Here is a 144179-nt window from a genome sequence, read left to right on the forward strand (position 1 = left end):
TAAACTTGTAGTAATCATGGCCAAATAATTGTTTTCTCCCCCCCCCATGGCAGAATGTGTAGAATTGCCAAAAACTTGCTTTAAAAAAACTGAAACATTTCCTCTATACCCCATGGAAGAATTTGTAGAATTGCAAGAAATTAACATTAAAACTATACATTTTCTCTCCACCATCAAGAGGGGGATCACTAAAATGGTTTGCCGCGAGCTGGGGGGCCCTCCAACCAAATCTCGCTTAGGGCCCACAAAAGGCTAGTCAGAATGTCCCCATTTACTTTGCCATAAAACCAGAGTCACTTGACAGTGAGCGGATAATGTGATGGGGTGAATTGGCACTTTAAAAGCTATCACTTAAAAAGGGAGTTTCACAAGAAAATTCTAACTGATACATGTACAGCTACATGACTCGTATATAATGTGTCTCGTACATTGCTCTAGTCCAAAATAAAAAAATACATACAGAAAAAGTCTAAAGTTTGGACACACCTACTCATTCAAGGGTTTTTCTACATTTTTCTACATTGTAGAATAGTGAATACATTGAAACTATGAAATAACACATATGGAATCATGTAGTAACTAAAAGTGTTAAGCAAATCAAAAGATATTTGAGATTCTTCAAAGTAGCCACCCTTTGACTTGTTGACAGCTCTGCACACTCTTGACATTCTCTCAACCAGCTTCATGAGGAATGCTTTTCCAACAGCCTTGAAGGAGTTCCCACATATGCTGAGCACCTGTTGGCTGCTTTTCCTTCAGTCTGGGGTCCAACTCATCCCAAACCATCTCAAATGGGTTGAGGTTGGGTGATTGTGGAGGCCAGGTCATCTGATTCAGCACTCTCTTTCTTGGTCAAATAGCCTTTACACAGTCTGGAGGTGTGTTTTAGGTCATTGTCCTGTTGAAAAACAAATTATAGTCCCACTAAGCACAAACCAGATGGGATGGTATATCGCTGCAGAATGCTGTGGTAGCCATGCTGGTTAAGTGTGCCTTAAATTCTAAATAAATTAGTGTCACCAGCAAAACAACCCCAAAACCATCCCACCTCCTCCTCCCTGCTTCACGGTGGAAACCACACAAGCGGAGATCATCCGTTCACCTACTCTGTGTTTCACAAAGACAGCATTTGGAACCAAAAATCTCAAATTTGGACTCATCAGAACAAAGGACAGATTTCCACCGGTCTAATGTCCATTGCTCATGTTTCTTGGTCCAAGCAAGTCTCTTCTTCTTATTGATGTCCTTTAGTAGTGGTTTCTTTGCAGCAATTTGACCATGAAGGCCTGATTCACACAGTCTCCTCTGAACAGTTGATGCTGAGATGTGTCTGTTACTTGAACTCTGAGAAGCATTTATTTGGGCTGCAATTTCTACGGCTGGTAGCTCTAATGAACTTATCCTCTGCAGCTAGAGGTAACTCTGGGTTTTCCTTTCCTGTGGCGGTCTTCATGAGTGCCAGTTTCATCATACCGTTTGATGGATTTTGCGACTGCACTTGAAGAAACTTTCAAAGTTCTTGAAATGTTCCAGATTAAGACATGAAGGTCAGTCAAAGTAATGATGGGAATGTCGTTTCTCTTTGCTTATTTAAGTGGTTCTTGCCATAATATGGACTTGGTCTTTTACCAAATAGGGCTCTTATATATAGGTAGTATCTTCTGTATACTACCCCTACCTTGTCACAAGACAACTGTTTGGCTCAAACGCATTAAGAAGGAACGAAATTCCACAAATTAACTTTTAACAAGGAACACCTGTTAAATGAAATGCATTCCAGGTGACTACCTCATGAGCAAAGCTGTCATCAAGGCAAAGGGTGGCTACTTTGAAGAATCTAAAATATTAAATATATTTTGATTTGTTTAACACTTTCTTGGTTACTATGTGATTCCATATTATTTATTTCATAGTTTTGATGTCTTCACTATTATTCTACAATGTAGAAGATAGTACAAATAAAAACCCTGGATTGAGTAGGTGTGTCCAAACTTTAACTGGTACTGTACATCAAACCCAGGATGGCAGGTCTATTTTCATGATTTAGGATTTAACAGAATAAGGTGCTTGTTATTGTGGATACTGCCACAGTCCAGAAATAGAAGGATCCCAACATCTCCCATTATAGTGACTTTGCTGCTACAAATTGAAAAAGCGGTACTATGCAATGTATTGTGAGTTTTTGTGTCATGACCCGCCTCGGGCCATTTGTTGTGGTTTAAAAACACAGTACATATTTTCATACCAGAAAGTAATAGTACATTTATGTTGTGTTTACCAAAGCTGACAAACATTATCTTTCAGAGAAGCCATAAAACTTACTAATCACTGCACATCAGTGGAGGCCAGTGAAGGGAGGACAGTTCATGGTAATGACTGGAATTAAATGATATCAAATACATGGAGACCATGTAATACATGTGTTATTGTTCTTACCATCAAGGACCACTTTGGAAACAAGCGTTTTAATTAATACTTTCAAGTGATATCCTCTGGGTCCACATTGTGCATTTTGTTGTATGTGTCTGTTACCCAAAATAAATTAAATTCAGTGTTAGATACTGCTCCATTCCAAACATTACTATGAGCCTGTCCTCCTGTTAGATACTGCTCCATTCCAAACATTACTATGAGCATGTTCTCCTGTTAGTTACTGCTCCATTCCAAACATTACTATGAGCCTGTCCTCCTGTTAGATACTGCTCCATTCCAAACATTACTATGAGCCTGTTCTCCTGTTAGATACTGCTCCATTCCAAACATTACTATGAGCCTGTTCTCCTGTTAGATACTGCTCCATTCCAAACATTACTATGAGCCTGTCCTCCTGTTAGATACTGCTCCATTCCAAACATTACTATGAGCCTGTCCTCCTGTTAGATACTGCTCCATTCCAAACATTACTATGAGCCTGTTCTCCTGTTAGTTACTGCTCCATTCCAAACATTACTATGAGCCTGTCCTCCTGTTAGATACTGCTCCATTCCAAACATTACTATGAGCCTGTCCTCCTGTTAGATACTGCTCCATTCCAAACATTACTATGAGCCTGTCCTCCTGTTAGATACTGCTCCATTCCAAACATTACTATGAGCATGTTCTCCTGTTAGTTACTGCTCCATTCCAAACATTACTATGAGCCTGTCCTCCTGTTAGATACTGCTCCATTCCAAACATTACTATGAGCCTGTTCTCCTGTTAGATACTGCTCCATTCCAAACATTACTATGAGCCTGTTCTCCTGTTAGATACTGCTCCATTCCAAACATTACTATGAGCCTGTCCTCCTGTTAGATACTGCTCCATTCCAAACATTACTATGAGCCTGTCCTCCTGTTAGATACTGCTCCATTCCAAACATTACTATGAGCCTGTCCTCCTGTTAGATACTGCTCCATTCCAAACATTACTATGAGCCTGTTCTCCTGTTAGTTACTGCTCCATTCCAAACATTACTATGAGCCTGTCCTCCTGTTAGATACTGCTCCATTCCAAACATTACTATGAGCCTGTTCTCCTGTTAGATACTGCTCCATTCCAAACATTACTATGAGCCTGTTCTCCTGTTAGATACTGCTCCATTCCAAACATTACTATGAGCCTGTCCTCCTGTTAGATACTGCTCCATTCCAAACATTACTATGAGCCTGTCCTCCTGTTAGATACTGCTCCATTCCAAACATTACTATGAGCCTGTTCTCCTGTTAGATACTGCTCCATTCCAAACATTACTATGAGCCTGTCCTCCTGTTAGATACTGCTCCATTCCAAACATTACTATGAGCCTGTCCTCCTGTTAGATACTGCTCCATTCCAAACATTACTATGAGCCTGTCCTCCTGTTAGATACTGCTCCATTCCAAACATTACTATGAGCCTGTCCTCCTGTTAGATACTGCTCCATTCCAAACATTACTATGAGCCTGTCCTCCTGTTAGATACTGCTCCATTCCAAACATTACTATGAGCCTGTCCTCCTGTTAGATACTGCTCCATTCCAAACATTACAATGAGCCTGTCCTCCTGTTAGATACTGCTCCATTCCAAACATTACTATGAGCCTGTCCTCCTGTTAGATACTGCTCCATTCCAAACATTACTATGAGCCTGTCCTCCTGTTAGATACTGCTCCATTCCAAACATTACTATGAGCCTGTCCTCCTGTTAGATACTGCTCCATTCCAAACATTACTATGAGCCTGTCCTCCTGTTTGAAGTGACATCAGTCACCAGTGCAGTACAGGATTATTATTATTATTATTATTATTATTATACGAGTCCTATACCCGTGACTTTATGGGTCTTCAGTGTTGACATACAGTAAGTGATTCAAGGTCGAGATAAAGAGCTGGAGATGATGTGTGGGGGAAAGATTTCTTGAAACCAGAATCAATATGTTTTCATTCACCATTAGAAACATCTTAATTCATCAGATTCCCCGTTAGCCTAACTGCTGGTATGATAATTACAAACCCTTTGCACGTCTTCAAAAAAAGTAGGAAAAATAAGTCTGGCGGACGAAACATTCAAGGCAATAAAAATGTATCACCAAGTTAAAATGCCTATTACGTGCAAAGTGAGAGAAAGCAAGAGGATAGAACCATTCTAAAGAAATACTTGAGATTTAAAAATGCGGTACAAAATAAATGACAAACCAATCTCCCATTGCGCTCTCATCGTCACACAGCATTACAATCCCTCTACTCAAACATAACAGTGTGAGGAAAGAACAATGACAGAATTGCCCCTTCAATGATTCATGAGGAAATGTTTCATAAAATGTTCCATAATAGTCTTTGATTCAAATAGGAAGTGTACATGCATTTTTTTTGGTCTCTGGTTATTCTATTCGGCAATTGTAAATCTTAATTCAGTAATATCAAGTTACATAATGCTTCTAGAAAAAGTTGCAGTAAAAATCTGGATTTTTACATTATCATATTCTTAACAAATATAGGTACAATTCTATTTCATACAATTTCATTTCATGACAATTTGCTGGAATATTAACATGTGATACAATCTACATCCTCAAAATACCATATTTGAAAAGGATTTTCCATTCAGTAGGCTTTTAAATAAATCTTTGATATACAAATTCAAAAGACAATCGATAACATAAAAACGAACATAACCATATCATAGTAACTATAGAAAATGATCCATGACGACCCAGGAAGTCTCAGTGTCCATTCCATGTTCATATTGAAGAAGAAAAATAACACTACATCATTCAGTACCGAAAAAAGAGAAAACAGGAGAATGAAGAAAAGCATCTCAGCAGGCATGGCATCCATGAGAACGAATGCCAGCAGATTGAGCAGTCAGTCATTTTTCTCTGTAGTATAACAGATAGGTCTTCAGCGATTCAGGCAGAGGTAAAGTCATGATTTTGTCTCTCAGCACATTCACTGCCTTTAGTATCTCAACGCTGCCAATGTCTCTCTCCTCCTCCTCCTCCTGCTCCTTCTTCTGCTGCTCCTTCTCCTGCGCCTCTTGCTGCTCCTGGTCCTCCTTGTGCTGCTCCTGGTCAATCTGTTCGTCCTCCTCGCTCTCCATGGCTTGGGGGATCAGCTGGTTACCCACAAAGATGTACGTGTTAATGCGTCGCAGCCGGCAACGCCTGCGCTTGCGTTTCTGGGGCGCCCTCTGCACCAGACCTTTGTCAGGACATTCTTCATTGGTCAGATCTCGGAGGGTGCGGCGGATGTAGACGCGAGACAGGTCCTGAAGGCTCCTGACTGTCACTGGGGCTGAGGAGGAGGAGAGGACACGGACATGGATGGCAGGTCAAATCCCATTAGCCCAATAACATTTCAGTACGCAAGAGCTTGATTATAGGTTGGTCATTTGGATAAAATACTTCAAATACATTTATAGAAAAATAAGTAATGGAAAAATGTCATTACAGTTAATGAAATACTTAGAATGATGCACCAACCCACTGGGTAACTAAGCCTCTAGAGTCAAAGCAAAGTTTTTGTTAGAAATTGGCTCGTCTTAACTTTAAATAAATCCTTTGACTTGAAAAGTCTGGCTTACTTTGAACCTCAAAAGAGAGATAGAAAACAAAACAAAGGGGTAATTGTTCTGATATGTCTATTTACAGAGAACAGAAAAAAGTTATATAATCATTAGTGCACACCATAGCAAAACTCTTATATTTTCTAGTTTGTTGCCTAGTGAATAAGACCCAATATTTAAAGTAGAACAGGGGATAGAGTAGAGAACTCACGGAGCTCTACAGCATCAGGCTTGCTTCCCTCAGCTCTGTTCTTCTGGACCAGAGGTGCGAATGACACGGCCAGGATATTCTTACTCTCCCAGGAACACTGACCAGTCCTGGTGATCTGTATCAGCTGCAACCAGAAAATAAAGAGTGACAGTTACTGTATAGCAACCACAATAACATCAGTCCTCTGAGACAATGGAGAACATACCATGTTAACACCAATCCACTAGGCAAATAAAATAACATGATATTGGTCGCGTACCCAGTTTAGCAGGTTTTGTGTCAGGTGCAGCAAATGCTTTTGTTTCTAGTTGTAATCAATCAATGCAGTAAAAATCAACACGCACACAATAATCCAAAATGTAAAAACATAATCCCAAATTTGGTTCATCAGTAGACACAGAGTATACCAAACACTAGGAACACCTTCCTAATATTAAGATGCACCCCCCCCCCACACACTTTTACCCTCAGAACAGCCTCAATTCATTGGGCCATGGACTCTACAAAGTGTCAAAAGCAGAACTGTTGCAGTTCTTGACAAAAATCAGTGCACATGGCACCTACTACCCTGTTTAAAAGGCACTTAAATATTTTGTCTTGCCCATTCACCCTCTGAATGGCACACATACACAATACATTTCTCAATTGTTGCAAGGCTTAAAAATGATTCTTTAACCTGTTTCCTTCCCTTCATCACCAATGACTGAAGTGGATTTAACAAGTGACATCAATAAGGGATCATAGCTTTCACCTGGATTCACCTGGTCAGTCTATGTTATGAAAAGAGCAGGTGTTAATGTTTTGTATACTCAGTGTATATAAATAGTATGTAAACCTTATTTAAGTGACCTGTGTTCCATGACTATGTACATAGGACAGCAGTCCCCAAGGTGCAGGTTAGAGTAGCCGGCAGGTGACAGTGACTGAAGGTCAGAGTAGGGTACTGGGCAGAGAGGGCAGGGTACTGGGTGGAGAGTAGGGTACTGGGCAGAGAGGGCAGGGTACTGGGCAGAGGGTACTGGGCGGAGGGCAGGGTACAGGGCAGAGTACAGGGCAGAGTACAGGGCAGAGTACAGGGTACTGGGCGGAGGGCAGGGTACTGGGCAGAGAGGGCAGGGTACTGGGCGGAGGGCAGGGTACTGGGCGGAGGGCAGGGTACAGGGCGGAGGGCAGGGTACAGGGCAGAGTACAGGGCAGAGGGCAGGGTACTGGGCGGAGGGCAGGGTACTGGGCAGAGTACAGGGCAGAGTACAGGGCAGAGGGCAGGGTACTGGGCGGAGGTCATATAGTGGTGGCTGTTTAACAGTCTGATGGCCTGGAGATAAACAGCATCTATCAGTCCCTCGGTCCCAGCTTTGATGCACCTGTACTGTCTACGTCTTGTAGATGGTAGTGGGGTGAACAGGCCGTGGCTTGGGTGACTAAGGTCCTTGATCTTCTTGGCCTTGCTGTGACACTGGGTGCTATTGAGCTCCTGGAGGGCAGGCAGTGTTCCCCCGATGATGCGTTGGGCTGACCGTACCACCCTCTGGAGAGCCCTGAGGTTGCGGATGGTGCAATTGCTGTAGCAGGTGGTGATACAGTTGATAGGATGCTCTTAATTGTGCATCTGTAGAAGTTTGTGACAAACTTAGGGGCCAAGCCAAATTTCTTCAGTCTTGTGAGGTTGAGCGGCGCTGTTGCGTCTTCTTCACCACACTGTCGGTGGGAAGGGACCATTTCAGCTCCTTCGTTTTGTTGACATTGATGGGGGAAGTTATTTTTCTTGCACCACTCCACCCTGTAGGCTGTCTCGTCATTGTTGGTAATCAGGCCTACTACTGTTGTGTTGTCAGCAAACTTGATGATTGAGTTGGAGACGTGTGTGGCCACACAGTTATGGGTGAGCAGGGAGTACAGGAGGGGGCTGACCACACACCCGTGTGGGGCCCGTGTTGAGGAGGTTTTGTGGCCTTCCTTCACCACCTGGGATCGGCCCGTCAGGAAGTCCAGAACCCAGTTGCACAGGGAGGGGTTCAGACCCAGGGCACTGAGCTTAGTGATGAAGCTTAGTGATGAGCTTAGAGGCCACTAAGGTGTTGAAGGCTGAGCTATAGTTGGTGAACAGCATTCTTATGCAGTATTCCTCTTGTCCCGGTGGGATAGGGCAATACAGTGAATCTGGAACGTATTCAAACCCCTTGACTTTTTCCACATTTTGTTATGTTACAGCCTCATTCTAAAATTGATTAAATTGTTTCCACCCCCCCAAATCTACACACAATACCTCATAATGACAAAGCAAAAACAGGTTTTTAGAAATGTTTGCAAATGTATAAAACATTTTTTTTATTAAATATGACAATTACAGAAGTATTCAGACCCTTTACTCAGTACTTTATTGAACCATGTTTGGCAGCGATTACAGCCTTGAGTCTTCTTGGGTATGAAGCTACAAGCTTATTTGGAGGGTTTCTCCCATTCTTCTCTGCAGATCCTCTCAAGATCTGTCAGGTTGGATGAGGAGCGTTGCTGCACAGCTATTTTCAGGTCTCTCCAGAGAAGTTCGATCGGGTTTAAGTCCGGGCTCTGGCTGGCACACTCAATGACCGATCCTGTAGAGGTTTAAACACCAATCTACTAGACACATACCAACCATGTTAACACCAACCCACTAGACGCATGCCAACCATGTTAACACCAACCCACTAGACGCATACCAACCATGTTAACACCAACCCACTAGATGCATACCAACCATGTTAACACCAACCCACTAGACGCATACCAACCATGTTAACACCAACCCACTAGACGCATACCATGTTAACTCCATCATTCCACTAGACCAGAGGGTTATCCTACGAATCAGGTTTGAGGAGATAGCGAGGTAACTTTGGTCAACTCCAAGTTCAACTGCGGACTCCAATACAATAGTGGCTGACCTTTCAGCCAGGTAAATTTTTATGGCAATGAATCCTTCAATAATAACCTGCTCCGGGCAGGCTAACTCACGGCTGACTCCGCTTACCCTGAATGAAATGATTGAGCTGCGAGTTGATGACAAATTAAATCAGATTCCACCCCTCTTGCAAAGACTTTGCGTCATCATCACCTTCATTTGAGGAAGACTGATTCAATATTTTATTCATCAAATGTTTATTTGGTGTAAAAAAAAATTGTATTGGAATATATCACATTACACATACACAACAATCTAGGATGTTGTTTATTTTATTAGAAAGCTTGGGGGGGCCAAATAAAAATAATGTCGAATTTGGAGTACCCAGCACTAGACAATGGAAAAGTTACACCAATCATAATAACACCACCACCAATACACCAAGACAAGAGGGACAAAAATCACATGTATTATATGCATCTTCAGTTCCACACCAGAAAGAGACATGGGTGCCTTCAAATATCTACTTGACAAAAAGCTGGTTTTGGCCATCACATGGAGGTGTTGATCCAGAGAAACTGTGGTGGACCTGAGCTTCTAAGCTGCCTCAGCCCTTGGCCTCAATTCTCCACATCAAAACCTCCCCCCTCTTTATTGCACCACCACACAAACCTGGCAATGCAGGAGTTCCAACTGTTTTCTGAAAAACAACATAAGCAGCTAGACTTTCCATTTCACAAGATGACAGACTGTGGGCTTGTGCAAGCCCTTCAAAAATGTTATTTCTCTGCTTGAGTGCCACACAACGTCATCCTTTTTCTAAAGTGTTTTTGCTATTTTCCAATTTGTTAGAGGACAAAATAGACCAGACTGATGGCGTAAGTACCAGTTCAGGGGCTTCTGAGGAACAATAACGATGTCTGGGTATCGTAACATTATTGGTCATGCAGGCCAGGGCTGTATCACTAACAGCATCCCAAATGGCACCCTATTACATATATAGTGCACTTCTTTAGATCAGGGTCCATAGTGCTCTGATCAAAAGTATTGCACTATATAGTGAATAAGATGCCACTTCAGACGCAGCCTCTGATTACCAACGCAGAAGGCACCATCATGAATAATGATGTTTATAATATCTGCATTATTCAGAGACATTCTACCGCTTACCTGATCCTCTATAGGCATCACTAGAATACCCCCAACTTTGAGCAGGATTTTCATGTCATTTTCATGATCCTTCTGCACCCCCGCACCACAGTAGATACGGTCGTATTGGTGACTGTCTGACGAGATCTCCAGACAGTTGCCCACCACAAAGATGGGTTCACAGAACTCAAACCTGACAAAAACAAAATAAAGTAAAAAAGGTAATAAAAGCAAGCCAAAAGGCATCCACGAAAAATGTGTTTTTCAATCAGTCAGAAATAATGTAAAAAAGATTTCAATGCCGTAACACGTCTTAAAAGATGCTGTCCAGGATCTTTAGCACTTACAAATTCGGAACATATTGTATGAATTAGTATCTGTAACATACATTAGGAATTGAAAATAAATTATATATGTACAAGTAAAAAGTTTGGACACACCTACTCATTCAAGGGTTTTTCTTTATTTTTACTATGTTTTACATTGTAGAATAATAACAATGAAATAACACAAATGGAATCAAGTAAATAAAAATGTGTTAAACAACTCAAAATATATTTTAGATTTGAGATTCTTCAATGTAGCCACCCTTTGCCTTGATGACAGCGTCGCACACTCTTGGCATTCCCTCAACCAGCTTCGAGGTAGTCACCTGGATTGCATTTCAATGGACAGGTGTGCCTTGATAAAAAAGTGCATTTGTGGAATTTCTTTCCCCTCTTTGAGCTAATCAGATGTGTTGTGACAATAAGGGTGGTATACAGAAGATAGCCCTATTTGGTAAAAGTCCAAGTCCATATTATGGCAAGAACAGCTCAAATAAGCAAAGAGAAATGACAGACCATCATTACTTTAAGACATGAAAGTCAGTAAATCCTGAACATTTCAAGAAATTCTGAAGTTTCTTCAAGCGCAGTCGTAAAAACCATCAAGCGCTATGATGAAACTGGCTCTCATGAGGACCGCCACCGATTTATTTAGAATTCAAGGCACACTTAACGAAAACGGCTACCACAGCATTCTGCAGCAATATGCCATCCCATCTGGTTTGCACTTAGTGGGACTATCATTTGTTTTTCAACAGGACAATGACCCAACACACCTCCAGACTGTTTAAGGGCTACTTGACCAAGAAGGAGAATGATGGAGTGCTGCATGAATATGACCTCACCGACCTCAACCCGAAAGGGATGGTTTGGGATGAGTTGGACCGCAGAGTGAAGGAAAAGCATCCAACAAGTGCTCAGCATCAAGACTGTTGGAAAGCATTCCTCATGAAGCTGGTTGAGAGAATGCCAAGAGTGTGCAAAGCTGTCATCAAGTCAAAGGGTGGCTACTTTTAAGAATCTCAAATTTATTTTAATTAGCTTTAAGACTTTTTTGGTTACTACATGATTCCATATGTGTTATTTCCTAGTATTTATGTCTTCAATATTATTTTACAATGTAGAAAATAGTAAAAAATAAAGAAAAACGCTGGAATGAGTAGGTGTGTCCAAACTTTTGACTGGTACTAAACTCAGCAAAAAAAGAAAAGTCCTCTCACTGTCAACTGTGTTTATTTTCAGCTAATTTAACATGTGCAAATATTTGTACGAACATAACAAGATTCAACAACTGAGACATAAACAAGTTCCACAGACATGTGACGAACAGAAATGGAATAATGTGTCCCTGAACAAAGGGGGGGGGGGTCAAAATCAAAGTAACAGTCAATGAAGCTGGTGGCCACACCAGATACTAAGTACTGCAGTGCATCTCCTCACAGTTCTTGCTGTGAGATGTTACCACGCTCTTCCACCTGCAAGTTCCCGGACATTTCTGGGGGGAATGGCCGAAGCCCTCACCCTCTGATCCAACAGGTCCCAGACGTGCTCAATGTGATTGAGATCCGGGCTCTTGGCTGGCCATGGCAGAACACTGACATTCCTGTCTTGCAGGAAATCAGAACGAGCAGTACGGCTGGTGGCATTGTCATGCTGGAGGGTCATTTCAGGATGAGCCTGCAGGAAGGGAGAAGATGTCTTCTTCCCTGTAACGCACAGCGTTGAGATTGCCTGCAATGACAACAAGCTCAGTCAGATGATGCTGTGACACACTGCCCCAGACCATGACGGACCCCTCCACCTCCAAATCGATTCCGCTCCAGAACACAGGCCTCGGTGTCAACGCTCATTCCTTCGACGAGAAACGCGAATCCGACCATCACCCCTGGTGAGACAAAACCGCGACTCGTCAAAGAGCACTTTTTGCCAGTCCTGCCTGGTACAGCAACGGTGGGTTTGTGCCCATAGGCGACGTTGTTGCCAGTGATGTCTGGTGAGGACCTGCCTTACAACAGGCCTACAAGCCCTCAGTCCAGCCTCTCTCAGCCTAGACAGTCTGAGCACTGATGGAGGGATTGTGCGTTCCTGGTGTAACTCGGGCAGTTGTTGCCATCCTGTACCTGTCCCACAGATGTGAGGTTCGGATGTTCCGATCCTGTGCAGGTGTTGTTACACGTGGTCTGCCACTGCGAGGACAATCAGCTGTCTGCCCTGTCTCCCTGTAGTGCTGTCTTAAGCGTCTCACATTACGGACATTGCAATTTATTGCCCTGGCCACATCTGCATTCTTCATGACTCCTTGCAGCATGCCTAAGGCACGTTCACACAGATGAGCAGGGACCCTGGGCATATTTCTTTTGGTGTTTTTCAGAGTCAGTAGAAATGCCTCTTTAGTGTCCTAAGCTTTCATAACTGTGACCTTAATTGCCTACCGTCTGTAAGCTATTCGTGTCTTAACGACCATTCCACAGGTGCATGTTCATTAATTGTTTATGGGTTCATTGAACAAGCATGGGAAACAGTGTTTAAACCCTTTACAATGAAGATCTGTGAAGTTATTTGGATTTGTATGAATTATCTTTGAAAGACAGGGTCCTGGAAAATGGACGTTTCTTTTTTTGCCGAGTTTTTTATATTTCTATATATATATATATATATATATATATATACACACATACACATACATACATACATACATACATACACACACACACACAGTTGAAGTCGGAAATGTACATATATGTACATAAATGCCAACTACATTTCAACTCAGTTTTTCACAATTCCTGACATTTAATCCAAGTAAAAATTCCCTGTCTTAGGTCAGTTAGGATCACTACTTTAATTTAAGAATGTGACATTTCAGAATAATAGCAGAGAGAATGATTTATTTCAGCTTTTATTTCTTTCATCACATTCCAAGTGGGTCAGAAGTGTACATACACTCAATTAGTATTTGGTAGCATTGCCTTTAAATTGTTGAACTTGGGTCAAACGTTTCAGGTAGCCTTCCACAACCTTCCCACAATAAGTTGGGGGAATTTTGGCCCATTCCTCATGGCAGAGCTGGTGTAACTGAGTCAGGTTTGTAGGCCTCCTTGCTCGCACATGCTTTTTCAGTTCTGCCCACAAATGTTCTATAGGATTGAGGTCAGTGCTTTGTGATGGCCACTCCGCTACCTTGCCTTTGTTGTCCTTAAGCCAGAACGCGTCTCCTTATTGAGCGGTATGACGGCTGCGTGGTACCATGGTGTTTATACTTGTACTATTGTTTGTACAGATGAATGTGGTACCTTCAGGTGTTTGGAAATTAGTCCCAAGGATGAACCAGACTTGTGTAGGTCTACAAGTTTTTTTCTGAGGTCTTGGCTGATTTCTTATGATTTTCCCATGATGTCAAGCAAAGAGGCACTGAGTTTGAAGCTAGGCCTTGAAATACATCCACAGGTACACCTCCAATTTACTCAAATTATGTCAATTAGCCTATCAGAAGCGTCTAAAGCCATGACATCATTTTCTGGAATTTTCCAAGCTGTATAAAAAAGGCACAGTCAACTTAGTGTATGTAAACTTCTGACCCATTAGAATTGTGATTCAGTGAATTATAAGTGAAATAATCTGTCTGTAAACAATTGTTGGAAAAATGACTTGTGTCATGCACAATTTAGAGGTACAATATCCATTTCAATTAATATTTTTGGTTTATATAAAATGTACCCGTGGGATGCCACTCAAAAGAAAAACAAAAGTAAGAAATACATAGAGTTTAAGTAACAATAAATTCAGTATTAACCCACCCCCCAAAAAAATATACAAGTGGGCCTCCACCCCCAACCTCCCCTCCTATTCACCGAACCAACATGTCTCCATCCAACCACAGTATATTTGTCCAGGCCTCAATTGTTCTTTGACTATCACCATTAGTTATTGCTGTCGATAATTCTAACGTTTTAATATCTAATAGTAACTGTATCCACTGGCAAATTGGGAAAGAGTGAGGTGAATGCCATTGAAGAGCCAACATCAGTAATTGTCTTTGATTGATTGAGAGATTCAAGGAGCTATCATCATTAAGTAACATGGTAGATGAAAAACATTTAACTGCAGGGCACTCCCACATGATATGAAGGAATGTGCCTACTTGATTTAGGGGACACAGTGAACAGTTGAACGAATGTCATCGTAGAATGTTTCCTCTGTCTTAAATACAGTCTGTGAACAAACGTAAAATGTTTAAGTTTATGGTTTAGATTACAGGATGCCAAGGTCATATATTTACATATTCTGTTCCAGTTAAAAGGGTTGTTCAGATTCAATTAGATCTGGGGCCCATACTTTCTTCATGGCTAACTCCCAAAAGTTGTTTATATATTATAGAGATCAGTCCTTTTGGGAGCCCAGATAATGTATTTTTAAATCCCATAATTGGATGGGTTTCCCAGGGGCCTCCATAGGCTAGCATAGCTGACTTAAATTGTAAATATATACTTAACCAAAATATAAACGCAACATGCAACAAACATTTTGTTTTGAGTTACAGTTCATTTAAGGAAATAAGTCAGTTGAAATAAATTCATGAAACGTGGGACCAACACATTACATGTTGCGTTCATATTTTTGTTCATTGTAGTAAAATATAATCTGTGTATAATGAAATGTGTGTTCTTTCCTTCGATTGATGAATTGCCTTGGGCAGGGGTTCCATGGATAATAAAAATAGCATAGTAGAAATTGGATCGCCTTGTCTGCTGCTTCTATTGATTCTGAAAGGAGAGGAGCAGATATTGCCTGTTATAACTATGGCTGAGGAATTGGCATATAGCATTTTAATCATATTAATGAAATTGGAGACAATTCCCATAGGTTCTAAGACAGACCAGAGATGACCATTCTAGTCTATTAAAAGCTTTTTCTGCATCGAGCGATTAAGCTGCCCAAGGAGCTGTATGTATTTAAGATCTGTAATAATCGATGGAGGTTATCCAAGGAAAAACAGTTTTTTAACAAACCCATCCTAATTAATTACAAAATTTGAAATAGAGCTCAGAAGAAATACCATCCCATCCAGGTCATTTGCCTTTATTCGTGCTATCCAATGCCCTTTTGAGTTCATTGAGAGAAATTTGGGCTCCCAGCGAGGTGGCTTCCTCTGTTGAGAGAAGAGGAGTTCTTATCATTTTAGAAAGCATAGTCTGGCTTGGTGTGGATTTAAAGTCAGAGGTGTACAATTCTTTATAGAAGCAGGAGAATCTTTGATTCATTTGGGTTCTAATAGTAATTCCCCTATTTAAGATTCAATAGTTGCTATATCAGCTAATTGATCATTATTGCATAGCTTTTTGGCCAGTAAACGACTGGGACGCTTACCATGGAATTAATGTTTGAGTCTGACTCGATGAATGGAAAATTCTGCTCTCTGTATTATTAATAAATTAAGCTCGGTCTTGACTTAGAAAAGAGTAAGTGTTTGTTGAGAACACTAACGCAAATAACAACATTTCCAATTCTGCTATCTTTTTTAATTGTGATTTATTCAAACCAGATGCAAATGCAGTTCCATTATTTTTTATTAAATCTATGATGGCATCCCGTAGAATCCGGGGTTCATCGACTGAATTTTTATTGATCATTATGAATTCATTTAGTTCAATTTCAAATTGATCACAGAATGTAGGAGTTTGTAGTAATGAAACAATGAAACGCCATCTTGTTGCGTAGGAGATTCTGAAATTTTAAGTTGGCAGTAGTAAGCATGGTGGTCAGTTGTTGTAGACTGTAGTTGGTCTTATCAGATTTGTCCCGCATGTCCAAAATGGCATTCATGTCTGTCCCGATAAGCAGATGGAATTCAGTTAATTTTGACAATATGCTGTTCAGAGAATCAAAAAATGTAGGATCATGAGTTTGGAGCGTACACATTAATAAAAGGCCATTTTCTTTCCATTATGTATACATTTAAGGAAAGTGATTCCGCCTTCTTGGCCTTCGTCTTTACCCAAGATGGTGATTTTGAGTTTCTTATGTATCATTATGATTACACCTTTAGTTCTGTTTGGGGCTGATGAAAAAGCAGCTAGTTTGTACAAATGGTTCTCTATTCTATGTGCACCCTTTTAGAGTAGGTGTGTTTCTTGGAGCATTGCCATATCAATATGGTTTCTTGCTAGGACATCAAGACAGCTGGAACATTTGATAGGACTATTAAGGTCTTTCAAATTCCAAGAGAGAATAGCTAGCGTTGCCATTGTTTTTCAAAAAACAATTCATTATTAATGATGAATCTTTAGTGTTAATAAGCCTATGGATGTGAAACAAAAATCAGGACCCACAGGGGAACCAACCCATTCGTCGTTTCCCATCCAGAACCTGCCCCCCCCCCCATGAACCACTCCCCCTGCCCCGCAGCTCTCCCGCCCCGGTTCTCCCCTACCTGCACTGTCATTACAGGGTTGCAGCATATCGGTGAGTGGCAGATTTGCATATGAAATCTCTAAAGCAGAATATAGTTGGGGTTATTGAGAAAGAAAGAAAAAGTAAAACATAAAATAAGTAACCATTTAACCTTTCAGACGTTTAAAGTTAAGTTTGCAGACTTGTTGAGTTAGGGTGGGTAAAGAAGAAAAATAAAGGAAAACAGTATTTGTATTAAGCATTTATGTGCTCTATACTATTTCCAAAAAAAGAAAAACGGTATCTACAAGAAATGCAGTCTATAATCTAGATCTTCACAATAGTTAATCGTGGCCTGTAGGCCAAGTCCTCCCTGGGTGATAAATTTTGTAGCGGAAACAGAGGGGGAAAGTCAACAACAACAAAAAAAAAAATAACAAGGCTGAAATTATACAAAAGCTCTGGAGCATCACTGTAAGGCAATTTCCATGTCTGAAAATTGGCAGGCAGAAAAATACTAACTGAACTGCATCTAGTTATTTAACCAGAGTTTCACTGCATGCACCATTACACCCTATATAACATGTGTAACGTTTTGATTAAGCTTCCAACTCACTTATCAAAGCTGTCACTATTCTTGATGAAGTCATCTAGTTTCTCCTTGGCGTATTCCACCACATCCATATGGAGCTCCACTCCATGGTTCACACCAAATGGACCTGCAAAAAAACTATTAAAAGTTCATTTGCAGTGATTACACATCACTTACTTACACATCACTTAGGTGGGTCTGCGTTTGACTTCGTATGCTATCCATGTGTGTTGCCTTGTGTTGTTTAAGCATAGGTTAACTCATTAGAGCTAGAGCATTGATGTATACCATCACCATATAATCATTAATCAAGATTTAAATGAATATCTCAACACATCATAGAGAGGGAAAATATTTAATTAAACAAACAGAGGCATCGTTACCTATTATGAGTCCCACCATGGTGCTGAGGTATCCAGTCCCACTGCCCAGATTGAGGAAGGACAGTCCCTGCTGGAGCTTCAGAGCCTCCATCACCTCAGAGTAGATACAGGGGGCAGAAAGGTGGATGTTGCCATGCTTCCACGCCAGGTCCTTATAGGCATTGTCCCTGTAGTGTAGGTAAGGAGATGGGACACCTTTATGTTAGCTCCAGGAAAATGTTTACTAAGATAAAACAATTTTGTACAGAGCATTATAAGTAACATGGTTGGGGCAATACCTTTTCAATTCAGTTGATTCAGGAAATAAACTGAAATTCACATTGTATGTTTTGCTTATGACAAAAATGAGGAATTGGAATTTCTGTTTACTTCCTGAATTGAAATGGACCCCAAACCTGATGTTGATAAAACTGGATAGGTTGTATAGAGCATTAAGGGTAGTGTAGTACCTGTAGCCATCCAGGTAGTAGTCCCCACGGTCTATGGCCCTGAAGGCCTGCTCCACGCGACCTGTACGGATGTACTGCGCCTCCTTCAGGTTGTCAATCAGATCATTGTTGTCCTCCCCGGCGCTCACTGCACCCCCCATGGCAAGAAAGAAACGGTAGAGCAAAAAGAGGGTGCAAAACTCTTCTTTCCACAAGTGGAACACTGTGTTGTCTTCTTAGCGGGGCATGGAGCGATGAAGAGGACAGTGGAACACTGTGTTGTCTTCTTAGCGGGGCATGGCGCGATGAAGAGGACAGTGGGACACTGTGTTGTCTTTTTAGCGGGGCATGGAGCGATGAAGAGGACAGTGGAACACTGTGTTGTCTTCTTAGCGGGGCATGGAGCGATGAAGAGGACAGTGGAACACTGTGTTGTCTTCTTAGCGGGGCATGGAGCGATGAAGAGGACAGTGGAACACTGTGTTGTCTTCTTAGCGGGGCATGGAGCGATGAAGAGGACAGTGGAACACTGTGTTGTCTTCTTAGCGGGGCATAGAGCGATGAAGAGGACAGTGGAACACTGTGTTGTCTTCTTAGCGGGGCATGGAGCGATGAAGAGGACAGTGGAACACTGTGTTGTCTTCTTAGCGGGGCATGGAGCGATGAAGAGGACAGTGGGACACCTGAGGGACTTGTGTTCTTCTTTCCTGAGGGCCACTTCACACCATTGTCATATCAAGATAGGCTAACTCCAGGGAATTGAGAGAGAGGAAGACAATGATAAAAGAGAGATAAGATGATATGTGTAGTAGGGGGTGTCAGTCTATGGAGAAACCATAACTACGCAGCCTAGAGGTCAATACCCATGTTTCTACAGTGCAAGCAAGCAACTATGGAGAAAACTATATGTTGTGAATTTCTGTGTAAGCACATGAAGCTAGTGGTAACCACAATTGTTATGAGTTTATTGATGAGATCTTCATTAATAATTCTGTAAAACTGATGAAGTATAGGGTCCGGTTTTTATGAAGCGTGAAAAACTGCGGGACGGGTAGCTACTTATCATTTCAGTTACTAAAAAACACAAGTGAAAAACCTAGCATGACTTGAATGAGTATGGTCTGTGAGGAGATCATAAAGCCAATCTACAGTGTATGAAAGACGCAGCAGAGGAAGACACATTTTGAATTGTCTATCAGCCTTCTCAGCATCTCCACCTAACACATCTGAGTCAGCTAATAAAGATTGCATTCAGAGGTGACATTGTAGTACAGTAGCTAGTAGGGCTTGTGGAGAGGTAATTTTCCATTGGCTCTTCTTTCACACACTGGCAAAATAAATAATTGATTCATTCTCACCCTTGTATGATAGTACTGTGTTACAGGAGCAGATTTTTGTTCTGGTTTTATTCATCCATCCCTGAAATGCATAGTCCTTTGAGTTTTCTGCAACCAAAAAAAAGGGCTGTCAAAATGGGTCAAGCAGTAAAGGACTGAGTAGAGTACTGCACTGCTGCTGCTGACAAGCCTATGACTTGTCTTAAACATACAGACAGAGAAGGGTGGGAGCTAATTTAGTTACCTAAAATAGGTACATGTGGTTTGAACTTGACCTGAAATCCTGCAATAGATTCAGATAACCTAGTTAGCTAAATATACACACAGAGAGAAATTATATTCGCCTATGCATTAAACACCTATGTTCAGGGCTGCATTCAGTTGGGCACAAAGTTGTGGACCGTTCAAATAAGCCAGAAAAATCACACCTCTAACAAGTAGAAGATGGCGCCGGGGAATATGGCAGATGTTTTACGTGCCTCCAGCCGATTGTGTTTTTTTGTTTGCTTATTTGTGTTGATTGTCATTTATTTTGTACATAATGTTGCCGCTACCGTCTCTTATGACCGAAAATAACTTCTAGACACCAGGACTGTAATTACTCACCACGGACAAGTAAAATCCTCTTTTTCCTTTCACGACTCTGACGAGCCCGACGCGAAGGATACACTGCTTCCTCGGGAACAGGCCCTGATCCCCGTGATCTGTGTGAAGAGGAGGTGGAGAAGGAGGTGCCGAATGTCGGGCTACCTTCTGAGAATTTGTAGGCGATCGAATAAACCCCCACTTCCCTCCATTCTGCTAGCAAACGTGCACTCTTTGGACAATAAAATCGAAGAGTTACACGGAAGATGGAACTACCAACGGGACATTAAAAACGAACATCTTATACTTCACGGAGTCGTGGCTGAACGACGACAACATCAACATACAGCTGGCTGGTTATACGATGTACTGGCAGGATAGAACAGCGGCGTCTGGTAAGACAAGGGGCGGCAGTCTATGTATATTTGTAAACAACAGCTGGTGCACAATATCTAAGGAAGTCTCGAGCCTGAGGTAGAGTATCTCATGATAAGCTGTAGACCACACTACCTACCGAGAGAGTTTTCATCTGTATTCTTTGTAGCTGTTTACATACCATCACAGTCAGAGGCTGGCACTAAGACAGCCAATACTTAGTCCAATACTCTACTCAGCAAACTGGATGCAGTCTATCACAGTGCCATCCATTTTGTTACCAAAACACCTTATACCACCTGTATGCTCTAGTCGGCTGGCCTTTGCTACATATTCGTCGCCAGACCCACTGGCTCCAGGTCATCTATAAGTCTATGCTAGGTAAAGCTCCGCCTTATCTCAGTTCACTGGTCACGAAAACAACACCCACCTGTAACACACGTTCAAGCAGGTATATCTCACTGATCATTCCCAAAGCCAACACCTCATTTGGTCACCTTTCCTTCCAGTTCTCTGCTGCCAGTGACTGGAATGAATTACAAAAATCGCTGAAGCTGGAGACTTATTTCCCTCACCAACTTTAAACATCAGCTATCTGAGCAGCTAACCGATCACTGCAGCTGTACATAGTCCATCTGTAAATAGCCCACCCAATCTACCTACTTCATCCGGTTTTTATATTTTTTTGCACACCAGTATCTCTACTTGCACATCATCATCTGCTCATTTATCACTCCAGTGTTAATCTGCTAAATTGTAATTCTTCACTACTATGGCTTATTTATTGCCTATCTCCTCATGCCTTTTGCGCACACTGTATATAGACATTTTTTTCTACTGTGTCATTTGACTTGTTTATTGTGTTATTGGCTTGTTTATTCCATGTGTAACTAACTATGTGTTGTTGTCTGTGTCACACTGCTTTGCTTTATCTTGGCCAGGTCGCAGTTGTTCTCAACTAGCCTACCTGGTTAAATAAAGGTGAAATAAAAATAAATAGAAACTGCCTTGTCCAGGGGCAGAACGACAGATGTTTACCTTGTCAGATCGGGGATTCGATCCAGCAACCTTTCGGTTACTGGACCAATGCTTCATGCTCCATGCTTTTTTTTTTTTTTTAAGCAATCACTTTTGCACGTGAAAACACATAATCTTACTGATTACTCCACGTGCTCAATCTAGTTTAGGCTCCTGGTTAGAGCGGATTTCGCCATGGGCTTCGAACAGGCCACCAGGCTCACGCCCAGGAGGCAGCCCGGGTCCAAATCGAATGCAATCACATTTCAGCCGGTCAAAACACGCATACCACGGATGACATTAATCATAAACCCACTCATTGGCTAGTTCTCATCCACGATTGGCAGAATTATTTGAAGCCAATTAACTGCTTTATAGAACAGTTACCACACAGATTGGACGTTTTCCATCAAATCATCTTGCCCTGATATCTCAGCACTGCGTTTTGTGGAAAACAAAACAAAAACAGGAAATGGGCTAGCCTCTTTTCTGGTTAATTACCTTTCAAATTGATAACAATAACTGTTTAAAATATTACATAGAATTGAGCTTCATGATGTAACTCGTTGGCTAGCTAAGAAACATCAGCTAGCTAAATTACATACATTGGCTGAAACGGTGTTATGCTGCGTTATTTTAATCATACAACGCATGAAACAAACAACACGACATTGCAGACAATTTAACGTTACCTAGCTAACGTAACTAGCTAGGCGTTTAGCCACAACGAATGTCAGGTTAGTAGCTAAAAACTGTAGTGTTATGTAAGCAAGGCGTGACAAAACCAATTTCATAGCTAATATCCATCAGCATTGCAGCAGGTTCGATAGTTAATGTGGACCAAATAGCACGATACATATTGAACGTTGCCAGCTAACGCCAGGCTCCATTTAGCAGTCGATGATGGCCATAATCAACTAACGTAGGCTAAACTAGCTAAGTATTAACGAAAGAATTAGCAAAAATACATTGCGATTCGTGGTGAAAGGAAGTGGAGTTGACAGATAGACACTGGTGTAAACAGATGTCAATCGTCTCTAGAAATTAAGTTTTGAACACATGCAGGCCCAAACAGTCTGTGTGTCACCAATTCAGACAAAGCCATGGTAGTTAGCGAGTAGCCACTTTATAAAAGACAAAATGTCGACATTGCACTTTTAGATTGGAAAATACTCACAGCGCAGAGTCAATGGTTCCACGCAGTCCCAATAGCTATGGAGTTTGGGATTAGCAGCAATGCAGTCGTTTACACCACCTTCTCCGTTGTTATTGACTGGAATCCTTGCAAGAAATGGAAACAAAGACTGAACTTGTACTACTTAGCCAGAGGGATAAATGACAAGCCAGAGCCTAGGGAAATAGCCGTTTTTAGACGAGCTGGAGAGATCACATATGCCGACCCGGAAAACAAGAAACTGGTCGAGGTGATGAAGGCATTGGACAACTACTGTGCACCACGCAGGAATACTGTGTTCGAGAGACATTAATTTTGGGCACACAACTTCAATGAACAGGCAGGTATTGACAACCTTACTGAGAACACGCGGTTGTGAGTTCAAAGACACTGAGGATTTAACCCTAGCTAAGGCAATACATGTTTGCTGTACAAAATACATTACATCAACTCAGGCTAGAGTACCAGTCAAAAGTTTGGACGTATCTACTCTTTATTTTTACAATTTTCTACATTGTAGAATAGCAGCCAAAAAGTACTCAGCATATGTGGGAACTCCTTCAAGACTGTTGGAAAATCATTCCAGGTGAAGCTGGTTAAGATAATGCCAAGAGTGTGCAAAGCTGTCAAGGCAAAGGGTGTCTACTTTGAATAATCTAAAATATATTTTTGAAATATATTTATATTTGTTTAACACTTTTTTGGGGTTACTACATGATTCCATGTGTTATTTCATAGTTTTGACGTCTTCACTATTATTCTGCAAGGTAGAAAATAGTGAAAATAAAGAAAAACGCTTGAATGAGTAGGTGTGTCAAGTTTTGACTGATACTGTATGTTAGCTAGCAATAGCACAGAACAGTTTGTGCATGCTATGGAAGAAAAGGGCCGCCATTATACAATCACGAGCACAGTCAGAATAAAGGCCGCCCCCATGCTCAACCAGCGAGCAGCAGACAAAGACTTGTGGAAAAACACACAAACCAAAGAGGTGTCCTGTATTCAATGTTGAATGTAAAAAATGTGGCAAGATAAATCACTTTGCAGCTGTGTGGAGGTCAAGGACAGATGTTGCTCCTTTTGAAACGGAGGTCAAGGAAGTGGACATGTTGTTCATAGGTGCAGTGATACAAGCGCTCAAAAAAGATGCTGGCTGGCACACAAACTTGCGTATAGGGGGACCGACAGTCAACTTTTAAGTTAGACACAGTAGCTGAAGCTTATGTGCTCCCACAAGCAATAGCTGACAAATTGCCCAAGCAATTCAACGTGAAAGAGACTGAGACTGTTCTCATAGCCTATGGAGGCACCCGCATTAAACCAACGGGCATCATGATATTGCAAGTTGCCACGCGGCACAAACAAGCCCATCTACAGTTCTATGTTACAGATGCATCTGATACCACTACTAGGCAGAGAGGCCTGTGTGCAGCTTGACCTCATCAGAAAAATGTCAACAGTTGCATGCCATGCTCTGCCATGCTCCAATAAGAGCTACTCAAGCCTCTTAAGGATCTGCCCCCCTTTTTAAAAAAATGTTCACCTAAAATAACATACCCAAACCTAACTGCCTGTAGCTCAGGCCCTGAAGCAAGGATATGATTATTATTGGTACCATTTGAAAGGAAACACTGACATTTTTGGAAATGTGAAAGGAATGTAGGAGAATATAACACAGTAGATCTGGTAAAAGATAATACAAAGAAAAAAACAGCTGTTCTTTTGTATTTTTTTTGTACCATCTTTGAAATGCAAGAAAAAGGCCATAATGTATTATTCCAGCCCTGGTGCAATTTAGAATTTGGCCGCTAGATGGCAGCAGTGTATGTGCAAAGTTTTAGACTGATCCAATGAACCGTTGCATTTCTGTAAAAAAACAAAACATGTATCAAGACTGCCCAAATGTGCCTAATTAGTTTATGAATAACTTTTAATGTTCAAAATTGGGCACTCTTCTCAAACAATAACATGCTATTATTTCACTGTAATTACTACTGTAAATTGGACAGTGCAGTTAGATTAACAAGAATTTAAGCTTTCTGCCAATATCAGATATGTCTATGTCCTGGGAAATGTTCTTGTTACTCACAAACTCATGCTAATCGCATTAGCCTACGTTAGCTCAGCTGTCCTGCGGATAGGACACCAATCCCAAAGAAGATTTATTAAAGGACTCTGAGTTTCCAGGCCTGCACCACAGCTACATTGATCCAAAAGTCCCTCCTGTTGTTCATGGATGTAGGAAAATCCCATATGATGTGCTTGACCAGCTGAAAGAGACATTGGACAGTCAAGAGCAGAGGGGTGTGGTCAGCACAGTAACAAAACCATCAGCGTGGTTGAAGCACCTTTGGTAGCAACTACAGCCTCGAGTCTTGGGTATGACGCTACAAGCTTGGCACCTGTATTTGGAGAGTTTCTCCCATTCTTCTCTGCAGATCGTCTCAATCTGTCAGGTTGGATGGGGAGCATCTCTGCACAGCTATTTTCAGGTCTCTCCAAAGATGTTCTATCGTTCAAGTCCGGGCTCTGGCTGAAGCCACTTCTGCGTTGTCTTCGCTGTGTGCTTAGGGTCATTGTCCTGTTGGGAAGTGAACCTTCGCCCTGTCTGAGGTCCTGAGTGCTCTGGAGCAGGTTTTCATCAAGGATCTCTCTGTACTTTGCTCTGTTCACCTTTCCCTTGGTCCTGACTAGTCTCCCAGTCTGTCGCTGAAAAACCTCCCCACAGAAGGATTCTGCCACCACCATGCTTCACCGTAGGGATGGTGCCAGGTTTCCTCCAGACGTGATGCTTGGCATTCAGGCCAAAGAGTTCAATCTTGGTTTCATCAGACCAGATAATCTTGTTCTTCATGGTCTGAGAGTCCTTTAGGTGCCTTTTGGTAAAATCCAAGCGGCTGTCATGTGCCTTTTACTGAGGAGTGGCTTCCGTCTTGCCACTCTACTATAAAGTCCTGATTGGTGGAGTGCTGAAGAGATGGCTGTCCTTCTGGAGGGTTCTCCATTCTCCACAGAGGAACTTTGGAGCTCTGTCAGAGTGACCATCGGTTTCTTGGCCGCCTCCTTGACCAAGGCCCTTCTTCCCCGATTGCCTAGTTTGGCCGGGCGGCCAGCTCTAGGAAGAGTCTTACATGGTTCCAAACTTCTTCCATTTAAGAATGATTGAGGCCACTGTGTTCTTGGGGACCTTCAATGCTGCAGAAATGTTTTGGTACCCTTCCCCAGATCTGTGCCTCGACACAATCCTGTCTCGGAGCTCTAACGACAATTCCTTCGATCTCATGGCTTGGTTTTTTCTCTGACGTGCATTGTCAACTGTAGGACCTTATATTGACAGGTGTGTGTGCCTTTCCAAATCATGTCCAATCAACTGCATTTACAACAGGTTGACTCCAATGAAGTTGTAGAAACATTTCAAGGATGATCAATGGAAACAGGATGCACCTGAGCTCAATTTCGAGTCCCATAGCAAAGGGTATGAATACTTATGTAAATAAGGTATGTATGTGTTTATGTTTAATCAATTTGCAAAAATGTCTAAAAACCTGTTTTCTCTTTGTCATTGTGGGATATTGTCTGTAAATTGATGAGGATTTTATTTATTTAATACATTTTATAATAAGGCTGTAACGTAACAAAATGTGGAAAAAGTCAAGGGGTCTGAATACTTTCCGAATGTACTGTATGGCATCTATGGACCAACGTCTTTCGACGCAATATTTTCAAGTATGTAAAACAACTGACCAGTAAACTTTAATGTGGGCGTGGGCTGGCACATAAATGTATATACACCAGTACGTACACATGTTACAAACCCTGACAAGACTCAACATATGCAAGCATGTTCAGATTGACCACAAGGGAGCGCTACAACAAGCACATATCTCTTGATCTGTTTGACTCAGTGTTGAAATTGGAAACCTGGGGTCTGGATTGTGATTCCTAGGATTTCAGTGACTACTTATTTTGAACTTTTTTTTGTTTTATTCAAAAGGAGAAACACTTTTACATCCAAGGCTACAGATTACAGATTGAGAGACAGAGAAGTTTGTCATAAAGTGGCTGCAGCTTGCACCAGACAGAGACAGAGGCAGAAAGGAGAGGACTGAACACAGCAAGGAAAGGGCAGCTAGAACCAGAGACACACATTTACATACACACATAAACTCAGCAAAAAAATAAATGTCCTCTCACTGTCAACTGTGTTTATTTTCAGCCAATTTAACATGTGGTAATATTTGTATGAACATAAGATTCAACATGTGAGACAAACTGAACATGTTCCACAGACATGTGACTAAAATAAGTGGAATAATGTATCCCTGAACAAAGGGGGGTCAAAATCAAAAGTAACAGTCAGTCCCTGCAGCTGAAAAACATCCCCACAGCATGATGTTGCCACCATCATGCATCACCGTAGGGATTAGAGGTCGACTGATTATGATTTTTCAACGCCGATACCGATTATTGGAGGACAAAAAAAGCCGATTTTTAAAATGTATTTGTAATAATGACAATTACAACAATACTGACAATACTGAATGAACACTTATTTTAACTTAATAATACATCAATAAAATCAATTTAGCCTCAAATAAATAATGAAACATGTTCAATTTGGTTTAAATAATGCAAAAACAAAGTGTTGGAGAAGAAAGTAAAAGTGCAATATGTGCCATGTAAGAAAGCTAATGTTTAAGTTCCTTGCTCAGAACATGAGAACTAATGAAAGCTGGTGGTTCCTTTTAACATGAGTCTTCAATATTCCCAGGTAAGAAGTTTTAGGTTGTAGTTATTATAGGAATTATAGGACTATTTCTCTCTATACCATTTGTATTTCATATACCTTTGACTATTGGATGTTCTTATAGGCACTTTAGTATTGCCAGTGTAACAGTATAGCTTCCGTACCTCTCCTCGCTCCTACCTGGGCTCGAACCAGGAACACAACGACAACAGCCACCCTCGAAGCAGCGTTACCGATGTAGAGCAAGGGGAATAACTACTCCAAGTCTCAGAGCGAGTGACGTTTGAAACGTTATTAGCGCTCACCCCTCTAATTAGCTAGCCATTTCACATCGGTTACACAAGCCTAATCTCGGGAGTTGATAGGCTTGAAGTCATAAACAGTGCAATGCTTGAAGCACCATGAAGAGCTGCTGGCAAAACGCACAAACGTGCTGTTTGAATGAATGCTTACGAGCCTGCTGCTGCCTACCATCGCTCAGTCAGACTGCTCCATCAAATCATAGACTTAATTATAACATAATAACACACAGAATTGCGAGCCGTAGGTCATTAATATGGTCGAATCCGGAAAATATCATCTTGAAAACAAGATGTTTATTCTTTCAGTGAAATACGGAACCATTCCTTATTTTATCGGGTGGTATCCATCAGTCTAAATATTCCTGTTACATTGCACAACCTTCAATGTTATGTCATAAATACGTAAAATTCTGGCAAATTAGTTCGCAATGAGCCAGGCGGCCCAAACTGTTGCATATAGCCTGACTCTGCTTGCAATGAACGCAAGAGAAGTGACACAATTTCACCTGGTTGCCTGCTAACCTGGATTTCTTTTAGCTAAATATGCAGGTTTAAAAATATATACTTTTGTGTATTGCTTTTAAGAAAGGCATTGGTGTTTATGGGTAGGTATACGTTGGAGCAACGACAGTCCTTTTTCGCGAATGCGCACTGCATCGATTATATGCAACGCAGGACACATTAGATAAACTAGTAATATCATCAACCATGTGTAGTTATAACTAGTGATTATGATTGATTAAGTTTAATGCTAGCTAGCAACTTACCTTGGCTTCTTACTGCATTCGCGTAACAGGCAGGTGGTTAGAGCGTTGGACTAGTTAACTGTAAGGTTGCAAGATTGAATCCCTGAGCTGACAAGGTAAAAATCTGTCGTTCTGCCGTTCCTAGGCCGTCATTGAAAGTAAGAATGTGTTCTTAACTGACTTGCCTCGTTTCAGAAAGATTAAATAAAATTGGCGTCCAACATTACCGATTTCCGATTGTTTTGAAAACTTGAAATCGGTCCTAATTAATCGTCCATTCCGATGAATCGGTCGACCTCTAGTATCTGGTGTGGCCACCAGCTGCATGAAGTACTGCAGTGCATCTCCTCCTCATGGACTGCACCAGATTTACCAGTTCTTGCTGTGAGATGTTACCCCACTCTTCCACCAAGGCACCTGCAAATTCCTGGACATTTCTGGGGGGAATGGCCCTAGCCCTCACTCTCCGATCCAACAGGTCCCAGACGTGCTCAATTGGATTGAGATCCGGGCTCTTCGCTGGCCATTGCAGAACACTGACATTCATGTCTTGCAGGAAATTACACACAGAACGAGCAGTATGACTGGTGGCATTGTCATGCTGGAAGGTCATGTCAGGATGAGCCTGCAGGAAGGGTACCACATGAGGGAGGAGGATGTCTTCTCTGTAACGCACAGCATTGAGATTGCCTGCAATGACAACAAGTTCAGTCCGATGATACTGTGACACACCGCCCCAGACCATGAAGGACACTCCACCTCCAAATCGATCCCACTCCAGACTACAGGCCTTGGTGTAACGCTCATTCCTTCAACGATAAACGCGAATTCTACCATCACCCCTGTTGAGACAACACTTTTTGCCGGTCCTGTCTGGTCCAGCGACGGTGGGTTTGTGCCCAAATGCGATGTTGTTGCCGGTGATGTCTGGTGAGGACCTGCCTTACAACAGGCCTACAAGCCCTCGGTCCAGCCTCTCTCAGCCTATTGTGGACAGTCTGAGCACTGATGGAGGGATTGTGTGTTCCTGGTGTATCTCGGGCAGTTGTTGCTGCCATCCTGTACCTGTCCCGCAGGTGTGATGTTTCGGATGTACCGATCCTGTGCAGGTGTTGTTACACGTGCTCTGCCACTGCGAGGACGATCAGCTGTCCGTCCTGTCTCCCTGTAGCGCTGTCTTAGGCATCTCACAGTACGGACATTGCAATTTATTGCCCTGGCCACATCTGCAGTCCTCATGCCTCCTTCCAGCACACCTAAGGCACATTCACGCAGATGAGCAGGGACCCTGGGCATCTTTGTTTTGGTGTTTTTCAGAGTCAGTAGAAATGCCTCTTTAGTGTCATAAGCTTTCATAACTGTGACCTTAATTGCCTACCATCTGTAGCTGTTAGTGTCTTAACGACCGTTCCGCAGGTGCATGTTCATTAATTGTTTATGGTTCATTGAACAAGCATGGGAAACAGTGTTTAAACCTTTTACAATGAAGATCTGTGGAGTTATTTGGATTTGTATGAATTATCTTTTAAAGACAGGGTCCTGGAAAAAGTGACGTTTCTTTTATTTCTGAGTTTACATACACACAAACATGTAAGGGATAAACACTGACACTTGGTACATTATCTAGAAATAGTGGACGACTTGATAATGACGAGTTTATTAATTCCAGATAATGTACAGAGCGGAAGCGTTTATCCCACTTAAACCGCTGTTGCCATAGAAAACAAGCACACATTTACTCGTAAAAATTACATGTTTTCATTGAGATTTTATTTTTGATAAGTAAATTCATACCATTTCAGCCTTCCACTAAACCAGGTTGTTAGTTCTATCGGTTAAGTTGCTAGAGAAGAGGACTTGTTGTTCATTCTATTTGCTTGATTGCTATGCAGGCTTGCAATGTTCTTATCCCTTGCTTGCTAGGTAGCCAACTATGGCTAACACAGTTGTGTCAACTTTGCAGACAGAATAACATCAAAGTAGCTGCATTTGCATTTGTTTAAGCTGTTTTCTAGTGACATTTATTTGGATACATCCATGCTACTGTACATAAATAGTGCCTGTTAAGGGATGAAACCCACACAGTCAATTTCATCTATTTAGATAAAAATCGAGTGAATTTGTGGCATTGCTGGGCCTAAAATGGCAGCTTTGGCTCAGTTCTGGCTGCCAGATCGGGCCCAAATGACTCGGGCCTATTCTGTACCGTCATTCATTTCAGACTCGGGCCGGATCCGGCTGCCAGTTTTAGATCTGGCATGCAGGAATCAGGCCAGATGTCTGTGCCACCTGGGATGCAGCTAGTTTGTGAAGTGGTTGACTAGCCTACCAGCAGTTTCTCCAAGCCGAAGGAACACAGCTGAGAGGATGTTAACACGTCACATGGTGGTTAGCAGATGTAGACAGATAGATGTGTGTTTTGCCCTACTGTAGAAATAGCCTGGTAAAGATGGATTCAAAGGGAATGTTTACCCGGGGACTCAGAGGTGAAAACATCAGAGATCAAATGAATGTGAATCTCTCGCTCTCTCTCTACTATGATAGACCCTATTATATAGGCTATTATACTCCTTTAAACATCAACGTTAAAGTTTGCAATAGTATAAATTTCAAGAGGATGTGATCTGTTGGTCAGTGTTATCATACCATCGGCTTATTTATAATGAGAGCTACTCAGACCTGTGTTTCCTGAGTAAGTGTGAGGTCATAAAATGTAGTTTCCACACTGCCTTTCTGTGTCTGAAGGTACTCGTCAAGCTGTGAAAAAGACACACATCAAGCTGTGAAAAAGACACACATCAAGCTGTGAAAAAGACAGATTGACATACAGTATATATTCAAAAGTATGTGGGCACCCCTTCAAATGAGTGGATTTGGCTATTTTAGCCACACCTGCTGCTGACAGGTGTATAAAATCGAGCACACAGCCATTCCATCTCCATAGACAAACATAGGCAGTAGAATGGCCTTACTGAAGAGCCCAATGACTTTCAACATCGCACCGTCATAGGATGCTACCTTTCCAACAAGTCAGTTCGTTAAATTTCTGCTTTACTGGAGTTTCCCTGATCAACTGGCAGTGCTGTTATTGTGAAGTGGAAAAGTCTAGGAACAACAAGAGCTCAGCTGTGAAGTGGTAGGTAAGCCACACAATTTCTTACGGGACCACAGAGTGCTGTAAGAAATTAAGTGCAAAGCGGGTAAAAATCGTCTGTCCTTCTTTGCAACACTCACTACCAAGTTCCAAACTATATCTGGAAGCAACGTCAGCACAATAACTGTTGTCGGGAGCATCATGAAATGGGTTTCCGTGGCTGAGCAGCCGCACACAAGCCTAAGATCACCATGCGCAATACTATGCGTTGGCTGGAGTGGTGTAAGGCTCACTGCCATTGGACTCTGAAGCAGTGGAAAGTGTTCTCTGGAGTGATGAATTACGCTTCACCATCTGGCAGTCCGACGGACAAATATGGGTTTGGCGGATGCCAGGAGAACGCTACCTGCCTAAATGTATAGTGCCAAATGTAAAATTTGGTGGAGGAGGAATAATGGTCTGGGGCTATTTTTCATGGTTTGAGCTAGGCCCCTTAGTTCCAGTGAAGGGACACAGCATACATTCTTACAATGACATTCTAGATGATTCTGTGCTTCCAAATTTGTGGCAACAGTTTGGGGAAGGCCCTTTCCTGTTTCAGCATGACAATGCCCCCGTGCACAAAGTGAGGTCCATACAATCGAAATCGGTGTGAAAGCACTTGACTGGCCTGCACAGAGCTCTGACCTCAACCCCATCGAACACCTTTGGGATGGAACGCCGACTGAGGCAGTGAGCTCTTAAGGCCATTCTACTGCAAATGTTTTTCTATGTAGACATCTGTGTGCTTGATTGTAACCTCTACGGGATCGCCCCCCCCCACGGGACGGTTGAGCTAACATAGGCTAACGTGATTAGCATGAGGTTGTAAGTATCAAGAAAATTTCTCAGGACATAGACATATCTGATATTGGCAGAAAACTTAAATTCTTGTTAATTTAACTGCACTGTCTAATTAACAGTAGCTATTACAGTGCAATAATACCATGCTATTGTTTGAGGAGAGTGCACAGTTATGCACTTGAAAATGTATTAATAAACCAATTAGGCACATTTGGGCAGTCTTGATACAACATTTTGAACAGAAATGCAATGATTCATTGAATCAGTCTAAAACTTTACACATAATCCGCTGCCATCTAGTGGCCAATATCTAAATTGCGCCTAACCTGGAACAGTACATTATGGCTTTTCTCTTGCATTTCAAAGATGATGGAACAAAGAAAAACATCTGTTTTTAAATTTGTATTATCTTCTACCAGATCTAATTTGTTATATTCTCCTACATTAATTTCACATTTCCACAAACTTCAGTGTTTCCTTTTCAAATGGTATCAAGAATATGCATATCCTTGCTTCAGGTCTGAGCTACAGGCAGTTAGATTTGGGCATGTCATTTTTGGCGATAAAAAAAAAAAAGGGTCCGATCCTTAAGAGTAACTCCTGTCAGCAACAGGTGTGGCTGAAATAGTCAAATCCATTCATTTGAAGGGGTGGCCACATACTTTTGTATATATAGTGTATATCAGCATGGTAGAATTTAATGGCTAGTTCATTCTTGCAAGTTCTTTGTTTTGAGCAGCTTTTGAAAGTAAAAGTCGAATTGAAAACATTAATGTTATTGGCATTGTTGAATTCAATTTTCATAATGGCAAGCTAGGACTGATGGTTTGGTTGGCTACGCATAGTCCCTGGTTGATTATCCCTTACATATGCACGGTATATCAGCATGGTATAATTCAATGGCTATAGTTCATTCTTACATGTTCTATGTTTGATCTGCTCTAATTTAAAGCATTGTTGTCATTGGGAATTCGATTTTCATAATAGCAAGCTAGGACTCATGGTTGTTTAGCTAAATTAGCAAGTCTGTTTGTTTGGTGACCAAGGCAACTACTGTAGCTATCTAGTAAACTAACTTGCTAACTACTTTAGTTGATGTTGAACACATTTCTAGTGGCGTATGTGTTAAATTAAAGCCATGGGATAAAAGGGACAATCAACACGGGGCTCTATGCGTTCTCTGGAAAATGAACAAGTAGAAATAACCTGGTAAAGATGTATTCAGGGGAAATGTTTACCTGGGGAGTCGAAGGTGAAAACATCAAAGAGAGAGAACAAATGAATGTGAAGCTCTCTCTCTCTACTGTCATAGACTCTACTGTATAGGAAAATATACTCCTTTAAACTTCCACTTTAAACTTTGCAAGTTTGCAATAGAATGAATTGCAAGAGGATGTGATCTGTTGGTCAGTGTTATCAAACCATCTGCTGGTTTATCATGAGAGCTTCTCAGAACTCAGACCTGCGTTTCCTGAGTAACTGTTGGGTCACCCGATAGGTAGTTTCCACACTGCCTTTCTTTGTCTGAAGGGACTCAGTCCACACATCAAGCTGTGAAAAGGACAGACCGACATATATCACAAACGGGACTGATTGACATTATGTGCTTGATCTTAAGGATAGCTTTTCTCTTGGTCCAAGTAAGAGGTAAGTCTAGGCATAGCCAGGCATAGGCTTTTAGTGGAAAGGAGTATGTTGTTCTCTCTGTCATATTTCAAATGGATGAATAGGATGGATAAATAGGAAATAGAGCTTGGACCATCTTTGCTTATATCCTAACAAGTAGTTATAACAAGCTTATAAATGGTTATAACACGCTTAACACAAGTGTTTTATCTTATAAAAAGTGGATGTTTCTGGATTTATAGGTCACTGTTACACCTCCATCAACTCAGCCCATGTGGACCAAATGATCCGGCCGGGCCACAGCTTCAGCCTGGCCTGTGAGTTTGTCTGCCTGCAGCCCAGCCATGTGATGCAGTGGTGGAAGGATGGCCAGGTCCTACTTAACGCTAGCGCCATCCTGCCCAACATTACTCTGTCTATGCATGTGAGTGGAGCTGGGGAGAAGGACAGTGGAAACTATAGCTGTAGGACAGAACCACCTGATGCCCTGGGCACCACAGCTGTTATTACAGTGGGAGGTAAGATCAAATCAAAAATCTAATCCAATTTTATTTGTCACGTACACAGTTTACAGCAGGTGTAAAAGGGGCAGTGAAATGCTTGTGTGCTATCTCCCTCAACACTGCAGTACAATAATCAATATCAATAATAAGAGTCAAATAAAAACATACCACATTTAGGCATGTGTGATGTGTACAATTGTCATAGACCTGAATATTTATGTATCACCCTGATCTAATACTTAGGTTTCAGCTCAGTGTGTTAATGCAGCCTTGTAGCACACAGATTACCCAGGTTACACCCCCGTTGGTTACACATCTGTATGTATCTATATAAACTCAGCAAAAAAAGAAACGTCACTTTTTCAGGACCCTGTCTTTCAAAGATAATTCATACAAATCCAAATAACTCCACAGATCTTCATTGTAAAGGGTTTAAACACTGTTTCCCATGCTTGTTCAATGAACCATAAACAATGAATGAACATGCACCTGTGGAATGGTCGTTAAGACACGAACAGCTTACAGACGGTAGGCAATTAAGGTCACAGTTATGAAAGCTTAGGACACTAAAGAGGCATTTCTACTGACTCTGAAAAACACCAAAAGAAAGATACCCAGGGTCCCTGCTCATCTGCGTGAACGTGCCTTAGGCATGCTGAAAGGAGGCATGAGGACTGCAGATGTTGCCAGGGCAATAAATTGCAATGTCTGTACTGTGAGACGCCTAAGACAGCGCTACAGGGAGACAGGACGGACAGCCAATCGTCCTCGCCGTGGCAGACCACAAGTAACAACACCTGCACAGGATCGGGACATCCGAACATCACACCTGCGGGACAGGTACAGGATGGCAACAACAACTGCCCGAGTTACACCAGGAACGCACAATCCCTCTATCAGTGCACAGACTGATTGTCCACAATAGGCTGAGAGCTTGTAGGCTTGTTGTAAAGCAGGTCCTTACCAGACATCACCGGCAACAACGTCGCCTTTGGGCACAAACCCACCGTCGCTGGACCAGATAGGACTGGCAAAAAGTGCTCCTCACTGACAAGCTGTGGTTTTGTCTCACCTGGGCTGATGGTCGGATTCACGTTTCTCGTCAAAGGAATGAGCGTTACACCGAGGCCTGTAGTCTGGAGCGGGATCGATTTGGAGGTGGAGGATCCGTCATAGTCTCGGGCGGTGTGTCACAGCATCATCGGACTGAGCATGTTGTCACTGCAGGCAATCTCAACGCTGTGCATTACAGGGAAGACATCCTCTCTCATGTGGTACCCTTCCTGCAGGCTTATCCTGAAATGACCCTCCAGCATGACAATGCCACCAGCCGTACTGCTCGTTCTGTGCGTGATTTCCTGCAAGACAGGAATGTCAGTATTCTGCCATGGCCAGCCAAGAGCCCAGATCTTAATCCCATTGAGCACGTCTGGGACCTGTTGGATCGGAGGGTGAGGACTAGGGCCATTTTCCCCCATAAATGTCCAGGAACTTGCAGGTGCCTTGGTGGAAGAGTGGGGTAACATCCCACAGAACTGGCAAATCTGTTGTAGTCCATGAGGAGGAGATGCTCTGCAGTACTTAATGCAGTGCATTAAGTACCAGATATTGACTGTTACTTACTGATTTTGACCCCCCTTTGTTCAGGGGCACATTATTCCATTTCTGTTAGTCACACGTCTGTGGAACTTGTTCAGTTTATGTCTCACTTGTTGAATCTTGTTATGTTCATACAAGTATTTACATGAGAGGACGTTTCTTTTGTTGCTGAGTTTAAAATGTTTTGATCTGTTTTTTTTCTCCCCCAGACCTCCCTACCTCTGGGCCCTCTGTCAATACCCTTGAGCCCACAATAGAGCCAAAGCAGGATATGTGTAAGGTGCATGGGGTTCGGGTTTCCAGACAAGGTGAGATGTTCTTTCCCATCCACATGGTTTAGCAGCCCTAGAGTTCACCACCAAGCATCTGTAGTTCACCACCCAGCATCAATGATATTGAGAACAATGTCCTCGTCTTTTCAATGATTTTAATTTCTGTCTTTCTCTCTCTTTCCTGTCTGTCTCTCCTTTCGACATTTCTTTATTTTCTTTCTTTCTCTTTTCTACATGATCTCTTTCTCTCTCTCTCTCTTTCGCTCTTCCTCTATCTCTCTCTCAGGTGTTCTAGATGTTGTGATGGTGTGGTACCTACTGTTGAAGGCTATATTTCTCATCATCATGGTGACCACTATAGCTCTGGTTCTAGCCTGCAGGCTCCACTGAATACAGTATGGCTCTCAAGCTTATTACATGCTGCCATGTGGCTTTGCTTCCAGCTATTGTTGAATTTTAACAGCACATGCTGTGGAACACTGTAAATCAACTTCAAGTCGTAGTGATCTTAGTTTAAAATGTTGATGGAACAGTTGGTTTTGATCTGTGTATTGTGTTTGTTCAATTATAACTTCTGTTATAAATCCTGTTAGCCTACATTATTAACTAGGTCGCAATTGTAAATGAGAACTTGTTCTCAACTTGCCTACCTGGTTAAATAAAGGTAAAATAAAAAAATAAATAAATAAAAAACTATTTGGTATAATTATTTCTTCAAACCTGTACTGCTCCTGCAATAAACTCTATTTTTTTCAATTTTATTTTGTCACATCAGTTTGTCAGAATAACCTAACACTGTGGGCAGACGACCAATAAGGTGCTTGGTGATGTTGTATCTGCTTTGTGGAATCCTTACCCCAAACGATAATTGAATTATTTAAACTTTATTTTCCGTGAGGGAACTTCTTGTCTGATGTCGTTAAAAAATAAATAAACAAAATGCCTATGGTTTTTACTCTTCGGGTATAATACACGATTAATTAGAGTAGAACATTGTGAATTGCAGTAGAAAAGGCCTTAGTCTATGACCAGCATTGGCTCAATGTATTTGGTCCAGATTATAGATTTTTGGGGGCTAGGTAGAAACCACAGGTGGGTCTAAACGTAGGTTTTGGGTTACCAGAACTGTTTCCTTTCATTGCATATTACGCACAACACCCATTATAGCGCCGTAATAGCTTGGCTCGCACCCGCCATTCACGTGTTCAATCATACCCCACCATGGTCCAGATTCACTACATCCATCTGTACATCCATCTGTAACAGTAACTTTGCTTATCACTTCAACCCGAAGTCCCTCTTGGTAAAGAACGCACAACCACCAGAACACCACTGGATCGAAGCTAAATCTACGTGCGCATTTTTGTGCATCTTTGTCCCAGCTCCTCCCAGCGTCAAATGAGTTAGTCTCAGACGGGACCACCGGGTCCTTCAAACTATTGGTGCTTCTCCTCGCCATCCTCATCTTCTGGGCCATCCATCTGCAGAAAGACGATGTAAGTAGCCTACAGTGCGACGACGACTACTTTTATGTACCGGTATTCGAAGCGGGCCAACCAGCCAGACAGGCAGAATTTAGTCGTTAAATGTGTATTTCAACATCCTTACAGACAATTGTGCATTTTTTCCTACAGGATAAGATCTACAACGAGATTGGCTTGTAAGTTTCCTCTGTCATAATTCATTGTGAATTCAAAGTGATGTTTCACGTGCATAAAAAAACAACATTGATAACCATTGAATAATTCAGAATTTAAACCCAAATAGCACCCTATTCCACCCAGTTTTGATGAGGGTGCCATTTGGGACAGATCACTAGTCTTATCTTCTTAGACTACTCAATTGTAATTGGTTTTATTTGTTAAGCACGTTGAACAGCATTTGTTGTAAGAAAGTAATCTTGCAGAGACCTGATAAACAAGTTCACAGAGGGCGGCAGCCTCAACTACAAATACCTCCAGCGCTGGAGAGGCGGTTGGGCATGAAGAAGCTACATTTAGACATCCTGACCACTGAGGGGAACCTCGTTATAACAGAATGATTTATGGAGCCTTCTGTCTGCCAGGCAGAAAGTAGGATTTCATTGGGTTCAAAGCTTTAACATCCTGAAGGTTGTTATTATTAGTGGACTGGCTGTTGACGACCTGGTATTCATTATCTCCCTTCTGGTTCTACTGACTCAGACTCCTGCTCTGGGAGGTCCTCCTGTAGCTACATCTCTGACTTCCCCCGGAACATCTAGAACGAAAACACTTTCTAGGACACATTCTAGAACTTCTAGACATTATACACTGCTCAAAAGAATTAAGGGAACACTAAAATAACACATCCTAGATCTGAATGAATGAAATATTCTTATTAAATACTTTTTTCTTTACATAGTTGAATGTGCTGACAACAAAATCACACAAAAATTATCAATGGAAATCAAATTTATCAACCCATGGAGGTCTGGATTTGGAGTCACACTCAAAATTAAAGTGGAAAACCACACTGCAGGCTGATCCAACTTTGATGTAATGTCCTTAAAACAAGTCAAAATGAGGCTCAGTAGTGTGTGTGGCCTCCACGTGCCTGTATGACCTCCCTACATCGCCTGGGCATGCTCCTGATGAGGTGGCGGATGGTCTCCTGAGGGATCTCCTCCCAGACCTGGACTAAAGCATTCGCCAACTCCTGGACAGTCTGTGGCGCAACGTGTCGTTGGTGGATGGAGCGAGACATGATGTCCCAGATGTGCTCAATTGGATTCAGGTCTGGGGAACGGGCAAGCCAGTCCATAGCATCAATGCCTTCCTCTTGCAGGAACTGCTGACACACTCCAGCCACATGATGTCTAGCATTGTCTTGCATTAGGAGGAACCCAGGGCCAACCGCACCAGCATATGGTCTCACAAGGGGTCTGAGGATCTCATCTCGGTACCTAATGGCAGTCAGGCTACCTCTGGCGAGCACATGGAGGGCTGTGCGGCCCCCCAAAGAAATGCCACCTAACACCATGACTGACCCACCGCCAAACCGGTCATGCTGGAGGATGTTGCAGGCAGCAGAACGTTCTCCATGGCGTCTCCAGACTCTGTCACGTCTGTCACCTGCTTTCATCTGTGAAGAGCACAGGGCGCCAGTGGCGAATTTGCCAATCTTGTGTGTGTTCTCTGGCAAATGCCAAACGTCCTGCACGGTGTTGGGCTGTAAGCACAACCCCCACCTGTGGACGTCGGGCCCTCATACCACCCTCATGGAGTCTGTTTCTGACCGTTTGAGCAGACACATGCACATTTGTGGCCTGCTGGAGGTCATTTTGCAGGGCTCTGGCAGTGCTCCTCCTGCTCCTCCTTGCACAAAGGCGGAGGTAGCGGTCCTGCTGCTGGGTTGTTGCCCTCCTACGGCCTCCTCCACGTCTCCTGATGTACTGGCCTGTCTTCTGGTAGCGCCTCCATGCTCTGGACACTACATTGATGTAACAGTATAAGACGGTCTAAAGTTATACTGTTACACTGACAAACACAGCAAACCTTCTTGCCACAGCTCGCATTGATGTGCCATCCTGGATGAGCTCCACTACCTGAGCCACTTGTGTGGGTTGTAGACTCCATCTCATGCTACCACTAGAGTGAAAGCACCGCCAGCATTCAAAAGTGACCAAAACATCAGCCAGGAAGCATAGGAACTGAGAAGTGGTCTGTGGTCACCACCTGCAGAACCACTCCTTTATTGGGGGTGTCTTGCTAATTGCCTATAATTTTCCACCTGTTTGTCTATTCCATTTGCACAACAGCATGTGAAATGTATTGTCAATCAGTGTTGCTTCCTAAGTGGACAGTTTGATTTCACAGAAGTGTGATTGACTTGGAGTTACATTGTGTTGTTTAAGTGTTCCCTTTATTTTTTTGAGCAGTGTATATCTTCTAGGTCCTCCAGATCTAGTGACAGACACTGTAACAAACGACAGAAACGACCGCTGCAGCCTGACAGGTTGAAGATCCTGGGCGGTAGTCTGGATAGTCCCTACACCATTGGATAGTCCACCTGGTAGCTCCAGGCAACCAGCTAGTCCTAGCCCACCAGCCACACTGAAGCCAAGGCCATGTCTCCAGCTACCAGGAGGTGATAAGGGTGACGGCAGACACCATAGCTCCACGCACGTCTCCTGCTACTCCTCCCTAAACGCCTCCCCCATCTCCTTGAGGTTCAAGACTCGTTCTACCTCTGGAATACTAGCACTGCCCTCGTCTGCCTGCTATTGGTCATTACAAAACAGGCAAGATGGAGGACAAAGTGGACTCTGTGGCTGTTTCCGTGGCTGCTTCGACTGTCACATCTTCACCTGACTGCAAACACGGCATCAACAACTCCAACTCCACTGTCCACTCCAAGACTCCAAATTCAGACCGCGTAGACCATTCCAACACTACTGACAGTGAAAAAGATTACTATGGTGAGAGAGCTGTTTGAGGTCGTGCCGGGGAAAGGTGACCCTCCCGTCCTGTACCGCTGGCAGCAACGACACCTGGAGGGCAATGTGTAACAGAAGGTCTGTACAAATTACCAGGCCCATAAAGAATGGCTCTGGTCAAAAGTAGTGCACTATATAGGCCATTTTGGACGTACGCCTTGTCATGATTTGTGGGGTTTGGTGGTAATCTAATGTAAAGTAATGTATTCTAATCTAAGGTCCCCCTTAAACGCTGGAGGATTGCCGTGTTGATGATCTCCATCATCAGGATGCTGCTGCCAGCGAGACTGAAGGGCAGAGGCACCCCCGCCTCCGGCTACGGCAAGATGGGGAAAATCACAGGCAAGAACATGAACATGTTGGACGAGGACAGCAAAACACAGAGTTGTGTTTCAGGCTGAGTGACAAGACAAGACCAGGGGAGGAGAGAGAGGAGACTCAGGCCATGAGCCCTGCAGACACAGACCCAGCCAAACCCAAGGACAGCTCCCCTGACAATAGGCCTGTGGAGAAGACTCCCACCACCACCAGCAACACTAGCACTATTCCCCAGCCAGCCGAGTCCCACGGTACCAAGCCCACCCAGACCAGTTCCTCTCTGGACCAGTCCCCCCTCCACATACCCCCGACCCCGGTGACCCCGACCTGGAAGAGACACCAGCAGGAGATGCATGTAAGGAGGACGTTTCTGGAGGTCCAAACATACCACGCCGCCCTCGCCTCAGCAACCAGCCAGCCAACCTGGAAGCCCATCCAGGAGGCAGCCCCGCCCCTCTGAAACACCCCCTTCCACTGAGGTGGAGGGATATGTGTCATCTATGGACTCTGATGCGACACATATGGACCTTCCAGGGACCCTCCAGGGTGCGACTACCTCTTCGGCCCCCTCAGCCCACCCTCACAGCCCAGCTCTGATCAGCCAGCCTCTGATCTCCTCAGCCCACCCTCACAGCCCAGCTCTGATCAGCCAGCCTCTGATTCTCTCGGCCTACCCTCACAGCCAGCCTCTGGTCTCCTTGACCGACACAGTCTCAGGAATCCACACTGCTTCCACCACCAAACGGCTGGTGCAGTGATGGAGGCGTGTCACTCGAAGGCTATTTGTATAGATCAACATGGAGTATTTGTTTTGGTGCCAAAGTATTCCGAACTAATACATATTCTATGGGGGCATAGTCATGGTAGTAAAAATAATGGCCTGCCCAGAATTTTTATACATGACCCTAAGCATGATGGGATGTTAACTGCTTAATTAACTCAGGAACCACACCTGTGTGAAAGCACCTGCCTTCAATATACTTCGTATCCCTCATTTACTCGTGTTTCCATTATTTTAGCAGTTACCTTTAGCTGGCCTATACTTGGTTGAGGTGTGCTGAAATGTATACCGCTAAGTTGCTAACTGTATCTGAATGTCATGTAAGCTTAGCTAGCAAGAAACCTCAACATCAGGTGACAAGTTCAAATGGGTTGATTCTTACTGCTCTCTGCTTTTGTACTCTCTTTGACAACTATCACTGTTGTAGTCTTGCTGCTTGGCAAGGCCTGCTGCTCACTCTAATCTAACTTCATTGTGAATAAACATAACACACTGTATTATACACTAACAATTCTATGAGGATTGTCAATTGATTGAATTTCAATGAATATACTCCTTTGTCCTCAACAAAATGGTCAACAATGCGCAAAGAATAGGCCTATTTAACTGTATTACACAGATGGTCTACTTTCTCATCTGAGATGTCTTGTCTTATTGATATCCGCCACCAGGTGGCAGACTTGTCATACTCGTATCAATCTCATGAAGCAACAATGAGAGTATGGGGATGAAAAAGAGGCACCAATATGGAAATTCTGGGTTAACCAATATTGAGCCATCCAATATTTTCTTTTCCATTTCCAGTAGATAATTACTGCCCAAGGAGCAGTTGTTAAATCTCATTCAAATATATTTTGAGAGATTATATAATACAGTGTGAAGTAGACTTCAATCAAAGATTATTTGTGCTGTAAGGCATTGCCAACATACTACTTTACATCTGAGAATCACACAACCATTTAAAAAGTTTTATTTCTACCATACACAAACTGTACAGCACAGCGCATATCTGCTTATGAAATAGTAAAAGTAATAGGAACTTTCGATTTACAAACTACTTGAACTGAAAAAACAACATTTTAAAGAAAATGTCCAATACAGTTTCATCATACTAATATCATTCCACAAAAATCCAGTTCACATTACAAAACATCAAATACTAAACAGAGAAAAATAAATATTCTTCACAAAACTTCCTGAGCAAACAATGTGTGGTATGTTAATTAAATATTACGAATGATAAATTAACACAATTATTAAGTTAAACAAACCGTCAATGATTACATTTTTAAAGATTACAATTCTTTAGAATGAGTTGAGTATTTGGATAAAATAAAGTATTTTCCTCAACAAGTGTCCTAAATTTGGCTTTGTTTTGCAGATATGCACTTCCAATTCCTCCTCAGGAAATGTGTAGCAGGCCAAGTCAAACTCAATTTATTGTAACTTGATAAGACTATCAACCCATGCAAACGTCAAAATAATAACATTTTCCTGTGACATCAAGAGCAATGCTTACAAACAAAGAAAGCTTCATCTTTTTCTGGAACCCCAGGGCAATAGAACTAATCTGAAATACAAAATAAAAAAAGTGCAACTGATTCACAACTCAATTTAAAAATAAATAATAAACAATTGAAAATAAACAGTTAAGAACTAACAATATCATTGTTTGTTTGTCTCTTTTTGCTTCATAGTAGTGATGAACTGAACATTTATATTGACAGTTGTCCATTATTGACAATATGGTCTTGATTTACCAAGGTGCAAACGCTTATTGAATCTGGCCCTAAAGAACCTGCAGTGATATTTACGCCACCAAGTGCTTTTGGGGGACATTTTCAAATTGATGTGACATACAGAAACTGAAATGCCACTGACCACCATTAAGTATATATTAGCTAACATGTTATGTATGTAAGGATGTCAGAATAGCTTAAACCAGAGTAAATGTTTGTATGGTGGTGTTACATTTCTTCCAGCAACTTCTGCTTTCCCACGCTGAAGAGATGTAACAAGTAGAAAAGCACTAACACTTCCTACCCTGTGAAACTTCAAGACCTGACTTTGAGATTACAGCTACAGTACCGAGACGATGCTTAAAAGATTTGAAATGGCATATAAACATTAAGAACATTTTCTCCTTTGAAAAGTGTACTGTACAATAAATTAGACACCAGCCACATAACTGTCCTACCACAAAACAGAGTACCGTATATTTTATGTATTCATTTACATGTAGGCACATATATGCACACACAGCATGTGCACAGAAGGCAGTTTAATATCTATATAATTTAAGAAAAAAGTTGGTGGATAATTCCGTTTTCTTAGTGCGGTCAGTTGATCTATTCGAGCGACACACTCAAGTTGAATCTGACATTCAGTTCATTGAATGAAATAAAATAATGTTGCATTTTGCGAACAGCTGAAAGCAATTCCCCTAATTGCAGTCAACTTAACATATTGTTGAATTAAGAGATGTACACTAACATTGCATTTTTAGATCTTACCATACATTCAGTGTTGAATATTAAATAGAAAGCAAAAGCAACAATTAAAAAACATGTTGATTCTGGATTATTCTGGTAGAGTTCTCCACCTTCATGGGAGATACAAATGATTGTATTATGACTTGATCTGATATATAAATAAACCACCACTAGATGACGAAAGAGAGCTATGGTTGAAACTGGAACGTGCTTCAATGTCATTTACAATGTGCAGAATTAGTCAAAAGATTAAATATTTAGCATTTTACAATGACAGAAATAAATACAAACGTGTGGAAATAAATACATTGATGAATAAGGATTATAAATAATAATAATATAAAAAAGACAAAAAATAAATAGATTTAAATCAAGCAAACCATTCAAAAGAATGAAGTGCAAGGGGGTAGAAATCTCACCAGAAAAACATGTCAAGTGAATACAGAAGCATTATAAAACAATACAAATGATTTTTGGCTGGTAATTGTCTCAGTACAACGTATTCAACGGTGAAATGTCGACACATTTCCCAAAGCCTTGTCTTATACATGCAACTAAGCCAGCACTGCACACAGCCATCCAGTGCCATTATCCCAACTCAAAGATACCTCCTCTTGATGGCTCGACAGCTTAAACGTGGATTCCCTTCATAGCCTGTTTGATATTATCCAAGAGAGCCTTACACTCGGGAGAGTAGTCATGCTCAGAGCTGTTGTACATATCTGTTAATGTGTTTACATAGGCTTCGAAATTATGCTCGCTGATGGGCCCCTGAAACACAAACATTTTCAAATATTAGTTCACAAACTGAAGCTTATAGTGACAATAATAATGTAATGTCACTATAGATATAGACAGTCCGATCTAGAATTATTGCCACTCTTGATAAAGATGAGCAAAAAATACTGTGTAAAATAATACAATACTGAGCTATATTCTCAAAAACATTCAAAAATGATATTATTTTAGACTTACATAATTGCTCAGATAAAGAGATGTTTAAAATGTCATTTGTTTTTCTCAAAAAGATAGGGGTCAACATGACTGGCATCCCTGTTATCAATACCTCACCTTGCGGGCAGAATGGCACTGAGCCTTTTCCTAAAATGTTTGAAGAAATTGAAGGACACATTTGGAAGGATCTTAGACCATTCCTCCGAACTCCAGGCATTTAAATTGTAGGATGACATGAAAATAGAGCTCTTTGGCCCAGCACACCAGTGGTGGGTTTGGCGTCGAAATAGATATACATTAGCAGAAAATACCCCCAAACATATTGTAAAATATGGTGGTGAATCTTTGATGTTATGGGGCTTTCCACTGGTCCTGGGGCCCTTGTTAAGGTCAACGGCATAATCAACTTTACCCAGTTCCAGGGCTGTGTCCAAATACCTATACTTACGTCCTAAATAGTAGCCATTTTGGGTATGTGAAAATAGGCAGTTTTATAGTATGTGACATTTTGATGTTGTATACTTTAAATGCCAGGATGTCATACTCATTTGGATTTCTCATCTAGAATTCACTGCACAAGACAATCGTCTTTTCACAGCTGAAAACAGCTGATAATCAGAATAGGGGACACACTTTACAAAAATGAAGGAATGGTAGGGAACAAGGGCGAATGGGCATTAGATGACGCCTTATCAATATGAATGAGTATTATGTTGATATTTGTTGCTTACAGCATACCTTTTTACTAGGCAGTGCATTCTAAATAGTATGTAGTACGATTAGTACACAGTATGTCGTTTATGTAACTAGTAGGCAAGCCAGATTTCAGACACAGCCCAGGAAATTTTAGCCAAAAACCAGGTTGCCTCTGCCAGGAGGCTGAATCTTGGCTGCAAGTGGATCTTCCAGCAAGACAATAACTACAAGCACACATCAAAATCCACAAAGAAATTGTTACTTGACCACAAAATCAACATTTTAAAATGGCCATCTCAGTGTCCGGACTTGAACCCCATTAAAAACCTGTGGTTTGAATTTGAGGGCAGTCCATAAGAGCAGAAGACTGATATCAAGGATCTGGAAAGATGTGGAGGAATGGTCTAAGCTCTCTCCAAATCTGTTCTCCAATCTCAAAACATTTTAGAAAAAGGCTCAGTGCCATTATCCTCGCACGGTGAGGAATTAAAAGGTATTGAAAACAGGAGTGCCAATAATTTTGACCCCTATCTTTCTGAGAAAATAAATTATTACTTGTTAAATAAAATCATTTTATTAGCATACAATATAGCTCAGTATTTGTATTTATTTGATAAAAGCTGCATGTGCAAATGAGGAGGTTCGTATGAGGCCCACTGTACCATTTGAGGCAGTTGGATATCTGTGAGACTGTTGATGAGAGCTTGGCTGAGGTGAGCTAACTCCTTCAGAAGGCTGTCGTTGTGCTGTTCAATCATCTTGTTCTCCTCCTCAATTGTCTTCAGGTTACATTCCATCGATGAAATCTGCTTTCAGGGGAGAGGGAAACTTGTCAACCTGAACCGGGCATGAATCCTTTAAAAAACAAATCACAGTTGTGGATAGTTACTTGGGTCTGCAGTTGCATCATGTCAGCTTCTATTTTCAGGTTGGATTCATTCAGTTCTTTGATTTCATGATCCAAGTGTTGCACGTCATCGTTGTTGTCGACTCCTGTTTGAAAATAGGAAATACTCGCATGAAAATCAAGCTAAACCTGCTGCTTCAGTGAATCAACTAGCAGGGGGACTAAACATACTTTGATGGTACTGAGATGAAATTTCCATAACATACATTATCCTGCCAAAGCATACATGTACAGTCCACCAGCACAAACAGAACATGTTAGTAAACCATATATTAATGCCTTACCACTGCTGGCTTGAAGTTTAATAGTCATCATCTCCTCTCCTGTCATCTTCTTCTTAATACTCTGAGCATTAAGAGGGCATCCAGACAAACTATTTACAAATAAAATGAAAAATAATGAGAAACTTCACTTACAAACTTTAAAATAAACTTGTTTCCTTAGTATTGTATGGGACACAATGAATGGAGTGAATGCAGGCTAACCTTCTATGGGTGACAAACACGTTATTGGCGTGTCCAAGGCCATTGCAACCGGGCAGGGGACAGTGGGGCAGTTCCTGTTTGCAGGCCTTATTCCAGGGGAAGGGGAGGCCATTGATGGATGACTCTTTATGCCTCTTGGCAGCAAGGGGGCAGCTCCCTGCACTGCGGTGAGATGTGTACTTCCCTGATGTGTGGCCCTGGCCATCACAACCCATCACTGGACACCTAGCAGGAAGACAAACAAGGGGTTCGTTAAGGAGGGTGATACATTTCTATCTGAACGTTTTGTAATGTATCGTATAGAACAGATATGCTTATATCAGGTCTATTCATTCTATTTCAGCAACATTCAGAACGTTTAACATTACTGAATACACCCCAGGAGTCAGGTTTATTACTACCTGGTGTCCTCCCCTTGTACTGCTACTGTAGTGGAGGGAGTCATGTTGTAACACAGACTGTTGACAATGTTCTGAGTGCCCCTGTGAGAGATGCCTATTCTCATTCAGATGAGGCAGAGGAGAAAGATTGTCACCAGTGAGCTGTTTTTTCCTCAGAATAGTTTTGCAGTTGAAACCATTTGATGTGACAGAGGTAGTAAATACCGTATGATCTGAGATATGTCAATATATCGCTGTTCACAGTTTCGGTACAATGGAAATGTAAGTAGATCAAAATGCTGTCGAACTGAGTTGAGACGACTTTACTTAACCTCTTAAACCACACATAATAAATGCATATATACTCAAACAAATCATTTTCACAGTTCATAAACATCCCTCACTAACTAGACCGGAAGATTTGTCAAACCATTATGTTGATTAATCCAGTAAAATGCTGATTAAAAATGTAGTCAACAAAACTGACAACAGGCTCAAATAATCGTAGCAACCAAGTTGTTAATCCACAAAAACTTTGGAATAATTTACACATTCAGATTGATATAACATAAACAAAACATCTTGTTGAATATTATTAAGAGTTATAAGGGTAATTACATTTCCCAGGTCAGTAATGGAGTGACATGAATTACACATAATTGTCATGTAAGGGTTTCCGACCCCTTCCCTTATTGGTAAAGGTGAAAGGCAGGCTGAGATGGTACATAGAACTAGTGTACAAACAGAACAGAGTGCTACTGTAACAAAGATTGTTGCACTCTGTTGTTCAGTAGAGCACCAGTAGCACTTAGAGGACAAAACAACCCCAACCACATTACTTACATTCATCCATACACTACAGGTATATGTAGACTCCTAGGGAAAAATGCTATCTAGAACCTAAAAGGGTTCTTTGGCTGTCCCCATAGGAGGACCCTTTGAAGAACCATTTTTCGTTCCAGGAAGAGCCCCTTTGGTTCCAAGAAGAACCCTTTTGAGTTTCATGTAGAACCCATTCCACAGATGGTTCAACATGGAACCCAAAATTACACCTGGAACCACAAAGGTTTATCCCTTGGGGACAGCTGAAGAACCCTTTCGGAACCCTTTTTTCTAAGAGTATAAGGCATCGGGACAATGGAATAATGCCATATTGCCTACAATTTACAATAATCTAATAGCCTTACAGATGCACTACATGTAGGTTCTCTCACCCACCCTATTGTGCATGAGATATATTCCAGTCTAACTCCTAACGTTTTGGCCCTGCATTAGTATCTCAAAAGAAGGGTCAATCTGTCCAGATGTAGATGTAAACAAGGTCTCATACATCTGAGCTTGGATTTAAGCAGTAATCAAGTACATAATTTCCCCCCCAATAATACTTTTTTGCCAGTGGTGGAAAAAGTACCAAATGTCATACTTGAGTAAAAGTATAGATACCTTAATAGAAAGTTACTCAAGTAAAAGTCAGACATTAAAATAATACTTGAGTAAAAGTCTAAAAGTATTTGGTTTTAAATATACTTAAGTCTCAAAAGTACATCTAATTGCTAAAATATACTTAAGTATAAAAAGTAAAAGTATAAGTATAATATCCTTATATTAAGCAAAGCAGACGGCACCATTTTCTTGTTTTTAAGATGTATGGATAGCCAGGGGTACACTCCAACATTATTTACAAAAGATGCATGTGTTTATTGAGTCCGCCAGTCCAGAGGCAGTAGGGATAACCACGTGTTCTCTTGACAAGTGCTTGAATTTGACAGTTTTCCTGTCTTGCTAAACATTCCAAATGTAACGGGTACTTTTGGTTGTCGGAGAAAATGTATGGAGTAAAAAGTACATTATTTTCTTTCGTCAGGTAAAAGTTAAAGTAGTCAAAAATATAAATAGTAAAGTACAGATACCCCAAAAAACTACTTAGGTAGTACCTTAATATTTTTTACTTAAGTACTTTACATACTGCTTTTTACAGAGACAACTGCATCTAGAATAATTAAGCTTTGATCACATCCCATAGTATGGGGGACCTTAAATAAACAATACAAGAACACAATGCACACAAGAGCATGATAAGCCAGATATTCTATTAAGGCAACAAAAAATATTACAACATTTGAAACATGTTAACGTTGTTAATCCTTGAAAGATAGCTTTAGTAAATTATGAACAGGAAAATTTCCTTTTTGTCTTTCTGGTATAATGACCTCTTTACAACACGATACAAGTACTTTCATTCACATAGGCATGCATGCCAGCACTAGAATAGTTAACAAGAAAATTAAAAAACTAAAACAACAAATATGAAACAGAAATCATATCTTACTTTATTTCTTGGTCGTCTTTTTCATCTCTGTTTGGTGTAAGCTTCAAGCCTCCCTTTCTGGCACGTGGACATCCTGACAAACTACAAATGTTTAGAGACAATATGGTTTAACAATAATGAACACTACTTTAGGGCTAAAATAAAGCAAACTCTTTCATCAGTGATAAGATGATGTTCTCACATAGCCTGTCATTGGAAACAACATTAAGCAACAACAAGAATCAAATCAGTTAAATCGCAGTTTATTAATTGTCTAAAATGTATAAACTAATCAAAAATAAATACCTAGACAATGAGATTCAAACACATCCCTATTCATCTACTCAGTAATTTGTGTGATCCAGTCTAGACTACCTTCTGTGTGAAGAATAATTCCCTGTCACATGTCCAGATCCATCACAACTAGGTGTTGGGCACCTGCAGGCGGAGAGACCGACAGAACAGGCAAAGCTCAGTGCCACGTTGTCTGGGACAATGATATCATATTTAAATGCATGAATTTAAAAAAATAAAAGTATGAGGTCAGTAGATACCCAGTACATCGCATAATGTATATGTATGCAGCCTGATCACATGAATTGGAGAAAAGTCCATATTCAATATAGTCAATGTATGACTAAAACGACATGAGACCAGGTGGAATGTATAATGCAAACAAATAAAACAGCACAAAGTTGAATCAGTGAACCCACACAGGTGAATGACATGTCTATAAACAGTGGTAAGATGATGACTGACAGGACAACACGTACTTTAGTTCCTGAGAGTTGGCTGCCATCAGTGATTTGAGAGTCTTGTCAGCCAGGGGACACCCAGATACACTACAGACAGAGGATCCAAACCAGAGTTATCACAATGCTATTTAAAAAAAAAAAAAATCCCTTTCATTTTCAGCAGTATATAATACCGATCAATATGAAACAGTCAACATAGTTCCTCTGAACCAGGCCGTACAGTATTTACTAGCTGGTGTTAAGTGTCTAATTACCTTCGATGTGATGCATAATTTCCTGTAACATGGCCACTTCCGTCACAGCCAGGGGTAGGACAGCTGCAGAGAACACAACACTTAGTTAGACCATACTCTACAATACATGGAATTCTGATAAAGTGTATTAACCTTTTTAACATGACGTTGAATTGCATTAGTGGAAGCGGAAGTTAGTACAGCAGGAAATTTAGTAATTTCAATGTTTATTTTCAATGTTTATTTGGTGTGGCAAAAGTTGTTCGTAAATCCCTTGGCAGATCTAATTGTTTTCTGTAAACTACTCAATCATACCTTACCATAGAGTGGATACTAATTCCATAGAACATGCAGTCTAACTACAAAGTCAAGAGTGGTAAGCTCATTCTGAGGACATACGGACATGTAAAAACTCACTTTTAACAAGATACATTCTTCACATGAACCTGCAGACATACCAGTCACAACAACATGTAATATATAATAGGTAACAATATAAGAGCTAATAACAGGAAAGATTGTGTCCAGCGCATTTCACTGGGCGTGTATTCATTCACCCCAATTATAATGCCCTATTTAAACAGGTCTGGTTTGGGAATTACACTTTTGTTATTAATACTGACCATCTGTCAGCTGACCTTTTTAGAGGGAAATGCACATGATACACAGATGACTGAGCAAAGAAGCAGCAATATGTCAATTTATCCCTTCCCTGGACCTCCAGAATGAGCAGACCCAACGTTAAACATGATATACCTCATCAGCTCTTTCTTAGAGTCTCTTAAGAGCATATCGGTCTTGGGGCTGAACATGCTTGCGTCTCCAGAGTAGCCCTGGTCCTCCAGAGAAGCGTCATCAAAATCTTCCTGCTGAGACATAGGTACGTTTGAAATGGACCCTTCTCACTATATAGTGAACTACTTTTTAACAGAACCCTATGGGCCCTGGTTAAAAGTAGTGCATTACATAGGGAATAGGGTGCCATTGCTGATGCAGTCTTAATAATAGTATCCTTAAAAATAATAATAGTGTCCTTAAAAATCTCCTTAACCCCATTACTTCTTGTGTCAGTCTTAAGTCCTGAACATGATCTAAAAGTGAATTATCAATGAAAACACCCCACTTAAGAAAAACTCTTAAAACACAAGCCTAGGAGTTGGGGGGTAAGTCTGAGTGATTACGCTTAAGAATACTTACAGTAAACCATACATCCATTTAAAGTCGGATAATCCACACGGACGGTATTTATATGGATATGTAATGTAAAACATTTGGATTTACTTTCTCAAAGATTCTGTGTTCAGCACCAGATGTTGTCGTCAGTGAATTATTTACAGGACAAATGTCAACAACAACCAGGAATACCAGCTATGAAGTACATGCTCTTTAACATGAGATTTATTAGGAACATACACTGTGTTCACAATTATCTATCATTATATATTCTATTGTATGCCCATATCACCCTTATAGACCTATAGACCTGTTGGTATGTTAATGTTCATATGTTTATCAATTATCTATATTTTCTCTTCTTCAACAAATTTAACAAAACAAGCTTTCTTCTTCTGTTTCATAGGTACCTTATACAGTATTTCCTGTGTATTTAAAAGGAGGAACAGCAAAGTTGTTATTTTTTACCTCTCTGTCGTGCATTATTTGTTGCTGTGCTTTGCTGAAGTTGAGAGGGGTGTCCCAGGTGTCTCTCTCGCACAGGGCCTGGTAGAAGGCTGGGCTGATGTGCACACTTCCGGCCTGCTTGGACAGAGTGGACTCAGGAGGGGACTGGGTAGCGTCTCCCAAAGGCACCTGGGGTGGGGCTTTCACCTCCCGACCCTTCTTCATACTCAGGTCCAGAGTGCCGTTCTCATCCACTTCTATGGGCATGTCCTAAAGGAGAATAAATTCACAAGGTAGACTCAGTTATAGTCATAAGGTTACAATGAAGTCACTTATTAAATAGTCAACAGTTCACAAAAAATGAGAGACTGATGTCAGTCTGTATTGGAATGAGAAATGAGAGTTACTGTACTGAAATGAATACACCACTATGATAAGCCCTTTTAACCTAACGCAATACTTTAACGGTATACCTTTCTAAAAATAACGTGTATAATTCCTGTGAGAAATAACTTCAATTGCCCCTCAAATATACATTTACATGAAAATAAGACATGTCGTGATTATCTAACACCAGGGTAAAGTATGGTGTTAAGCCAGCATTAATTCTGTTGAACAAAATAATAATCGCTCCTTGGTGTATAGTTTGTCAGTGACAGCTGTGTCATCGGTCTGTTTTCTAGGACACAATACCAAGATGGCAGCTGTGGGTGCTGGTTTTAGGTCATCACCATTAAAACAAAAATGAAAAGCTTAATGTAGCATAAGTTCTCTCATTGACAGATGTGTTACTCATTCTGTGCTAAGTCAAACGCTATGTGCACTTGTGGCTTATTAGGTTTTATATTATTAGAAGTTTTACCTCATTAAATGCTGAAATGTGGCCTACATCTGGCATATGTCCCATTATACCTATGTTCAATTATTTTTTTACATTTTTATTTTCTACATAAGACAGCCTTTCAAAATAATTCATGGGTATAATTTTCATGGACATTGCATGTGTGGCTATCCATTTTAATGATGCGTGTGATGGTGACGTGTGTAGACGTGTGCGGTAACATCTCAATCGCAGGAGAGATAGATGAGCATTCCACATTGAGTTGTGATGCTTTTCTTGCCTTTGCATTACTGGTAGCCTACAGGGGTACAGACACATAGGAGTTGCATGGCCCCATACGGAGTATGCTACATAAGTCTTCTGCAAAAGAGGACAGATGATTAACTTGTTAACACTGTTTTATTCATTCAGTGGGTTGGTACCTGGTACAAGGCCACATTATCAGCTCACCAAGCTGGGTCCTGTACTGTGTAGGTGTTGGAAACCTTGAATCATCTATCTATCAATATTCTGACATTAATTACATACTGTAGAGAGGCCTTGTTTGGGTTTTGAGACATTCATTGTCATGCAGTTAAACTTAATAGGAAGGCCATGTTTCAGTTCAGTTGAGAGATCACAGTTTTCTGCCTAGTGGACAGGGCAGTTGGGGGTTTTCCCACTAGAGATTATATAGGATGTGCACAAAGGGGTCAAATTGTAAACTAAACTGGTGCACATTTAATAAAATCGGGGAGATTTTGATTTTGTGAGAATAAAATATTTCAGCTAATGAGTTCTTCAGCTGTTGTATAGGCCATCTGATTGAGGCAGAGCTTATTCTGGATAATATATTACTAAGCTAAATATCTTACGCCATCTGCAGCATGCAAGACACACTTTCATACAGTTATTCTTTTTTCCCCCTCTCTCTCTTCGTCTATTACCATGAAAGTAGAAATGAAATGCATGACCACATGTTTTACAGGAACTACAGACTCTTACTGTAATTGTCATTTCTTCTTATGATGTGATTACACAAATGTTATTTTGTGTACATTAATGCTTTACGGAGGGGGACCTCTTGTTTCACCGCCACCAGAGACAACGTTTCCTTTGCCAAAAACTGTCCTTTTGATGTTTCACCCTTTTTATAAACAAATCAGAGTTGCTTTAAAATGACCACATTAAATAATTGGTCTAATTTGACTACCTTTGTGGAGGACGCCAGGGGCCGACCCGAGATGGACTCCATGTTGCTTCGGTAGCGGGTGGAGAGGTTAAGGATGGCAGTGGTGGCAGTGGTGGCTTGGAGCCCCTCACCTCCAGGTTTGTAATGGCTGGGTGGGCTGTGGCGTTCAGGGCCTGGCGTGGGCAGGCGGTTGCCGGGGGCGCCCAGAAAGCCAGTGTACTTTAGAGCTGTTGGATAACAAAACTCAGATACAGAAACTTTCACAAAGATGTGGGAACACGTGATTATAGCCCCTACATTATAACATACAGTATGGTACATGTCATCAGCACGTTCATTTTTACACTGTGGTTACAGTGGGATCAGTCTGTGCTTGAATAGAAAAGGTCTTGTGTTGATAAAAAATATATATATATTAAACAAGCATGAATATCTTGTTTACAGGAACCTTGTAAGTGTGTTGCATACTCTTAGTTTGGTTGTTGTCTGATCATGTATTTACATAGTGTCCTACTGAGCTGCACATTTGTGGCAGAAGATGAGCAACGCTTGCACATTAAATCCCTTTAATGTGGCTTGACACGCTGTTATGGTACAGCCAATCTCCCTCCGCCCCCCTTTGAATCAAATCAAATGTGCGAAACTCACAGTCAGGGAAGTGTGAAGAAGAGATTTCTTGGTCCTGGTTGGGTGCCATCAGAGGTTGCTTGCCGAAGACCTGTGCATCAAAGCTGGCGTAATCAAAGCGGATCTTGCTGTACTTGTCCATGTCCTTGGTGAGGTTGGCTTGCAAGGCGGCGGTGACAGGATGGTGATGGGCGAACCTGTAGTTGTACTGATTCAACTCCAACTTCTTCATGAGGGGGCCGAGAGGCCTGGTTGGAGAAGAATCCAAGAAGACGAGGTGTTGTTGGATTTGATGAGGAAAGTGGCTACTGTATGTGTCAAATAAAACGCATGTAAGGATCCAGGAAATTGACACATGCACACAAGTGGGCAGGAAAGTGGCTACAGTGTCAAATAAAATGCATAGGATATGATATTGACACATGAATGCACATTATGCATGGGCTGTGGAAGAGGTGGTGATGATTTTGGAAGTAATCTACATTATAGTGTGAATAATATCCATATGAGGTGGCTGTGAAGTAATGGACACAGTGTTGTTTGAATAATATCAATGTCCTCCTCCTGGATGTGGGATCTGATCTGTATTGTAGACGCACACACAGGCATGTTACCCAACTAATTCATTTTGTATGGGTTGGCAATCTGCCTGTGATTTTTCTACAGGGAACAAAGAGTTGTGATGCTCTGTGTCCCTAATAGGGAGAATCTCATGGGACCTTAAACCATTGCTTAAGAACAAGTGATAGTGAGAAACCATGTCTGTGAAGTTTTGATAGGCTATATATTGTAATTCCTTTTACAATACGCTGAATAAATAAACTGGATACGATACTGTAAATGTTAACCAACATACCTCCTGATTTTATATGATATTGCAATTGACACACTTTGTGTTGTATCAAAGGGACTATGCTCTCTCCGAACTTCAATCAATTAGTTTCATAGTATAGCTTTCAATGTCTCAATGGTTTACTGTCATCATAATGTATGCGCACATACACGTCGATAATTGTCAACAGTCAAAATGACAATATTGCAAAATTACAGCTATAACACATATTATAACATACATTCTCCCCTCGTGATTTTACCTGGACAATCGTTCAGGTGCTTGTCTGCATTTGGGGCTCTCCTCTTGAGGTTTGGAGACTTTCACTGCAGCAGCAATGGGGCAGCCTGAGAGACTGGGGGAGGAGGAGTAGGAGGAGATCAAACCCATTGAACCTGTCTATGTACAGTATGTCATGTTTAATGGGTTAGTCCTGCAGGATGTACCTCCGGTGGGTGCTACGGTTGCTGTTTACATGGCCTCTTCCTGTGCACCCGGGAGTAGGACACTTGAGGACGTTTTCATGCATGGCCAGGACTGGAGACAGACAGGAGAGGGACAGTAGGTGAAACAGTAGGCTCAGTAGAAGGAGAGATTTACTATACAATCAGTGGTGACGAATATTCTGCGTCAGTGGTGACGAATATACTGCATCAGTGGTGACGAATATACTGCGTCAGTGGTGACGAATATACTGCGTCATTGGTGACGAATATACTGCGTCATTGGTGACGAATATACTGCGTCAGTAGTGAGGAATATACTGCGTCAGTAGTGAGGAATATACTGCATCAGTGGTGAGGAATATACTGCGTCAGTAGTGAGGAATATACTGCGTCAGTAGTGAGGAATATACTATATCAGCGGTGACGAATATACTGCATCAGTAGTGACCGAGTTCATGGGGGGATCAAGAGTTAACACAATAACAGAGCACAAAATGATAATATTGGAAAATAATAATGTATCCAGAGTGATCAAGGTAAACTAAAGGCATACAGTCTGCTTGTTAATTTATAGATACATCAATTCTATTCACACGTTCTTTGTACTGACATCAGAGAAAAACCAAGAGCACAGATCCTTAGAAAAGTCATACAATTATGGACACAAGCATGTCTAACTAACACTGTTCCCATTGTCAGTGCACTGTGTGTTGGTCGCACCTTAGTAGCAATAAAAATAGAACAAAAAGCACTACGTCATCATGCACAGCCTTTTATCCAGCATTTGATGGAAACATCTCTGGTGGGGAAATGCTCATATGATTTCATGCAGATGTTTAAATATTCACATGAAAATCTGTGGCCAATTGGATGGAAACCTAGCTAGAGTTGGAGTTCTACTCTGTGTCCTTGGGAACTTTTCTCTTCTGTACATATTTTCCAATTAGTTTGCAGGAGTTGTCTATTTATTTTTGAATACAGCATTAGCAACCACTTTGATTTGCAAACATTGCTTCTGGAGTAAGAGCCCATGCTTTCATATTGAAAAAAGTTAATTACTTTTTCTGATCCTTTTGTAACATTACTGTTTAATGTTGGATGCTTGTTATGTTACATTGAAATGACTAAACCACAGCCAATAAAAAACCTTTACAATATTCAGAAATTACAAGAAAACTGTAGGTGACAACAAGTCTCACTTCATTATTCTATAAATGTAGAATGAATGCCCCTCACTCAGTTTCTGGAACCACTTGATAACTTTGAAGGTTTTATTTAAACATCAGTAAAAAAGCATCACTTGCTATTCTATACATACGTAGGATCTTAATTTGACCTATATTGTCAGAGAAAAAGAATCCTGCAGCAACATGATGTGAGCATTTAGTCCATAATGTTGCTTGATCGGTGGTTAGGGCATTAGCTGGCCTAAAGTAGGCTACAGGGAAAGTACAATTCTGTTCATCTATAATGTATGTACATCACGAAGCTCATATCTCCATTTACAGCTGTGCAGGAAAGTTCTCAGCAACAAAAGAGTGATCAAATTAAGATCCTACACCTGTATGTACATGTAAGTGAAGATACATTGGTGTTGTCCTGACTTTCAAGAATACCTGATGTACATACATGTATGTGTATGTCTGAGTGACTTACTCTCTGGGGGGACTCTGACTTTGTGGGGACAGCCAGACAGACTCCTGTGGTGGGGGTACAGACCCGTGACATGGCCAGTGCCGTCACAACCAGGGGTAGGACACCTTATATCCTTCTTATCTGGTCGTGGAGAGTCTGGGAGGAGGAAAATAACAGGAGCGCTTAGATTAATACAGACAATCACATATACATTCCATAACAGTCTTATGACACCTTCAAGAGTGTTGCAGTATCATTCTTAACATGCTTTGTAACCTTCATTACCCACACAAGCAAAGAGTGCAACAAAGGTAATAGCTTTTGGTAAAATTCTAATGAACTTCAGTTTGATTTTTCATTCAACTTGTAAAGAGTTGCTTGCATGAATGTTCCTCGAAACTATTTTAAGTGAGATTCTGAGAAATGCTAGAATGAATCTGTATGTACATAGAAACAAAGAGATTAAAGTACAGTATCATGCAAAGAGCCAGACACTTTTCTCAAAATGCTTCTATATTAATCTGTCCTTTTAGACAAGGCTTCCAGTTCAACACGGGGCATTGACTTCTTAATGCCCATCCATCGAAAGATTACATTTGGGATTACACATTAGGCTGCAGTCATTTGAAGAATCAGTGGAAAACATGAGGGGTACTTTGGGCGGATTTAAGACTTATGGTCATGGTTAAATATCCAGTTGATTCCTATCAAAACCCAATATTCTGGGAAGTAGCAATTCCATCAGAAGATTTTGTTATTTTTATTTTATTTTAGTCTGGTTATTTATTACTTCAATTGTTGCCAAAAATGTGTTTCGTACTTAAGAGGATTTCCCCCGCTGAATATGATTCTTTATTATTTTGACGTTTCGAAGCATCTCATCATTGAAATCACAAGTGGTCTAATTCATACTAGATAAACATGCATAATCATGCCTGCTGCATACTTATTTTATGCCCACTACTCTTCATTAGAATAAGTGCAATAGAAGTTCTATTGTTCTCAAGTGGCCTTAATAGTACACATACAAAAACAAAGGATGGACTTAAAAGGGTCCTCACTGTCATTACGTTGATAAAAAGCTGTTATAAAATAAAACATCTAGAATCTTGAATTGACAAAGAAATAAGATATTTTCAAATGAAGTATTTGTACCTTTGCATCCATGATAGCCCACCCTGGTGTCCACTTCCAGTAGCCGTTGGTGCCTCCTCTCATTGGTCATCTGCTCCAGTAGGAACCTATCCATCTCCCTGTAGGCATTGTGGAGGACCTGCCTCTGCTCTGACTGCAATGCCATGGCCTGTTCCAGGAGACTCAGGTTCACCCTCCCTCTGTCCCAGTCTCTGTCTCCTCTGTCTCTGTCTCCTCTGTCTCTGTCTCCTCTGTCCATCTCCAGGCTCAGGGGTCTCTCCATCTCCTGCAGGCCCAGGGCCCAGGCCTCCAGCCGAGGAGGCCTCTCCACCTCTGGCTCCCCCTCACTGTCCTCCTCACTGGGGGTTGATCGGTAGAGCCGCAGGGTCCCTGTCTGGAAGGGACCTGCTCTGCCCATGTTGTACCCACTAAGGACCGAGTCAGGATCGTGGTCTCTCATGTGTAGGTAGTCGTTTCTCCCCAATAGGTATCTTTCTCCGGGAGTGGCTTTGGGGGGGCTGCTGATAGAGCCGTTGGAGCCATTCACCCTTGCAGAATGAGACAGGGACAGAGGCTCCCACTCGGCTTCCCAGCTGTCTCTGTATGGGCTTTTACGTGGCGACGATCTGCAAGTCATACTCATCCTGTCCTGACTTTGGTCTTCTTCCTCTTCTTCTTGGTTTCGTTCCGCCACTTCTTCGTCCTCCAGAGTTTCCGAGGCTGCAGCCTCCTGATGGGGAAAGTCAGTCACCACTTCAGACCATCCAAAGGAATCATGGGGTTTTGTTATTGCGTTCTGGCAGCCATTTCTCTTGGGCTCGTTAAGTGTTTCTGAGTATCCATCTTAGAAACAAAGTAAAAGCAAATGAGAACAAAAACTATGTTGTGATGTTTTTTTCAAGCTTGAGTCAATTGTTCATATTAAGGCCATGCTTTTCAGAGAACATTTGGTTAGGCAGAGAGAGTAACAATTTTGTATGTCCTCACTTCAGCGTAGTCATAATGTTTTGTTCCTATCTAGAAAACGCATGTCTTGTTGTTTGAAATGACTGTTAAGAGGATTGGCAAACACAATATGTAATGAAAATAGTAATAGTATGGACAGGACAGCAACTGCAAGATTTCCTGGCAATTCCTTAAGTACATCAGAGATAATACATGAGACACTTGTTTTGGCTAGTTGAACATGAAACCTAAAGATGAGGAACAAGATTGTCTTCCTCTTCTTTGAAATCTCTAATCAGAATACAACAACTTGATGTGGATTTAGACGGACCAGATAATGACAGAGATGTACATGGGTTGTGGCACTGAACATCAGTTTTAGGTAGTTGAGGTGTACGTCAAGCAGGGCTTTGTGATTTTAAAGATATTAACTTGTCAATCACACACAACTCATTTAAGAACCCATATTCATATGTAAGCACAAGAACCAAGAAAGAGGAAAACATTTCAGTATTACATTTTTTACAAACATCCTGATTTCCCTTGATTCTTTCTTTCTTTTTTATTAATCTTTTTTCAATAGGTCATTATACTGAGTGCACCTGATAATTGATTTTTACATTGATTCTTTACTAAAAGCTTTTAAAATAAAGCTTTTCCGCTTTTTATCAGTGGACATTTTTATGGACATATCAAAATGTTAACTATATCCCAGGACTGCGTGTAATGGTCAAATATATTTGACATGACATTTGAATTTCTGGTTTCAAGCATTGTTCAGTTTAAGTGAAACAAACAGAAAAGCTAGGCTCTTAGATCTCCAAAATGTATGTTAAATGATTCTTAATATAGTGACACCCCTGATTATATTAATATTAAGTCATGGTCAATGATTAACAATGGAGCGCTATCATCTGGATTGATTCACTAAAATATATTTTGATCCCCCAAATCATTTAAACTTATTTTCAGTGCTAAAGCTCTTTAGTGAGGCCATAAGAGTTTTTACTCTATAAATCATAAGTAGGCTGTACAGTACGGAGTAGATCTATCCTCTTAAGACGTCACAGAGCAAATTAAAAGTAAGAGGGGGGGGGGGGGTCCAACAGGTTGATAGATCTGGAGATAATTTAGGATGCAATTATGTAGGCTATATAATCTAGTAAGTGGATTCCACTGAGGATGATAAAGGCATTACCAAACCGATACTACTAGTCATTATCAGGCCATAGTATACAACTTAATCCCCCAAAATAAAAGCTGCTAAATGCAGGAAGTGTATCGCTCTGACTTATCTGGCGAACCTGTTTTGAAGCATATGATTTTGGATTGTGTAAATGTAGGGATGTGATGTATATACACTACCACAATACAAGGCAGGTGAAGACAGACCAGCAACAGAGGAAGTAGGTGAATGAAATAGACATGGTTAAACTCCTTTTTTGATGCAAAATATGAAGCTGGATTTTTTTGAGACATGCAATGACGTGGCTGATAATATTTTTGTTGCTAGAGACATTTCATTCTAAACAAAGGAATATGAATATTAGCCTGTTCAACAAAGATTAAAAGTCAGTTATGTTTAGTTACAATTAGCAGAGCAGACAGAAAATAACTTATTTTTGTACAGACGGATGACACACACATACAGTTGAAGTCAGAAGTTTATATGCACCTTAGCCAAATACAATTTTTCATAATTTCTGACATTTAATCCTAGTAGAAATTCCCTGTCTTAGTTCAGTTAGGATCACCACTTTATTTTAAGAATGTGAAATGTCAGAATAATAGTAGATACATCTTTCTATTTCAGCTTTTATTTCTTTCATCACATTCCCAGTGGGTCAGACGTTTACAAACACTCAATTAGTATTTGGTAGCATTGCCTTTAAGTTGTTGAACTTGGGTCAAACGTATCGGGTAGCCTTCCCTAAGGTTCCCACAATAAGTTAGGTAGGTGAATTTTGGCCCATTCCTCCTAACAGAGCTGGTGTAACTGAGTCCGGTTTGTAGGCCTCCTTGCGGGCACACGCTTTTTCAGTTCTGCCCACAAATTTTCAATAGGATTGAGGTCAGGGCTTTGTGATGGCAACTCCAATACCTTGACTTTGTTGTCCTTAAGACATTTCTCCAGAACTCTGGAAGTATTCTTGGGGCCATTGTCCATTTGGAAGACCCAAGCTTTAACTTCCTGACTGATGTCTTGAGATGTTGCTTCAATATATCCACATCATTTTCCTACCCCATGATGCCATCTATTTTGTGAAGTGCACCAGTCCCTCCTGCAGCAAAGCACCCCCACAACATGATGCTGCCACCCCCATGCTTCACGGTTGGGATGGTGTTCTTCGGCTTGCAAGCCTCCTTCTTTTCCCTCCAAACATAACAATGGTCATTATGGCCAAACAGTTCTATTTTTCTTTCATCAGACCAGAGGACATTTCTCCAGAAAGTACGATCTTTGTCCCCATGTGCAGTTGCAAACCTTAGTCTGGCTTTTTTATGATGGTTTTGGAGCATTGGCTTCTTCCTTGCTGAGCGGCCTTTCAGGTTGTCGATATAGGACTCGTTTTACTGTGGATATAGATACTTTTGTACTTTTGTCCTTTGCTGTTGTTCTGAGAATGATTTGCACTTTTCGCACCAAAGCACGTTCATCTCTAGGAGACAGAACGCATCTCTTTCCTGAGCAGAATGACGGCTGTGTGGTCCATTGGTGTTTATACTTGCATACTATTGTTTGTACAGGTGAACGTGGTACCTTCAGGCGTTCAGGTTTACAATTTGTTTTCCGAGGTCTTGGCTGATTTCTTTTGATTTTCCCATGATGTCAAGTAAAGAGGCACTGAGTTTGAAGGTAGGCCTTGAAATACATCCACAGGTACACCTCCAATTGACTCAAATTATGTAAATTAGCCTATCAGAAGCTTCTAAAGCCATGACATCATTTTCTGATATCATGTCTTTTTAAAGACTGTTTAAAGGCACAGTCAACTTAGTGTATGTAAACTTCTGACCCACTGGAATTGTGATACAGTGAATTATAAGTGAAATAATCTGTATGTAAACAATTGTTGGAAAAATGACTTGTGTCACGCACAAAGTAGATGTCCTAACCGACCTGCAAAAACTATAGTTTGTTAAAAATACATTTGTGGAGTGGATGAAAAACGAGTTTTAATGACTCCAACCTAAGTGTATGTAAACTTCCGACTTCAACTGTACACACACAGTGAGAAGTGCAGTGGAAAAGAGACCGCATGGGAGAGAAAAACATGGATCCCTCCTGTGGTTTGTGTATTGGAACAGGTGAACAGTTTGTACTCCAGAATAGCCATTACAGGCGCTCTGCAGTGTGGTTGGAGCTTGGCTGGAGTTGAACCCAGTGCGGCTCGACCAAATTAGCGGCTTATTTTTCCCTCTTGTTTTAAAATGCAGATATGAACAGTATCCCGCTGTTACATTCTTATTGCTTTTTCTATCCACTTTAACTGTCATAGACATTTCACATAAAATATCCCCAGACCTGATTGTGACAAAAATATATTTACAAATGTATGTAGGCTTATGTTAATCACACAATGTTCAGTCATTGCTTTGTGTTGCCTGCCTTTTGATACATGTTCACTGTATTGTATAGGGCTTGCTGTTTGCAGGTGCCTTCTTTTGATAAAAAAGAGAAACTTTTCTGGATTAAAAGGTTATAATACAGTACAAGTAGGTAGTGGTGACTGAATACAGACACATAAAAGCTCTGCTTGAAACACAAACAGACCATGAGAGGGAGGTATATGAACAAAGGAAGATATCAAAGGGGAAAAAACAGATAGCGAAGCTAGTGCAGAAAGGGTTATGATAATTGTAATGTTATATGAACCCCAGAAACAAATACATTCCATTTCCAATTAATCTGCACAATTCATTGAGCTACTCTCTTGGTCCATTTAACTACCCACATGTGTACTATAATGAGCTGTAGACATTATGCCTAATTATGTATATTTGGACTGTGTTAAGAGGGCCTAACAAAAGCTTTCGAAGGGGACAATTACGTTTGTTGCTTAGTTACATCGTTAAAACTATACCAAATAAGTGCAGATTATAGTGGGTGAGAATGCACATGTAAACCATGGGTATTGTTGCCAAAATGCTCAAAATTCAATTCATTTGGAAATAGAAATGTTTTGCTTGGGGGGGGGGGGGCTCAATGAAATAAACAAACATTTCCTTATGTCATTGTTGAGTACACATCTTGGTCTTAGTATCTTTCGACAAATAATCACAAATGTATTCTATTGTATCAGTGACATTGGTTTTATAAGAAGATGGTTAAGCAATAGCATACTTCAGAAGGGAACCTGGTTCTGTTTAAGATGCAACATTAGCTTGTGTTAATAATCAATAAATCGTGTGCATATTCTAAACTCAACTCACTTTACTAAACAAACATCAACAGAGGACATTCTAACCAGAATGGCCTAAAGCAAACATGATCATTATTCAATTCTCTGTGTTTTCATCCCATTTTTGAATGGCTTTTCAGAAAAACCAAACACAGACAAAAAGAAAGGAGGAGTCAGAAATCTGGCCTCATCAAAAATAGGGGAAAAAGCCATGCCAAAAATATCATGGCAGATAAGCTGTCAAAAGTAGGACTGAGGACGTGAGACAGACACAACTAATGTGAACCCAGCAGTCTCGTCTTTCACTTCCAATACACAATGACTATGGGGTCTGGCTGATGGCGAGCAGACATGCAATAGAGAGGGAGGGAAATATGAATGCAACAGATGGGATTTTAAAATTCAGCGTCAATTGTTCATCAAAACAGACAAACAACAGGACATCTGTCTACCTGCTGGAGTGTCAATGTTCCTCAGCTCTTCTTTGTCCTGTGGCGGTGCCAGGTCCTCGTTCTCCTCCTCACAGCACGCCTCACTGGGGCTGTAGTGGCGGGGCCTCATCAGGAGAGACTTTCTCTTGTTGACGGGGGCGCCCTGCACCCCTTCCTGGGCGAGCCTCTTCCTAGCAGCCATAGACCCATATGTGCTGTTGTGGGGGGGATGAATGAATAAAAAGAGCAACGGGGTCAACAAAAGGCCATAGCCGTTACTTTGAACTGAAAGTGAACGTAAAATGTAACATTGTCAGTTTATTCCCCAACTGTATTTCAGGATTCAGAAAGTAAAATCAAGTGTTTTTTTGTAACTTGATTGAAAAGGTAAACATAAGGTTGAAGAAACTGTATATGGTCGAGATGATTAATACAAATGAAGTACCTAGAAGCGCAGTGAAGAGCTACAGGGCCAAATTCAATTATAACCGGTATTATCAAGATAAGAGAATGGCCAGCATACCACATCTACTAACAAAGGATGCCTATTTCATTCTGTATGCAAGGGCATAGAAGCCTGGGGTGAATTAGAGGATACCTGTAAGTGTTTATTTTCACAAAGAGGTCGTGAACCCTTACCTTGGAGCCTGGGTGATGCAGTCAGCTGGAACCGTAAACAGAAACAGAAGTACGTTAGGTAAATAGTAATGTTTACATTTCCACTGTGGGCCGACTACACTCATGGTAGTGGGGTGTTCCCCTAGTATTATTTTGGATTGTACTCTATCAAATGTTCTATGAAAAGATTACTTTTACAGCTACTTATCAAAATAGATTTTTTGCAACCTTTTCTAATGAACTATTTTACTCCAACAAAAGCCTTCTGATATGATTAAAATCATCGTCAAGGTACCCTTTATATAGATTTTTTTTTTTTTTTTTTAAATATCCACAACCCCAATCTGCTCTCCTCTTTCTGAGATCTGCTGTAGCTCATCCTCCTGACAGCTTTGACAACATCATCTGAAAAGGCAAATCGATTTTCCCTGAGGGCCATGCACCACAGATGCAAATCTCATTCTCATTCAAGTCCACCGTATTCCCATGAAGCACAACCCCATAATAAAGCTTCCATGAATTTCCCAGACATAGTAATGGCTCTGGTGCCACCAGCCAGACCTTAGAGGCTTGGAACACTAGCATAATGGCATCCCCCTGTCTAGGGGTTTTCAATCACACTATATATATTCACTCCTTAACGAATTTGAGCCACAGTTCCAATTTGATGAAGTAATTCCCCATCTGAATAAAATAATGGCAATGCAGTGCTCTTCAAATTGGTAAGATAATTTGTAAAACTGACAGTTGTAAAGTTGGATTGTTGAACTGATTCCTCCCTAGACCCCATAGATGTATAAGTGGAATGTGCGTGAATTGCTGAAGTGCTTAGTTACTGCTATTGATGTGCTTGCTTGAACATGGTAAGAGTTGTCAACGCTGCTCACCTTTACCACCGTTGCGTGTTTGGAGTGTGTTTTCCTCTCCTTCTGAATCCATCTGTTGATAAAGAACACACAATGTCTTCTTTAGCATGTAACACTCATTTCTAACAAAATACAGATTCTGTTGACAACTGGGACTGGAATAATGATGTTAACATTTGCTTAGCAGATGCTGTATCCATCCAATTTGAGGGTTCTTGACGTTAGTGGTTGAAGTTTATTTGAAGTAACTTTGAACCTTCCTATCAACATTACCCTATATTTCCCGGAGCATTTATGTATTTACGTGTTGATTATCTGTGGCATTTAATGGGTATAGTCATGAAAACACATGTAAAAGCAAAACACCAACTGAAGGTGAAGTTAATAAAACAAAATAAACTTTGAGATGGAAAAAACATCATAATGCAAAATAATGACATTAAAGTGCAGGTGGTAGCATACAGACAGACAGCAGTGTGTTTAGACCAAAATAGTTGTTCAAATCCATCCACTCTCCCTCGTCACCATCTCATGTGGATCCCAAATAAAACCTATTAAAGGTAATTATTCTGGGCTGATGGCAGTGTATAGTGGTCACAGGCCAGTGAAATTTGTGAGTCACAGGATAGATACGCTGTTACTTTTCCTGGTAATGGGAAACATGACTTCTCTCTCTGGTTTGCTGTTGTGATTGAAGGCACTGACCTGCCATACATTTATAATAGGGGAGCAGGTGTGGCAGTGATGGACCTTAATTTACTTTAATAAACCTTTTATGTGCCACACTCTTCAATGCCATGCCGGGCCCTCGGAGGACCTGCTCATAATAGGTTCATTACTTTTGATTACTAGGGCCCCATTGAGACAAACAACTACCCAAACACTATAGATTACATTCTGTAAAAACTAATTTACCTCATTAGTTCATTACAATTTTTCCATCATCGTATGAACAGACAAACAAACAGACAAGAGATACTCACTCATTTTGTATACATTTTTTTATTAAACAAGATTTGTATAGATATTGTAACACATACAATACAATAATCTACAATAATACAAATTAATTTAAATTTCAAATTCAGATAGTGTAATTTCACAGATTGACTAATATTTTCACATTAGGCACTTCTGTGTTACTGAGAGGCAACACTCACATTATGCAAATCTACTTGTTTTAAACACTTTTTAAATATTTCATAACATAACCTCTGATTTAATGCCTTATTAATGCTCTGTACATGAACCATTTAAATGCCTCTATTTTACAAGTAAAGCCGGAATATCAGGTATTTTGAAAATACTTATTTGAATATATTGAAAATACTATATTGAAAATAATAATGCTTCTATCTTCGTAAGATACCTGATGAACTTGGTTTTGACCCTGAGGAGTATACACTTGACTGATATTTTGTCAGTTCATGATTTTTCAACTGCGCTCAATATGTTAGTTAGAACGTTCAATTACATACTGTATTCCTTCAAAGGCCTGTATCTAGTCTTTCTAGGGAGTTTTTCCTAGCCACCGTGCTTCTACATCTGCATTGCTTGCTGTTTGGGGTTTTAGGCTGGGTTTCTGTACAGCACTTTGTGACATCAGCTGATGTAAGAAGGGCTTTATAAATAAATGTGATTGATTGTCATCTGAGGGGAGATGGAGAAACAGCTCAAACTTTTTGTGTTCAGGTATTATATGTTCTGCTTTGTGAGCAGCACAGAGGTTCTGAGAGGGTATAGAGCATGTGCTTTTGACACCCATTCGACAAAAGCTATTGTTGGACCTTCACAAACTCAAAGCTGTACCTAATTCTGCAGAGGATGAATCAGAAGTAATGGAGCAACGTGGAAATCTCCTATGGACGTTTCAGAGTAAGAGAAGTAGACATGGAGAGAACACATGATGTTCAATGAATATATTTACACAGGCAGAACAAATACTGTAGATACAGTACATGCTATTCAAATAAGGCTTTGTTTGTATTAAATATTTACTACACTCTCAGGTGGGGATTTGTTTGTGTTATATACTCCTGACAATGCACAAAACTATAACACATGATAGATCTTTGGTGGTCATTGGTACAAAATGTTTTCCCATTTCTTTATGGTTGACATTATGGTCATACTATTTTATCAAAGGCTGTCTGGACATTGTCATGGTTTCAGCCAGACATTTTGGACTTAGGAACGGCTTTCAAAAGTAGAACACTGGTGCTACGATTACACAGGCAGCCCAATTCTGATATTTTTTCCCACTAATTGGTCATTTGACCAATCACATCAGATCTTTTTCATAGCTGATCTGATTGGTTAAAAGACCAATTAGTGAAAAAAAGATCAGAATTGGGCTGCTTGTCTAAATGCAGCCTGGGAGGCACGGTCACATTCAACGTACAGTAGGCTAAAATACAAGTGCTGTGGTATAAAAATAAAGCAGCAGACTCAACATACTGCATATGTAAAACAATATCTGTGTCACATATTTTGCGGGGGTCAAAAGAGCATTGACACGACACTGCTAAACATGCTGCTTATCCAGAACATCATGGCTACCACTTCCATTAGCCATACAAATACATGACTATATCCGTTCACAGATAAAGTGAATTGGTAAAATATACTCCCCCCCCCCCCCAGGACAATGAACTTGGCTATATTTCAACCTTATTGTAGAGGGCATCAACTAGCTCCATGCTCTTTCATACAAATGTATAGTATATCCAAACCCATCACTGGAAAATATATCATCAAATTATATTAGGCCTACCTTTATTTGCAGTTTTTTTGGAAATATATACGACGTGCTGCAAGGTCCACGCAGTCCACCTTGGTCGATTTGTGCACAATTCTTGACTTTTTTCAGGATGTGAGCATGAAATTCATTCTCTGTAACAAAAAAATAACAAAATAAATATACCTTTAATAAAAATAGATATAGGCCTACAAATCAAATGTGGAGTGGAAAGAATCTAACTTTTTACTGATTCTCAATTTCCAAGTTTTCCATCTAAATTGTAGTATACTGTAGGTTGGTTAAATAATTAATCATATTGATAATATTGTTCTCAATGCTAAAGGTGCTGGTGGTGATAGACATTGTTGGTGAACGTGCAGTCAGTCAGAGATCGTGACGGGCAGGAAACAAGATAATACCTCACATGGTTGAATAAGGACCAAGATGCAAATTGATTGCTTGACAGAGATCAAATTGCTCACAGTCTCATTAACACAAAACATCCAAGAGGGAAAACAAGGACAAACACAATGAGTACATTAAGCCTCTTCACTTCACAGATCTTATTACAGGAATTATTTATTTCTGTTAGCTTTGGGAAAAAAAGGAAAAAGAAAAAAACATCTTAATTACAGCACTCAGAGCATTTCCCCTCTGCAAACCAAAAGGGGGGGACTCGGAATCATTAGCATAAGAAAAAGAAAAAAGAGACTCACTACTATTTAAGGAAGGCCGGTGGGTTTGTCATCTGCTGAATCATTTTCCTGCCCCCCAACACAAATAGACAAATAACGTCTTGCTCTCTGAGGACTATTTGCCCATGTATGGGGCAGATTTCTCTGGGGATACTGAGCAGAGTTGCCTAATGCCTGATGCGCAGGGTTTCTATGTGATTCTCTATGTGTTAATCTGGCTGCTTTGCATGCTGTCCTTGGGACCAGCCCATTCCCCACCCTATTCCATCTGCTACCTTTCCCACCACAGAGGATAGGAGAGAATGGGCTGTGACGGACTGAGACTGGGAGAGGAGAGGGCTTCCCAGTCCAACAGTCATGAATAACCATGGCCTCACACACCGTTTGGAGAGGGGTTGAATGGGGACTGCTTATACGTTGGATCTGTTACTTTGGATCCAACTGTGGTTTTCCCTGCTCTAATACAAAATATAAATGCAATCAAGCATATTATTGTTCATAATTATTGTTCCTCATAGCCATACAAACTACAAGTGGCTAAATATACAAGTATGAGGTTATTTGTGTTATTGGAAATCAACTTCAAAAAGGTTAGCCATTGACAAGGTCATACAGTTTTGTATATTGCTGATACTGAAGCTACATTCTACTGTTTAAAACAACTACTACTACAGGTGTAGGAGTGTAGTGTATTCGTGTAGTGCAAACGTGTAGTGTATTCACGATTTAAAAAGACTTCTAAAGACTTGATTTGCCCTAACAAAAAATGGACCAACCCCTACAGAAATGTCCATTAATTATAATCCACACAAAAATTCACATTTCCTGTTGCTGCAGGATTATTTTCCTGCTGTGAGAAACTGGTCAAATTAAGATCCTACATCTGTGCAACTATGACAACTAATACTGTGGCTAATTCCTAAGCCAAACGGTACTTGTATGTCACCATCAATACAAGTGGTGCTGTTACAATTTTTACCCACCCAACAACTACTGTAAAGCTACTGCTCCAACTAATAGTGATATTCATTAGTATAATAATAATCATCATTAACCTTGTCATTCAAATGTCCCCTTGTTCCCAGCTTATCCCTGCACTTGGGACACCCTTGTGTAATTAACAGACACTATAGTGATAAAGTAAAACCGAGTCAATGGTACTAGTGGTACTTCATTTAGAAAACAATAAAACCTTACAGTTGGGTAAGTAAAAGTGCGAAGACCATAAACATGAATTACTTTGCTTACATTTCCTTTAGATTGGGGCAGATGCAAGATGATAGCTAGGCAAATGAGAATAACACCAAATAAGGTTTTAAAATGTCAGCTCCCGCATACTCCCCCAACCAACTGCTATGATTAGATTACACTTTTAACATAATTACTGTCTAAAGCTGTGTGGAAACAATGCATGTAGACAGAAGGGCTCTATCTGAACTGATACCATCCATTCTCTTCTCATTGAGCCTTTTCTCTTAACCTTTCTTCAGCAGTATCATTTTGAATTATGGGGATGGGTAGATGCTCTATGCAAGGTCACTGTCTGTTCGGTACCCGCTCCCTCCCCTCCCATCCTCCCTTGTTTTTGTTTCCTCTTCCAGAGGCAGACTATACGAATGAAGGGTTAAAACTGGAATGAATTTAATTATGGAATGAATGGAATTATAATGCGCCCGCAGCAAGTTTTCCTCCTTATTTATTAAAGCAGCTGATGGGCCAGGTTTGATGAGCCACTTCTGGCATAATTGAGTCATCACACAAAGAGGGTTCCTCGCATTCAGAGAGGTTTTATCAGCAGCAAACAGACCTGATTACTGGCAATTACACTCTGATCTAGAGGAAGGAGAAAAAAGGAGGGTAAATGTGCGGGGTAACTTCTGTGTTTATAGTTTACCCCGGGAATAATTTCCAGATTAATTTGACATGCTAAGTGTTTTCTGTTTCTGCATAATAAAGTGCAAACAGCAAACGATAGATAGTACAATTTACTTTCATATTTCCTTGTAATGAATGTCTAAGTCTATACGGTAAACTGATCATATTTTTATATGTCCACCGTGCTTAGAATCAGCAATATGTAGTGTTAAAAAAAGAAAAGTGCTTTACAATAACGCTGCTTGTGTGCAGACAGCGATTCCTTGTCAGTGGAGAGCCAAACTGAGATGGTATATGATGATAAGGAACACAACCGATTTCACCACCTTTCATTGAAATGCTAATTCATTCAAAGTGTAAGAGACTATTTTGATAAACAAGTTTTTGAAATAATTATTTTCATTTGCGGTGCTGCGACCAAGCAGCCATCAGATGCCCTCTGTTTAAAAAGCTAGCAGCTGGACATTAGAATAATAGCTAAGAAACGTTTTAGGAGGGGGAGGGTGAACGCGAGGAAGGGGGGGGCTCTGATTTTCCTATTCATATCAAAGCCGGCGCTTAAAATGATGGTGATTCTTTTTTTATACAAGTGCATTTTATAAACTCTTGAAAATAATAATAGGGTAATGTTCCTATAAAAGTAATATATTTAATATTGCTTAAATATAAACAAATGGGTCCAAAGATTTTCAGTTATTGGTGTCTTTCTTATGATGCAGAATTAATAAAGATATAATTGAACTAATAGTTTGACCTCTCAAGCAACACCTCTGTGAGCTCCAATTGTACTGAACATAGTCTTAAGGGTTATACAAGTTTAAAGTGTCATACAGAGTAGTTTGCTCTTTGTAACACTCCAAACTCATCCCATCAAAAATCTCACAGTATACCTCTTCCAATGAAAGATTGAATATTCAGTACCATGAGAAGATGATAGAATGGTGCTAAATACAGTAGAACCAACTGTGGACAGTGACAGCAAATAGGCTAGAGAGACTAACACAAGCTAAGCCAGGTAAGGTATAGAGGTAACCATACCGGACTTGCCCAATTCCAAGCTATTTCTGTACTGATAATATAAGTTCAAAGACAGAGTGAGAAGGAGAGAAAACGTATGAACAATCGCCAAAGTGTAGAACACCAATCCATTCACATAAATACAGTAAAAGGGAAACAGAATATCTTCTGATCAGTGAGCACTTTTTACACACCAAAATCCTCATAGAGGGGCGCTTCCGGACTTCCAGAAACAACTGTGATTTCAGACATAACCATCTCCAATGCAGCCATCCTGGCCGCCAAGCAAAGTGTTTGTCTCATGCCAAATGAGTACTTTTATACGGGGCTCTACAAACTGGCTTCTGTCTTATCACTTCCCCAAGACTGAGAAGCTTCAATAAAGAGAACGAGGCTCCACAGAATTCTTAACAGACAATTAGGAGCCTGGCTGGCCAGCCACTATCGCTTCAATGATTTGTTATGATGGCATAACTACAGGGGAAACTTGTTATTGGAGCCAGTTAGCAAAGCACCCCATAAAAGAGTCAGACGGTGACACCTGCGCTGAGGTGATTTAAAAATCTTGTAATCGCTTTCCAAAGTCATCCCAAAGCCTTCCCTTCTAAATTGAGTTAATCTGGACCAGGTCCACACAGTCACAGTGGCACAAAGTCCAGATTGGTTCTTCTTGTTCAGCCATCAGAGAGACATTTGTTTCACTAAATTTGGGGCACTTTTATAGTTATATTATTCTATGAAAGATGGCTTTTTAGATGAATTGCAATTAATTATCAAATATCAATCTCAATCAGAACAGAAATGTTGAATATTCAAAAACAGCATATTGCTTTGTTTTATGGAATGGTTTGCTACCATGCTATCTATAACTACCGAGACTAATAACAACCCAAAGGAAATGAAACCTGTATCACAGGATTGCAGCTTCTACACAATCAATTAACACCAAAGGTGCCTTCAGAAAGTATTCATACCCCTTAACTTATTACACATTTTGTTGCGTTACCGCCTGAATTTAAAATTGAGTACATTTGTTCCTCTCTCATCCAGATTCAAACAATACCCCATAATGAAAAAGTGAAAACATGTTAATTGAAATGTTTGCTAATTTATTGAAAACACAGAAATATTGCATTTACATTAGTATTCACACCCCTGAGTCAAAACATGTTAGAATCACCTTTGACAGCGATTACAGATGTGAGTCTTTCTGGTTAAGTCTGTAAGACTCTTTGCACACCTGGATTGTACAATATTTGTATTTAAAAAAAAATATATATATATATATTATTCAAGCTCTGTCAGATTTTCAAGCTGATTTAAGTCAAAACTGTGACAAGGCAACTCATGAGCATTCAATGTCGTCTTGGTAAGAAATTTGGCCTTATGTTTTAGGTTATAGTTTTGCTGAAAGGTAAATTTGTCTCCCAAGACTGAACCAGGTTTTCCTCTAGGATTTTGCCTGTGCTTAGCTCTATTCCGTTTTTTTTTTAAATAAAATAAAAAATTATCCTTGCCAATGACAGGCATACCCATAACATGATGCAGCCACCACAATGCTTGAAAATGTGTTGCCCCAAACATAAAGCTTTGTACTCAGGACATAAAGTACATTTATTTGCAACATTTTTTGCAGTTTTACTTTAGTGCCTTATTGCAAACAGGATGCATGCTTTGGAATTTATTTATTTTTAAATTGAACCTTTATTTAACTAGGCAAGTCAGTTAAGAACAAATTATTATTTACAATGGTGCGGCAGGATAGCCTTGTGGTTAGAGCGTTCGACTAGTAACGAAAAGGCTGCAAGTTCAAATCCCCGAGCTGACAAGGTACAAATTGTACAAAGGTTAACCCACTTTTCCTAGGCCAAAAATAAGAATTTGTTCTTAACTGACTTGCCTTGTTAAAAAAATAATAAATAAATAAAAAATGACAGCCTACCGTCAACAGAAAGACAGATTTCTACCTTGTCAGCTCGGGGATTCAATCCAGCAACCTTTTGGTTACTGGCCCAATGCTCTAACCACTAGGCTAATATTTTTTATTCTGAACAGGCTTCCTTCTTTTCACTCTGTAATTTAGGTTAGTATTGTGGAGTAACTACAAAGTTGGTCCATCCTCAGTTTTCTCCTATCACAGCCCTTAAACTCTGTAACTGTTTTAAAGTCACCATTGGCCTCATGGTGAAATCCCTGAGCAGTTTCCTTCCTCTCCAGCAACTGAGTTAGGAAGGACGCCTGTAGGTTTGTAATAACTGGGTGTATTGATACACCATCTAAGGTGTAATTAATAACCTCACCATTTATTTATTTCACCTTTATTTAACCAGGTAGGCAAGTTAGGAACAAGTTCTCATTTACAATTGCGACCTGGCCAAGATAAAGCAAAGCAGTTCGACACATACAACGACACAGAGTTACACATGGAGTAAAACAAACATACAGTCAATAATACAGTATAAACAAGTCTATATACGATGTGAGCAAATGAGGTGAGATAAGGGAGGTAAAGGCAAAAAAGGCCATGGTGGCAAAGTAAATACAATATAGCAAGTAAAACACTGGAATGGTAGATTTGCAATGGAAGAATGTGCAAAGTAGAAATAAAAATAATGGGGTGCAAAGGAGCAAAATAAATAAATTAATTAAATACAGTAGGGAAAGAGGTAGTTGTTTGGGCTAAATTATAGGTGGGCTATGTACAGGTGCAGTAATCTGTGAGCTGCTATGCTCAAAGGGATATTAAATGTCTGCTTTTTTATTTGTACCCATCTACCAATCGGTGCCCTTCTTCACGAGGCTTTGGAAAACCTCCCTGGTCTTTGAAATTGACTGCTCAATTGAGGGACCTTACAGATAATTGTGGGGTACAGAGATGAGCTAGTCATTATAACTTATGTGACTTGTTAAGCACATGTTTACACCTACATTTATTTAGGCTAGCTACAACAAGGTGGTTGAATACTTATTGACTCAAGACATTTCAGCTTTCATTTTTAATTCATTTGTAAAAATGTCCAAAAACAGAGTTCACTTTGAAATTATGGTAAAAAAGTCAAGGGGTGTGAATACTGTATGCTACGTTAGTTTGCATCTTTCAAATCGTTATTGAACATACGTTTTTCAAAACACTAACAAGGACTAATTCATTGACAGGTGTTTGGGAGAAAATAAGTTCCAGCCCGGGTGTCTGTCATCACTACAGAGTAATCCTGGCCATTGTTTCTTTCCAAGGAGACCCTTTTCATGCAGGAGGAGGGTTGCCTGAATGCTACCAGGTGGTCGGCAATTTGGAGAAACGTAGTAACCGTTCGAGCTAATCCCGTGCCACAAAAGGCAGGTCTCCCATGCCCAGAGGCCTCCGGGTGGGAAAAGTTTACCTAGAAAAAACACACACAGTACACACACAGACACACACAGTGTGTCTGAAAGGAGCCAGGCAGCGCTGAAGCATTGATTCCTAATCAGATTGCACTGAAGTGAACAGCTCGCATGGCAGCTGTAGTTTTCCCAGGGTTAATTACCTTTCACTGCTCTCTAAACAAGTCAGCTGTTCCTGTCATTAAACAACTCCACTCCATCTCTGCTCCTCTGTCCTGTCCTCCAAACACACACACTAAGTGTGCACGTGCACGCAAACACGTGCACGCACATACAAACACACAAACTATTCCCGTCTTCTCATCCTCCACAGCCACACACATCCAAACATTTACAGTACATGGAGCTCATAGAGAGCAAACTGGGAAAAGGGTAACGTATCCAATAACCACTTGGTCACTTTACTAATTAAGAGGTGGAGTCAACGGCTGTTAAAATAGGCCATTATCCTTTACTTTCAGCCACAAACATTTATTTCTGCTTATGCAGATGGGACGCTGAATTCCCAATACTATCCACTCGCCCTGTCAAAGGAGGATAATACCAATCTGTCAAGGTCTCATGTCGTTATCTGGCTCCCAATCTTACTAATTGAGTATATAAAAGGAAGTAAATTATCCAAATAAACACACACACACACACAGGTGGACAGGCGCTTGCACATGAGCGTGCACACGCACACAGAAAGAGTTCAGCTGTGCTGTCATAAATTCTGAAAAATCTCCCAGCTCTCTGAGCTCCATGGCTCAGGACGTTGGGGGAGTTTTAAGTGATTTCACTGTGTGGCAAAATCCCCTGGCCACCTGGATTACAAACTCTAGTCCTTTAACTCATGCCAGTATAAATCCGTGTTAACTGGGATTTACCTCTGGCATATGAATTCTCAGTCTGCGTAAGCTTTGTTTGGAATGAGTTGTACATAAGTATTTTATGCCTTATAGAGATGCCTGATGGTGAATTTCATATTTTGTTGAAAAAAGGCAAGAAAATTGTTATAAAAGTGTTGTAATTTACTTATTCTAAATGGGGAAAGTAAATAAAATAGTTTTCATTGACCATGTTATGAACATTATTCCAAACCAGGAAAAATAGTGAAATAATACAAACCTCTGTGCAGTTAAATGCCTGAAACCATGGCAATGTAGGTTGTAGTCCTACATGTGTCAAAAAGTTAGTAATGTGTACTCTTAGCCAGGCTATTGCTAACATTGATCATGCTTAATATCATGGTGGTTATCGAAGTGACCGTGATATATTTAACACACATGGCAGGAGCAGCCCTAGAGGATCTGAATTAAGTATTATGCAAAATCTATACAATCTCCTCTAACACACACACTCTTCTGGGATAGCCGAGTTAAACCCTGACTATAGTATTTTGTACTTAAAGGTTAGCAGGACTGTTTTGTGAGTTTGAACCGAGCTTGCCAGATCAGCAGATGGTCTGTGATTATGATTATATGCATCAATAAAATGTAAATTTGAATTAACTCTAGGGTTTAATAAAAATATGGACTTTAACCCACGCTGCAGTCTGCCGGTCGTGCATGATATTTTGATACAATATAAATGATGTAGGATACATAATATACTTATATGTAAAACAACCAGCTAAAAACCAGTTGAGAGTACCTGCAAGCATAGGACAAGTACAAGGCAGTGACAGGTCTAAATGTCAAATTCAGGAGTATGGTTATACATACAAAAAAACATCAACATATTGAATTCTCACGCGCAATAACAAAATGTCTAAGCCAGAAATGAATTTAAGTCAGAAAAAAAACTACTATGGACACAAATTGAATGCACGAACCAGAGATGTCAATATGAAACTACCATCCTGTGATGGAAAATAAAAGCTAAGGCACAACTTGTAGTAAAAAGTAACTTAAAAAACATACATTGATAATATTTTCTGAGTAGAGCTGGAAGTAGAGCTGGAAAAAGACAAATCTACAGTACTTCCATAAAGAAGACATCAGACGTAAGTTCAGGGGGAAAAGAATAGAGAGGGTTGCTAGCGAGTAAAGTTACAGTTAGGAAGCAAGCAAGAGGAAACAGCTGGGTCTTGTCCTCTGTCACATTAGCCAACATGTCTGGAAGTGACAGTCTCCTTAGGCACTGCGCTAACCTTTCATGAATCTATTTATCTGTCGAGAGCACTATTTACTCTGAGACTGAAAGCTCTGCATTCACTAAACAGGCACAGATACACTCACTCACTCATTCGCACTCTCATACGTAGACACGGAGACACAGAGACATTAACATTTCCGACAGGGCAGAATTGTTAGCCTGACTTACCATGCCCCTGTTAGTCTTTGTTTTGCCTTTCATAGAGGTGATGGTGTAGAAGGAAATCGAGGTGGGGTGGGTGGGCAGCCAGGCTAGTCCAGTGTGTCACTGCCGCGAGGTTTGTTTGTGTGTGCGTGTGTGTGCGTGTGTGTGTGTGTGTGTGTGTGTGTGTGTGAGGACACTGTAATATTCAACGGAGCCACTAAGCTCTTTTTGTAGCCTTTGTGTCATTCACTTAACGACCAATCTCATTAGCTAGCGGGCTACAATGGGTTGAATTATTTTCGGTGTAAATACACCACATGGTGACCCTCAAGGTAAGAACTCTGAAGGTCATTTTAAATCACATAAAAGATGGAATCCCCCTCAAAAATCTATACCAAAATAATGAACAGATTGCCCCTAAAAAGGCTTGGAAAATGGTAGATATTCAGTATGAGGTTTGATATTGACAGTTCATGATGGCTTTATATATTTAGAGCACGTGATTATATTTATACATTTATAAGTTAGTGTGTGTATGTATGTATGTATGTATGTATGTATGTATGTATGTATGTATGTATGTATGTATGTATGTATGTATGTAATGATAGATCTGTGTATGTATCTACGTAATAATAATTTTGGGGATGCTTATATTGCAAGAGCGCATTATACACGTGTGAAATTTAAATGCGTTTTTTTTGCAACTCCCTCTGAGACACCCTCGGAGATTGGGGTCATGGCCAGGGTCAGCCATTAACAATACCGACCCTGGAGCAAATACGGTTAAGTGCCTTGCTCAAGGGCACATCGGCTGATTTTTTCCACCCTGTCAGCTCTGGGATTTGGACTAAAGACATTTTGGTACTGACTCAACGCTCGAACCGCTAGGATACCTGCCGCATACGTAGCTATGTATTTACAGTATGTATGTATGTATGTATGTATGTATGTATGTATGTATGTATTTACAGTATGTATGTATGTATTTACAGTATGTATGTATTTACAGTATGTACAGTGGGGCAAAAAAGTATTTAGTCAGCCACCAATTGTGCAAGTTCTCCTACTTAAAAAGATGAGAGAGGCCTGTAATTTTCATCATAGGTACACTTCAACTATGACAGACAAAATGAGAAAAAAAATCCAGAAAAGCACATTGTAGGATTTTTTATGAATTTATTTGAAAATTATGGTGGAAAATAAGTATTTGGTCAATAACAAAAGTTTATCTCAATACTTGTATACCCTTTGTTGGCAATGACAGAGGTCAAACGTTTTCTGTAAGTCTTCACAAGGTTTTCACACACTGTTGCTGGTATTTTGGCCCATTCCTCCATGCAGATCTCCTCTAGAGCAGTGATGTTTTGGGGCTGTTGCTGGGCAACACGGACTTTAAACTCCCTCCAAATATTTTCTATGGGGTTGAGATCTGGAGACTGGCTAGGCCACTCCAGGACCTTGAAATGCTTCTTACGAAGCCACTCCTTCGTTGCCCGGGCGGTGTGTTTGGGATCATTGTCATGCTGAAAGACCCAGCCACATTTCATCTTCAATGCCCTTGCTGATGGAAAAAAAAAAAATCTCACGATACATGGCCCCATTCATTCTTTCCTTTCCACGGATCAGTCGTCCTGGTCCCTTTGCAGAAAAACAGCCCCAAAGCATGATGTTTCCACCCCCATGCTTCACAGTAGGTATGGTGTTCTTTGGATGCAACTCAGCATTCTTTGTCCTCCAAAGACGACAAGTTGAGTTTTTACCAAAAAGTTATATTTTGGTTTCATCTGACCATATGACATTCTCCCAATCTTCTTCTGGATCATCCAAATGCTCTCTAGCAAACTTCAGATGGCCTGGACATGTACTGGCTTAAGCAGGGGGACACGTCTGGCACTGTAGGATTCGAGTCCCTGGCGGCGTAGTGTGTTACTGATGGTAGGCTTTGTTACTTTGGTCCCAGCTCTCTGCAGGTCATTCACTAGGTCCCCCTGTGTGGTTCTGGGATTTTTGCTCACCGTTCTTGTGATCATTTTGATCCCACGGGGGGAGATCTTGCGTGGAGCCCCAGATCGAGGGAGATTATCAGTGGTCTTGTATGTCTTCCATTTCCTAATAATTGCTCCCACAGTTGATTTCTTCAAACCAAGCTGCTTACCTATTGCAGATTCAGACTTCCCAGCCTGGTGCAGGTCTACAATTTTGTGTCTGGTGTCCATTGACAGCTTTTTGGTCTTGGCCATAGTGGAGTTTGGAGTGTGACTGTTTGAGGATGTGGACAGGTGTCTTTTATACTGATAACAAGTTCAAACAGGTGCCATTAATACAGGTAACGAGTGGAGGACAGAGGAGCCTCTTAAAGAAGAAGTTACAAGTCTGTGACAGCCAGAAATCTTGCTTGTTTGTAGGTGACCAAATACTTATTTTCCACCATAATTTGCAAATAAATTCATTACAAATCCTACAATGTGATTTTCTGGATTTTTTTTCTTCTCATTTTGTCTGTCATAGTTGAAGTGTACCTATGATGAAAATTACAGGCCTCTCTCATATTTTTAAGTGGGAGAACTTGCACAATTGGTGGCTGACTAAATACTTTTTTGCCCCACTGTATGTATTTACAGTATGTATGTATGTATGTATGTATGTATTTACAGTATGTATGTATGTATGTACGTACATACAGTATCTATGTATGTATCTCAGGTACCAGTCAAAAGTTTGGACACCTACTCATAAAAGTTAGTTTGTGGAATTTATTTCCTTCTTAATGTGTTTGAGCCATTCAGTTGTGTTGTGACCAGATAGGGGTAATATACAGAAGCCCTATTTGGTAAAATACCAAGTCCATATTATGGCAAGAACAGCTCAAATAAGCAAAGACAGTCCATCATTACTTTAAGACATGAAGGTCAGTCAATACCCAAAAATGTCAATGCCCAAAGTGCTGTCGCTAAAACCATGAAGCGCTATGATGAAACTGGCTCATGAGAACAGCCACAGGAAAAGAAGACCCGCAGTTAGCTCTGCTGCAGAGGTTAAGTTTATTACAGTTAACTGCGCCTCAGATTGCAGCACAAATAAATGCTTCACAGAGTTCAAGTAACAGACACATTTCAACATCAACGGTTCAGAGGAGACTGTGTGAATCAGGCCTTCATGGCTGAATTTCTGCAAAGAAATCAATACTAAAGAAGAAGAGATTTGCTTGGGCCAAGAAACACAAGCAATGGACATTAGACAAGTGGAAATCTATCCTTTGGACTGATGAGTCCAAATTTGAGATTTTTGGTTACAACCGCAGTGTCTTGAGATGTAGGGAAGACGAATGGATAATCTCTGTACGTGTGGTTCCCACCGTGAAGCATGGAAGAGGTGGTGTGATGGTGCTTTGCTGGTGACACTGTCTGTGATTTATTTAGAAGTCAAGGCACACTTAACCAGCATGGCAACCACAGCATTCTGCTGGTTTGCACTTAGTGGGACTATCATTTGTTTTTCAATAGAATAATGACCCAACACACCTCCAGGCTGTGTAAGGGCTATTTGACCAAGAAGAAGAGTGATGGAGTGCTACATCAGAGAACCTAGCCTCCACAATCACCCAACCTCAAACCAATTGAGATGGTTTGGGATGAGTTGGAGTGCAGAGTGAAGGAAAAGCATCCAACAACTGCTCATATGTGGGAACTCCTTCAAGACTGTTGGAAAACCATTCCAGATTAAGCTGTTTGAGAGAATGCCAAGAGTGTGCAAAGCTGTCATTTTATTTAATTTTTGACCTTTATTTTACTAGGCAAGTCAGTTAAAAACAAATTCTTATTTTCAATGACGGCCTAGAAACAGTGGGTTAACTGCCCGTTCAGGGGCAGGACGACAGATTTGTACCTTGTCAGCTCGGGGATTTGAACTTGCAACCTTTCAGTTACTAGTCCAACGCTCTAACCACTAGGCTACCCTGTTTGAGAGTGTGAGCTACCCTGCCATCATAAAGGCAAAGGGTGGCTACTTTGACGAATTTAAAATAACATATTTCGATTTGTTCAAAACTTTTTTGGTTACAACATGATTGTGTTATTTCATAGTTTTGATGTCTTCCCTATTATTCTACAATGTACAAAATAGTGATAATATAGAAAAACACTTGAATGTGTAGGTGTCCAAACCTTTGAACCACACACGCAGAGATCATCCGTTCACCTACTCTGAGTCTCACAAAGACACGGCAGTTGGAACCAAAAATCTCAAATTTGGACTCATCAGACCAAAGGACAGATTTCCACCGGTCTAATGTCCATTGCTTGTGTTTCTTGGCTCAAGCAAGTCTCTTCTTCTTATTGGTGTCCTTTAGTAGTGGTTTCTTTGCAGCAATTCGACCATGAAGGCCTGACTCACGCAGTCTGCTCTGAACAATTGATGTAGAGATGTGTCTGTTTCTTGAACTCTGTGAATCATTTATTTGGGCTGCAATCTGAGGCTGGTAACTCTAATGAACTTATCCTCTGCAGCAGAGGTAATTCTGGGTCTTCCTTTCCTGTGGCAGTCCAGATGAACCGCTTCATCATAGCGCTTGATGGTTTTTGAGACTGTTAATGAAAAACTTTCTTGAAATATTCTGGATTGACTGATCTTCATGTCTTAAAGTAATGATGGACTGTCGTTTCTCTTTGCTAATTTGAGCTGTTCTTGCCATAATATGGACTTGGTCTTTTACCAAGCTTATCTTCTGTATACCACCCCTACCGTGTCACAACACAACTGATTGGCTCAAACACATTCCAAAAACAAACTTTTAAAAAGGCACAGCTGTTAATTGAAATGCATTCCAGGTGACTACCTCATGAAGCTGGTCGAGAGAATACCAAAAGCCAAAGGGTGGCTACTTTGAATAATCTCTTAAAATATATTTGGATTTCTTTAACACTTTTTTGGTTACTATATGATTCCATATGTGTTATTTAATAGTTTTGATGTCTTCACTATTATTCTACAATGTAGAACATAGTAAAAATTAAGAAAAACCCTGGAATGAGTAGGTGTGTCCAAACTTTTGACTGGTACTGTAAGTAAGCATGTGCATTAGTTTGTTCAAAATTGTTCAAACGTTGCACTTTTTATCATTAAAGTATTAACTCTTGCAACATTTCATTTCAATTCATTCCGAAACTTTCATACACAAGTAGATAAAAAAAAAAAGCATTGAAAGAAATTGTGAAGAAACATGAAGTGAAACCATTCGACAATAAAATGTCAAACAGACAATGGCTGGACATTTTCAGAGAATGTTCTAGACATTTTACTTATCTTTTCACTATTTCCCTGATGCTGTGTTTCTGGTGCAGCAGAACTATAATTCCATGTAACATTAATTATTGTAAGTACTTGTAGTCATGACAGCTGTCTATAAGCATCAGGGACATGTCTATCGGCCAACTTGACCCTTGTTAGAAAACAAAACACAAAAAGAGAATAGTGCAGCCTGGGACTGTTGTGCAGGGTCACTGGAGATTTTCCAGACAAACGCAGCAGAGGGGAGGGGGGGGGGGAGAGAATAAAAAGGACAGGCTCAGAATCTCATTTTAACAGACCGCACACAATCTGGGCTCCCACAGAACTATCTCTGCCTGACCGCTTTCTATTTATCCCTTATCAGTGTTTACCAACCGCTAGTTTTCTTTCATTCACACTGTGAGGCAGTTCTCTTACTATCAGTCAACAGCTGACACCGTGGAACAGCCTCAAAGGCAAGAGGAAGGGATCAAAACTAAACCAAAGCTGTTTAAACAATACAACAGAGGAAATAAATTCATAAATCCTAATTCTTCTCAACCCACAAGGGTACAAGCAGATCCTTTATAGTTAGGCCAACAAGCAAAACCACAGCCAATGAGGTAACATTACAATCAAGGTAAATTCTAAAATATATTTTGAATAAAAAAAGAGCGGAAAAAAATCCCATGTAATTTTAATTAGGGACATTGCTTATAGCGCCACCATGTCAAGCATATAAACCCCTCACTAAAAAAACATTACATTTGACATGTATTCTCTTTAAAAATAATACTACCTGTAATGTATTTATAGATCAATTATATTCAGATGATCTTGGTTAGGTTACTATACATGTTTTATATAATATTTCAATATTTCCTATTTATCACTAAATACTTCATAGTCTGTGCATCAGGAAACCTCTAACTGCAACATGGCAACCAGGAAAGTATAGTCTATCCCAGTCAGACTCATTTTAAAACAGATATAACCTTAAGTAAACTTATCTTCAGAGGAGTACTCCTTTATCATTATATAGAATCCATTGCATATATTCATGTGGGTTTCAAATTAAGTTGATATAGCCAAAGGACAAACATGGGTTACTAAACAGTATTTTTATGCCTCCTTTCTGAAATCCTCTGCATATAGATAGATCTATTAGAGGGCCTGTTTTAGACATTAAAAACACTTGTTTTCAGTCAATTCAAGTGATATTAATTTGGCCCAAACAAATCACACGCAGCAAAAAGGATCATTCAGCATTGTCATAACAAATACATATTTATGTTGTACATTTAGGATTGCAAATGTATTCCCAATCATACAAACATCACAGTTTCTCTGGAATACTGTTCAAAAGTGAAGTAATTAATTACATTTATCCTTTCCCCAGCTGCTCAAGAGCAGATGGAACATTTCTGAAACCTTGCTGAATTAAATCCACATAATTCATTTTCCTAGATTAACTAAGTGAAGTTTGAGTGGGGAAAAACAGGTAACACAGTACATGTTGGATGGATATTTACCACCATGTTTGCTACTGTAACTCTTTGCTGCTTGCAGTGTTTCACAACGCATGGCAGCTATTTTCTCTATATTTGACTCAATCTGGAAATTGAAAAGTAAAGAGTGCTCTTTTCTTGAATAACTCTGAATCTATTTGTTGAGTTATGGAAAGATTTGTCAAGTGAAAAGTGACAAAGGTAACAAGTCACAGCAGGGCACTTGATATCCTATAGAACAATCATTTTATCATCATATAACTAAATAATCAAGTTTTACACAAATAAACTGGAGTTTGTAATTTCACCTCCCCCTCTGGACGACACAGTCTTTATTCTCTAGGTACCATGGACAGCTCCTGTTGTCGTACTGGAGTGTAGGCAAAGAGAGCTAACATTACCCTGTTGTGTAGCAACTGTATTAGTATCCTGCTTGGAGCAGGAAGGGGGCTGCATACAGTACAGCAAGGGGGTAGATGACTTCACTTCAATACCATATCATTTGTCATCTTTGTGTTGTTGTAACTGTGGTATTAAAATAACCTCCAAAGATTGACCATATGCTCACGATTTCAGTGGTTTGTCTCAGTATTATCGCATTTCCAACTCTTTGTATTGGGCATACCTAACTTCGAAAAGATTTCACCTTGCAGCAATAATTATTATACAAGGCATATTATATATTATACATGGAATATTAAATATATTATATTTGGCATATTATATATTACACATGGCATATTGGTCTGTATATCACATTGCCTTGTTGAAATATCACAGCTCAAATGGGAGTCAGCGATTTGGGAGTTGATTAACAAGTCATTTTTTTGGTTTGTTTCAGTATGGTTTTTCATAAACATGACACAAAATGTAATATTTGAGAAATGTCTGAAAATCTCCAACATCTATTCAAATGTATGTTCTAAAGAGTTCCAACAGGAACAGACTATTTAAATTACAAGTTGGGATGTTCATTTTGCTCTGCACACTTACTCAAGCTTAAAATAACATAGTAGGTTGCAAAGAGAGAACTACACAAACAACTCTTTTTTTAAATTACATCTTGAAAATAAGTTTCCGCTGGAGGGAACTGACTAGAATTAAAGTATTCTTACCCACACAACATGTTACGCCTGAAAATATATTCATTTAAATCATGTGGCCTATGCAAAGGCCTCAAAAAACAAGTTGTTTTTCTCAATACACAACTCACTTATCAACCCACCAGTTGTCTTGACAAAATCCCTAGCTGCAGTATGTTATGAAAAAATGTATACATTTTCTTCCAAATTAGCCCTTAACATATTCTTCTATCTTTGCCCTTCCGAGACATAGGCCTAAGTCTATTGACGGTCCTGATGATAAACCTTTGAAACATCAATCCTTCCCACTAAATCAACAGTTTCCCTGGAGACCTTGTACTGTGTCTCTTCAGAGTTTGTTCAAGTGTAAGGTCTGGACCATGTCTGCCACAGAAGTCTCAATGATCACTTATTATCGACCATAATACAGCATTTAGAATACAACAGGATTTCAACAAGCATTAATGCAACCTTCATCCAGCACAACCTGACAAAGCATTGCCTTCAACACAATACTAACGTGTTATTCTAAGACCTTAGCTTATACTCTACCTGGATTAAACATACAGCATTTGTGTCAACTGCATTTAACGCTATCTGGATGATCCAAATATAGGTTGTGCTTCTTAAAACCCCATTTGAGCAATATAATGTCCTCTCTAGCTGTCTGAGACCCTTGTAGAAGCTGCACTTTTACTAAGAGCACTGATCCACATCATGGCAACAATCCTGTATTTAGCAGACAGATACTTTCTTGAAGTATGACATTTATAAATATAACAATTTATATTATTTCTGTATTCATATTGTACAATTATAGCAAACGTTGTAACACAGTAGTAGTTACTGTCCTATAGCAATAAACATGTGCATTAACTTTTAAACATATATATATATATATGACCTTTTTATGAAGTCATATGACAGCATCAAACATCAAGAGGATAAAATGCTTGTCTTTCACATGCACTCACACTCAGCGCTTGATGTCAATGACAAAAACAAACAAACACCATAACCACTATACATTATTATTATTATTATTATAAAATTACTTTTGACACAAACCTACTTCTATGATCCAGAAAGTTTGATTTCCCCCTAGTCGCTTGATGGCCGAGCTGGTGCAGTGTCTTTGAAAGGTAGTCCCCAGGAATATGACATACTATGCCTTTGACAGCCTGGAGATAAGCACCTGCGTTCGGGTCCCTTTTTACGTCACACCTCCCCATTCACAGTCCTTCAATATGATGCACATTTGCACATCAACAGCAGACAACCCCCTCCTCATTCTACTCCCACATCCGCAAAACACACAAACAGGGAGGCAGATGCATGCGTTAGCCCTCTACACACACACACACACATGCTTGATATAAGTATATATAAGTATATATATATATATATATATATATATATATATATATATATATATATATATTGTTTTTCTTACCCCTTACATTCTGCTTCAAAAACTTTCACTTGCTTTGTCATAGGACTGACTGGGGCATACGCCCTCCCAAGCTTCCCATATCACTCATCATGCAAATGAGCAGGAATGTCAGTCCTCGGCAGCAGATGGCCAGGGATGATAACAATGGCTCAACAGACGAGTTTCAATGTCTGCGACTTTATCGCTACGGCAACAACAACCAAAGTATATGTCATGAAAGCCTTGTCGGTTAATTGGAATTTTTTTCCCCTTCTGTATCTTAGTACCTGTCTGTCTTATTTTATTTCCCTCTCTCCTATTTGAATGAATGAAAACCCATTTTGTCCTAGATCTTTTCTGTTCCCATAGAGGACTAGCTATCATTAAAAGCCAGGGACCTGGAAATGATTTTTGGTGACTAAGGAAGGAAGGCTAGCTGCTGCACAGCAGTTATTTAAGTAATTAGGTGTAATTCCTCCCTGTAGGCCATGTTAGCCTCCTGAGTTAGCTCAGGCATTAGACAAGCCTGGATAGAGAAAATGGGGAATAAAGGGAGAGAAGACAGGGGCCTCGAGACATCACAAACGCAACTCTTACAAAAGCCCCCCAGCCCCAGCGCTAGTGATGTCATGCGCATCCTGCTGACTCCTGTTAATACAAGCCCCCGTAGCAGAGAGTAAACATTGGAAGCGTTTAGCAAACAGGGCCAGATTACAATGACAAAGGCAAGCCACACTTCTGGGTGGAGCCTGGGGCGGGAGGAGAGGTGAGGGGCGGGGGAGTGGAGAGTGGGTGTATGGGGGTAGGGGGCCGCGGTTTAGCATTTAAAATAAGTGATACCCATAAGGGGGCCTCTTAGAGATGCAAGCATCTCCTTCCCCAGCTGATGACAGAGGCCACCCAAAACACGCTTATCTCTAGGTTGTGTCATCCCAGTCTCTGGGGTGAGACATGTGAACACAGTGTGTAATACTACTACTACTAATAATAATGTAATTTCTGTGCTTTTTGATATCTGCGCAATTTGGATAAGCAAGGCTGGGGACTTGAGGATGGCTGGGGCATATCATTACTTAAGGTTTGGCAGTTGATCATCACCTTGTTTAATGCCTAATTTAACGTTTAATTTTGTAACTGTCTTTCAAGAGCCATTTCATGGTACATACTGAAAAGCGGGACGTCAAGAGTACATTCTTGTTCTGCTTGATCTTTCTTATGCACCATTCGTGCGTGTTGGTGGTTTAGAAAATATGAAAGCATAGAGCCATCACTTTCAACATCATATAATAATTAAAACATGTTTTCTTTCTTAGCTGATGCAGACAATCATAGTGAAAGAACATCTTAAGCGCTTGTCCAAGAAAGTACTGTTTACGTCATGTCCTGAACTATTGTAAGACAGCAATCCTAACTAAATGAAAAACATTACAGAGGACAGTGTAGTAAGCCCAGCAGCTCGGTTATTCACAAATTCAGTGAAAGTAAAACGCAAAAATATGCGTTGTCCCTGATTAATCTACAAAAAGGTTCATTCCAAAGCCTACAACATGACCCATGAACCAGCATATAGTGTTTTTCAAAACTATTTCATCAACAGGAAAACTGAGGGGAGATAGCGGAGGAATGAAAAGAGGAGTGGGTTGGATGAAATTACATGTCAGACAAGGGTTCACATTTAAAAAGTCCTGCTCATGTTTGTAGAAAGTGTTTGATTGCATTTAGAAAAGTATTACAACGGGTCACATCTGTGTCTAAAAGCTTTTTGCATTCTGCTGCAAATTATGTAAGCAAAGAAGTGAAATGTCAAAGCCCCCCCATTGTTTTTGAGCACGATACGGGCTGTGTGTAAAGCCTACACAAATATAATGCTTTCCGGAATTCTTCTAATGTACTGTAAGAACAATAAATTATCTTTATGAAGTTAACCAACGATGCTTTAAAACAATCTCAATTCAAATCTAGGCAACCGGCAACCCAAAGCTGGTTCTAGTTCTAGGTTTCCATGTAATACAACAGAGTAGGTATGAATATTCATTCAGTCATTAATCTAAAATGTTGAAATCATTATATACTAAAATAAAGTGAGGTTAATTTAAGATAAAATGCTTCAGAATTGTGCTCAAATAATAGGAATAGCCAATCACCACCTCCTGGTTTATAGTGTGAAACCCCATTTACTCATCTGTCTGCCATTGTGCAACCACTTGATGCCTTGTTCATCTCAGAAATAGTCACATAAAATTATTGGAATTAAAAAATGGTTTATCAATTTGCATATGCAAATAAAGAGCAACAGAGCATACAGTGCCTTCTGAAAGTATGCACACCCCTTGACTTTTTCCATATTTTGTGTTACAGCCTGAATTTAAAATGGGTTCAATTTAGAAGTTGTGTCACTGGCCTACATACAATACCCCATAATGTCAAAGTGGAATTGTATTTTTTGAAATTTGTACAACTTAATAAAAAATGAAAGCTGAAATGTATTCAGTCAATAAGTTTTCACCCACTTTGTTATGGCAAGCCTAAACAAGTTCAGGAGTGAAAATAATCTGAACAAGTCATAAATTGCATGGACTAATGAATGACTACCTCATCTCAGTACCCCACACATACAGATAATTATATAAAGCTCCCTCAGTCAAGCAGCGAATTTCAAACTTGCTTAGTTAAATAAAAGGTAAATATATATATATATATATATATATATATATATATATATATATATATATATATATATATATATATATATATATATATATATTTAAAAACACAGATTCAACCACAAAGACAAGGAGGTTTTCCAAAGCCTCACAAAGAAAGGCAGCTATTGGTAGATGAAAACATTAAAAAAATAAAGCAGACATTGAATATTATTTTGAGCATGGTGAAGTTATTAATTACACTTTGGATGGTGTATCAATACACCCAGTCACTACAAAGACACAGGCGTCCTTCCTAACTTAGTTGCCGGAGAAGAAGGAAACAGTTCAGGGATTTCACCATGGGGCCAATGGTGACTTTAAAACAGTTACAGAGTTGAATGACTGTGATAGGAGAAAACTGAGAATGGATCAACAACATTGTTGTTATTCCACAACACTAACCTAAATGACAGATTGAAAAGAAGGAAGCTTGTACAGAATAAAAATATTCCAAAACATCCATCCTGTTTGCAATAAGGCACTAAAGTAAAACTGGAAAACAATGTGGCAAAGAAAGGAAGTTTACGTCCTGAACACAAAGCATTATGTTTGTGGCAAATCCAACAACACATCACTGAGTATCACTCCTCATATTTCAAGCATGGTGGTGGCTGCACAATTTTATGGAAATGTTTGTCATCGGCTAAGACTAGGGAGTTTTTTAGCCTAAAAAGAAATGGAATAGAGCTAAGCAAAATCCTAGAGGAAAACTTGGTTCTGTCCGCTTTCCTAGATGGCTTAGTTACAATTTGGACTTAAATCGTCTTGAAAATATATGGCAAGACTTGAAAATGGCTATCTAACATTGATAAACAACCAACTTGACAGAGCTTAAAGAATAATTTTTTGTACAATCCAGGTGTGCAAAGCTCCTAGAAGACTTACCCAGAAAGACTCACAGCAGTAATCGCTGCCAATGGTGATGCTAACATGTATCGACTCAAAGGTGTGAATACTTATGTAAATGAGATATTTCTGCATTTAATTTTCAATAAATTTGCTAAAAACATGTTTTCACTTTGTCATTATGGGTTATTGTTTGGCAATGGGAGAGAAAATAAATCAACAAAACGTGGAATAAATCAAGGGGTATGAATACTTCTGAAGGCACTGTGTGCATGTTGATGATATAGCTCCAGGAAATGTAACTATCCTTATGTTGATGATATAGCTCCAGGATGTGTAACTATCCTTATGTTGATGATATACTGTAGCTCCAGGATATGTAACTATCCTTATGTTGATGATATAGCTCCAGGATATGTAACTATCCTTATGTTGATGATATAGCTCTAGGATATGTACAGTGGGGAGAACAATTATTTGATACACTGCCGATTTTGCAGGTTTTCCTACTTACAAAGCATGTAGAGGTCTGTAATTTTTTATCATAGGTACACTTCAAACTGAGACGGAATCTAAAACAAAAATCCAGAAAATCACATTGTATGATTTTTAAGTAATTAATTTGCATTTTATTGCTTGACATAAGTATTTGATACATCAGAAAAGCAGAACTTAATATTTGGTACAGAAACCTTTGTTTGCAATTACAGAGATCATACGTTTCCTGTAGTTTTTGACCAGTTTTGCACACACTGCAGCAGGGATTTTGGCCCACTCCTCCATACAGACCTTCTCCAGATCCTTCAGGTTTCGGGGCTGTCGCTGGGCAATACGTACTTTCAGCTCCCTCCAAAGATTTTCTATTGGGTTCAGGTCTGGAGACTGGCTAGGCCACTCCAGGACCTTGAGATGCTTCTTACGGAGCCACTCCTTAGTTGCCCTGGCTGTGTGTTTCGGGTTGTTGTCATGCTGGAAGACCCAGCCACGACCCATCTTCAATGCTCTTACTGAGGGAAGGAGGTTGTTGGCCAAGATCTCGCGATACATGGCCCCATCCATCCTCCCCTCAATACAGTGCAGTCGTCCTGTCCCCTTTGCAGAAAAGCATCCCCAAAGAATGATGTTTCCACCTCCATGCTTCACGGTTGGGATGGTGTTCTTGGGGTTGTACTCATCCTTCTTCTTCCTCCAAACACGGCGAGTGGAGTTTAGACCAAAAAGCTCTATTTTTGTCTCATCAGGACCTTCTCCCATTCCTCCTCTGGATCATCCAGATGGTCATTGGCAAACTTCAGACGGGCCTGGACATGCGCTGGCTTGAGCAGGGAGACCTTGAGTGCGCTGCTGGATTTTAATCCATGACGGCGTAGTGTGTTACTAATGGTTTTCTTTGAGACTGTGGTCCCAGCTCTCTTCAGGTCATTGACCAGGACCTTCCTCATGATCATTGATGCCCCACGAGGTGAGATCTTGCATGGAGCCCCAGACCGAGGGTGATTGACCGACATCTTGAACTTCTTCCATTTTCTAATAATTGCGCCAACAGTTGTTGCCTTCTCACCAAGCTGCTTGCCTATTGTCCTGTAGCCCATCCCAGCCTTGTGCAGGTCTACAATTTTATCCCTGATGTCCTTACACAGCTCACTGGTCTTGGCCATTGTGGAGAGGTTGGAGTCTGTTTGATTGAGTGTGTGGACAGGTGTCTTTTATACAGGTAACGAGTCCAAACAGGTGCAGTTAATACAGGTAATGAGTGGAGAACAGGAGGGCTTCTTAAAGAAAAACGAACAGGTCTGTGAGAGCCGGAATTCTCACTGGTTGGTAGGTGATCAAATACTTATGTCATGCAATAAAATGCAAATGAATTACTTAAAAATCATACAATGTGATTTTCTGGATTTTTGTTTTAGATTCCGTCTCTCACAGTTGAAGTGTACCTATGATAAAAAATTACAGACCTCTACATGCTTTGTAAGTAGGAAAACCTGCAAAATCGGCAGTGTATCAAATACTTCTCCCCACTGTAACTATCCTTATGTTGATGATATAGCTCCAGGATATGTAACTATCCTTATGTTGATGATATAGCTCCAGGATGTGTAACTATCCTTATGTTGATGATATAGCTCCAGGATGTATAACTGTCCTTATGTTGATGTCAACAGGCAGGGAAAGTGTCTTTGAAAAGACAGCACATTTTCCATGGGGATCATTATCTTCACCGCATGTAACTAAATCACAGTTAAAGAAACAATTAGTACTACCCTACATTCCCCTTGGGGATAACTAGGGTATAACGGTGGGCGACCTTTAAAGACACACCCCCAATGCTTAATGACAACCTCGCGACTCTAGGACTTGAGGTACTGCAGTGATTAAAAAGCTACATAACACCGTTGGGTGATCTGCTGCTGTAGTAGTGAAGAAGTCAGATTGCAGACAAAAGTTTCTGACTGTTCTTTCATGCTTTACCATGGCATACACAATCTCTGGGAAAAGTTGTATGCTCAACAGTTCTGAATATCGTAGTATGCTAGGTGATATTAAAAGGGACTAGTTGTTCATCTTTTAGTGAAATGTAGCAAAGATGGAGACTTGATATCATGGTCTAGGTCAACACCACTTAAGACTGCATGGACCAGGGCTTCAGTGCCCAAGGTTTATGGATCGGTGTCTTTGGATCCAATACTTCTGGTCTGGGCTAATGTTTGGACAACATGGTCTTCGTAGTCACTCAACTTGTGGTCAAGACGTAACGCTCAATACCTCCTCTTGCCAGAGTTATGTGGCCAGGAAGGAATGATTTAACGCACAAGTGTCAGGGTGCCTTGTTTCCCTTATGTGTGAGCTGGTAGGCAATGCAATGGCTTATGTTTAGGAATAAGATGCCTGACTTCTTACAATTGTCTTGGCCTGGATCTCATTTTCAACATTTAAACTGGTCTTGATCTTGTCACAGTTTTGAAACAATAGGTCTAGTTCTGGGTCCAAGTATTGGGTCTTGGGGACTGGTTTTCAACTGGGTCTACTCTAGCAGTCTCAGATATTGACTCGTGGCAACAGACCGACCCATCCACAAAGTGGCTCCCCTGGGATGGCCAGGCAAAATAATGACCACAAACAATGGCAACAGGTGAGTCTGTGGCTTCTGTAATGATCATGCTGATGAGCAGTAGATTGTCTTGATAATAATAATAATGAATAATAAGTAGCATTCAGCAACGCATTCTGTAGCTCACAGATTTGTCTCGATTTTATAACCAATGATCTTTAGCAGAAACTCTGCAGAGTTGGATTGCTTGTACTTGTGCTTAAAGGTCAGTATTATCAATGCCAGAATCATAAGTCTTAAATCACTAGACATAAGAGTCTGGCACAATGTTCCACCTCGATACCTTTTGTTGTTGACAAATCAACACATGACCCTTATCAGTAGCGCAGTGGTCCATGTTAAAAACAGCTTTTTACAGCAGTTTGTAAGACAGCCACAGTTTTTCATGATGACTATTCAGAGACACTTGAAAATACAAAAATACTTTCATTAATGTGGTTTACAATATTTGGATTGCGCCCAATACAATAAGCTTGCTGACATGAATCAGAATTGCAAATGCCCTTTTGAGCAAAACAAAGAAATTGATTATGAAATAAGTTTCTTCAGCACAAGTAGCTTGGTTTGAGTGATTAATGGGCTTGGCCATTGATTTCCTTTTGTTTAGATCTTTGTTAACTTTCTGGAGACAGAATTATAATTTGTTTCCAAACAATGAACCCAGTCTAGCTGGAGCAAATGAAATCTCCCAACAGGCTCTTCCCAGTTATTTTTCATATTTTCAACTGGATAGATATTACAAGGCACTTCCATATAAATGTGTTGCTGTTTTATGTTTTTATTAATTTCATTCTTGATTAAATCTTGTTTTCTACAAAATATTAGAAGGACTTTTGAGATTGGGAAGGGTTTTTGTTTATAGAAGTCTGGAAGATTGTCAATGACTTGTAAGGTTCACCCATTGTGCCAATAGTTAAATCTTCATATGCTCAGTACAAAAGCTGTGTATCACATGGTAGAACATTTTTGATAAGTTATCTACCTAGCACATATTTGAGACTTCTGTACAGCCATTGTCTAGTTTTCTGAATAACATCACAGAAGGTATTTGATACATTCTGAGATCTCTCAATACAATGTACTATCGATATTTGCAAGTCAAATGTTACTGTTCTTCATAAATGGTCTTTTGCACTTAGAAAACTTCTACAGATCCAGACATTTATAGTTCCTGATTTCTCGCATCATCCCTCCAAGATAGTGATAATACGATTTCTGTGTTTTTCGCTGTTGAGAAACAAACTGGATTATGAACAGATCACTACATAAACAGCTTTCTAAAAGGAGGCAGCTATTTTAAAAGAGGCTGAAGAAATGCAAAGAGGGATTTAAATTTTAATTTGAATTTATTCCAGCAAGTGAAAGGTTCTTTTGAGAGGGGATTTCAGCAAAGATGATGGCATTTAAAAGAAACAAGCACCTAAACCTCCAGTGGAAAAGTATTTTTGCTTCGTTCTAGTGCAAGGCCTTGCTATAGTCACATCCCAAAAATAAGTAATAGTAGTAATTCAAATGTAAATAAGTGGGATGCGTGGAGATATTTCAACTGATTTGTACTGTAAATTGAGTGATTAAAGAAAGGTCTCGCCACACCTTGGTATTCTAGTCTCTGTAAAATACTAGGTGTACAGTACACGTGGGCCATGTACTGTATGCATTGTACAGTATGCTATACAGTATATTATTTTTTATGCATGCTTGCAAAAAACAATGTGTCCATAGGAAGGGCTTAAAGGAGAACACCATATCAGCAAGACATGTGTTTGCAAAAGAGGGCAACAGTATTAATAACTTGTCTCATACTAGTTCCTTTAATGTAAAGTACTCTATGTGTTACTATAAGAGATTGCTTCCATGGATGGTTGCCCAAGGGCAAGGGTATCTCACTCAGCAGGTCTCTAGTTTAACATGGTGCATTTTGGGGACAAACGTTTACAGTCAATTCATGTCCAATGATAAACCACAGAAGAGACAATCAGTCATGTATATTATATAGTGATACTTGTCTTATGGCTGAACTGCATGTTGGTTCTGTAACATTCCTGGTAACATACATTTTGAGCTGACCACTAAACTCATACAGAGGAAACCTATGCCACACAAGCAGACAAAGACTTACATCACTTTGTTTTACAGTTAATACGATCAGGGGGCAGTGTTTGTGCATTTGCTATCTTCGGAAAATGCCAGCAACGGCGCTAAGTAAACCCATTTTTACAAGACTCCCTCATAAGGACACAGTGCCAGTATCGGGATACAATTTCACACAGCAACCATGGCTCAGTCACATAACCTAAGCCAACAAGCTCTCACAGTCTCACTGCAGAATTAGATGTTCATCCACATTTCTCCAAAGACCAAATTTCAAAGTTGCTCCAAATATAACATTTGGAAGTGTTTTGGACTCTGTATCGTTCCATTTTGCCAAACGTCAAATTTTGAAGCTGCTGCTCAGTATTTTTCAATTTCTCCAAAAGTTTTGAATTTAAAAACGCCCACACGAATAGAAATGCACATTTTTGAGATGAAAGACGATGGCCAGAGCTTACCCATAGTACCATTTGATATCCAAAGTGCTGGAGCCAAAACAGCAAGACATGTGTCACTGTCCCAATACTTTTGGAGCTCACTGTATTTGAGTTTGAAGTGCCAAATTCAAATGTGTGACTTCAAATGTTTTCGTGACTCTTACATGCTAACCACAACGCCCGCGTTGCGTGCGCAAGCATTGCAAAATAAATGTACACACATGTTATTCAATCATTGCACCCACACGTCTGCGCAGCCAGGCAATAAAATAGAACTTGGTTCTAAACTCAGCAAAAAAAGAAACGGCCCTTCTTCAGGACCTTGTCTTTCAAAGATAATTTGTAAGAATCCAAATAACTTCACAAATCGTCATTGTAAAGGGTTTAAACACTGTTTCCCATGCTTGTTCAATGAACCATAAACAATTAATGAACATGCACCTGTGGAACGGTCGTTATGAAACTAACAGCTTACAGACAGTAGGCAATTAAGGTCACAGTTATGAAAACTTAGGACACTAAAGAGACCTTTCTACTGACTCTGAAAAACACCAAAACAAAGATGCCCAGGGTGCCTGCTCATCTGCGTGAACGTGCCTTAGGCATGCTACAAGGAGGCATGAGGATTGCAGAGGTGGCCAGGGCAATAAATTGCAATGTCTGTACCGTGAGACGCCTAAGACAGCGCTACAGGGAGACAGGACGGACAGCTGATCGTCCTCGCAGTGGCAGAGCACGTGTAACAACACCTGCACAGGATCGGTACATCTGAACATCACACCTGTGGGACAGGTACAGGATGGCAGCAACAACTGCCTGAGTTACAACAGGAACGCACAATCCCTCCATCAGTGCTCAGACTGTCCGCAATAGGCTGAGAGAGGCTGGACTGAGGGCTTGTAGGCCTGTTGTAAGGCAGGTCCTCACCAGACATCACCAGCAACAAATTTGCCTATGGGCACAAACCCACCTTTGCTGGACCAGACAGGACTGGCAAAAAGTGCTCATCACTGACGAGTCGCGGTTTTGTCTCACCAGGGGTGATGGTCAGATTCGGGTTTCTCGTCGAAGGAATGAGCGTTACACCGAGGCCTGTAATCTGGAGCGGGATCGATTTGGAGGTGGAGGGTCCGTCATGGTCTGGGGCGGTGTGTCACATTATCATTGGACTGAGCTTGTTGTCATCCTCCCTCAAGTGGTACCCTTCCTGCAGGCTCATCCTGTCATGACCCTCCAGCATGACAATGCCACCAGCCATACTGCTCGTTCTGTGAGTGATTTCCTGCAAGACAGAAATGTCAGTGTTCTGCCATGGCCAGCCAAGAGCCCGGATCTCAATCCCATTGAGGGCGAGGGCTAGGACCATTCCCCCCAGAAATGTCTGGGAACTTGCAGGCACCTTGGAGGAAGAGCGGTGTAACATTTCACAGCAAGAACTGGCAAATCTGGTGCAGTCCATGATGAGATGCACTGCAGTACTTAAAGCTGCTGGTGGCCAGATACCGACTGTTACTTTTGATTTTGACCCCCCCCCCCCCTTTCAGGGTCTGTGGGACTTGTAAAGTTTGTCTCACTTGTTGAATCTTATGTTCATACAAATATTTACACGTCAAGTTTGCTGAAAAGAAACGCAGTTGACAGTGAGAGGACGTTACTTTTTTTGCTGAGTTTATTTTTGAAGCTTGACGTGCTGCAAGTCCCGCCTCTCCCATCTCCTCATTGGTTTGTAGGAGCATATACCCAATTGGTTGATTGAAAGATGAACTGAGGTCGACACTCTAGTCCAGTTGCTGGTGGTAATGCACCTTAAAAAGTTGGTTGCAAACCGCCATATAAAGTCCAAAGAAGAAGAGGCCTGAAGGAGGAGAGATTACGAGAAACCTGCATGTCCTGAACGCATCTGGTGTGGGTTGACAAAATCAACATGCGCGAGTGGTGTTGTCAGCATGTTACGTGTATTTTCCTATGAGATGTGCACTTTCTTTTCAGCCTACGTTTCATTTCAGGGCTGGATTTATTTAAAATGTTACAACCACCAGCACGGCATGTTAATTAAATCAGAAACACCTGCTGCAAAGTTCTTCCTAATCATGAGTCGTCTGAGAGCCAAATAGCTTTTCTCTGTAGCCTACACTTGGGTTTCCATTCAACAAAACAGTCAAAGTCGAAATTGGCTCAAATTTATGAGAACTAAAATGAGTTTTTACTTCTTAATTTAATGTTAGGCTAAGGTTAGCAGTGTGGTTAAAGTTAGGGTAAATGTGAGAGATTTAAAATGCAATTTTAAGAAGAGAAAAAGTAGAAATAGATTGGGACTTTGTGGCTGTGTTAACTAGTGACGACCCTACACAGTGACGACCCAACCCTGCCTTTCCATTAAGATAGAGGGTGCAAACTAATGTTCTTGCAGCTTTTTTAACCAGCAAATAATCATAATCCTTTAGATAATTTGTTAAGATTTTAAAATTGTATAGCTAGTCTGCATAAAATAAAATAAATAGATGACCATTTTATATTTATAAATGTTTGCTAAATCTAGCTTGTTTTCTTGTAGTGTCTGCATTGTCATTGTTTGGCTGGAAGCAGGTTGAGCATGTAGTGGGCATTTTAGTATAGCTGTTGCAGTCAACAGGCAATAACAAGCTATAGGAGATTCATTCATTCATGTTTTAACCTATTTTTCTGGAATTTGTCTTTCATTATAAACCTGCTCTCCGCCACCAATACAAGGAGATGATCGAGGGTGAACAAGCAACACTTTAGGTATTTTGTCTTCAATCCACTGGGATTGAACACGCAGCATTCTGACCCAGAGTCATGGGATTACGCCCATCCTCCAGCCATCTACACCACCTAAGCCTACTTGACCGTAATAGCTCTCACCGTTTCCCCTACTGACAGTTTTGAAGGCATTTCCCGACATCATAAGGAAATGGATAGACGTCCAATTTCGAACTTAATCTTGAATGATCTCCCTGACCTAAACAGGCTTAGGAAGAATGGAGCACCAAAGTATTGCGCTTTCTCCATTTCCCTCATGTTTTATTTTTATCATCAGACAAATGGCTGATTTCAGGTTAACAAGAAAGAGAGAGAAATCTAAACTAATTACTGCTGACCTTAGAGATTAGGGTACATATTGTAGGCTACATAGTTACGGCTCTGTGAGTTTGTGGGAATGGGAGACACCGCCAGTGTGTACCTGGCATTCTGCATTATGTCCTGACAACAATCCTCCTTTATAATTACACTGAGCACACAGTAATTCAGGGTTGGAGCTGGGTTAGGAACACAGCATGTCATTTGTAGTGGTTGGTTATACAGAAAATATGCTAGAGGTGCAGATGTTAATGCTGCCTTTGATGCTATTAATAGAGTTCACTTGAATCTATCTGTGCATATGTCTCTTTCAAATTCAGTTTCTGGAAAGGGATATATGGCTACCCTGTACTAGAAACATTTCTATACCTTCTTCATTCATTCTTCTTTTAAAGTTAGCTATAGCTATTTACTGTCAGGTTGGAATTATGTGAGAGTAACATGGAGTATTGGTAAAGTGGACAGAATTGTGGGTCCATCGACCTAGATGGAATGAATCATCTTATTCGTATAATCCACATACGTCTCTGTTCATACTGTCCACACAGTGGTGCGTGTGAACAGAATGTGGAGCCTATCTCCCTCAACGTGATCAAGACAAAGGAGATGATTGTGAACTACAGGAAAAAGAGGACCGAGCACGCCCCCCATTCTCATCGACAGGGCTGCAGTGGAGCAGGTTGAGAGCTTCAATTTCCTTGGTGTCTACATCACCAACAAACTAACATGGTCCAAGCACACCAAGACAGTCATGAAGAGGGCACGACAAAACCTATTCCCTCTCAGGAGACTGAAAAGATTTGTCATGGGTCCTCAGATCCTCAAAAGGTTCTACAGCTGCACCATTGAGAGGATGGTAACAACTTTTTCTTACACTGTAGGTATGAGGCCTTTTGACATTTTCCCCCTCAAACACTAGAACTGTGAGGTGTTTGAATATAGTTTTGCATCACTGCCTGGTATGGCAACTGCGACCGCAAGGCACTACAGAGGGTAGTGTGAACGGCCCAGCACATCACTGGGGCAATGCTTCCTGCCATCCAGGACCTCTATACCAGGCAGTGTCAGAGGAAGGCCCTAAAAATTGTCAGACTCCATCCACCCTAGTCATAGACTGTTCTCTCTGCTTCCGCATGGCAAGCAGTAGCGGAGCGCCAAATGTAGGTCCAAAAGGCTTCTAAACAACTTCTACCCGCATCTCTGTTGTTATCATCTATGCATAGTCACTTTAACTCTACCTCCACGTACATACTACCTCAACTAACCGGTGCTCCCGTACATTGACTCTGTACCGGCACCCCCCTGTATATATTGTTATTTTATTTTTTACTGCTGCTCTTTAATTACTTGTTACTTTTATCTCTTATCCATATTTTTTGGAAACTGCACTGTTGGTTAGGGGCTCGTAAGTAAGCATTTCACTGTAAGGTCTACACCTGTGCATGTGACTAATACAGTTTGATTTGATCTGCCCTTTGCAAATATTTGGTGCCAACAGTGTATGCTGATAAGCCAAATACATGTTACTGTAATTGTGGACAAAATAGAGTTACATCAATTAAGGATGGAAAGTCAGACCCTACAGTACCAATAAAAAGGCCTGTTAATCTTTATGTAACACAGGATTACCATCCTGCACACTAATTCAATTTCAATGCATATCATCAATTATTACATTGAATGTAAACGAGTTATCAAAATGCTTCTGTATGTTTTACGTTTTTCAAGTTTCAAGATGCATTCTTTATTAGTCGTATGTGCAGGATAGACATGGTATACACTACCCAACGAAAAGCTTACTTGCAGTAAGAAATAATAAAAGATCAAAATACGAACATAAAGTAAATGGCTAAGAAGAATAGAATATGCATTTTTGCGTAAGTATAATACAGGAAGGCACAATTTATATAAGAAAAAAATAAAATAGAAATGCAACATGTAAAGTGTTGGTCTCATGTTTCATGAGCTGAACTAAAAGATCCCAGAAATGTTCCATATGCACAAAAATGTTATTTCTTTCAAATGTTTGTTTACATTCCTGTTAGTGACCATTTCTCCTATGCCAACATAATCCATCCACCTGACAGGTGGAGCATATCAAGAAGCTGATTAAACAGCATGATCATTACACAGGTGCACCTTGTGCTGGTGGCAATAAAGGGCTCCTCTAAAATGTGCAGTTTTGTCACACAACACAATGCCACAGATGTCTCAGGTTTTGAGGGAGCGAGCAATTGGCATGCTGACTGCAGGAATGTCCACCAGAGCTGTTGCCAGAGACTTGAATGTTTATTTCTCTACCATAAGCCGCTTACAACATTGTTTTAGAGAATTTAGCGGTACGTCCAACGGTCCTCGAAACTGCAGAAGCACGCGTAACCACGCCAGCCCAAGACCTCCACATCCGGCTTCTTCACCTGCGGGATGGTCTGAGACTAACCACCCGGACAGCTGATGAAACTGTGGGTTTGCATGACCGAAAAATTTCTGAACAAACTGTCAGAAACTGTCTCAGGGTGCTCGTCGTATTCACCAGGGTACTGACCTGACTGCAGCTCACCGTCTTAACCGACTTCAGTTGGCAAATGCCTACCTTCGATGGCCACTGGCACGCTGGAGAAGTGTGCTCTTCATGGATGAATCCCAGTTTCAACTGTTCCGGGCAAATGGCAGACAGCGTTTGTGGCATTGTGTGGGCAAGCAGTTTGCTGATGTCAACGTTGTGAACAGAGAGACCCATGGTAGGGTTATGGTATGGGCAGGCATAAGCCACAGACAACAAACACAATTGCATTTTATCAATGGTAATTTGAATACACAGAGATACCGTGACGAGATCCAGAGGCCCATTGTCGTGCCATTCATCTGCTGCCATCACCTCATGTTTCAGCATGATAATACACGGCCCCATGTCACAAGGACCTGTACACAATTACTGGAAACTGAAAATGTCCGTTCTTCCATGGCCTGCATATTCACCAGACATGTCACCGATTGAGCATGTTTGGGATGTTCTGGATCGACGTGTATGACAGCGTTCCAGTTCCCGCCAATATCCAGAAACAAAACACAGCCATTGAAGAGGAGTGAGATAACATTCCACAGGCCACAATCAACATCCTGATCAACTCTACGCGAAGGAGATGTGTCGCATGAGGCAAATGGAGGTCACACCGGATACTGACTGGTTTTCTGATCCACAGCACCACTTCTTTTTAAGGTATCTGTGACCAACAGATACATATCTCTATTTCCAGTCATATGAAATACATACATTAGGGTCTAATGAATACATTTCAATTGACTGATTTCCTTATATGAACTGCAACTCTTTGAAAAATCTTTGAAATCATTGCATGTTGAGTTCATATTTGTAAGTGTAGTACAATATTTAGTAGGGATAAACGTAAACTAAAAGTAAAGTTTTTTCCACATAGACAAGTCAGATTGGAGGTACATTAGCATGTGAAAAGAATAAACAGGAGCATTCACAGTTACCCACTCCACCTGGCCGCTCACCAATGTCCTTGTCAGAAGTCCACCCACTGCACTGGCTTACACTGAAAGACCTCCTGGGGACTGCGGTGACCATTCACTGGGTTCTCTCTCAGTCCCATGCACCTGTGACTGTTTTTGTGTTAGCTATTTTTTGCTTTGTCTTTTTCCTGGCATCGTGGTATCATTGGAGACACACTTTCCCTCAAAAGGAATTCTCCTGCCCAACAATGTGGTTTGTTTGTTTGTTTGTTCACTGGCTGGAAAGAGCAGGCTAGCTGGAGAGTCAAATGAAAAACAATGTTGCTAGTAATAATTAAAATGGCCACAAGAAAAATGAGCCGAGAGACATAGGCCTATGACTATTTGAAATAAGGTAGAGGCACTTTTCCTCCATCGGTTGTTGGTTCCTTACCTTTTCGCAGGGACTCACAGGTGCAGCTGGAAAGGTTCTCCTTGCTCTCCTCGGACGACTCATCCGGCTTCTCCATGGTCCTGGACCTTTGAGAGCTGCTTTTCCATATTCCAAAGGACTTTGCCACAATCGCTTTGTCTGCTCCTTTCATTGTTTCCTGTAAAACACATTTACAGCATGACTTCCCAGGTTTATCCCTCTTGTGAGTTATGTGCCCCCTTTTCTGGCTCTCAATAAACCTGTGCCCGTCTTTCTCCATGCCCAAAGTAAGAGAGAATTAGGGCATTGTGTGCATATGCATTCTCTTAAGCTTTCCAGAAAATGGCCCGATTGCCCTGGCATATTTTTTTTAGAGCACTTGAACATTGTTTCTTTGCTTGACATTTTGCATCTATGTGTGCAGAGCAGAGCATCATTGCCTGAATAAAACTGCTATAAAACAATACTTCAAAAAGTAAACAGTAGATATGCAAAAACTGCACATGATTTCAATTTTAATCCAACTTAAAGGAATTTTTAAAAAGCACATTATGCCCTAATTGAGTGCTGTACAGTCCACAAATACTATTACAAGGCCGATCAGGATTAGCGGTGGAACGTACCTAGTTATCTGTCCCTGGGTGCCAAGACAGCTAGCAGTGGGCAACTCAATTTCAAAAGCTGGCAAATCCAGTTGTCTCTTAAATACAGAAAGTACTTAAATCCAGAGCTAACACAAGAAAAAGACAGATAAAGGGTGCTCTGCATATCACGGCAAAAGCTTGTGCACTTTTCAGAATCACTGGCTAGGTTAAACAAATATGCTAAGTAGAGATCAAACCAATCCTTTGATCTGCAGCCTAGTTTCCAGAGGAATGGTTTGGCTGTTGTTGTAAATAACTTGTAGAAATCTGTACCATTTGCCTTCAGGTAATATCAAAAGTGCCAGGGATTCATAGGCAAATACCTTGTTAGAAAATAGATCAGATAAAAAAAAAGCATAGAAATATTTTAACTACATAGCTTATACTCACTGTACCATCATTTGTATGCATTATATTCTGAGGGTTATATGATGATTGTAGGCTACTGTACACTACTGTAGTAGATATATTTGAGAAGTGGCTAACTACGGAATTAGAATCTAGTTCTATCTAGTATTGGGGAGGTAAACACATCTCTCCTACCTCCAGCATCCCAGTCCAGTCAAACACAGTGTCAAACATTGTTTCCAAACTTGATACAAGAGAGGCTGGAAGAATTAGAATGCAGATAGCTATGCAACTTGCTGACTAACTTTGCCCCCTTTTGATCGAGCACACAAAGAAAAACGCTGTCCATTCAAAGCAGACAGCATAACTATTTTCAGAGATGGGGGACCATGAACAAACAAGGCCATGTCCTGAGCTGTGGCCAGCCATTAGCCACTCTCCCTCCCTTCAGCAGAGCATAGTGAGGGCCACTGGGTCTGGGACCGGCTGACACCACACTCAACAGGCCAACAGTGCAACTTCTGTTGCAAAAAAATCTTCCCTCCCTCCCAATTTGAACAGACAGTGAGCTTTTCAGTTTAGCAGCTGGCTATAAACACTTTACCTCTGCTCCTCATTCTTCTTTTTGGGGACACAGCCATGTTTGTCCTGTAGTCTCTCTATGAGTTGTGGTATTCACTTGGAAAATAGCTGTAACAAATAAAGAAACAGGATGGATAAATTGTATCAACAGATTGATTTCAGTAGCTACCTCTGGTGGTGTTCAGAAGTAGTATAGTTAGCTTTGTAAAGTTGTAGCTCATGTCACAAAAAAAACATTGAGGACTACAAATTAACAAGTTATATTTTCACTTCTTATAGTTAAGCGTCACAAATTGTGGACTTCAACCACACACGTTTGTCATTTTTAACGTATTTCCTTAACGTTATATAGATATTAACTCGCTTGCAAACTTTTGTGAAGTGCCCTTTTCATAGCATATTTTTTAAGCTAGCACACCAACCAACATGCTTATTGTAAGTTGTTCATGAAATCTTTAACTTCTGATCAATACATTACCTTTGATGTCACTCCCCTATGTGTTGCAAAGGTATGCTGTGTCAAAGATGGTGGATCTCTAGTTCAGTGGTTACCAACCTGTGGTCCTTGTGGGTACTGCAGCAGGTCCGCAAAAAAGTGTTGATAAAACTTACATTTTATTTTAAATAATGACAGCTGCGACTATTAATCGTAGTATAAGCTATTTTAAAATAGTTTTCACAATGCAAATTGTTTAGAATAATAACAATAATAATAGGTCTTTAATAAGATACGTTCACTGCTAAAATTGACGTCCACGATATTTTATGTAAAAAAAAAATATATCCAGGACTCCGCAAATAGTGGTTCTTTTGGCGGAGATTTGGTGGTCCCTGGAACGGTTGGGAAAGGTTGTAAACCAGTTAAACTTTGGGACGGCAGGTAGCTTAGTGGTTAGAGCGTTGGGCCAGAAGGTTGCTGGATCGAATCCCAGAGCTGACAAGATAAAAAAAAAAAAAAATGTCATTCTGTCCCGGCCCCTGTACAAGGCACGTAACCCACTGTTCCCCGGTAGGACATCATTGTAAATAAGAATTTGTTCTTAACTGACTTGCCTAGTTACATTTTTTCTTTTCAAATGCCTAGTCGATTTCTGATGGTCTCCGCCTACTGTGACTGTTTGGAGGGAACTTCCTCTGACCTGTGCCACCTCCTAAAACACCCCACAATGCTTATAGCTCATACCGTTAAAGTATGAGGTTAAGGAATTTAAGAGGCATAACTGTATGTGGATGTAGAGGTCTTCAGCCACTGGAAAGACACGTGTTACTTGATAGTCAGTGTTAAAACTGAACTAAAAAGCCTAGAACTTCTGTTGACATCATTTTTAGAGTCTACAATACATCTTCTATTGACATCATATTTAGTCTACAATACATATTTTATTGACATATTTAGTCTACAATACATCTTCTATTGACATCATATTTAGTCTACAATACATATTTTATTGACATCATATTTAGTCTACAATACATATTTTATTGACATCATATTTAGTCTACAATACATATTTTATTGACATCATATTTAGTCTACAGTACATCTTCTATTGACATATTTAGTCTACAATACATATTTTATTGACATCATATTTAGTCTACAGTACATCTTCTATTGACATATTTAGTCTACAATACATCTTCTATTGACATCATATTTAGTCTATATTCTATTGACATCATATTTAGTCTACAGTACATATTCTATTGACATCATATTTAGTCTACAATACATCTTCTATTGACATATTTAGTCTACAATACTTCTTATATTGACATCATATTTAGTCTACAATACATCTTCTATTGACATCATATTTAGTCTACAATACATATTTTATTGACATATTTAGTCTACAATACATCTTCTATTGACATCATATTTAGTCTACAATACATATTTTATTGACATATTTAGTCTACAATACATCTTCTATTGACATATTTAGTCTACAATACTTCTTCTATTGACATCATATTTAGTCTACAGTACATATTCTATTGACATATTTAGAGTCTACAATACATCTTCTGTGGACATATTTAGAGTCTACAATACATCTTCTATTGACATCATATTTAGTCTACAATACATATTTTATTGACATCATATTTAGAGTCTACAATACATATTTTATTGACATCATATTTAGTCTACAATACTTCTTCTATTGACATCATATTTAGTCTACAATACATATTCTATTGACATCATATTTAGTCTACAATACTTCTTCTATTGACATCATATTTAGTCTACAATACATCTTCTATTGACATCATATTTAGTCTACAATACATATTTTATTGACATATTTAGTCTACAATACATCTTCTATTGACATCATATTTAGTCTACAATACATATTTTATTGACATATTTAGTCTACAATACATCTTCTATTGACATATTTAGTCTACAATACTTCTTCTATTGACATCATATTTAGTCTACAGTACATATTCTATTGACATATTTAGAGTCTACAATACATCTTCTGTGGACATATTTAGAGTCTACAATACATCTTCTATTGACATCATATTTAGAGTCTACAATACATATTCTATTGACATCATATTTAGAGTCTACAATACATCTTCTGTAGACATATTTAGAGTCTACAATACATCTTCTATTGACATCATATTTAGAGTCTACAATACATCTTCTATTGACATCATATTTAGAGTCTACAATACATATTTCATTGACATCATATTTAGAGTCTACAATACATATTCTGTAGACATATTTAGAGTCTACAATACATCTTCTATTGACATCATATTTAGAGTCTACAATACATCTTCTATTGACATCATATTTAGAGTCTACAATACATATTTTATTGACATCATATTTAGAGTTTACAATACATCTTCTGTAGACATATTTATAGTCTACAATACATATTCTGTAGACACATTTAGAGTCTACAATACATCTTCTATTGACATCATATTTAGAGTCTACAATACATATTCTGTAGACATATTTAGAGTCTACAATACATATTCTGTAGACATATTTAGAGTCTACAATACATCTTCTATTGACATCATATTTAGAGTCTACAATACATATTCTGTAGACATATTTAGAGTCTACAATACATATTCTGTAGACATATTTAGAGTCTACAATACATCTTCTATTGACATCATATTTAGAGTCTACAATACATATTCTGTAGACATATTTAGAGTCTACAATACATATTCTGTAGACATATTTAGAGTCTACAATACATCTTCTGTAGACAGATTTAGAGTCTACAATACATATTCTATTGACATCATATTTAGAGTCTACAATACATCTTCTATTGACATCATATTTAGAGTCTACAATACATCTTCTGTAGACATATTTAGAGTCTACAATACATCTTCTATTGACATCATATTTAGAGTCTACAATACATATTCTGTAGACAGATTTAGAGTCTACAATACATCTTCTGTAGACATATTTAGAGTCTACAATACATATTCTGTAGACATATTTAGAGTCTACAATACATCTTCTGTAGACATATTTAGAGTCTACAATACATATTCTGTAGACATCTCACAGTGGACGACTGGTGGGCTACATCTTGATTCTGAACCCTAGAAAAACCTGGAACTGAATCACATCCCCCTGTATCAACTTGTGAGATGGCAGTGGCTGTTGTGACGTGAGTGTGGTGTGAGGCACATATGCATTATAGAAGGAAATGGTGAAGTGACAGCTAGATTCTGGGTGTGATACAGTACATGTTGGAATGACTAACTAATAAGGGATGCATCAGGCTGTTAGCCTTTAAAAAAAACATCTATGTGTTATACTTTATCTTGTCAATCAGATGCCTGGAGGGAGAGGTGACTGATAACTTGAATTAATCATTAAACATTATTGCACATGTTAATTAATTAATGGTAATTAATGCCTCTTAATAACATATCATGACGAGGGCAATATTCAAATGATCAAACTGATGTTTTGTCTGTCTGGCTTGCTACATGTCTGATTAATTACTGTCATAATGAGCTATAATGGGTAATGTGTTTTATGGGCATGGGAAAGCTAATCACTAATGTCATTGTGGGAATCAATGGGATACTTCTATAGCTGTAGATGTGACGTGACATAGTGCCCTTGATTAACCTACTTACTTAATCTAGAACGTAGAGTGCATATCTTCCATAATTTCATACAAAAGCATTCTAAACCGTTTGACAAATCCCAAATCTCCCCCTAGATGAAAACGCAAATGAGGAGAGAGGAGGGAAAGAAACATCTCTCCATCTCTCTGACGACGAGAACAGAAACAGCAAGAAGTTCTAACAAGGAAAAGCCTGCCAGGTGGCGAACTGGCTGCACCAACAGAACGCACAATCTGTCTGGCTTCTCCTTCCAAACCATTGACAGCTGCCATCACCAGCCTCGCACACTCGCACTCAGTGGCTCCTCAGCCTCTCTGCCCATCCCTCTTTAGTGGTAATCCTGCTAACCCCAGAGACAGGGTCACCTGGGCCCCATAGATGGCCGTCTGGGGCCCTGCTGGCCCCCTGGATACCTGCCTGTGGATGGGTGTGGGGCCCAATGCTGGGGCCATGGCTCAAGGAGGACCACGTTATTATATATACAAAGCAAAAAGATGCCTCTGACCTGCAAACATAGCTTCTTCTCTAAAATGAAACATCTACAGACCCAATGAGATGCATGATTTAGAAATGCTTTTCGGTTGAATCGTTGATTTAATTTAATTTCACCTCGAAAACTGAATCCACAAGTAACATAAATGTTGCTATTTCATTGTCCATTTTGTACAAATATAACCCCAATAGTGCAAACCTAGCCATACATACAGAGCACACAGGCAGCTTTCTTTTTTACAGTTTTCCAGAACGCTAGCATTGCAACTGGGGCTAAAAATAAAACCTTGGCAAAGTTATTATGATTCCTTATTGGTCCCATAGTTTGATTTCACATTTAGCATTTTGCATTCCCCTCCGCGTAAACAGTTCATTCTTCTCCTCCTGCGGTACAATGAAACTTGAGTGACTTTGGCAGCCGATTTTGGATCGGTGCTCCTGAATCCACCAGTGTATGTTATCAGCAGGTAAACAAGCTTTCGAACAATGCCATGATGGGACTGCAAGCAACATGAAGAGACTCGTCTCAAAAGCTATACAACCCATCAAAGCTGGTGTCATTTCCTCAACACTGCCACTGCAGCTGGAAAATGCATGGCTGTTAGTTACAGTTTAAATCACTGTCTATTTTCAGACACTCCAAAACTATTTGTATTGATTTAATTTACTTGTCAGTTACTAAGCAGCCAGATTACCCCAATAACACAACAGATTTGTAATGTTTACTGGCTTCTTTGCGGTTTTGTTTCGGAGGAGGAAATGGAAAAAAAGTGTCATGCACACTAATCAATAGGATTTACAGTGTTGTGGTATTCAAATAATTATTCTCATTTGCAAATGGAATAGTTCACTCTATATTTGAGAGGATTACATACAATTCTGAACTGAATGTGAAAATTACTTGAGAAGCACTTCAAATGCATTTAGTTATAATTTTGTATACTTTCTGTTGCACTTAAGATAAGAAAAAAATCTTGTTAACCACACGTTAGAATGTTACTTACCAAACTTTGCCTCATATGTGCCTTTAGGGCACAGCATAGCTACTCAACTACAAACCTACGCACTCTCTCTTGCTAGTGAGTGCAGGAGCCTCAAAGCCTCAGGCTTTCTATGGTGAATTATCTCTACGGTAGTAATTACCTACAAAGCTATGTCATCAGATGTAGATTTACACCAACAACATAGAAAATGTTTGAAAAAATATATATCCATATTTATGTGAATGTGTTACTAATAGTGACATTGTGTGTGTGTGTGTGTGGGGGGTTCATGTGGTGGGTAGAACATTTCAGATTCAGATATTGCTGCTTACTCCCTCATATTTCTCACTCGTTTCATCAGGAATTAAATCTGGGTTTGTGCCTGTAGTCGAATGAAAGAAGGGAAGAAGGGACAATAAAGGAGAAGATAGGAGGCATGTCTGTTTGATCATCATTCTGTTTCGGTGAAGTTCTCTGCTTGGTCTCTACAGTCTCTGACAGCAGATGTATAACCTAATCTCTTTCCCTAACCCCATTCTTATAGCATGAATAGGGGGAAATTTGATGGCATTAAGTCAATTTACTCCTTGGTTTGATATTTTAGCATTCTTGATGCCACTGGGTGTTCTTCAACAGACTCTTTTCATTTTGATTTCCCAAAAATAAGATTGTTATAATGCATTCCCATTCATTTATCCACCATTTTAAGTGCATATTTACTCCGTGAACAATACTTGTTTATTTGCTGCCCCGCTATCTAATGTATAGTGTCAAAGATGCGGAAAAATCTAATGCAACGTATGTATGATCTTGAATGAGATGAGTAACAAAGGGTAGAATCTAACACTAAATATGACATTCTTTGTGTGTCCTGTCTTCACTTAATCTTTTTGATATGTCACTATAACTCTCTACAACATTAAGTGTTTCTATAGCATGATGACAGGTGAATAAATGCCTGGAGGAAAGAATCCTTTGACTATGCCATTTCAAGGCCATTTGGTTATCCCTTGCCTCTTACAGTTTGGAGTATCTTTGATGATTAATGTTGTTTCATACATGAGCTGAGAGTCAAGATCGTTCTTGTTGCACTGATGGTATTCATGAGATCAATTCAATATGACAAGCTACTACTATTTTTTTGCATAGCTAACATTCTGGTTATTATGCATGTAGCTTTCCAATCTCTAATATCACGTTTTAAAATGTTTTCTTGGACGTTTCTGGAAAAACAGGTTGCACATTACTGCAGATGTATGGTTTTACAAATAACACAACACTTCTTGTATAGTTCCTTGTATGGTTCTATAAATAACTTTGCATTGCAGTCATTTTCTTTTCCTTTCCTTTTCATTCCTACTCTTGCGGCCGACAAATACTGTATTAGACAGCCACTGTCTTCAGATGCTCCTCCACATACAGAGAACAACCTGTCTATTTAGACAGACAACACTTTCTTCCCTGCTAGCCATTTTTAGCTCCTTATTCACCTTGCACAACTACTTGAGATGTTGAATATTTTGTATGGTATAGCTCTAATCTGATGCATTTGGAGCAGCACAAGGCCTATATGGTTTTCCAGGAATAAAAAAAAAACACCTCTTCATGAATTTGATATAATCAAGCCCATTCAAAGGGTTAGGGGACAGGACCCATAAGCATGACATCGTCACTTGCCCATCGAATTGACTTGAATAATAGACAGGTCTATGTGGTGTGATAGTAAATTTAGCTAGTGTTGAGAGACGCTTGAGGGAGCTAGCAGTCTTAAACTAATACTGGTGGAATCAATGGAACTAGTTTGAGCACAATCCTAAGCCATTGACTGTTAACATGGCAATGCTAAAATCCCATTTAGCCTGATAAGTGACTCCAAGCAGCTCCAAGCTCAGAGGGGGGTCGTAAACATTTACACTAAGAGCCTGTCCAGTGCACATGGTTGGTGGGTGCCAGGCCACCTCGGTATCATCGAATACTGTGTTGTGTCGCATATTTTCTCATTCAGGCCCGTCCCGAAAAAAATTGTAGGAATCACACCATTCATTTATGAAGAAGCTGTCCAAATGTGACAACAGGCTTATGCTAAATGGAGAAAATAGAGCTAAACATTGTTAAAACACCCCTAGACCCACACGGTTATTGAGCGCTTGCTCTGCAGAGAGCTGCGATGCTCCCTGCTGTGATCTGGGAAAGTGATGTTGGTGCGCTTCCTCCTCCATGAGGGCCGCACCGTTCTTGGGTCCTGATTTGAAGCCTTTTTGAAGTCTGTTTCCTGCCATAGCATGCCAACACTACTGCCACGTTAGCTAATGCCTTCCACAAAAGCAGAAATTCTAAATCAAATAAGAATGTATTTTCTTTATAGCTTGTGGGAACTTACACGGATTTCCAAACCAATGATTTCTGAAACAACTGCTATTATCAAAACGTTACACATTTTCTTTGTCTATTTGTCATTTTTCAATTGGTCATACTGGTGGGGGAAAACACCATGCCATTAAATCCATAGCAATAAAGAGCCTTTTTCTTTGGTCTCTTATCAATGATTTTGTTGTTGTACAATGAAAATATTCTAATTAAATGTCCTTAGATAGTGAGCATTAATATTGGCCTACTATATTTCCTGAAGAGCCAACAAACCAGGTTTTAAAACAGGCAGGTTGTCACTGAGTGTAATGAATGCGTTGCTCATCCTTTCACTACAGAAGTAGCATTTTCCTTCCTATGTCCTTATGAGCATTCCAAAGGCAGGATCAGCTCAGTGATATGATTTCTATAAATGATCTTCCACTGCAATCCTCATGTGCCGGTCATTAGAGGTATATTCGATATATGAAAATCTCTCTAATGTTGCACTTTGAGATGTTGCTCATCATGGAAATGTTATGTATTGCATCTTTTTAAAACATTGTCTATCTGTCATGTCTTTATGTCTATATTTTGTGTGTAAATATTTTGTAAACCACCAATGCTCTTACGGGTGAGTATTTTAGTTATGTATAGAAAAAAACAGTGCAGTATAGTTTTTTGGGGTCAATCTTTTATTGTTTCAAAACTCCAAACTCTTTTACAATACAGTCATTTATTGTTACTTGTGTAATTTGAATGATGGGTAATGTACAATGTCATCCAGTAATGAAACACGGTCACAAGCAAAGTATTCCATTCTACATATCAATATTCTATGATAGCGGGAAGTTGAGCTGTTGTAGTTCATTTTTATGTATTTATTTTATTTGACAGCACAATTCCTTCCCTTTTGAATCAACAAAAAGCGTTGTTTTTTTGAAAGTGCGTTTTCAAGGATTGTAATGACGACCGCTTTCACTAGTCGGCCAAAATGTACATGTCAGTATTAACACAGGGCCATACTGCGCTGTGAGTAACAAACAGCATTGACTACACTTCCAACTACGACATTTAACTGGATAAGTGCAATCAAAGAAAATATATCAATATGCATGCCATGAACATTCCTTCATAAACATTTATAATAAATGTATATTTTCATTTGTTGTTGGTAATGATACAGTATTTTCCACAAAGAGGACAAATGCTGATAATGAATGATAACTAAATATATAAACATCCAAATACGTTTTGTTCAATTTACACACAGGTATTAAAGGCTTTCTGCCAGTGTTTAGGGCCATGCCCTAATAAAGAAATAATGTTTGGTCCACAATAACAAATCTTCTGGATTAAAAAGAGAGAGGGTTGATGGGGTGTTGAACTGAAAGCCCAAATAACAGCATGATTATTATCTTTTTTTTTCCATGTTCAAGTTGATAAGAGATGTATTTATGAATTATGTATGATGTGAGAGTCTATTTAAAACTTTATTCAATATAAACATACATTTTAGCATAACTTGGCTATATTATACTTTCTTGTTCCATGAAACAGCTTTCACCCTGTAGAACTTGGTGCCCAAAGGAACTTTGAACCGGTTTTGAGCCTAAAGGAAACAGTCACCACATAGATGTTCTTAAAACGTCGCCATTTGATTGTTGATTATTTTAGTCGGTTATTAATTTACTATTATAATTATCATTTTACCTTCTTTAATGACAATCTATATTAAGAAAAGCTACTGTGCTATACTACTGGACTATTAAATGACTATTACAATTCATTACCTATATACTAATTACCTTTTTCGCCTGGCAATATTCCTTCTCCATCACTTTTCCAAGAACCCACGGCCGTCTTGAGGCTCCTGATGCTGAAGTAAACATAGGATCTGTCAGTGATTGACAGAATAAAACCAATACAATCAATACACACAAACATTTTGACATAGGTTACGCCAATTCAGTTGTCCAAGTTAATCAATTCACCAATAGTTAGAGTTTGTAAAGAGGAGATAAATGCTTGTTTTGCACAACTTGTTCTACAAAACATATCTTCTTTTATACAATAACTTTGTATAATTGTATATTTTATATTGTATGCAACTTTGTCTCTACGCAACAAAAGTTAAAATTGTATATAACTTTGTATATTATAACTTAGTAAGTAAATATTCTATAATAACTTAGCTACATATTGTTTTTTAAGTGTAGGCTATGATGATTGTCTGACCTGGTTTGAGGTCCAGGGCCGTGAGGGACTCGGAGTGGAGGAAGTACAGGGTGGGACCCACAGTGAACAGTACATAGTTGTCATGCCTTTCATCTAGGATGATCAGAACCAAGTCACCAACCTGGAAACTGAAAAGGACAGAGGTCAACCTTGACACAAAATGGGGCTAGATACAACAAAAGGATGAACCAGATATTAAGAGACAAAAATGAAATAAAAAACACAAATAAAAAAGCTTTGATGTTCATACTGCTGAAAAACAGAGATTTGCTGGAGAATTTTTTTACAAAGGAGAAAATGTACAAGCACTGTATCTACACACTCTACACATCAGCACTTATGTGGCAATCTTATAAGCTTACTCTCTGATGGCGATTTTCTCTGAATGCCGTGACGACACCGAGGACATGCTTTGAGACATCTACAAAGAGAGAAAGGTAATGGTTGTTATGAGTGAGTATGATCTTCTTGACACTGCTGGTCATGGATGCTTTCCTAGTCTGACTGATCTTTGCATGGCAGCTGTCAATACCACCACCGTATGGCGTGAAATGTATTTGCTGGAACATATACGTTTTGGCACTTATTTTTATGCTATTTTTTTTTAGGTATGTGTGCAATAGTGGTGCAATATGTTTAAATGCCTGAAGGACTGCATTGATTTTCCTTTTGATGAAGGAAGTTACTGTTCGGGCTCAGAAATCTCCTAGGTCTGCTGGACAGGGACATAAGCTTTGATGCTACTGCCATCTAGTGGTGCTGGGGTAAAATAGACTGGGGTACATTGACAATACCTGCGTCTAAGCTAAATGAATTAAAATGGTATATACACTAATACAGTTTATTAGGTACTCCACACCATTCATAAAAATGGTTAGCTCCAACAGACAGTGAGTCACGTGGCCGTGGCTTGCTATATAACACAGGCAGACAGGCGGAGAGGCATTCAGTTACTGCTCGAGTGAACATTAGATGGGGCAAAACGAGTGACCTAAGCAACTTCTGAGCATGGTATGATCGTCAGTGGCAGGTGCTCGTGTTCCAGTATCTCAGAAATTGCCGGCCTACTGGGTTTTTCACGCACAACAGTGTCTAGGGTTTACAGAGAATGGTGCGACTACCAAAAAACATCCACGCAGCAGCAGTCCTGTGGGAGAAAACAGCTCGTTGACGAGAGGTCGAAGGAGATTGGCAAAAATCGTGTAAGCTAATAGGCGGGTCAAAAATGGGCAAATAACGGCGCCGTACAACAGTGGTGTGCAGAACAGCATCTTGGAACGCACAACTCGTCAGTCCTTTCAAAAGGACGGGCAATTCCAGCAGACGACCATACTGGGTTCCACTCCTATCAGCTAAAAACAAAAAGAAGCAGCTCCAGTGGCACACTAACACCAACACTGGACAATTGAAGAAATGAAAAACAGAATCCCAGTTCCTGTTGCGTGATGCTGATGGCAGTCAGGATTTGGCCTAAGCAGCATGAGTCCATGGCCCCATCCATCCTGTTGTCAATGATCCAGGCTGGTGGCAGTAGTGTAATGATGTGGGGAATGCTTTCCTGGCACAGGTTAGGTCCCTTGATATCAATTGAGCAATGTTCCCATTCCTTGAAGAATTCAGGCTGTTCTGGAGGCAAAGGGGGGTCCGACCCAGTACAATATGGGTGTACCCAACAAACTGGCCAATGAGTGTATAATGAGTGTATACAGTGCCTTGCGAAAGTATTCGGCCCCCTTGAACTTTGCGAGCTTTTGCCACATTTCAGGCTTCAAACATAAAGATATAAAACTGTATTTTTTTGTGAAGAATCAACAACAAGTGGGACACAATCATGAAGTGGAACGACATTTATCGGATATTTCAAACTTTTTTTAACAAATCAAAAACGGAAAAATTGGGCGTGCAAAATTATTCAGCCCCCTTAAGTTAATACTTTGTAGCGCCACCTTTTGCTGCGATTACAGCTGTAAGTCGCTTGGTGTATGTCTCTATCAGTTTTGCACATCGAGAGACTGAATTTTTTTCCCATTCCTCCTTGCAAAACAGCTCGAGCTCAGTGAGGTTGGATGGAGAGCATTTGTGAACAGCAGTTTTCAGTTCTTTCCACAGATTCTCGATTGGATTCAGGTCTGGACTTTGACTTGGCCATTCTAACACCTGGCTATGTTTATTTTTGAACCATTCCATTGTAGATTTTGCTTTATGTTTTGGATCATTGTCTTGTTGGAAGACAAATCTCCGTCCCAGTCTCAGGTCTTTTGCACTCCATCAGGTTTTTCAGACTCCATCAGGTTTTCTTCCAGAATGGTCCTGTATTTGGCTCCATCCATCTTCCCATCAATTTTAACCATCTTCCCTGTCCCTGCTGAAGAAAAGCAGGCCCGTACCATGATGCTGCCACCACCATGTTTAACAGTGGGGATGGTGTGTTCAGCTGTGTTGCTTTTACGCCAAACATAACGTTTTGCATTGTTGCCAAAAAGTTCAATTTTGGTTTCATCTGACCAGAGCACCTTCTTCCACATGTTTGGTGTGTCTCCCAGGTGGCTTGTGGCAAACTTTAAACAACACTTTTTATGGATATCTTTAAGAAATGGCTTTCTTGCCACTCTTCCATAAAGGCCAGATTTGTGCAATATACGACTGATTGTTGTCCTATGGACAGAGTCCCCCACCTCAGCTGTAGATCTCTGCAGTTCATCCAGAGTGATCATGGGCCTCTTGGCTGCATCTCTGATCAGTCTTCTCCTTGTATGAGCTGAAAGTTTAGAGGGACGGCCAGGTCTTGGTAGATTTGCAGTGGTCTGATACTCCTTCCATTTCAATATTATCGTTTGCACAGTGCTCATTGAGATGTTTAAAGCTTGGGTAATCTTTTTGTATCCAAATCTGGCTTTAAACTTCTTCACAACAGTATATTGGACCTGCCTGGTGTGTTCCTTGTTCTTCATGATGCTCTCTGCGCTTTTAACGGACCTCTGAGACTATCACAGTGCAGGTGCATTTATACAGAGACTTGATTATACACAGGTGGATTGTATTTATCATCATTAGTCATTTAGGTCAACATTGGATCATTCAGAGATCCTCACTGAACTTCTGGAGAGAGTTTGCTGCTCTGAAAGTAAAGGGGCTGAATAATTTTGCACGCCCAATTTGTTAAAAAAGTTTGAAATATCCAATAAATGTCGTTCCACTTCATGATTGTGTCCCACTTGTTGTTGATTCTTCACAAAAAAATACAGTTTTATATCTTTATGTTTGAAGCCTGAAATGTGGCAAAAGGTCGCAAAGTTCAAGGGGGCCGAATACTTTCGCAAGGCACTGTAAGTATAAGTAGCAAGGCGATAGTAAACATGCTATCCCCCACAAATGATGCAGTGCCAATTAGTGACAATTCAAGCTCAAACGGTACAGGAGATACGGATGCTGAATGTTTAGAATTTCAGTTGATTCCTATAGGACCCCCATTGGGTCTATCAGTGTAATTTTGTAAATGACGTATGTCTACGGCAAAACGCATCATTCACCCAAGTTTAATCAAAATCGGTCCGGTGTTGTCTGACATATCGCGTGTGACTAACGTACAAAACGTACCGAGACAGATGCACAGTCCCCTCCCCGATTTCATCGTGGGGGACAACTACACACATGGAAACCATGTGAAAAATGTATGTATCAAGAAATTGCAATATCTGGTTGTTTTTTTGCCCTAGAACAGTTAAACATATTAATGGCAACATTTCCACATTTTCTAAATCAGTCATCAAATTGAATCAAACCTACCAGTCTTTGACTGAGGCGCTTGTTTTCCTCTTCCTTCATATGTAAAGTCTGAAATGACAAAAAAAAATGATAAAAATCCAAATAACTTCACAGATCGTCATTGTAAAGGGTTTAAACACTGTTTCCCATGCTTGTTCAATGAACCATAAACAATTAATGAACATGCACCTGTGGAACGGTCGTTAAGACACTAACAGCTTACAGACAGTAGGCAATTAAGGTCACAGTTATGAAAACTTCGGACACTAAAGAGACCTTTCTACTGACTCTGAAAAACACCAAAAGAAATATGCCCAGGGTCCCTGCTCATCTGTGTGAACGTGCCCGAGGAATACAGCAAGGAGGCATGCAGATGTGGCCAGGGCAATAAATTGCAATGTTTGTACTGTGAGACGCCAAAGACAGCGCTACAGGGAGACAGGACGGACAGCTGATCGTCCTCGCAGTGGCAGAGCACGTGTAACAACACCTGCACAGGATCGGTACATCCGAACATCACACCTGTGGGACAGGTACAGGATGGCAACAACAACTGCCCGAGTTAAACCAGGAACGCACAATCCCTCCTCAGTGCTTAAACTGTCCACAATAGGCTGAGAGAGGCTGGATTGAGGGCTTGTAGGCCTGTTGTAAGGCAGGTCCTTCCCAGACATCACCGGCAACAACGTCGCCTATGCGCACAAACCCACCGTTGCTGGACCAGACAGGACTGGCAAAAAGTGCTCTTCACTGACGAGTCGCGGTTTAGTCTCACCAGGGGTGATGTTCGGATTTGGAGGTGGAGGGTCCGTTATGGTCTGGAGCGGTGTGTCACAGCATCATTGGACTGAGCTTGTTGTCATTGCAGGCAATCTCAATGCTGTGTGTTACAGGGAAGACATCCTCCTCCCTCATGTAGTACCCTTCCTGCAGGCTCATCCTGACATGACCCTCCAGCACGACAATGCCACCAGCCATACTGCTCGTTCTGTGCGTGATTTCCTGCAAGACAGGAATGTCAGTGTTCTGCCATGGCCAGCCAAGAGCCCAGATCTCAATCCCATTGAGCACATCTGGGACCTGTTGGATCGGAGGGTGAGGGCTGGGGCCTTTCGCCCCAGAAATGTCTGGGAACTTGCAGGTGCCTTGGTGGAAGAGTGGGGTAACATCTCACAGCAAGAACTGCCAAATCTGGTGCAGTCCATGAGGAGGAGATGCACTGCAGTACTTAATGCATCTGGTGGCCACACCAGATTCAGATTGTTACTTTTGATTTTGACCCCCCCCCCCCCCTTTGTTCAGGGACAAATTATTCAATTTCTGTTAGTCACATGTCTGTGGAACTTGTTCAGTTTATGTCTCAGTTGTTGAATCTTAAGTTCATACAAATATTTGCACACGTTAAGTTTGCTGAAAATAAACACAGTTGACAGTGAGAGAACATTTATTTTTATTGCTGAGTTTAGATCCTGTTAGTATTGTAATTCCTCATTCAATGAGCCCAACTTCCTCCGGTTCCATTTAGAAGATTTATGTCATACAGGTGTCTACTCACCCTCTCAAGTAACAGTATCCGCTGTTTCTCCTCGGACATCATCAGGATGTTATCGCTGATAAGGAAACAACGGACGAATAATCAGATCACTGTGGTGACAACAAATTCTTACTCTGAAATATGAAGATTCAACAAACATAAATATTAATTTAGAGTGACCTTCTCTGGGGTAATAATGATTACTAGCCTGCTTGATTGTAGTTAAAAGTAAAAAATAAATTAATAACTTACATTTTCCAATCCTAGCCTCCCTTGTTCTGTCTTATTTGTCCTCACATTGTCCATCCTTGTCTGGCCATCTCAAGCAAGTACTTTCAACATCCTTCTTAATCTTTTACACATTAAAACTGACATGCTACTACTATCTTCAACATTATTCTTTGACAGCTTACAACGTCTATTCACAAATTGGTCTAATGCCTTTCAAAGGCCGCCACTGTCCTCAGTTCAACCAAATACCATTAGACAAATATTTTGACAAGTAGATATGTCAAAGCTTAACTTATTTCTATAAAATGACAGATTCATTGCGATGTTCGGGGTTATTATGAGTCACTGTTTATTGGACTATTTATGTTTGGGAGATGCTTACTGTACGGTCACCATACTGGCCTCCACAGCTGAGTCCACCTTGTCGTCCTCTCTGATGGCGGCCACAGAGGCAGGTCTGTCGGTGTCAAGGAAGGGCTCCGAGTAGCAGGCTCCAGCCCCAAACTCAACTTCAGTCCCAGGACCAGGACAATGCCCAGGTCCAGCTCCAGTGGGCTCCAGAGCTAAGAGGTTAGGGCTGTAGTAGGCCGAGGACACCAGGGCGGTGCTGCGCAGCCGGTTCAGGTCCTCCTCCAACTGCTTCTTCTCCTGCATGACGATGGCTCGGTCTTCAGACAGTGTCTCTATTAGACCTGGAGACACACAGTGAACATATCAGGATGAATGGACTGCAGCCAGACTGACTTTCAATACAATCAACCAACATATTCAAGGGTTGAACAAACCACAAACCAATAACAGCATAGAAAATGCAATCTAGTTTCAGTATATCCAGCACATTAAGTTTTCAGAAGGCAGAAATCATTGTCTGTCCTGTACCTTTGTCCTTCTCCTGTTGCTGGGTAACCTTCCGCAGCTTCTCTGTCAGATCATTGATGATCTGTTCCTTTTTCAGCTTCTCTCTCGTCAGCACAGTGTTGAAGTTAGTCTGGGGAGGGAGGAGGGGGAAATTAGGCTTTCAGATGCTGCTACTGCATTGTCTGGGAGGTAAGTTAACACACAGTGAGGCAGTCACAGAGGACAAAGAACTACCAGACAGGTGACAGGCTCAGTGAGTCAACTGAGGGTTGAGTCATGGCTCAGAACAATAGACCACAATCAAGCCTGCTCACTTTAGCATAAGACCTTAGGCTAGCTAGGAGGACCTTAGGCTAGCTAGGAGGACCTTAGGCTAGCTAGGAGGACCTTAGGCTAGCTAGGAGGACCTTAGGCTAGCTAGGAGGACCTTAGGCTAGCTAGGAGGACCTTAGGCTAGCTAGGAGGACCTTAGGCTAGCTAGGAGGACCTTGGATTTTGCTACCAAGCCGATAATTATAATAATAATTTATAGAAATAGTACAAAAGTATATATTTGTGGGGCAGAATGTGTTCTCACCAATGTTTCTAACGGCTTTTTACTCCCAACAATATGGTTAAGGCTTAACCACGTTACACCAAGAGGGTCACACAGTGGCCAGTATCATATTCCCATTTGGACTGCTCCCCAGCAAGCAAGACAACATGAGAACACTGTGCTCTAATTATAATACACACATACTGCCCCACAGACCTGCTTCATTAAGGGGCGACTAAGACTTAGTAGTAGTGATGTAATGGAGTATTTGAAGAATTTTAGATATTGGTCACTAGTAGTCAGTTTGTTTGCAGTTGCCAGTGGATCACAATTAGACCTACTTAGTGGAAAGCTAATTGGAGACAAACCCTAAAAAACGGAAACATTTGGCTAACAATTAGATAAAAGCTAAACCTTTTAGGCAGACAAACGACAGAGTATATGATTTAAATTGTAGTGTATCTAGATAGGTGCTGCTCCTAGATTTGGTGCTGGTCATTACTGACAGAGGAATCTTCTGAAGATCTGGGGAGGACTAGCCTAACACTGACCTGTTGTTCTGCAATGAGGGAGGTCTTGAGGTTCTGCATCTCCTCGTTCTTCCTCCTCTCCAGGAGCTCCAGCTGGGTGTGCAGCGAGGCTGTCTCCTGCTGCAGATGCTCCTGCAATGCAGAGTCCAGGGAGAGAGGAGCCCCTGCATCAGACCCCCGACCCTCTGCCTGTACCTCCGACAACCCTGCCTCTCTGAGGGACACACACAGACACAAGTAACAGGCAGACAGACACAGACACAAGTAGGAGGCAGACAGACACAGACACAAGTAGCAGGCGGACAGACACAAGTAGCAGGCGTACAGACACAAGTAGCAGGCGGACAGACACAAGTAGCAGGCGGACAGACAAGAAGCAGACGGACAGACACAAGTAGCAGGCAGGCAGACAGAGAGACGCGGGCAGACAGAGAGACGCGGGCAGACAGGCAGACAGAGACACAGGCAAGCAGACAAAGACACAGGCAGGCAGGCAGACAGAGATACAGGCAGGCAGGCAGGCAGACAGACACAGGCAGGCAGACAGACAGAGACACAGGCAGGCAGGCAGGCAGACAGAGACACAGGCAGGCAGGCAGACAGAGACACAGGCAGGCAGTCAGACAGAGACACAGGCAGGCAGGCAGACAAAGACACAGGCAGGCAGGCAGACAAAGACACAGGCAGGCAGGCAGACAGACAGAGACACAGGCAGGCAGGCAGACAGAGACACAGGCAGGCAGGCAGACAGAGACACGGGCAGGCAGGCAGAGACACAGGCAGGCAGGCAGACAGAGACACAGGCAGAGACACACACACACCAGGTCAAAATAAATACTAACTCCTCACAATTTAAACTCACATTAATCCCTTTGGCAACAGGTATGTCAAAAACATCCAACCACATGCATGCTTGAAACAGTATACTGTACAAGCGCTGGTTTCCCCTAGCATTTAATACAGGCCCTTTTTTCATGATGAAAACATTGCACTTAGCGGTACCACAACCCAAAATGCAGCTATGCCACATTACAAAAGTGCTATTTTCAGCGTAAACTACAGCTCACAGAAGTCAACACAGACTGAAGTCTGGGTGGGATTCACTCAAATGTTTGCTATATTAGATACAGTATATCACATGGAGAAGCTAATGTTACAGCTAATAATGATCTGTATAAATAGTTACCTTCTTCATTACAAGGTGAATGACATGTTTATACCAAATCACTGTTTAATGCAAGTAGAGAGCAGTGGGGCATTCATCAGCTCTTACCTTTCAGAGGATTGTCTTTCCTGAAGGTCACATTCAAGTTGTCTAATTTTGTCTGACAGTCTTTTCTCCATCTCCACCTTCTGTTGCTTTAAGTCTTTAAGGTCATCTGGTACAGCAGCCTTCAAGGCCTTCTCTTTCTCCAAACGTTCCTGGGCTGTTTGTGTGTCCTGCTCTATTCTTTTGGCGAGCAGGTCGTTCTCCACCTGCAAATCGCAGATAACAGTCCTTAAGTGTTGTTCCTGCTCCTCAGAACTCCCCCGCTGCTTCTCCTTATCTTCGCACAGTGCCACTGTCTGCAAGTCGAGGTCTCGCTGGAGGTTCTGCAGCTGCTCAACGCGGCTCTTCTCGGCGTCCAGGGTCTGCTGCTGCAGGGCGGTCAGCTCTCTGTGGAGTTGGTTCCTCTCCTCTTCGTGCCTGTCCACCAACTCAGAGATACACTGGTCCTTCTCCATCAGCCTCCTCAGCTCAGCCAGGTCGGTCTCGTACTCCTCGTTCTTGGCCTGCAGCTGCCTGTTAACCTTGGCTAGCTGATCGCTGAGGGACTGGGTCTCAGCCTCCACGGTGGCCTTCCCCACATTGGCCTCCTGCTGCCCCTGCTTGGCCTCCTCGTACAGCAGCCTCACCTCCTCTGTCTCAGACTCCTTCAGGGCCAGCTCCACCTCCAGCTTGCAGCGCAGTTCAGCCAGCTCGATGACCCGGGCCTCCAGGTCCCTCAGCTGGCAGTCCCTCTCTGTCAGGGTGGCGGTGTGCAGGTCAGTGACCTCGCTCAGCTTGGCCCTGTTCTCTGTGGCCAGATGCTCCAGGGCCTCCTGGTTCTCCCGGGCCAGGGTATCTAGCTGGGCCTGGTGCTGATGCCTCATCCTCTCCTCCAGCTCCTGCAGGTGGGACTGCTGGGCCCCCTCCAGCTCCTGGCGGATCTTCTGCTGGCCGCGCTCGATCTCAATGTGCAGCGTCTCCAGCTGGCTGGCCAGGGAGTCTCTGGAGGCAGCCAGGGTCTGCACCTCTTGGGCCTGATCGCTGATCTTCTGCTCCAGGACCCTGGCCTTTTGAGTGTGTCCGTTCTGTGCCTCGGCCCAGTCCTCTCTCTCGACCTCCAGCTGGGTGAGCTCCTTCTTCTTGTGCTCCAGCAGCCCCTCCAGTTCCAGCATGGTCCGCTGCACATCTTTCACAATGTTCTTGTTGACCTGGTTCTCTTCCATCAGGGCCTGAAGCTGATTCTCGTGGTCCTGCTGCAGGGAGAGGAGCTCGGCCTGGTGCTCCTCCTCCTCTCTCTTACGGATGGTGTCCACCATGTTGCGCACCTCAATGGTCATGGTCTTCAGGGCGAAGCCAAAGTCTCGCTGCTCCTTCAGCAGCAGGTCTCTGTGGCGGTACAGGTCATCCTTGACGCTCCGCAGGTTGGTCTGGGACTCCTCGGCAGCAGTGCGGTACTTCTCCATGCTCAGCTTTAGCGCGGCCATCTTGGAGTTCTCCCTCTCTAAAGTGGTGGTGTCATGCATGCGCTTGCTGTCGATGGCGTTGATGACCGAAGAGTACAGCGACTCCACCATCATCCCTGGGCTGGTGGGGTCGCTGATGGGGGTGGGTGAGTTTTCGATCACAAACTCGTTGACCGCCGACATGAAGTCTGACTCGGGACTCTCAGCCAGGGAGTCCAGGTCCAGGGAACCGGCCTGCTGCAGGACAGGGTCCATGTTGGGGTGGCCAATGGTCTCAAAGTCGAAGGTTTGGGCGTCGATGCTGTCTGGGGACAGGTCCTCCAGCGTGGTGGGGCCGTGGCCAGGGAGGGGCTGGCAGAGTGGGCCCGGGAGACTGAGAGAGGATGGGGTCATGGAGGAGGTAAAGGTGGTCCCCGGGGTGCTGTTGGACCGCGTGGTTAACGGGGTCACCGCTGCCGTGGATCTCTGAGCACTCTGGCTGCACGACACCTGGAGGAACAGAAATGAGAAGGGGAGTGAGTGAAGAATATGCAATTAAGGGACAGTGATCTCTGTGCTTTGGGATTATTTCCAGTGCATATTCCATTGTAGATTGTGATTACCCTTTGTTCGCTCAGTAAGTCAGTGATAGTTCGAGACATCTCGTCCACACTGGCAGCTTGAGTAGCTAGCACCAACTGTTGAAGCATCTCCACGTGCTGGTGCAAAGGCTCAAAGTCACACAGTGTTGGAAGCCTGGGGAAAAGTACCAGGTTTATTGCACTGCATATTGGGTTATTGCACTGCATATTGGGTTATTGCACTGCATAGTGGGTTATTGCACTGCATAGTGGGTTATTGCACTGCATAGTGGGTTATTGCACTGCATATTGCAACAGATAATACAGTTCACAAGTTAGTAAAACGTAAGGCAGGCATGCCTGGTTATTGCTTCACGATGCACGAGAGAAACCACGGCCTACCTGAGGAAAGGCTGCACCTCTGTAGGACAACAGGTCTTTAAGTACTGCAGGTCACCAAGGGAAATATCTGGAAGCTCAAAGTCAAACTTTCTGGGCTTTCGCGTCTACACGATAAAAGAGGGATAAACAACAAAAACAAGAAAAATGGATTAGATTACAATATTTTGGGAATTAAATAGATGTTTAAAAAAAACGCAATTGACTGACTACTTACGCAAAATGAAGTGGGGGGCCATGAGTCAAGTCCTCTAAACAAGCGATTTCTGAGAAAAGATTTCCCTGCAAAGAGGATCACAGAGCTTTATGTCAGCTCAGCTGTTGGTAGGAATGAACGTATGTTAATTTCAGAGGGGACACTCGTTAAATATCATCAAATGGGATTATTTTTTTTAAATAAAGGAACTTACTGAACAACTTGCCAAACGTTTCCCTTTTATACTTCTCAGTCTCATAGAGACGTTTTCCATCCTTCACGAGAGCACAGGCCCACTGAGGAGAGAGAGAAGAACAGAAGAGCAGAACTTACAACATTTCCCCTCCAATTTGAGTTTCACCGCATATCTGTAGGCCCAGCTGGAGGTTGAGGGTTGTTTCAGGTCTGCAAGTTGGAACTGAGGGGAGATGTGGGTTGGGATTGGGTTTTGAGAAGTGGTCACATGATGGTCCTGTGCTCTGACCTCTCTGTAGTGACCTATGAAGATCTTCCGGCGGACCACCTCCACCACGGCCAGGCAGTACATCTGAGGCACGGTGCTGAGGGCGTCCACCACCCGGACCCTCTCCATCAGCTCTGTCAGCAGCCTCAGCAAGGCCTGCAGCTTCTCTCCGTCCTGATCCGCGTGCAGCATCACATAGCAGCACCATCTACATTCACAGTGGCCAGGGTGCTTTAGCTTGGCTAAGTTAGCATTATTTCTACAGTGTTATCTTAGTTCGTTTCGTGCTTTCAATGACTGTATTCGACCAGTTACACATCTGGAATCAGTAGAGCAATTCGGTTCATTTCAAGAAGATGTTAATAAAACATGACACAGATGAACAGATGTCTTACTTGAGTCGAACTTGTAGGTTGTTCGCCAGTTCCTGTTTGGCAGTGGTGCACTTCTGTTTGATGTCCAGCAGCTTCCGGTGGTTGGTCAGCATGATCATCAGCTGGTTGGCGTGACTAAGACACAGGTCAGGCAGCACGGACGTATCCTTCAGGTTCTCAGCACGCTTCTGATTGGCCAGAAATCCCTAACAGCCAATAGATTGATTAATAGGGGAGTTTAGTTAGATTTCATGTACACATTTTCTACTAAAAGCTTGATTGCAATATACCGTAAATCATTTTATCAAGTGGTCATTTGAATGATTAGGCACATTTCTATTCAGTGTTTTATTCACTATTGGCATTTGGTACAATAACATAATTTAGATAATATTTATTTTGCTTACCTGAGCAAGTTCCTTCTGTTCATTCACCAACTTGTTACAGCTTGCTATCATTTGGTCTAGAGCGTATAACCTGTCTTCAAGACCTTTGATGGCTTTCATGTTCTGATTATCCAGTTTGGCTATCGTGTCTCGACATTCCGACAAGAATGGTTGAATGATCCGTGGGTCGAGCTGAAATAGAAAGGATGCTGTGGCTCCATCCGAACTGTTTCTGAATAAACTCTCATAACAGACTGTGGACTCGTGTTGATACAGAATTACACTGTGGAGTCATGGCAAGGCCACTGAGAGGCCTATTCAGTCACACATACACAAATACAGACAGGCAAAGTAAAGACAACATACAGACACAAACAACAACAGTGACTCACCCTATTGATGGAGTCAAAGCATTTCCTCACAACTGATTCCACATCATTGGGCCGGTCTTGAACGTTGATCCAGTCCAGCAGTGTGACGTTGAAGGACGGGGGATTGGCCCTCTCTGGAGAGTCTGCCTCCTGAAGAGCTGCCCTCAGCCCACTACTGTCAGTCATCTCACTGCCTTCCTGGGCTTGGGCGGTGTCGGGTGAGCCCCCCGCCCCCGGAGCACAGACTGACATAGGTAACTTGGTGGAGCTCCTTTGTGTTTCGGTGGGGGTGGGGCAGAGCACAGAGTCAGTAGACTTCTCCTCCTCGGTCTCATCGGAGTCCTTGGCAGGAGTGGAGCAGGACTTCTCTAGACATTCCCTGTAGCTGTGGCGGGTCAGACACTCCAGTAGGGGGATCTTGGCCATGACTGAGACTGCTGTCCCCAGTCTAGAAAAGGACATGCCAAATCTCAGTTCACAACCATAGAATTTAGATTTACATCTTTGGCTACAGATTCATTAATGCAAGTGTGGCAGGGGGAGGACACACACACACACAGACAGACCGAGAGAGAGGCAGACAGCCCGAGAGAGAGGGAGACAGACTGACAGAGAGCGAGAGAGATAGACCGACAGAGAGCGAGAGAGATAGACCGACAGAGAGCGAGAGAGATAGACCGACAGAGAGCGAGAGAGATAGACCGACAGAGAGCGAGAGAGATAGACCGACAGAGAGCGAGAGAGATAGACCGACAGAGAGCGAGAGAGATAGACCGACAGAGAGCGAGAGAGATAGACCGACAGAGAGCGAGAGAGATAGACCGACAGAGAGCGAGAGAGATAGACCGACAGAGAGCGAGAGAGATAGACCGACAGAGAGCGAGAGAGATAGACCGACAGAGAGCGAGAGAGATAGACCGACAGAGAGCGAGAGAGATAGACCGACAGAGAGCGAGAGAGATAGACCGACAGAGAGCGAGAGAGATAGACCGACAGAGAGCGAGAGAGATAGACCGACAGAGAGCGAGAGCGATAGACCGACAGAGAGCGAGAGCGATAGACCGACAGAGAGCGAGAGCGATAGACCGACAGAGAGCGAGAGCGATAGACCGACAGAGAGCGAGAGAGATAGACCGACAGAGATAGACCGACAGAGAGCGAGAGAGATAGACCGACAGAGAGCGAGAGAGATAGACCGACAGAGAGCGAGAGAGATAGACCGACAGAGAGCGAGAGAGATAGACCGACAGAGAGCGAGAGAGATAGACCGACAGAGAGCGAGAGAGATAGACCGACAGAGAGCGAGAGAGAGACAGACAGGCCGAGAGCGAGAGAGACAGACAGACAGGCCGAGAGCGAGACAGACAGACAGGCCGAGAGCGAGAGAGACAGACAGACAGACAGGCCGAGAGCGAGAGAGAGACAGACAGACAGGCCGAGAGCGAGACAGACAGACAGGCCGAGAGCGAGACAGACAGACAGGCCGAGAGCGAGAGCGAGACAGACAGACAGGCCGAGAGCGAGACAGACAGACAGGCCGAGAGCGAGAGAGAGAGACAGACAGGCCGAGAGCGAGAGAGAGAGACAGACAGGCCGAGAGCGAGAGACAGACAGGCCGAGAGCGAGAGAGAGAGACAGACAGGCCGAGAGCAAGAGAGGCCGAGAGAGAGAGAGAGAGAGAGAGAGGCCGACAGAGAGAGCGAGAGATAGACCGACAGAAAGCGAGAGATATAGACCGACAGAGAGCGAGAGAGATAGACCGACAGAGAGCGAGAGAGATAGACCGACAGAGAGCGAGAGAGATAGACCGACAGAGAGCGAGAGAGATAGACCGACAGAGAGCGAGAGAGATAGACCGACAGAGAGCGAGAGAGATAGACCGACAGAGAGCGAGAGAGATAGACCGACAGAGAGCGAGAGAGATAGACCGACAGAGAGCGAGAGAGATAGACCGACAGAGAGCGAGAGAGATAGACCGACAGAGAGCGAGAGAGATAGACCGACAGAGAGCGAGAGAGATAGACCGACAGAGAGCGAGAGAGATAGACCGACAGAGAGCGAGAGAGATAGACCGACAGAGAGCGAGAGAGATAGACCGACAGAGAGCGAGAGAGATAGACCGACAGAGAGCGAGAGAGATAGACCGACAGAGAGCGAGAGAGATAGACCGACAGAGAGCGAGAGAGATAGACCGACCGAGAGCGAGAGAGAGACAGACCGAGAGCGAGACAGACAGACCGCGAGAGAGAGACAGGCCGAGCGCGAGAGAGAGAGACAGACAGACAGACAGAGACAGACCGATAGCGAGAGACAGACCGAGAGCGAGAGAGAGACCGAGAGAGCGCGAGAGAGAGACAGAGAGAGCGAGAGAGACAGACAGACAGGCCGAGAGCGAGAGAGACAGACAGACAGACAGGCCGAGAGCGAGAGAGAGACAGACAGACAGGCCGAGAGCGAGAGCGAGACAGACAGACAGGCCGAGAGCGAGACAGACAGACAGGCCGAGAGCGAGAGCGAGACAGACAGACAGGCCGAGAGCGAGAGAGACACAGACAGACAGGCCGAGAGCGAGAGAGAGAGACAGACAGGCCGAGAGCGAGAGAGAGAGACAGACAGGCCGAGAGCGAGAGAGAGACACAGACAGGCCGAGAGCGAGAGAGAGACAGACAGGCCGAGAGCAAGAGAGGCCGAGAGAGAGAGAGAGAGAGAGAGGCCGAGAGAGAGCGAGAGAGAGGCCGAGAGAGAGCGAGAGAGAGGCCGAGAGAGAGGCCGAGAGAGAGCGAGAGACAGACAGACAGGCCGAGAGCGAGAGAGACAGACAGACCGGCCGAGAGAGAGCGAGAGAGACAGACCGGGCGAGAGCGAGCGAGAGAGACAGACCGGGCGAGAGCGAGCGAGAGAGACAGACAGACCGGGCGAGAGCGAGAGAGAGAGACAGACAGACCGGGAGACAGACAGACCGAGAGACAGACAGACCGAGAGACAGACAGACCGAGAGACAGACAGACCGAGAGACAGACAGACACAGACAGGCCGAGTGCGAGACAGACAGACCGAGAGCGAGAGACAGACCGAGAGCGAGAGAGACAGACAGAGAGACAGACACAGACCGACAGACCGACCGACCGAGAGAGACAGACAAACAGACACAGACAGACCGAGAGACAGACACAGACCGACAGACCGACCGAGAGAGACAGACCGAGAGAGACAGACAGACCGAGAGACAGACACAGACAGACCGACCGAGAGAGACAGAGAAAGAGTGTGTCTCAGTTGGTAGAGCATGGCCCTTGCAACACCAGAGTTGTGGGTTTGATTCCCACGAGGACCAGTTTGAAAGAAAAAAATTATAATATGAAAATGTATGTACTTAGTACAGTAAGTCAGTCTGGATAAGAGTGTCTGCTAAATTACTCAAACGTAATGAACATAATTAGTTGATGTGGTATGCCACACACAGAGAACTATAACCTGATACAGCCCTTTATCTGTGAGATACATTCATTTAACCTGAATAATTAATTGAAATTGAACCTATTGACTGAAGTATCACAGCAGGCCAACACATCCAAATTGCATTATTCACCCCCCACCCCCTTTAAAATGTATGCAGGGAGTCACTTACTTTGTCAGTTTCAATTTGATATCCTCAAAGTCTTGTTGATAATTCATGTATGCCGTGTCAAATTTCCACAGTAGCTTCTGATAGGACAGCGTGCAGTCATCCAGGTTGGCCATGATGGCAGCCCAGCCTTGGTGTTGGAGGTGTTCATCATGAACCAGGCGTTCGCAGAAAGAGCAAAGTTTCTTGGCAACTTCAAACATTTCCTAGAGAAGCATAATAAAAAGGTAGTCAGAAGTTTGATCACACAAAAAATGCCAAAACAATCATACACTTGATTAGCTACACTGCCCTTCTCTCAGCACATTTCAAAGCGGCAGGCTAAAGTTAAATCTAGACTTGGTTTCCTCTATTGTAATCGCTCCTCTTTCACCCCAGCTGCCAAACTAACCATGATTCAGATGACCATCCTACCCATGCTAGATTACGGAGACATAATTTACAGATCGCAGGAAAGGTTGCTCTCGAGCGGCTACATGTTCTTCACCATACAGCCATCAGATTTGCCACCAAATCAAAGTTTATTTGTCATGTGCTTACTTACTGGCTCTAACCAATAGTGCAACAAATGTATTAGGTGAACAACAGGTAGGTAAAGAAATAAAAACAACAGTAAAAGACAGGGTAAAAACTGTTGAGAAGCCTTTTTGTCCTAGACTTGGCACTCCGGTACCGCTTGCCATGCGATAGTAGAGAGAACAGTCTATGACTGGGGTGGCTGGGGTCGTTGACAATTTTTAGGGCCTTCCTCTGACACCACCAATGCTCCTTAAAGGACACATCACTGCATTCTATACTCCTCTGTAAAGGGGTAATTTCTGTATACCCATCGCAAGAACCACTGGTTGATGCTTATTTACAAAACCCTCTTAGGCCTCACTCCCCCCTATCTGAGATACCTACTGCAGCCCTCATCCTCCACATACAACACCCGTTCTGCCAGTCACATTCTGTTAAAGGTCCCCAAAGCACACACATCCATGATCGCTCCTCTATTCAGTTCGCTGCAGTTAGCGACTAGAACGAGCTGCAAACACACTCTCAAACTGGACTGTTTTATCGTAATCTCTTCATTCAAAGACTCAATCATGGACACGCTTACTGACAGTTGTGGCTGCTTCACATGATGTATTGTTGTCTCTACCGTCTTGCCCTTTGTGCTGTTGTCTGTGTCCAATAATGTTTGTACCACGTTTTGTGCTGCTACCATGTTGTGTTGCTGCCTTGCTATGTTGTTGCCTTAGGTCTCTCTTTATGTAGCATTGTGTTGTCTCTCTTGTCATGATGTGACAAGTCCCCGCAGCTCCCGTCCCCGCAGGAGGCCTTTTGCCTTTTGGTAGGCCGTCATTGTAAATAAGAATTTGTTCTTAACTGACTTGCCTAGTTAAATATAGGTTGAATAAAAAATAAAATACCCTTATTTTAATATTGAGTATGGTAAAACAAGGTAGAGCGATATTGATGGCTTATTTTGAGAAAGTAGTAACTAGACCAGAAAGCAACAAAACATTTACCACAGCAAGTTGTGTTCGCGAGGCAACGGTGTGAAAGACTGCTGGCATCATTAGTGACTCCTCCACCTTGAGCTCCATCTCATTCTCAATAGAGAAGGTGGTTTTCGGGATAGTCGGAGCCCGGTCACACAAAATCATCTCTTTGTTGAACAGGAATATGGGGTTGGTGTCCTGGGAAGCAAAATCAATGTGTCAACTTTGCACATCTGGAATTATGACATCCTTTTTTCCCCCCGTCTTTCACAGAAAACTGCCATCAATCAAGTCAAAACCATCTCCTTTCTGCAACACAATCCACACCAAAAACACACAATCATTCCAAATGATGCAAATTTACCGTGCCAGCACTGTAGCTGCAGACACGCCTCTCTGCAACCATACACTCCCCTCCATTCACAACCAGGACTTGATGCTGGGTTGCAATCTTGTACTTGACCTGGATGGCATGTTTGAGGTCCAACACTCTGCAAGAAGACAGGTTCAGAGAATGTTTTAATTTCCGCACAAATGACATTTTCCATAGAGACTAGTAGAAAATGGATAAGGATCATCTGAAAGATTAAATAAATGGGTCTTACGTTTGGACAGCAAGTTCTGTGTCAAATGTCAGAGTGCTTCCATTGTTGACCTGGAATACATACAACTTCATGTTGAATCCTCCAGCGATCTTCACACTCTTTTATCTTGATCATTTAGTCATTCAACACCATCCTGTGAAGATAAAAAAAGGTATTAGTAGCTAGGTATTTACTTTTGGTTGTGATTTTCTATACTGTTTACTATTCATACTACTGGAAGCTACCTTAAATTTTAGACAATTCATTCAAGTCTACCAAAGAGATTTATTGACACATAAACCACAATCTCTAGCTAATTTTCTTTGAGACAGTGGTCCTGTACAGGGAAGAAAACTAATCCCAAAAATATAATTACAAACTGGATGGTTCGAGACCTGAATGATTGGCTGACAGTTGTGGTATATGAGAAAACATTTATATTTACTGGTCTAACTACGTTGGTAACCAGTTTATAATAACAATAAGGCACCTCAGGTGTTTGTGATATATGGTCAAAATACCATCGCTAAGGGCTGTGTCCAGGCACTCCGCGTTGTTTCGTGTTTAAGAACAGCCCTTAGCCTGGTATATTGTCCCTTGGGCTTTATTGAGAAGATAACTAAAAAGCAGCCACACAGGTGGAGCTTCTAACCTAAACTAATTCAGTAGTTGCTTGAACTCAACTAAATAATGTTTAATTCAATTTGACAGCATCTGGCTAGTTCCAAAATGAATAGACGCGGCTACTTTCCTAGTTGGGCAAACGTTCATTGTCCAGCAAAATTATTATCAGGCGAAATTTACAATTAGACACTCACTAAATAGGCAGTCAGGGGGGGTTAGCTACAGGCTGAGTCATGGTGGCTACTAGCTAGCAAGCAAAAGCTAACGTCGGCGAACTACATTGTAAACAAGACTGAGGACGCCTGTCTCACATTGAAACTGGTCTAGAAACAACAAGCAATATGGCTAGCTGCCAACTAAATTAGAGGTTTGATCAGCCAAACACAACAGACACGTAAAAACATTTGAAATACGCCCCGAGCTAGCGAACACACTGTGTACGTTAGCAAACTAGCTAACATGGCACGCACCATCGGGGATAACTAAATGATTTGTCTACATGTGAAACATGCCCGTATGGCTCTCCGCCGATCAAATACGAAGCCTTGACACCGTCGGCGGTGGCTAGCAAGCTTTAACGTTAACTCGCTATGCCTGCGTAATAGACCATTAACGTTAGTAGCTAACGCTAGCCAGCTATCTTGAAGTCAAGGTTGGACAAAATAAAAGGCAAAGAAAAGTACGAACTAAAGACAAGTTTACATCGATATAGCTATTTGGTTAATGAACTAACTAATAAATGTCTTAAATTCCTTTCCTCTGATGCTTCTCAGCAACTTAGCGTTGGCAGACGTTGCCTAACCACTACCTACTGTTAGCTAGTTTAGCTAACGTTGGCTAACTAACTAGCGTTATATTTCTGCAAGTTTACAACCATGACAGTGAATGGGTCCGCAAAGTGCCCTCTCCTATTTATATAAATGTTACATGACTGACATGTCTAACAATAAGACAAACTCTTACCTTTTTTGTTTAATCCCATCTCCTCCTCCGCCTTGGCGAGCTACCGGTAGCACGCTAACTTAGCTGGCTAGCTTGGTTTAGCTTTAACGGCATCGAGTTAGCTGACGTTACAAGCTAGCTGGATTTAGAAAGCTAGCCGACAATATAGCTAGCTGTGTGGAATGATTAGCTAGTCTGACTCAATCTTAGTTTTTACGATCGATTCATATTGCTATGTAACTACACATTTGCATGGTTTGTTACGGGTATCTTTTTTTGCCCAGGGTTATGTAACAAGACTTAAGGTTTATTTCAAGTAACGTTAGCTAGCAAGCTAACACCCTACTCTGCAGCTGTGTTTTGTTGTTGTCTTCGTCGTCACTGCACAGCAAGGTGCATTCTGGGAGAAGAAAAATTAATGGCTGTGTTTTGCTGCAACATGTGAAGGGGTGTGGTAGAGAGAGGCTCCACATAAACTGGGGACCTTTAATTAATTATCTACCCCACCAACTTGATAATCCAACGACAAAACACATATGGCATTGTATGTAGAGATTGCTAACTCTCCACCTCCAATACATATTTAAAATTTTATGTAATTTTAGCAGGTGCTCTAAAGAGCAACTTACAGGAGCAATTAGGGTTACATGCCTTGCTCAAGGGCACATCAACATATTTTTTTTCACCTATTCGGCTCAGGGATTCAAACCAGCAACCTTTTGGTTACTGGCCCAACACTTTTTACCGCTAGGCTACCTGCCTGCCTACACATTATACTTGAAAGCAGACATCCATGCAGCATTAGCATGCATAAAAAAATACAGAATTTCAAAATAGTCATCTTTAAATATGGCAGGCATGTCACTGGATTCGGGTTCACAGTCTTTCCTGGAGAACCTGTCTAAATGACTGTCGCCCCGTAGCACTCTGACGGACTTCCTGACGGGCCGCCTCCAGGTGATGAGGGTAGGAAACAAAACACCTGCCATGCTGACCCTCAACAACGTGGCCCCTCGGGTGCATGCTTAGTCCCCTCCTGTACTCCCTGTTTACACAAGACTGTGTGTCCGCCCACGACTCCAACACCATTAAGATCGCTGACAACACGACGGTGGTATGGTTGATCACCGACAACGATGAGACGGCTTATAGGGAGGAGGTCAGTGACCTGGCAATGTGGTGCCAGGACAACAACCTCTCCCTCAACATCAGCAAAACAAAGGAGCTGATTGTGGACTACAGGAAACAGAGGGGTGAGCCCGCCCCCATCCACATCGACAGGGCTGTAGTGGAGTGGGTTGAGAGCTTCAAGGTCTTTGGTGTCCACATCATTAAGGAATTACCATGGTCCACACACACCAACACAGTTGTGAAGAAGGCACAACAACATCTCTTCCCCCTCAGGAGGCAGAAAATATTTGATTTGGGCCCTCAGATTCTGAAAAAGTTATACAGCTTCACCATTGAGAGAATCTTGACTGTCTGCATCACCTCTTGGTATGGCAACTGACCGCAAGTGCGTATAGCCTAGTACATCACTGGGGCGAAGCAAGCTCCCTGACATCCAGGACCTCTATACCAGGTGGTGTCAGAGGCTCAAAAAATTGTCAAAGACTCCAGTCACCCAAGTCATAGACTGTTCTCTCTGCTACTGCATGGCACGCGGTGCCGGGGTACCAAGTCTGGAACTAGCAGGACCCTGAACAGCTTCTACATCCAAGCCAAAAGACTGCTATATAGTTAACCAAATAGCTACCCGGACTAGCTGCATTGATACTTTTTGCATTAAATCTTGACTCATCACATACACTGCTGCTGTTTATTATATGTCCTGCTGCCTAGTCACTTTACCCCTACCTATATATACTGTACGTATCTACCTCTATTACCTTGTACCCCTGCACATCGACTCGGGACTGGTACCCTGTGTATATAGCTATTAAAGTTAGTTATCGTTACTCATTATGTATTTATTCCTTGTGTTATTTACAGTTGAAGTCAGAAGTTTACATACACCTTAGCCAAATACATTTAAACTCAGTTTTTCACAATTCCTGACATTTAATCCTAGTAAAAATGTCCTGTCTTAGGTCAGTTAGGATCACCAAGTTGTTTTAAGAATGTGAAATGTCAGAATAATAATAGAAAATGATTTATTTCAGCTTTTATTTATTTCATCACATTCCCAGTGGGTCAGAAGTTTACATATACTCAATTAGTGTTTGGTAGCATTGCCTTTAAATTGTTTATCTTGGGTCAAACATTTCAGGTAGCCATCCACAAGCTTCCCACAATAAATTGGGTGAATTTTGGCCCATTCCTCCTGACAGAGCTGGTGTAACCGAGTCAGGTTTGTAGTTGTCTTTGCTCCCACACTCTTTTTCAGTTCTGCCCACAAATTTTATATGGGATTGAGGTAAGGGCTTTGTGATGGCCACTCCAATACCTTGACGTTGTTGTCCTTAAGCCATTTTGCCACAACTTTGGAAGTATGCTTGGGGTCATTGTCCATTTGGAAGACCCATTTGCGACCAAGCTTTAACTTCCTGACTGATGTCTTGAGATTTTGCTTCAATATATCCACATCATTTTCCGCCTTATGATTCCATCGATTTTGTGAAGTGCACCAGTCCCTCCTGCAGCAAGGCACCCGCACAACATGATGCTGCCACCCCCGTGCTTCACGGTTGGGATGGTGTTCTTCGGATTGCAAGTCTCCCACTTTTTCCTCCAAACATAACGATGGTCATTATGGCCAAACAGTTCTATTTTTGTTTCATCAGACCAGAGGACATTTCTCCAAAAAGTATGATCTTTGTCCCCATGTGCAGTTGCAAACCGTAGTCTGGCTTTTTTATGGCGGTTTTGGAGCAGTGACTTCTTCCTTGCTGAGCGGCCTTTCAGGTTATGTCGATATAGGACTCGTTTTACTGTGGATATAGATACTTTTGTACCTATTTCCTCCAGCATCTTCACAAGGTCCTTTGCTGTTGTTCTGGGATTGATTTGCACTTTTTGCACCAAAGTACATTCATCTCTAGGAGACAGAATGCGTCTCCTTCCTGAGTGGTATGATGGCTGCGTGGTCCCATGGTGTTTATACTTGCGTACGATTGTTTGTACAGATGAACGTGGTACCTTAAAGCATTTGGACATTTCTCCCAAGGATAAACCAGACTTGTAGTATTTTCTGAGGTCTTGGCTGATTTCTTTTGATTTTCCCATGATGTCAAGCAAAGAGGCACTGAGTTTGAAAGTAGGCCTTGAAATACATCCACAGGTACACCTCCAATTGACTCAAATTATGTCAATTACCCTATCAGAAGCTTCTAAAGCCATGACATCATTTTCTGGAATTTTCCAAGGTGTTTAAAGGCACAGTCAACTTAATGTATGAAAACTTCTGACCCACTGGAATTGTGATACAACAATTGTTGGAAAAATGACTTGTGTCATGCACAAAGTAGATGTCCTAACCGACTTCCCAAAACTATAATTTGTTAACAAGAAATTTGTGGAATGGTTGAAAAACAAGTTTTAATGACTCCAACCTAAGTGTATGTAAACTTCTGACTTCAACTGTACATACAGTGGGGAAAACAAGTATATGATACACTGCCGATTTTGCAGGGTTTCCTACTTATAAAGCATGTAGAAGTCTGTAATTTTTGTCATAGGTACACTTCAACTGTGAGAAACGAAATCTTAAACAAAAATCCAGAAAATCACATTGTGATCACATTGTGATTTTCTGACAGGTGGCTCAGGTGGCGCTGGGCAGACGGGTGGCTCAGGCGGCGCTGGGCAGACGGGTGGCTCAGGCGGCGCTGGGCAGACGGGTGGCTCAGGCGGCGCTGGGCAGACGGGTGGCTCAGGCGGCGCTGGGCATTTGCTTCATCCGGTGATGGTGTTTAAGGTTGATAAGCTCACTCTGATGTTATGGAAGATGGCAGGATTTTCAATCATCTGTTGTTTGATTTCCTGCAGTTTTATGGCAGAATTTTCAACTACCATTTGTACAATGGCAGTCTCCTGTTCGTCTGAAAATAGACACGTTCTACCACCACTTTGTGGTTGTCTTTCAGTTCAATAAAACCAAAATAGCTTACAGTACAGTAAACACTACAGTTATACAGTATACAAGATAAACATGTGACAAAGTAGTATAGCTCCCAATTTCATACATAACAGTAATACATGACACAGTTTCCCCATACAGTATGTATTGGAATCTACAGTCTTTACTGTGCTTTATGTTGTACTACTGTCAACTAGTAAAAGTAGTAGATAGGTACAGTATGTACTACAGACATAGGACCTATTCTCATTTAGGCATGTCCGAATGATGGATGCTACGGTGAAGTGGTTCAGATTGGGCTGCACTCTCTGTCCAGCCTCTCTCAAGGTCAATCCATGGTTGACCACATGGTCCACCACCATCGCCCTTGTTCTTGGTCTTGATCAGTTGGTAATTGAGCTTAGCTTGTTGAACAGTGTTGCTTTTCATTTGCACACAAGAGATTTTAGTTGTGAAGGTTGTGCAAAATTTGTGAGGGTTTTCCTGTGGTGAAGTAGAGGCGGACCAAAACGCAGCGTGGTTGTATTGATTCATGTTTAATAAAAATCGATAAACACGAACACTACAAAACAATAAACGTGGAAAACCAAAAACAGCCCTATCTGGTGCAAAACACAGAGACAGGAACAATCACCCACAAACACACAGTGAAACCCAGGCTACCTAAGTATGATTCTCAATCAGAGACAACTACTGACACCTGCCTCTGATTGAGAACCATACTAGGCCGAAACATAGAAATACCCAAAACCTAGAAAAACAAACATAGACTGCCCACCCAACTCACGCCCTGACCATACTAAATAAATACAAAACAAAGGAAATAAAGGTCAGAACGTGACAGTACCTCCCCCCAAAGGTGCGGACTCCGGCCGCAAAACCTTGACCTATAGGGGAGGGTCTGGATGGGCGTCTGTCCGCGGTGGCGGCTCTGGCGCGGGACGCGGACCCCACTTCACTATTGTCTTAGTCCGCCTCATTGTCCGCCTCCGTGGGTCTCTAACCATGGCAACCCCTCTCAATGACCCCACTGGACAGAGGGGCAGCTGCTCGGGACAGAGGGGCGGCTGCTCGGGGCTGAGGGGCGGCTGCTCGGGGCTGAGGGGCTCTGGCGCCTCTGGGCTGAGGGGCTCTGGCGCCTCTGGGCTGAGGGGCTCTGGCGGCCCCTGGCTGACTGGCGGCCCCTGGCTGACTGGCGGCACTGGCGGCCCCTGGCTGACTGGCGGCACTGGCGGCGCTGGGCAGACGGGCGGCTCAGGCGGCGCTGGGCAGACGGGCGGCACTGGCGGCGCTGGGCAGACTGGCGGCACTGGCTGCGCTGGGCAGACGGGCGGCACTGGCGGCGCTGGGCAGACGGGCGGCACTGGCGGCGCTGGGCAGACGGGCGGCTCAGGCGGCGCTGGGCAGACGGGCGGCTCAGGCGGCGCTGGGCAGACGGGCGGCTCAGGCGGCGCTGGGCAGACGGGCGGCTCAGGCGGCGCTGGGCAGACGGGCGGCTCAGGCGGCGCTGGGCAGACGGGCGGCTCAGGCGGCGCTGGGCAGACGGGCGGCTCAGGCGGCGCTGGGCAGACGGGCGGCTCAGGCGGCGCTGGGCAGACGGGCGACTCAGGCGGCGCTGGGCAGACGGGCGGCTCAGGCGGCGCTGGGTAGACGGGCGGCTCAGGCGGCGTTGGGCAGACGGGAGGCTCCGGCAACGCTGGAGAGACGGGTAGCTCAGATGGCGCTGGGCAGACGGGAAGCACCGGCAACGCTGGAGAGGAAAGCTCTGGCAGCGCTGGACTAAGGAGCTCTGGCGCCTCTGGAATGAGGGGCTCTTGCGCCTCTCGACTGAGGGGCGGGAGCTCTGGCAGCACCGAACAGCCGGGAGACTCCGGCTGCGCTGGAGAGGAGGGAGCACCTGTAGGGATGAGACGGAGAGACAGCCTGGTGCGGGGGGCTGCCACCGGAGGGCTGGTGCGTGGAGGTGGTACCGGATAGACCGGACCGTACAGGCGCACTGGAGCTCTTGAGCACCGAGCCTGCCCAACCTTACCCGGTTGAATGCTCCCGGTCGCCCTGCCAGTGCGGCGAGGTGGAATAGCCCGTACTGGGCTATGCAGGCGAACCGGGGACACCGTGCGCAAGGCTGGTGCCATGTAAGCCTTCATGGCACTTGGCTCAATGCTCACTCTGGCCCGGCCGATACGCGGAGCTGGAATGTACCGCACCGGGCTATGCACCCGCACTGGGGACACCGTGCGGGCCACCGCATAACACGGTGCCTGCCCGGTCTCTCTCGCCCCCCGGTGAGCACAGGAAGTTGGCGCAGGTCTCCTACCTGGCTTAGCCACACTTCCTGTGTGCCTCCCCCCCCAAAAAAATTTGGGGCTGACTCTCGGGCTTCCATCCGCTCTGCCGTGCTAGCTCCTCATAATGCCGCCTCTCTGCTTTTGCTGCCTCCAGCTCGGCTTTGGGGCGGCAATATTCCCCTGGCTCTGCCCAGGGTCCTTTCCCGTCTAGAATCTCCTCCCAAGTCCATTTCTCCAAGTAGTGCAGCCTCTCCCACTGCTGCTGCTGCTCCTGCTGCTGCTGCCTCTGTTGCTTCTCCTGCTGCTGCTTTTGCTGTTGCCCGTTACCACGCCGCTTGGTTCTGTTGTGGTGGGTGATTCTGTAAGGGATTTCCTCCTCTTCTTCCGAAGAGGAGAGGCGAAAAGGATCAGAGGACCAATATGCGGCGTGGTAAATGTCCATGGTTCTTTTAATACGTAAATTTACACATGAACAACTGAATACCAAAACAAGAACCGTGAAAACCCAAAACAGCCCTATTTGGTGCAAAACACAGAGACAGGAACAATCACCCACAAATACACAGTGAAACCCAGGCTACCTAAGTATGATTCTCAATCAGAGACAACTACTGACACCTGCCTCTGATTGAGAACCATACTAGGCCGAAACATAGATATACCCAAAACCTAGAAAAACAAACATAGACTGCCCACCCAACTCACGCCCTGACCATACTAAATAAATACAAAACAAAGGAAATAAAGGTCAGAACGTGACAAAATGTTTGTTATACAATTTCAATCTGAGTGTAAAGCAAAACGTGCCAGTAGTATTGCAGATTCGGTGTATGGTTCTGCTAAATGAGTTACAGGTCTGGGTCATTGTGCCTCATGGGCCAGTTTTAGTTTGTAAACAGTTGGGGAAAACTAATGTAGTCAGTTCTGTGGTGCAGACAGCTGTGGATTGATGGTGATGTGAGAGACTCTGTTGCTCTGATGACCCAAGAGATGAAAAGCACAGGTGTTGCTACTTTTGGCAAACTCGGAGAGAACATTTGAATGTATTACATTTGCCTTTCAGCCATTTGATGTCATTATAAAGTGGCTTCAAATCAAATTAGATCGATATCATTGATAGCAATGGGAATTGTATTTGGTTTGAAACACTGTGCACAAGGTATGGGAACATACAATATGTACAAATCATAATTACAATCACTTACTGGCAGAAATTCCAACAAAATAGTAGAAAAAGTTAAGGGAAAGAAAGGAGAAACTGTTTGTTTGTAGACCTCACATTAAATCTCACAGATGGTTAACTAGAGATAAAATAAATAATTATGTACCATTTTCATTTGGAAAACAACCAATTGGTTGCCATCCCACTCAAAATCCACTTTTACTGGGAAGAACAGTTTGATACTCCCCCATCGCTTGGAAACAAGTTGTTGGTTTGATTTAGAAAACAACACACT

The 144179-nt window shown here is 41.6% G+C and overlaps 4 protein-coding genes across 28 annotated transcripts; 1 reads left to right on the forward strand and 3 right to left on the reverse strand.

Moving 5' to 3' along the window:
* Positions 1 to 4360: 4360 nt before the first annotated feature.
* LOC110530470 (protein-L-isoaspartate O-methyltransferase domain-containing protein 1) lies at positions 4361 to 23164 on the reverse strand. 11 transcript variants are annotated; one of them, XM_036986102.2, is made up of 9 exons: positions 22876 to 23149; positions 20328 to 20425; positions 19743 to 19829; positions 18406 to 19129; positions 17957 to 18123; positions 17598 to 17700; positions 10287 to 10458; positions 6236 to 6359; positions 4361 to 5753 (listed from the first exon to the last, which is right to left on the reverse strand). In XM_036986102.2, the coding sequence occupies exons 4-9, from the start codon at positions 18543 to 18545 to the stop codon at positions 5329 to 5331; spliced, it is 1131 nt and encodes a 376-aa protein (XP_036841997.1). In that variant the 5' UTR covers positions 18546 to 19129; positions 19743 to 19829; positions 20328 to 20425; positions 22876 to 23149; the 3' UTR covers positions 4361 to 5328. The 11 variants fall into 11 exon arrangements, with proteins under 11 accessions (XP_036841997.1, XP_090038603.1, XP_036841998.1 ...); XM_090182477.1 differs by having other exon boundaries at positions 17598 to 17711; positions 22876 to 23110; XM_036986103.2 differs by lacking the exon at positions 20328 to 20425 and having other exon boundaries at positions 22876 to 23143.
* Positions 22087 to 37360, forward strand: LOC149982104 (uncharacterized). 2 transcript variants are annotated; one of them, XM_090182484.1, is made up of 4 exons: positions 22087 to 23216; positions 34473 to 34748; positions 36542 to 36640; positions 36891 to 37360. In XM_090182484.1, exons 2-4 carry the CDS (start codon positions 34514 to 34516, stop codon positions 36992 to 36994), a joined length of 438 nt encoding a protein of 145 aa, XP_090038610.1. In that variant the 5' UTR covers positions 22087 to 23216; positions 34473 to 34513; the 3' UTR covers positions 36995 to 37360. The 2 variants fall into 2 exon arrangements, with proteins under 2 accessions (XP_090038610.1, XP_090038609.1); XM_090182483.1 differs by lacking the exon at positions 22087 to 23216 and adding an exon at positions 34120 to 34251.
* Positions 37361 to 43112: 5752 nt separating this feature from the next.
* Positions 43113 to 105726, reverse strand: LOC110530472 (suppression of tumorigenicity 18 protein). 11 transcript variants are annotated; one of them, XR_016482586.1, is made up of 23 exons: positions 105583 to 105686; positions 104417 to 104573; positions 69712 to 69830; positions 66960 to 67011; positions 66094 to 66118; positions 65476 to 65669; positions 59697 to 60518; positions 58563 to 58697; positions 56907 to 56997; positions 56723 to 56815; positions 55650 to 55936; positions 55023 to 55228; positions 53011 to 53259; positions 52126 to 52238; positions 51391 to 51453; positions 51155 to 51223; positions 50757 to 50819; positions 50403 to 50475; positions 47694 to 47918; positions 47493 to 47581; positions 47191 to 47294; positions 46964 to 47107; positions 43113 to 45422 (listed from the first exon to the last, which is right to left on the reverse strand). XR_016482586.1 is itself a non-coding variant. In XM_090182487.1 (23 exons), the coding sequence occupies exons 1-23, from the start codon at positions 105619 to 105621 to the stop codon at positions 45282 to 45284; spliced, it is 3558 nt and encodes a 1185-aa protein (XP_090038613.1). In that variant the 5' UTR covers positions 105622 to 105685; the 3' UTR covers positions 43113 to 45281. The 11 variants fall into 11 exon arrangements, 9 of the variants coding, with proteins under 9 accessions (XP_090038613.1, XP_021469235.2, XP_090038615.1 ...); XM_090182487.1 differs by having other exon boundaries at positions 50403 to 50483; positions 52126 to 52235; positions 105583 to 105685; XM_021613560.3 differs by having other exon boundaries at positions 46964 to 47110; positions 50403 to 50483; positions 105583 to 105685.
* Positions 105727 to 114661: 8935 nt separating this feature from the next.
* Positions 114662 to 137563, reverse strand: LOC110530974 (RB1-inducible coiled-coil protein 1). 4 transcript variants are annotated; one of them, XM_090182493.1, is made up of 24 exons: positions 136378 to 137563; positions 134812 to 134944; positions 134571 to 134697; positions 134234 to 134404; positions 132723 to 132925; positions 129116 to 129542; positions 128745 to 128915; positions 128359 to 128543; positions 127985 to 128171; positions 127715 to 127796; positions 127522 to 127586; positions 127308 to 127411; positions 126948 to 127080; positions 124907 to 126834; positions 123655 to 123847; positions 122590 to 122698; positions 122093 to 122402; positions 121501 to 121555; positions 119967 to 120014; positions 116543 to 116601; positions 116181 to 116308; positions 115751 to 115821; positions 115455 to 115554; positions 114662 to 115329 (listed from the first exon to the last, which is right to left on the reverse strand). In XM_090182493.1, exons 2-23 carry the CDS (start codon positions 134880 to 134882, stop codon positions 115477 to 115479), a joined length of 4905 nt encoding a protein of 1634 aa, XP_090038619.1. In that variant the 5' UTR covers positions 134883 to 134944; positions 136378 to 137563; the 3' UTR covers positions 114662 to 115329; positions 115455 to 115476. The 4 variants fall into 4 exon arrangements, with proteins under 4 accessions (XP_090038619.1, XP_036842010.2, XP_036842011.2 ...); XM_036986115.2 differs by having other exon boundaries at positions 115751 to 115839; XM_036986116.2 differs by having other exon boundaries at positions 114662 to 115554.
* Between the last annotated feature and the right edge of the window lie 6616 nt (positions 137564 to 144179).

Source organism: Oncorhynchus mykiss, chromosome 8 (assembly GCF_057628025.1).
Source record: "Oncorhynchus mykiss isolate SJ-2025 chromosome 8, ASM5762802v1, whole genome shotgun sequence".
Taxonomy (NCBI): Eukaryota; Metazoa; Chordata; class Actinopteri; order Salmoniformes; family Salmonidae; genus Oncorhynchus; species Oncorhynchus mykiss.

Bases quoted from the DNA above. Each gene is read 5' to 3' on its own strand.
- LOC110530974 (XM_036986115.2), bottom strand. From the start codon at position 134,882: ATGAAGTTGTATGTATTCCAGGTCAACAATGGAAGCACTCTGACATTT. The intron at 132,926-134,233 runs GTAAATGTTTTG...ATGCTTCTCTAG, and splicing joins CGCGAACACAACTTGCTGTG to GAAATGTTTGAAGTTGCCAA. The intron at 126,835-126,947 runs GTAATCACAATC...CTGTTCCTCCAG, and splicing joins ACTTACTGAGCGAACAAAGG to GTGTCGTGCAGCCAGAGTGC.
- LOC110530470 (XM_036986102.2), bottom strand. From the start codon at position 18,545: ATGGGGGGTGCAGTGAGCGCCGGGGAGGACAACAATGATCTGATTGAC. The intron at 10,459-17,597 runs GTGAGTTGGAAG...TGTTTTTGTCAG, and splicing joins AATAGTGACAGCTTTGATAA to GTTTGAGTTCTGTGAACCCA. The intron at 5,754-6,235 runs GTGAGTTCTCTA...CCTCCTCCTCAG, and splicing joins GCCTGATGCTGTAGAGCTCC to CCCCAGTGACAGTCAGGAGC.
- LOC149982104 (XM_090182483.1), top strand. From the start codon at position 34,206: ATGTGCTTGATCTTAAGGATAGCTTTTCTCTTGGTCCAAGTAAGAG. The intron at 34,252-34,472 runs GTAAGTCTAGGC...CTGGATTTATAG, and splicing joins TCTCTTGGTCCAAGTAAGAG to GTCACTGTTACACCTCCATC. The intron at 36,641-36,890 runs GTGAGATGTTCT...TCTCTCTCTCAG, and splicing joins GGTTCGGGTTTCCAGACAAG to GTGTTCTAGATGTTGTGATG.
- LOC110530472 (XM_021613560.3), bottom strand. From the start codon at position 105,621: ATGTTTGACACTGTGTTTGACTGGACTGGGATGCTGGAG. The intron at 66,119-66,959 runs GTGAGCAGCGTT...TTACGGTTCCAG, and splicing joins AACACGCAACGGTGGTAAAG to CTGACTGCATCACCCAGGCT. The intron at 47,295-47,492 runs GTAAGGCATTAA...ATTTTCAAACAG, and splicing joins TAAACTTCAAGCCAGCAGTG to GAGTCGACAACAACGATGAC.